At 44.5% G+C, this 119,865-nt stretch overlaps 3 protein-coding genes and 1 pseudogene across 4 annotated transcripts; all 4 read right to left on the reverse strand.

Annotated features, from left to right (window-relative positions):
* Positions 1-3,563: 3,563 nt before the first annotated feature.
* Positions 3,564-27,641, reverse strand: LOC140455327 (butyrophilin subfamily 1 member A1-like). The gene is made up of 11 exons (XM_072550104.1): positions 27,529-27,641; positions 23,740-23,832; positions 21,823-22,197; positions 16,966-17,250; positions 16,087-16,206; positions 15,767-15,784; positions 14,160-14,186; positions 11,365-11,391; positions 11,167-11,193; positions 10,796-10,822; positions 3,564-5,183 (listed from the first exon to the last, which is right to left on the reverse strand). The coding sequence occupies exons 2-11, from the start codon at positions 23,777-23,779 to the stop codon at positions 4,633-4,635; spliced, it is 1,497 nt and encodes a 498-aa protein (XP_072406205.1). The 5' UTR covers positions 23,780-23,832; positions 27,529-27,641; the 3' UTR covers positions 3,564-4,632.
* Positions 27,642-37,664: 10,023 nt separating this feature from the next.
* Positions 37,665-56,548, reverse strand: LOC140455113 (butyrophilin subfamily 1 member A1-like; annotated as a pseudogene).
* A 10,173-nt stretch (positions 56,549-66,721) lies between these two features.
* On the reverse strand, positions 66,722-86,778 carry LOC140455309 (butyrophilin subfamily 3 member A3-like). 2 transcript variants are annotated; one of them, XM_072550081.1, is made up of 12 exons: positions 86,747-86,778; positions 85,415-85,519; positions 82,757-83,110; positions 81,433-81,717; positions 80,066-80,185; positions 79,332-79,358; positions 77,148-77,174; positions 75,449-75,469; positions 74,980-75,000; positions 73,140-73,166; positions 70,318-70,344; positions 66,722-69,361 (listed from the first exon to the last, which is right to left on the reverse strand). In XM_072550081.1, exons 2-12 carry the CDS (start codon positions 85,470-85,472, stop codon positions 68,847-68,849), a joined length of 1,482 nt encoding a protein of 493 aa, XP_072406182.1. In that variant the 5' UTR covers positions 85,473-85,519; positions 86,747-86,778; the 3' UTR covers positions 66,722-68,846. The 2 variants fall into 2 exon arrangements, with proteins under 2 accessions (XP_072406182.1, XP_072406183.1); XM_072550082.1 differs by lacking the exon at positions 86,747-86,778 and adding an exon at positions 86,671-86,734.
* Positions 86,779-96,098: 9,320 nt separating this feature from the next.
* LOC140455307 (butyrophilin subfamily 1 member A1-like) lies at positions 96,099-118,842 on the reverse strand. Its single transcript, XM_072550078.1, has 12 exons — positions 118,701-118,842; positions 115,742-115,831; positions 113,365-113,709; positions 110,651-110,929; positions 108,986-109,105; positions 108,270-108,296; positions 106,374-106,400; positions 105,681-105,701; positions 104,770-104,790; positions 99,965-99,991; positions 99,401-99,427; positions 96,099-96,963 (listed from the first exon to the last, which is right to left on the reverse strand). Exons 2-12 carry the CDS (start codon positions 115,809-115,811, stop codon positions 96,425-96,427), a joined length of 1,503 nt encoding a protein of 500 aa, XP_072406179.1. The 5' UTR covers positions 115,812-115,831; positions 118,701-118,842; the 3' UTR covers positions 96,099-96,424.
* Between the last annotated feature and the right edge of the window lie 1,023 nt (positions 118,843-119,865).

A 119,865-nucleotide genomic window follows, 5' to 3' on the forward strand; every position in this document is an offset into this window, starting at 1 on the left:
ATATCGCCCCTCAGTAAAACCTGTAAACTTTTTAATAACATTCTGATATGTTGAATATTGATTATAGCTCTTTATTCATATTCTTCCAGTGCCCTCTTTGTTGATTCTTGACAGCATTTCTTTGAGTAATGTCATAATAACATTATCATTAATACTTTTATTTCATTTTATAGTGACTTTCTCATTAGATAGACAGCTCTGATTGGATCACCCTCCACCTGATTCTCAGGCAATGGATTCCAGTTCCTGACGTCTCACTGTTTCATTGAAACCTTTTTCCTGTTGTTGCTTTTGATTAATTTGCCAATCACTAGAAGTCCATCAGCACTTGTTAGGGACACTTCTGTCAAAACAAACAGATTCTCATGCTTTCACTATTTTGTCCAGGCACCTGATAATTTTTATCAAATCTTGTAAACCTGCTCAGAATTTTCTCTACCCTCAAGAGAATAACCCACCTCTCAGATCTATTCTGCAAACTGATGTCTTCTTTCCCAAAACTATGGTCAATGTATTCATATCTTTTGCAAAGTGCCATGTCCAGAATTCGATAAAGCTCTCCTGTAGAGCTCAAACAATGTTTTGTAGAATTTCTTCATAATTTTGTTCATTTTGTACAGATATTTGATTCAAAGAGAAGGACCATATAAACAAAAGGGTAAATTCTAAAGCAAGTGGAGGAACAAGCAGGCTTTGATGAATATGTGCACAAATGATTGATGATGTGACACTGTGATCAAGAGCTTAAAATCAATAGGTACCACTTCACATAAATTACAGCTTCAAGATGTCAGTTCATTCCATTGATATGACTCTGTCCTCCAGATGTCTATCACTGATCTATTTGCTGTTTAAATAATGCTGACTTTGATGACATCTATATTAGTCCCAATTCAGTCCACAGGCCCGCACTCAAGTCATTGACATATACCAGAAAATCAGTGCTCCAGGAACTGATAGAGAAGAAACATCACTGTAAAACTCGTCCCATCTGCAAAATAGCCATTCACTGTCACCCAGACGAATTCATCTTCGGAAAATAAAGCACAAACAACTCTTCATGAAACAAACAGAAAATGTTGGAAAAGGCTCAGCAGGTCAGGCAGCATTTACGAGGAGAGTAACTGAGTGAACGTTTTCAGTCCAATGACCCTTCTTCAAAACAATGAAGCATTCATTTTCATAGTGTCAATGTCATTTCATTCAATGGGCTTTAACTTTGAATTATTTTCGAGTCATACAGCATGGAATAGACTTTTCCTTCCAACCAGTCTAGGACAACGATAATCTGAAACTAAACTAGTCCCACTTTCCTTTACTTGGCCCATATCCCTCCAAGCATTTCTTGTGCACATATTTATCTAAATGTCTTTTAAATGTTGCAACTGTATCCACATTCACTACCTTCACATTCTAAGCACTTTCTGTGTAACAGAAAATTGCTTCTTGTAGTTTTTTTCTCTCTTTCTCCTAGGAAAAAGACACCTGTCATTCACACTATTTATATCCCTTATGATTTTATAAATCTCTATAAGGTCACACCTCAACCTCCAAGGCCCCAGTGAAAAATTTACATTTTAAGTGACAATTTCTCAAATACCTTTTCCAGATTTACAAGGATGTTGCCAGGGTTAGAGGATTTGAGCTACAGGGAGAGGCTAAACAGGCTGGGGCTGTTTTCCCTGGAGTGTCGGAGGCTGAGGGGTGACCTTATAGAGGTTTACAAAATTATGAGGGGCATGGATAGGATAAATAGACAAAGTCTTTTCCCTGGGGTCGGGGAGTCCAGAACTAGAGGGCATAGGTTTAGGGTGAGAGAGGGAAAGATATAAAAGAGACCTAAGGGGCAACTTTTTCACGCAGAGGGTGGTACGTGTATGGAATGAGCTGCCAGAGGATGTGGTGGAGGCTGGTACAATTGCAATATTTAAGAGGCATTTGGATGGGTATATGAATAGGAAGGGTTTGGAGGGATATGGACCGGGTGCTGGCATGTGGGACTAGATTGGGTTGGGATATCTGGTCGGCATGGACAGGTTGGACCGAAGGGTCTGTTTCTATGCTGTACATCTCCATGACTCTTTGACTCTTGAGTCCAGAAATACATTCCCATCTCGATCATAACCGTGCCTTCATGAGAAAGCTCAATTAATACAATTAAACATGCCTTGCTTTTAACAAACCCATGTTGGCTTTCCTCAATTAAACTATACTTGTCTAACTGCGTCCAAGATTATTTTTAAAAGTTCCCATCGTGGAAGTTGGTCTCACTGGGCTGTTGCTGCTCATTTTGTGTTTACATTTTAGTTTTGAACAAGTTGAAACAATTACAATTTTACAATATTCAGACACCTAACTTTTAACCTGATTTGAATGAACACTTGAAGAGAATCTTTAAATAAATGCAGGGCTGCTTGGATGCAGACACTGGATGGGGAACAGCTGAACAGTCTTATTGAAGTGTGCCTACAGCCTCAAGAGTTGAAGCAGGTGGACGTTCCCACTGCCCACCTCATGACCATCTTGACATGGCAATGACTGAGGAAACTTTCCAGGCAACAATCACTCCACGGCCTTCACCTGGAGACCCAAAATAATCCAGGTGAGTTGGGAATAGCAGATGCAAAGATACAAATTCTGGGGAAATTTGCAAATAAAACAAACCGCAGGTTTATTTACTGTTTCTTGCATTTATTTATTTTTAAGAAATTTTGTTTGTGCTCCAGTGAAACATAGATTTTTTGATTGAAGAAACTACTTTCAAGTATTGTCCTGAACACCATTGCAAATTTTAATTGTACAGGTACAGATGCAATCTGAACAGGTTATATAAGACCATAAGACATAGGAGTGGAAGTAAGGCCATTCGGCCCATCGAGTCCACTCCGCCATTCAATCATGGCTGATGCGCATTTCAGCTCCACTTACCAGCGTTCTCCCCGTAGCTCTTAATTCCTCTAGACAACAAGAATCTATCAATCTCGGCCTTGAAGACATTTAGCGTCCCGGCTTCCACTGCACTCTGTGGAAATGAATTCCACAGGCCCACCACTCTCTGGCTGAAGAAATGTCTCCGCATTTCTGTTCTGAAATGACTCCCTCTAATTCTAAGGCTGTGTCCACGGGTCCTAGTCTCCTCGTCTAACGGAAACAATTTCCTAGCATCCATCTTTTCCAAGCCATGTATTATTTTGTACGTCTCTATTAAGTCTCCCCTTAATCTTCTAAACTCCAACAAATACAATCCCAGTATCCTCAGCCGTTCCTCATATGCTAGACCTGTCATTCCAGGGATCATCCGTGTGAATCTCCGCTGGACACGTTCCAGTGCCAGTATGTCCTTCCTGTGGTGTGGGGACCAAAACTGGACACAGTACTCCAAATGGGGCCTAACCAGAGCTTTATAAAGTCTTAGTAGTACATCTCTGCTTTTATATTCCAACCCTCTTGAGATAAGAGACAACATTGCATTCGCTTTCTTAATCACGGACTCAACCTGCATGTATATACAGGGAGTATTTGAGTAATGCTTTTATTAAAACAGACATTTACATTATGGTGATTTAAGGATCATTTCACTATGTACAGAACGATGAGAGAGCAAGAAATGAGGGATAAATAATAACGGTGACTCCACCCACATGCGTGTGCACCAACTGAACTGTTTATGAAATGGTTAAATATTACATGATTATGATATCCACAAGCGGCCAGTTCACCCACCATCTAAATGTTTGCAAATCAGTACTTACAGCAATCTCACTCCATGTGGATACACAAATAGTCTCAAGGAAGCTTCCCATTCTAATGTAAAACAAGCTCCTTTAGTCATAGGAGTTTCCTTCCCTCCAATTTTGTTTTTTCCTGGACAATATTTACAGACCTGAGCAAACTTAGTTAATTTTCTCCCTATTATTAAATCATGTATGGGATATGGATTACCGCTACATGGTGAAAGTTTGAATAAAATCTCTGACATTTTTATTATGATTACAAGAAAGAAATCCAATTAACAAAAACAAGATGCAACACTCAGTGGTCAAGGCAACGTAAGAACGAGACGAGCTCCCTGCCTGATCCAAATTGAAGAGTCGATTATCACAGCAGTTCACCCCCCCAGCTCCCCTGCCCTCCTCCCGAAAGTAAATCTCAGCCCTGCACCAGGAAAATGAGAATTCGGGAGATTTGCGGGACTGCTGCTCCTGCAGGAATAACTCTTTCTGCAAATTTATAGTAAACAGGACGATCGTTTCTCCACACGTTATTCTCTCTCCGCCTTGCGATGAAATGATTTGGTCTCCCCCCTGGAAAGACCCCACTGACCCTGCAGTGAAATGATTTGGAATCCCCCTGGAAAGATTCCCCTGAGCCCAGTCTGAGACCCACTGACTGATTCATCTCCAACACCGTCATGTAGCGCCACCTCCCGCCTATGGAGCAACATTACAGGCAGGAAGGTCCCCGGGTTCCTGCAGCTCACAGCTCATTCTACCCAGTCAGTCCCTCTCTACAATTGAGCTTCTATTTGTTTCTTCTCTCCCCCTCCCTCTTTCCCCCAGACTGAGACCGACCCCCATCAGTTTACAGCTGGCAGGAGGCAGGGGGACGGGGTGAAATTATGGGATGGATCTGTCAGTGCCCTTTAATCCCGCAGATTGTCAGCGGGGCGGAGTTTTTCCCGTCGTCATTCCATCCCGGATTGAAGAAGGGAAAGATCCTCTCAGTGAAAGTGTGGGTGAAAGTGTGGAGATGGGACATGGTGTCCGCATTGTAAAATGACACCTGTCCCCCCTCATAGTCCAGGAAAACCCCGATCTTCAGGGGATTCACACTCGGGGAGAGGGGGGTCCGAGAGGGGGAGGTGGTGGCTAAATAACCATCTCCGGGTACCAGCCCCACAATCCAGAATCCAGTCTCCGGGCTCGGGGTGATCCTCACTTTCCTCTTCACAGACTCTCGGGCCACTCCCAGAGCCCACCAGGTCTTGTCCCCCACCTCCACCTCCCAGTAATGTCTCCCTGATGTGAATCCCTCTGATCCCAGGACACAGGCCCAGCGATCAAATCTCTCCGGGGAGTCAGGGAGCGGCTGCTCTGTGTCTCCGAGTCTCACACTGGTCCGGTCCTCAGACAGGATGAGCCGGGGATGGGCTGTGTTCGGATCCAGAGTCAGAGAGGCTGGAGCTGGGGGAGAGATCAAATAACACCGTCAGAGAGAGGGAGGGAGAGAGAGAGAGAGGAGAACGAAAGGAAGCGAGAGGAGGGTGAAGGAGGCGGGGTCACCGAGGAGCAGCGGCCCAATGCAGACAGTGGCGGGAGTGGCCTGGTCTGGGAGCGGGGGCAGCCAATGGTCAGACCATGAGAAGGTTCCCCCTTCCGTGGTCTGCTGCAGGAAAGACTTTGGAGGGGGACTGTGATATTTGTTTCTTGTGTATCGCTGTAATGGAACTTTTCTCTATTCTGTAATTTAGGAATGTACGCGGCAAATTATAAACGTTTCAGTGTCAAAACAGAGATCGCTGGAAAAGCTCAGCAGGTCTGGCAGCTTCTGTGGAGGGAAATCAGCGTTAACATTTCGGGTGGAGAGACCCTTCCTCAGAATTCACTTTATCCGAAATATTACTTCAAACTTTTCGATGTACTCATTTGAGTATACAGTAAAGCTGGTTACTCAATTCAAGGAAAACAGGGAGGGAGAGGAAAGGGACAAGAAGGGGAAGTGAGGTAGGAGATCAGGAAGGAGAGGGAGAGACAAGTGTGGGGAGTATCAGAAAAAGTGGGATGGGGAGGTTGAGTGCTTCAAATAGGAAGGAGGTGCAGGAAAGAGTTTGGTGGAATGCAAGAGGAGGCAGTGTCCGAGTGGTATTCTCACCCATTTATTAATCCACCAACCCAGAATAATGTACTGGGGACCTGGGTTCAAATCCTGCAATGGTAGATGGTGGACTTTGAATTCAATAAAAAAAATCTGGAATTAAGAATTAACTGATGACCATGAAACCATTATCAGTTGTCTGAAAAATGCATCTGGTTCACTGATTTCCCTTTAGGGAAGGAAATCTGCCATCCTTAGCTGGTACGACCTACATATGACTCCAGAACCACAGGACTGTGGTTGCCTCTCAACTGCCCTGTGGAATAGCTTGGCAAGCCACTCAGTTTTATCAATCACTAGAAAGTCACAACAAAGAAATGAAACTGGACAGATCACTTGGCCTCAACTTTGAAACTGGAAAAGACAACAGCAAAAATACAAACAGCCCTGTCGACCATGCAAAGTCCTCCTTATCAATATCTGGGGGCTAATGCTGAAATTTGGAGAACTGTCTCACGGACTAGTGAAACAACAGCATGACATAGTCATTCTTACGGAATCATACCTTACAGATAACACCCCAGACACCACCACTACCATCTGTGGATATGTCCTGTACCACTGGCAGGACAGATCCAGCAGAGGTGGTGGCACAGTGGTATACAGTCCAGAGGGAGTTGCCCTGGGAGTCCTTGACAGCGACTCTGGACCCCATGAAGTCTCATGGCTTCAGGTTAAACATGGGGAAGGAAATTTCTTCCTTGTTACTATGTACCACCCTCCTTTGACTGACGAATCAGTACGCCTCCATGTTGAACAACACTTGGAGAAGCCTGAGGGTTCAAGGGTGCAAAATGTACTCTGTGTGGGGATTTCAATGTCCACTACCAAGAGTGATTTGGCAGCAGTATTACTGATCAAGCTGGTTGGGTCCTAAAGGATATAACTGCAAAACTGGGTCTGTGGCAGATAGTGAAGGAAATATACTTGACCTCATCCTAGGCAAAACTGAAGACTGCAGATGCTGGAGATCAGAGTGGTGCTGGAAAAGCACAGCAGGTCAGGCAACATCCGAGGAGCAGGAAGATCAGTGTTTCCTCAGATGCTACTTGGCCTCATCCTTACTAATCTGCTGGCTGCAGAAACATCAGTCCATTACAGTATAAGTAAAAGTGACCACCACACTGTACTTGTGGAGAAGAAGACCCACCCTTCACATTGAGAATAACCTCCATCATGTTGTGTGGCACTATCACTGTGTTAAATGAGACAGATTTGAACTGATCTAGCAGCACAAGACTGGGCATGCATGAGGCGCTGCGGGCCATCAACAACAGCAGATCTGTACAGCAGAACTGTACTCTAGCACAATCTGCAACCTCATGGCCCAGCATATCCCCCCACTCAACCATTACCATCAAGCCAGGGCATCAACTCTTGTTCAATGGAGTGCACAGGGGGCATGCCAGGAACAGCATCACACATACCTGAAAATGAATGAGGTAAAAACAATAACTGCAGATGCTGAAAACCAATTACTGGATTAGTGGTGCTGGAAGAGAACAGCAGTTCAGGCAGCATCCAACGAGCAGCGAAATCGACATTTCGGGCAAAAGCCCTTCATCAGGAATAAAGGCAGTGAGCCTGAAGCATGGAGAGATAAGCTAGAGGAGGGTGGGGGTGGGGAGAGAGTAGCATAGAGTACAATGGGTGAGTGGGGGAGGAGATGAAGGTGATAGGTCAAGGAGGAGAGGGTGGAGTGGATAGGTCGAAAAGGAGATAGGCAGGTTGGACAAGTCCGGACAAGTCAAGGAGACAGTGTTGAGCTGGAAGTTTGAAACTAGGATGAGGTGGGGGAAGGGGAAATGAGGAAGCTGTTGAAGTCCACATTGATGCCCTGGGGTTGAAGTGTTCTGAGGCGGAAGATGAGGCGTTCTTCCTCCAGGCGTCTGGTGGTGAGGGAGTGGCGGTGAAGGAGGCCCAGGACCTCCATGTCCTCGGCAGAGTGGGAGGGGGAGTTGAAATGTTGGGCCACGGGGCGGTTTGGTTGATTAGTGCGGGTGTCTCGGAGATGTTCCCTAAAGCGCTCTGCTAGGAGGTGCCCAGTCTCCCCAATGTAGAGGAGACCACATCGGGAGCAACGGATACAATAAATGATATTAGTGGATGTGCAGGTAAAACTTCGATGGATTTGGAAGGCTCCTTTAGGGCCTTGGATAGAGGTGAGGGAGGAGGTGTGGGCACAGGTTTTACAGTTCCTGCGGTGGCAGGGGAAAGTGCCAGGATGGGAGGGTGGGTGGTAGGGGGGTGCGGACCTGACCAAGTAGTCACGGAGGGAACAGTCTTTGCGGAAGGCGGAAAGGGGTGGGAGGGAAATATATCCCTGGTGGTGGGGTCTTTTTGGAGGTGGCTGAAATGTCGGCGGATGATTTGGTTTATGCGAAGGTTTGTAGGGTGTAAGGTGAGCACCAGGGGCGTTCTGTCCTTGTTACAGTTGGAGGGGTGGGGTCTGAGGGCGGAGGTGCGGGATGTGGACGAGATGCATTGGAGGGCATCTTTAACCACGTGGGAAGGGAAATTGCGGTCTCTAAAGAAGGAGGCCATCTGGTGTGTTCTATGGTGGAACTGGTCCTCCTGGGAGCAGATATGGCGGAGGCGGAGAAATTGGGAATATGGGATGGCATTTTTGCAAGAGGTAGGGTGGGAAGAGGTGTAATCCAGGTAGCTGTGGGAGTCGGTGGGTTTGTAAAAAATGTCAGTGTCAAGTCGGTCGTCACTAATGGAGATGGAGAGGTCCAGGAAGGGGAGGGAGGTGTCAGAGATGGTCCAGGTAAATTTAAGGTCAGGGTGGAATATGTTGGTGAAGTTGATGAATTGCTCAACCTCCTTGCGGGAGCACGAGGTGGTGCCAATGCAGTCATCAATGTAGCGGAGGAAGAGGTTGGGAGTGGTGCCAGTGTAATTACAGAAGATCAACTGTTCTACATAGCCAAAAAAGAGACAGGCATAGCTGGGGCCCATATGTGTGCCCATGGCTACGCCTTTCCAGACCAAAGTGAATGGTGGTGGACAATGAAAAAACTCACTGGAGGAGGAGGATTCACAAATATCCCCATCCTCAATGACAGAGGAGGCCAGAATATCAGTGCAAATGATAAGGCTGATGCATTCACAAAAATCTTCAGAGGTGCCAAGTGGATGATCCATCTCGGGCTCCTCCAGTGGTCCCCAGCTACCAATCTCCAGGCAATTTGATTCATTCCACATGATATCAAGGAACGGCTGGAGGCACTTGATATTGCATACACATACACTCACACATGTACCCTCTCACAGACTTATACCCCTTTACACTCACACACATGCACACACTCTCTCGCAGACATACATAAACACCGCGCCCCCCCCCCCACCCCCCCAACCGACACACACACACACATACACATATAATTTTGTGGGGTGAATTTGTACTTGGAGAATTACATTTTACTTTACTCAAAAACTGCATGAATCCATGTAAGATTCTGTAAAGGTAATTTTTTAGACTAGAATCAGTCTAACCATTGAGACAGACAGTCACACAGGGGAGCTCACACCTTCAATACATTATCTTGGCTGGTACCAACTGTTAAAGTTCACTTGAGAATGTAACTTTTAAAAAATGTTTAGTGATTTACATATGAAAGAAGTGAAACTAACAGGGTCATTCTAACCGATGAGAGACTGAACAATCAAGGTATTTTTCAATGGATAATTTCAGTTACTTCACACTGTAAATTTCTGCTATAAATTCTGTGTCTCTACAACCACCCAATGAAGGTGCAGCGCTCTGAAAGCTATTGCTTCCAATTAAACTTGTTGAACTACAACATGGAGTTGTGTGATTTTAACTTTGTACATCCCAGTCCAACACCAACATCTCCAAATCGCAACTCACTACCACCTTCTCAAGGACAAATAGGGATGGGCTATCAATTATGGCCATCCAGTGATGCCCAAGTCCCACAAATGAATTATAAAAGAAAGGATGAGGGGGGTAAATATTCCCTGCTGCATTTTCATTGTATTTCCCAGGCCCACCAGGATCTGGACTGAGAATAAAGATTGACAGCTCTTGCTGCATCTCCACATCAAAGATAGCCGAACCAATTAGCAACTTCCTCTCGTGCTTTATAAAATGGGGTCTCTTTTTACCAGTCTGCAGTGATTCATTTTATATTAATTCACAGAATGAGGGTGTCACTGGCCAGTCCAGCAATTATTGTCTGGCCCTCATTGCCCAGAGGGCAGTTAAGAGTCAGCAGCATTGCTGAGAGTATGGAATCACATGTCGGCCACACGCAGGGTAAAGATAACAGTTTCCTTCCTTCAAGGGCATCAGTGAACCAGATGTCTTTTCATGACAATTGACATCAGTTTCATGGTCATCATTAGACTCTTAGTTCCAGACTTTTAATTGAATCCAAATGCAACCATCCGCCATGGTAGGATTTGAACCCTGATCCCTAGATCATTAATTGGTTCTCTAGATTAATTGTCTGGGCATTGCTTCTCCATGTTGCTGAACCCAAAGCCCAGAGAAGGTGAATTCCAATTCCACCAATGCAGTTTGAGAATTGGAGAAATAGTTTGAAAGAAAATTAGTGGAATAAAGATGTGATGTCAGCAAAAGTGACTAGAGACTGTCAAATTGTCTTAAACCCTGTGAAGGTCATGTGGTACAGTGAGTAACCTTACTGCCTCTGGGCCAGAGCTTCAGGTTCAAGTTCCACTTCACAACTTGTACCTGTAGAGCTTCTGTCATAACATGGCCAAACGGATTGATAAGCCATCTTGTAAATCCTTCTGATAAGCCAATGGCAGGCGGAAGGGGTGGGAGAGGTTCTTGGTCAGCCAGAACAGGGTGATGAAGACAGACAGCCTGCCCATGTGCTACTACACAGATACAAACACACAGATTCTGCTGCACCCAGCGTTTTACCTGCAAAGCTCCGTATCCTGTTCCACTCTGCAAAGACAACATAAAAGGAGGAAGAAGATTAATCAACTGCTACACTCTCAAACAGGACAACGGTCAAAGTACATCATCATTTACAGTTAAATAAGGACCTGGAGGGTTTACCACAGTGGAGAGTGACCGGCTATCGCTTGACAATGTGCACACACACACACACACACACACACACACCTCCCCCCACACCCCTTTGGATTGAGTAAAGGTAGAGATTAACATATCATTAATCTTCATATTTTCCTGTTCTATTTGGCCCAGCATTATCATGGACAAACTTCAAAAGTACACCTACTGATCGGTGAAGTTCCTTTCATTATATGTTCACAGACACCACGTACCTGACTGGACCAGAGGCCTCCATTGCTCTAAAAGGAAACAGAGAATTGGAATGGTCTGAATAAATCCCACTCAACAGACTTCACTTCGTTAACAAATTTTACTTTCATACCAAAGTTTTCTAAAATGAAGATACTGGTGCTGACTATGAGGTGAAACTCCAATCCCCAAGTGTGGAAGTTTTGGGAATCATCTCTTACCTAAATTCTGCTCAAGTTTCTCAATTTCTGAAGAGAAAAACAGACAAGGGTGAAATTTGTCATATGTAGAGCAAGGTAATTCAAATCTAACATTAATTATGCCAGAAATATCACTGAAAAACTGAACATTACTTGATTGGAGATTTTTTTTTGAAGGTGAATATACTTTACAAAATAATTTGTTTTTAAAAAAAAATCCATTATGAAGGGAATAGACAAGATAAAAGCAGGGAGGTTGTTTCCACTGGTGGGTGAAACACAAACTAGGAGGCATAATCTCATAATAAAGAGGAGTGGATTTAGGACTGAGTTGAGAATGAACTTCTTTACCCAAAGGGTTGTTAATTTGTGGAATTCCCTCCCCAGTAAAGCAGTTGAGGCTATCTCAGTGAATGTTTTTAAAGCAAAGATAGATAGATTTTGAACAGTAAATGAATTAAAGGTTATGATGAATGGGCGAGTAAGTGGAGCTGAGTCTATGAAAAAGATCAGCCATGGTCTTCTTTTCTCAAGTGGCTAGATGGCCTATCTGCTCCTATTTCCTGCATTGTTATGTCCTTACTAATCTAGTGTGACATTGCTCACCTGTCAGATAATATACTACATCTATATTATACATCAGCAGCTTATTTTTTTGTTTTTCTGTTAAAAATCTCAAAACCATTCATACACATGGTATGATTAAAATATGACAAAGCTATACAGTGAGGTGTTAGGTCAGGTGATCAAAACTTTTTCAGAGGTAGGTTTTTAAGGAATGTCTTTAAGGGAGAAAGTGAGATGGGGGTGGGGGAGTATGGGTTGGAATTGAGTCACCTGACACTGCATCTCCAAATGAAGGAGCAAACATAACTGGGGTGTGCTAGAGGACAGAATTAGAGAGACACAGATATCTTGCAGGGTTGAAGGACTAGAGGAGTTTCAGAGCAGTAAAGGTAAGGACATGAAAGGATTGGAGAACTGGGTGAGAAATTAAGAAATGAGACATTGTTTAACTGGGAGTCAATGTAGATCAGCAAGCAGCAGAGTGGGACTTGGGATGAGTGAAGACACAGGCAGCAGAGGGTCAGGTGGCCTCAAGTTTACAGGTTAGAATGTGGGACCCCAGTCAGAGAGTGTTGAATTAGAGAAAACTGTGCTATAAGGAATGCATTATTCCTCTGCTCCAGTGAAGTTGTAATTCCCCACAACAGAGTGTCAGAGGCTTAGAAATAATCAGAAGATACGGAAATATGGCAGATGTTATATTATTTGACTATTTGTAGAATTGTGAAGAGTATTGACTGTGAAAGCAATTTGTTCACAAACACTTGTCCCAATAAAAAAGTTGTGTGTTTCACTCAGTTACAGAGAGGAGGAGGAGTGTATGTTAATCTGAAGATTATCTAGAGAGAAACTGACTATTTCAATTTACACATTGTATTGACAATCTCCTACTACTTCAGATTCTCAATCCCAACTCACTGGCTGTTTTGAAACCCATCTTTCCCATTCACAACTCTAATGGAGAGAAAGTTCCTCACTCAACAGATTGTAAATCTTCTGCATTCTTCGTGTTATCAATCCAAAATATAGAAAACATATTAGAGCCTTCAGGTGGGATAGTGCAGGGAAGTAAATCCGTCGTGATCAGACTGACAGCTCACGCCAACAATAGAAATGCAAATCTTTCTTATTGTTAACACATGAAAACCTTCAACCTATCCAGTGATATTCTTCTTTAGCAAATAATTATTTAATTTCTTTTCAAAGAACATTTTTGGACCCTTTCGATAGTGGTGTAAAAAAATCCACTAAGAGGAAATCGTTTCTAGCATTGCTCTCAACTCTTTGTGATGCCTTGGAGTATTTACATGAATAGGAAAGGGTTGGAGGGATATGGGCTAAATGCAGGCAAATCGGTCTGATAAGTTTGGGAAAATTGGTCAGCAATAATGAGATGGAACAAAGCATGATTCCATGACAAAGAGACCTTGGAGTGCAGGTTCATTGCTCCTTGAAAGTAGAGTCACAAATAGATAGGATAGTGAAGGCCGTGTTTGGTATGCTTACCTTTATTGGTCAGAGTATTGAGTACAGGAGTTGGGATGTCATGTTGTGGTTGTACAGGACATTGGTTAGGCCACTTTTGGAATATTGCATACAATTCTGCTCTCCTTCCTATCAGAAGGATATTGTGAAACTTAAAGGGCTCAAAAAAAGATTTACAAGGATGCTGCCGGGGTAGAGGATTTGAGCTACAGGGAGAGGTTGAACAGGCTGGGACTGTTTTCCCTGGAGCGTCAAAGGCTGAGGGGTGACATTATAGAGGTTTTAAAAAATCATGAGGGGCATGGATCAGGTAAATAGACAAGGAGTCCAGAACTAGAGGGCACAGCTTTAGGGTGAGAGGGGAAAGATATAAAAGGGACCTGAGGTGCAATGTTTTTGCACAGAGGGTGGTGTGTGTATGGAATGAACTGCCAGAGGAAGCGGTGGAGGCTGGTACAATTACAGCATTTAAAAAACATCTGGATGGGTATATGAATAGGAAGGATTTTGAGGGATATGGGCCATGTGCTAGCAAATGGAATTAGATTAGTTCAGGATATCTAGTCAGCTTGGACCAAAGGGGCTGTTCCTATGCTGTACATCGCTATGGCTCTATGACTGTATGACTCAGACAATCACTTTGTTATCCATTATATCACTAGCCTCGGGATTACAGGTTCACAAACTTTTCTCTGATACATGTCTACCTCATTGAATTTCTCAATCCCATTACATCTGGCTCTTGGTAACTAAGGATTACTCACCATCCAGCAACCTTTGATGTTCTTTAACTGGTCAAAAGAAAACATTAAATTAGCAGCATCTCTTTTCCCCTCACACTGAATGCTGTCCCATCCCCAGAGCAGCATGTGTCACCTGAATCACATCATCCACTCTCCCTGACTCTAAAAGGAATCTGAAAAGGTGAAGGTTTAGAGAGGGGAAGAGGAGGAGGGGCAGGAAGAAAGGAGGAGGAACTGAAGAAGAGTGGGTGTTTGGGGCAGAGGAAAGGTGAAGGTGAGAAGGAAGGAGGAGGGAGAGGAGAAGGAGCGAGAGGATGAGGAAGGAGGAGAGGACCTGTACAATTGAAATTGAAAGAAAGTTGCATGGAGAAGAGGGGGAGAGAGTGAGAGAGGGCATTGTGTGAAGATGAGAGACGTGAAGAGACTTACATGAGAAAAAATAGGGAGAGGAGGTGAAGTGGAAGAGAGATGGGGAAGGGAAAGAGAGATGGATGGGGGAAGAGAGAAGGGGTGAAAAGAGAGAAGGGAAAGAAGAGTGGGGTGAGTTCAGGAATGAGAGGTGAGAGAGAGGGGCTGAGTAGAAGGGAGAGAGCAGGTGAGATATGTGGAGAAAGAATTGGGGGAGAAAGAGCACAGATGGAAGGGAGGGAAGTGGGGGAGAGCACAGGAGAGTGGAAAGAAACAGGGGAGGAAGTTGAGAGAGTTGGTAGAGAATGCTATGGACTATACCGTACTCCTCAACCCCATACAAAGTATTGTAAAGAGACACTAACATTTATAATGATTTTACAGCTAGTGCAAGGCACTGTATTACAGATGTGATTCAATTGGCCCACTACTGGACTTTAATCAAAACACACTTTATTCTTATAACACAGTTAAAATACAACTAAAAAAGAATTGGAGTAACTTTAACTCTATTGAAATACTTAACAAGATAATGCATTATTTAAGCACTAATAAAATGATCCAACATAGACACAAAGCACACTCTTTGACATCAATTCAGCAAAACAGTTTTGATTTTTATGGACAGTCTCTTTCCAGTCCAGACCAAAGAAATAAATTGCCTCTTTTGATGTCTAACAGGAAGACTCATTCTGTAAGACTTGACTCTAGCAGCCAAGAGCTCAATTCTTTAGCTCAGCAACCTGTTGAAAGCATCTCATTAAATGAAATTGCCCTTCTGGCCCTGTGTGAGCCATCTCACCACTCCCTTATGATTCTTCAAAACAAATACCCAGGGAGAAATTAAACAGTTTACCAACTTCCTATCTGAAGGAGGCATTCTGGGACCACTCTGACAAAATGCCTCTGCAACAGGAAACAGGTGCAAAACATCTCTCTCTTAAAGCTACAGCAGGGTCACAACAGGAAACGTCAGAATGGGATAGAGAATCTGGTAGGGAGGGTGTGTGTGAAGGAAAGGGTATACTCACAGAAAAGACCAGGAGGAACAGACCGAGGGACCCTCCAGGTGACTGGTGAGATCAGCAACATACAAGAAGGGGTCTGACCACTCTCAGGACAGAAACAGTGAAGGTCAGGGTGAGAGTGTGAAATTCCTCAACAGCTAGAGTCAGTGTAACATCAGCACAAGTCCCACAGACTGAAGAAACATCACTTACCTTCAGATTTCCTGAGGCCTGGAAAAGAAAATCAAATAAATTAATGAATCTAATGGGCACCATGACCTCGGGAGATACCATCAGAGTCAGACTGTAATGAATAGGCTCCTCATTACACTGTTCATTGCACACCTCACTAAAAATGAAATCTTATTCCCCTGAAATACTCATACTGTTCCCCGTGCCCACCTCTCTCTCCACAGTTTCTGCCTGATTTGTGAAGCATTTCTAGCACTGGTTTACTCTTTTAACAAATTATTAGGTTCAGTTCATGATTAGTTTTTGCAAAAAGTTCTCAGAGTTTGAGCCGGGTTTGTCACCTTGAATCTTATTCTGTAATCTCCGATGGTACCACACTGTGAGAGTGACTGCTGCAACAGTCAGAGCAAACAGGATCCAGAACGCTGTCAGCCATCCGGAAACATAGGGGAAGAAGGAATCTGTATTGAGAGAGAGAGAGGACAGGAGGAAAGGGAGAGAAATGGAAGGAAAGGGAGAAGGTGGTCAGAAAGAGATAAATGAAAGAAGTGGCAAAATTGAAGAGGAAAGGGTGGGGGTAGAGGGGGGAGAAGAGAGAAAAAGTTGGAGAGAGGCGGGGAGAATGGGGATACAAAGGGAGAGAGAGTGAGAAAGCGAACCATTCAGCTGTTTGAATTAATACAAACACATTGTTACACCCTGTACTCAACTTCAATCACCCCTCTTTCTCTATTAGCTTCTTTTCCCCCATTACCCATTTCCTTCTTCCAACCTCTGCTATCTCTGTCTCCTTCCATCACCCACTCTCTGTCCGTTACCTCACTGCTTTTTCGCAAACTCAAAATATACCCACTCACCCCCCCCACCGTTCCATCACACTCACTCCTTCCATCCAATTTGCATCGCATCCTCTTCTTCTCCCTCCATCACACCCTCTCCTTCTCCCTCGATCACTCTCTCCTACTCGCTCCATCACAGCCTCTCACTCTCTCTCAATCGCCATCACTCCTTCATTCCTGGTGAAATGCCTTTTGTTGCCACAAGGGGCAAACTGTAGCCGTGAGATGCTGACCTTTGCCACTTGTCTCTGATCAGGGCCACGAGGAGCCTGTTTCAATCACAGCATTTCCTCAGGATTTTATATTTCTCTATAATCTGATTCAAGTCCTTTCCCCCAGCCCGCTGAGTATCTGGGAAAGTCTTCTCCCACCATGACAGACCTGCGATCTGGATGTGAGCCTCCTGTGTCTCCTTCAGGATCACATTGTTAATGACACAAGTGTACTTGTTGGGGGAGTGCTTGGGAATCTCGATGGAGCTGCTGACCATGAACAGCCCCTGAGGGTCTGGCTGGTATGTGGTTTGCTGCTGGACCGTTACATTCACTCCATCTCCGTCTGCCCACAGGACGGGCGGCTGTGGGTACCACCCTTCGGATCTGCAGCCCAGACTGATGCCATCACCTGTTTGGCCCTCCATCTCGATCCTGGGCTGGCGGCCTGTACCTGCAATCACAGAGACATCAGGAAGGGGAGTAGGCCACAAAGCCTGTCATGGCCTCCCTACACCACTTGGTCAGATTGCAGCTGACCTGTACTTTCAGGATCCCTTCACACAGTGTAACCAGAGTTCGATTAGAATCTGTCAGGGCAAGGTGGTGGGGGAGGGCAGAGGAAACCTCACTTGGAGAGATGAGAGAGAAACAGGCCAGACAGGAAATACTCACAGGTCAAATTAGTCACCAGGTAAGGTTCTACCAACTGGGATTGTTTCTGGGCCTTCAAACTGGTTGCACATAAAAACACTTTCTTTTAAAAAGGGACATTATAAAGTTCATAAGTACTGCAAAAACCTTCAACTAACTGGAAAGTTTTGCTTTCATTTAAAAAAGAGGTCCTGCTGTTAAGGCAGAGATGAACAAACATGTTTTCTCCAACATGACAATTTAGTCTGTGGAATGTATTCCCCAGATTCAAAAAACTACAAGAATATTCTGTGTCCAGTTCTGGAATCCACATTCTAGAATGGATGTGATTTCACTGGAGAGGGCTCAGGAGAGATTTTTTTTTTGCCTGGTCTGGGGAGTTATATTTATGAAGAGAGATTGGATAGACTGTGGACAAGAACAGAAACTGCTGGAACAACTCAGCAGGTCATGGAGTCATAGAGATGTACAGCATGGAAACAGACCCTTCGGTCTGACCCATCCATGCCGACCAGATATCCCAACCCAATCTAGTCCCACATGCCAGCACCTGTCCCATATCCCTCCAAACCCTTCCTATTCATATACCCACCCAAATGCCTCTTAATTGTTGGAATTGTACCAGCCTCCACCACATCCTCTGGCAGCTCATTCCATACACGTACCACCCTCTGTGTGAAAAAGTTGCCCCTTAGGTCTCTTTTATATCTTTCCCCTCTCACCCTAAACCTATGCCCTCTAGTTCTGGACTCCCCAATCCCAGGAAAAAGACTTTGCCTATTTATCCTATCCATGCCCCTCATAATTTTGTAAACCTCTATAAGGTCACCCCTCAGCCTCCGACGCTCCAGGGAAAACAGCCCCAGCCTGGCACCATCTATGGAAGAAAGGAGTATTACCCATTGACGTCCAGTGACTCTTCATCAGAAGTTCAGAAGAAACATTATTTATGCAGAAGACAATGTTTAGTTTGGGGGGAGGAGTGGAAATGGGGAGATTGGAGGGGCACAGACTGCTGGAGATGGAGCCCAGAGACAGAGAGAGAGAGAGAGAGATGAAAGTTGTGGGTAAACAAGGAGATTATGGATGGCAGGCCAGGACAGAATAGAAACTGAATAAGTGATAATAGGGGCAAAGAGTAGGAGAAAGTGTGTGAGCTGTATGATAGCAATCCAAATAGTGTGATAACAGATCTTAGAGTATATGGGAATAGGTGACTGTGCTAAAACCTTCCCCTGTCAGGGCAGGACCCGGTGTGGTGTAGATAAAAACACTGAAAGATGGAATCAGACTCTAAAGTCATTGAACTTGATGTTGAGCCCTAAAGGCCGCAGTGTCCCAAAGCTGAAAATGAGGTACTGTTCTTCAAGCTTGCACTGAGGCTCACTGGAACACTGCAGCAGGCCTGAGGCAGATATATTGGCCAGGCATGTAGAAGTGGCAGGCAACTGAAGCTTAATGTCATTTTTGCAAATACAATATTGATGATTTGCAATGTGGTCACCCACTTTGCATTTTGATTTCCTAATTTAGAAGGGACTGCACTGTGAACAGCAAATACCAAATTGAGTGAAGTGCAAGTAAATCATTGCTTCAGCTGGAAGATATTTCTGGGGCCCCCGGATCTGGAGGAAGGAGGAGGTATATGGGCAGGTTTTACATATTCCTTGGGAAGATGCTGTGGGAGAGTGGGGAGATGTTGGGAGTGAACAAGAAGTGGCCAGAGTCTCCTGGAGGGAAAGGCCTTTCTAGAGCTTTCAATTTCCACCCTACAGTCACTTTCACCTGGTCCATCCCTGCCTCCCCCATTCCTTTCTCGATATCTCTGTTTCCATTTTGGGGAATAGGCTGGCCACGAAGAAACTTACCATCTCCCATAGTGACCATGATTACACATCCTCACACCCTGCCTCTTGTAAAGACTCCATCCCATTGCCCCAGTTTCTCCACCTCCATTACATCTGTTCTGATGATACCACTTTCCGCATGGAGCTGCCTCTGAAATGTCCACCCTTTTCCTCACTTAAGGATTCCCCATCACTGTGGGTTACAGGTCCCTTCACCATGTTTGACCTATCCTCTGTTCTTCACCCCACACCTCTTTTCTCTTCCTTCCTACAACAATGATAGTGTCACTGGACTCCTCACTTACCACTCGACCAGCTTATGCATCCAAACAATCTTTAGTTGCCATTGCCACCACCTCCAGCAGGATTCCACCACAAGACACATATTCCCTTCTCCTACCTTGTCAGTTTTCCAAAGGGACCATTCCCTCCCCAACACACTGGTCTACTCCTCCTTCACTCCCAACACCCTTCCACACCCCAAGACACCTTCCCATGCAGTGGCAGAAACTTTAATATCAGCCTGTTTACCTCCTCCCTCCTCACTATCTGGGGTCCCAGACATACCTTCCAGGTGAAGCAGCAATTTACCTGCACCACTCCGTCTAATCTGCTATATTTTCTGTTCACAATGTGGTCTCCTGTACACTGGGGAGGTGTAAAGCAGACTGGGCAACCACTTTGCAGAACACCTATTGTCTGTCCATTAAAAGTGATCCTAAGCTTTCAGTTGCCTGTCACTTCAACACACCTCCATGTTCCCTGACAACATTTCTGTTTTGGAGGCCCACTGCAGTCTTCCAGAGAGTGGCAGCAAGAACTCAAAGAACAGCATTACATTTTCAATTTGGGAACACGGCAGTCCCTAGGACTCAATATCAAGTTCAATAAATTTGATCATTCCATGCTTTTTACCCACTCACACCAAGTCTGTTCTGATATGTGTTGCTTTTAGCATTATCACCCATGTTTACAGAATTCTAGACCCACAGTCAACATACATGCATTGCATTCACCTATTTCCTCATTCATCGCTCTTATTATCACTCATTCTTTTCTGTCCTGACTTTCTATCCATCCCCACCTATCTACCAACTTCTCCCTGCCTCCTTCTCCAAACTTCAGCTTCAGCATAAATACCATATGTTCCTAACTGTTCTGACCAAGAGTCACTGGACTCGGAAGGGTAACGCTGATTTCTTCCCATAGGTGATGCCAGATCTGCTGAGGTTCTCCAGGAATTTCTGTTTTTGTTTCAGATCACCAGCATCTGCAGTTCTTTGTTTTATTACTGAATAAACTAGGTTTGATTTCTTCAGAGCAGAAGAAACTGAGGAGATGATTGAGATGTCTAAAATTATGAGGGGCATAGGTATGTTACATTCCCTTGCTGGAGGGATCAAACGACCATGGGACCATTTAAAGTAAGGGGCAGGTGGTTTTGAGGGCATGTCAGGAAAAATGTTTTCATTCAGAGAGAGGTGGGGATGTAGAAGTCACTGCCTACACCAGATGAATTGTGGGAAGCAAAGAAGTTAATGCAGAGGGAGGAGCTGGAATGTTCCACTCAATCCCTCAAGCGAGTCCCATTACTCAATACAATCATTGCTGATTATCCACCTTAATTCCACATTACCACTCTATCCGCGTGTTCCTTATGTTCCCTCAGCTTCCTAAGATATATGAATCTCTTTTTTACATATATTCAACGACTGGCCGAACCCAGCTCTCTGGGGAAGCAAATACTTGGTCCAGAGGGAGTGCACAGGAATGGTTCCTGGCTCAAGAAGGTTGATCTGTGGGCATTGAACGGACTGGGCCTGTACTTTCTGGGGGTTAGTAGTGTAAGAGGTGAAAGCATTCTGGAGAGATTTGATAGGAACAGGAGCAGGCCATTCAGCTCCTCAAGCTGTTACAGCATTCAGTGGGATCAGGTCTGATCTTTGACCTAACTCACTGTCTTTTGCCCATATCCCTTCATAAATCTGCTCAGCAAATATTTAATCTATCACTGATTTAAATAGGGAAGACATGGAGAGGTTGTTTCCTCAGGCTGGATGAGCTAAAGCATCGTCTACCGCAGGGCTCTGGGAATACTCAGTCTGTGAATACTCAACTCAGAAATCTTTTTATTTGTGGTATTCAGGGATGTGGGGAGACGGTCTTGAAATTCAATTTCAGCCATAATTGTGAAATAAAATTAATGTGTTGAAGAGAGGAGCAGCCTGGAGGGACCGAATGGCCTTCTCTCACTTCAGTAGAATGAGACAGTGAGGCAAAGGTTCTCAATGCTCTGAGTGAAGAGCTTTCCCCCTGTCTCAGTGCTAGGTGATCGTCCCTCATCCTGAAACTGCGTCCCTGTGTTCTAGATTCCTCCGTCAGCAGAAACAGCCTCTCAGGGTCGATCCTGTTAGGGGTATCAAACAATTTCTGTTCAACCAGACTGTGGGTCAATATTCATCCTTCACCTAAATAAAGTTGTCCCTGAGGAGGTCAAATAGGGTGTTTCCAAAATGGTCACTGACCTGTCACATCCAGCATGAGTACGAACTCATCGAGCTTGATGCCAGAAGCAACAAAGCACTTGTACTGTCCCCTGTCAGAGACTCCGACATCCTTCAGCCTGAGAGAGAGATTCCCCTGTGCCATTTCATCGAGAAACATTTCAGTTCGGCCTCTGTAGGCCAAGGGCTGGAATGCCAAGTCGTCTGCTCCCTCCATGTTCATGTGGACAGGCGAGCTATAGCCATAGGCCATGTTGATCCAGCGGACTTCCATGTTCTCTGGGACTTTGGTCATGACCAACAGACAGTCCAGGACCACACTGGCCCCGACAACCCCCATGACTGGGGCTGATGGTCCTGACACTTTGAAATCTATTGCTGTTTTTGTGATAGCCACTGGAGAGAGAATCAGATCCATTGCACATCATTCAGTTTATTACAGCTGTATATTAACGTTTGCAACAGAGAAAGGGAGAGGCAGAGGAACAAAGACAGAGAGGGAGCGATGGATAAAAAGAGAGAAGAGACAGCGGGCACTAGTAAGGGATGGAGAGACAAGGAGGGATAGAGACAGGGAGGAGCAGGAACAGAGACAAGGAGGGACAGGAACAGAGAAGGGGAGAGAGAGAGAGGTACAGGGATGGACAGAGGCATAGAGATGGATAGAGCAAGAGAAGGAGAGTCAGAGAGTGAAAAGAGAAGGACTAAAAGGTGACAGACAGAGAAACACAGGGAGGGAGAAATATAGAAAAGATAAATTATTTTGCACTCCTATATCACCCATCACATCCTCAGAGTATTCTCAAATGCTTTATAGCCAAATAATAGTTTTAAAATGTAGATATTGTTGGCTAATCAGAAACACAATAGAGAAGTTGTGCACTGCAAGATATCAAAAGGTGTAATGAGATAAAAGACTGGTTACCTTTTCTTAGTTGGTGGGGGAGCAGATGAGACCAATATCTTATGACTCAAATATCTCCAAGTGTTGACAACTCCGACTTTACGTTACAACATCAGTACTTACTTTCGAACAGTGAAGCATCCCTAAGCGCTGACCCTTCAACAGTGCAATATTCCATTGTGCTGACCTTCTGACACTGCAATGCTCCCTCATTACCAGGCCTATCACTTTACATTGCATGTTCAAATCTCTGGTGTGAGCCCTGCCTGGATTAGAGCAGCTCCTTGAACAACTCTCAAGAATCTCAATATGATTCTGGACAAAGATTGGTTAGTACCCCATCCTCAACCATCAATTTTCACTCCTTCCATCATCAACAGTGAAAATGTGTGTATCATCTACATGGTGCACTGCAGCAACTCACTCAGGTTGCAACACACAGCATCATCGATATCTGCAACTTCGGCCACATCTAGAAGAACAGGATAAGCAGAGAGTTGCAAATTCTACTCCATGATTTGGAGATGCCGGTGTTGGACTGGGGTGTACAAAGTTAAAAATCACACAACACCAGGTTATAGTCCAACAGGTTTAATTGGAAGCACACTAGCTTTCAGAGCGACGCTCCTTCATCAGGATGAATGAATTTATGTGTAAATGTGTAAATTATGTGTAAATAAATTGTGATTTTTAAAATTCTACTCCAGGTCACAAACCATCCTGACTTGAAATAATATCACCATTTCTACACTGTTGCTGAATTAAAGTGCAGGAACTCAATTCCTAACAGCACTGGCTGGTCCTACACCCAAGGACTGCAAAGGCTTTGGATGTTTATTCAGTGCACCCTTCTCTGGGCCAATTATGGATGGGCAATAAATTCTGGTTCAACCCAGGACATTTCACATCCCCTTAAAAAATGCTAAAACCCACAAAATCCAAATTCAGAGTCTAAGGAGTGGCCAAATGATTCCATCAACAAAATGTGACTTGGATAACAGGGTTTTCATTATTTTTGAAATTTATTTCCTTACCACAAAAAATCCAAACGTGAATCTGGAGCAAGAGAAACATTCTGAAAATTCAGAAATCCAGCATCAGCAGATCCAGGGAATAATGTGTCGTAGCTGTTTAAAATATTACCAACAAGTTTGCATCAGTAAAAAGATACTCGGGAGAGTCAGCATTGGTACAATCAATTGGTACAATGGGCAGTCACTGAGAACAGCAACATTTGTATGCACATCCACAAGTGCTGACATATACAGCTACATGTACTGACATATACACCCACGTATACCAACAGATACACACAAATATATTGTCATATACACCCACATGTACTGATAAATGCACACACATACTGACTTACACACATACATGTCCTAACATATGAATCCACATATACTGGCATTCACATAAAGACTTCCATTGCATGCCTTCCCAAATTTCATATTAGTCTTCACTCTGTTTCTAGATTTTTCACTAATTTGTGCATTTATGTGATTCTTCCAAAACTGGATAGGTTTCTGATCCTCACAAGATACAAATGAGGTATGAGAGGAAATCTACAAATGAGGAAATCTGCAAGCGTTGTACCATAATTCACAAAAGGTGTGATGGGTATGCCAAACAATTAGGGGCTGGTCAGTCTGACCTTGGTGGTGGGCAAATTACTGGAATCAAAGCCGAGAAAAAGGTTTAGCTATTACTTAGTGAGGCATGGTTAATCAGTATGGTTTTGCTCAGGTAAGATCACGCGGCACAAATCAAATTTAAATTTTTCAAGAAGTGGCGAGGAAGCTGAGCAGGACGTTGCAGTGGATGTTAATTATATGCATTTTAGTAAAGCATTTGAGAAGGTCCCACATGTAAATCTGGTCATTAAAGTTTAAGACTGGGGATAGAGTAGGATTTGGTGAGGTGGATCTAAAATTGGTTCATCAACAGATCATTAAGTCTAAAGTTCAATGAATATTTTTGCGAATGGGAAGCATTTTCCAATGGTGTTCCACGGGGCTCAGTCTTGGATCCCTCATTGATGGTGATTCATATTAGGAATTTAGACTTAAGTATCAGTCACATGATTGGGAAAATAAAAATTGGCCACGCTAGGGAAGCGAATGGCTGTTAGCCACAAAATGATGTCAATGGCTTGGTTGTGTGACTGGAAAAGTGGCAAATGCAATTCCATCCAGAGAAGTGTGAACTTATGTATTTGGGAAGGGCAACCAAAGCAGAGGGACATACCATTAACAGGAAAGAACTGAGGTTACAATAAGGATCTCAAAGTACATACCCACAGTCAGCAGAGGTAGTGGGACAACTAGATAAGGAGGTAGAGAAACCATTTGGAATGTGTTTTTTCAGTGAGTGAGGCAATGAATTACAAAACAAAGGATGTAATTGGTAAGGCTGTATAAGACCCATAGTGAGAGGTGAGTGTGGTGCAGAGTTCTGTTAAGGTCCCTGCAGGAAGGACACAACTGTTCTGGACAGAGTTCAAAAGCTTTAGAAGAATGTTTCCAAGGCTTGGAATTGCAGTAATGAGGAAAGATTGAGTAGGCTTGACTTATTTTCCTGACAACAGAAGAGGCTGAGGAATGGCTGAATCAACATGTACAAAATAATGAGGGTTTTAGGGACAATACACAGTGTTGGCAGTGCAATCAATTACCAGGGGACATAGATTCATGGTGATTGACAGGCAGATGACACCAAAATTGAAGGTGTAGTGGACAGCGAAGAAGGTTACCTCAGATTACAGTGGGATCTTGATCAGATGGGCTGAGGAGTGGCAGATGGAGTTTAAATTTAGATAAATGCAAGCTGCTGCATTTTGGGAAATCAAATCATAGCAGGACTTATACACTTAATGGTAAGGTCCTGGGGAGTGTTGCTGAACAAAGAGACACTGGAGTGCAGGTTCATAGCTCCTTGAAATTAGTGTCGCAGGTAGATAGGATAGTGAAGAAGGCATTTGTTTATTGGTCAGAGTATTGAATATAGATTTTCAGAGGTCATGTTGCGGCTGTACAGGACGTTAGTTAGGCCACGTTTGGAATACTGCGTGCAATTCTGGTCTCCTTCTTATCAGAAGGATGTTGTGAAACTTGAAAGGGTTCAGAAAGGATTTACAAGGATGTTGCCAAGGTTGGAGGATTTGAGCTTTCAGGAGAGGTTGAATAGGCTGGGGCTGCTTTCCCTGGAGAGTCAGAGTCCAGAACTAGAGGCCATAGGTTTAGGTTGAAAGGGGAAAAATATAAAAGAGACCTAAGGGGCAACCTTTTCATGCAGAGAGTGGTGTGTGTATGGAATGAGCTGCCAGTGGAAGTGGTTGAGGCTGATACAATTGCAACATTTAAAAGACTTCTGGATGGGTATATGAATAAGAAGGGTTTGGAGGGATATGGGCTGGGTGCTGACAAGTGGGACTAGATTAGGTTGGGATATTTGGTTCGGCATGAATGAGATGCAAGTCCGAAGATGTACAGGTTAGGTGAATTGGCCATGCTAAATTGCTCATAGTGTTAGGTGCATTAGTCAGAGGGAAATGGGTCTGGGTGGGTTACTCTTCGGAGGGTCAGTGTGGACTGGTTGGGCCGAAGGGCCTGTTTTCACACAGTAGGGAATCTAATCATCTAGCAACGACTGTCTTATATGTAAAACCTCTCGTCACCCACACAAACGATATCATCCGACCCAAAACAAAACCTTGATTGTTGGAAATCAAAAACAGAAACTGCTGGAAAAAGGACTGAGCCGGTCTGGCAGCATGTGTAGAGAGAAATCAGAGTTAATGTTTCGGATCAAGTGACCTTTCTTCAGTTCAGAACCTGCTGAGTTTTTACAGCAATTTCTGTTTTTGTCAGCAACTCTATCAAGCTCCTGAATAAAATTGACAGCCTCTCGTAGAATTTACATAGCAGTTTTCATCGCATCCTAAAGCACACGAAGTACATCTGAAGTGTAGTCCATGATGGAATGTGGGAAACAAGGCAGGCGATCTGTGCACGGCAAGATCCCATGAACACTTCTTCGGAGAGTCCGCGTACACGTGTTGGGCCGAATGGCCTGTTTCCACACTGTAGGGATTCTATTCTACTCCATAATTGTTATTCTGTTGATTGACTGATAAATATATTGATCAGGTCATCCCTGCTCCTCTTCGAAACAGCGGCCACAGGATCTTTTGGGTCGATCACATCACCAAAAGATCAAATGGGATTTTGAATAAAGTCTTATTGATCACATCCTCAGTCTGTGTTTTTAAGGTCATGGCCTGGAGTGTGGACTTGAACCCACAACCTCCTGATGCAAAGGAGGGAGTAACAATGCTCGATTCACTGGGCCAGCTACCGCCCTTCCCGAACCTGTGCAGTAGTCCCCAGAACCTGCTCCTTTTCCAACCTGGAGGGAGGGGCAGGGGGTTTCATGTATTAATTTGACTTCCTTTTCGTTAAGATGTGGTTTCTATTGTAAAGCGGGGAGTCCTTATCAACCTGGGACTATTACAGCCATGGAACGGGAATCCATTTGGAGCTGGGAACACCCGTACTCCCCTTTCCCACACCGGACCAGACGGGTTAATATTTACCTTCCCTGTCCGCGGGAACCCGCTCTCCCATTCACCCAGGCTCTGTGAACTTTATCCTCCCACAGCCAGGCCCTTCCAGTCTCTTGGCCGGGCCTCTGTTCGGTTCCGGGACTGAGCCACCACTACCCCAGGGACTGAGTTAAAGATCCAGGAGCTCCCCACCGACAGGGACATGGGAGTCAATTACACTGAAACTGAGAGGAGCTGAAATTATCCCCAAACTCACCCAGAAAGGAAAATCCAAAATTCGGGAAGAGTAATACAGAGCAGCAGCGATCAGAGCCCTTCAGTCTTCGGCACTCCTCATCTCCACAAATGAACAAGCGGAACATTTTCGGGCGTCAACCTCATAAACTGTGGGAGGACAAAGTTCAGAGTTTGATCCAGAGAACTTTGAGCTCAGCCTTCATTAGTTTTTTTTTTCTTCTGCAATGCTCTTGCACCCTCTGTAACACTGCAATATTGAAACGTTTGTTCAAATCTCTGCAGCAACACCATCCTATCCCATTGCTAAAAGTCCCCAATCCTACAACGCTGTCTTAAATCTGCACCCTCACCCTCCCCCGCACCCTCCTTTGTACCCTCCCTGGTGTGATCAGACCCTTTCTGGAAGGAGTCCAAAAGTTATGCACAAAGTCCTCTGCAACCTCACGAAAGGTTGATACAGTGATAATTTCCCTGTTTTTACACGCTGGGATATGGCAAATGAAGTGTCCCTTCCTTAGACATACTGAATGAACTGGTAGGGAATAGAGGGATGCATAACATGTGGAGGCAAAAAGAGATTTTTGTTTGGAAAGGCATCATGTCTTGGTATGCCGAAGGGCCTGTTATTGAGTTATAATGTCCTTTGTGCTTTGTTCGTTACCTTATAACTACTTTAACTACCAGTCCTGCCACCTGCAAGGATTTGTGAATATGCAAACAAAGCGTCCTCTGCTCTGATCCGAAGAAACGTCACTGGACCCGAAACATTGACTCTGCTTTCTCTGTGCTGATGCTGCCAAGTGCAGATCCCGGACGTCTCCGAATGGAACCTATTTGCCGCTGTTCGTTTCCCGGCTCTCCAACTTCACAGAGGCAATTTACCCTGAACTGCCTTTCAAGAGACTTAAGGGGCTGGAGGCAAGGCGATTTCACACTCTGTCCGTGTTTCCCTCTCATTGAATTCTCGAAACCAGCGTTCCTCTGGTATTCCTGGACAGAATCAACTCGCGAACCAATCTGCACCACTTTTCTCTGAATGTTGTGTTGGTTTGAAATTTAGCATTCTTGCATTTGTCCTGAAGGAGTCGCAGATGAAAATATTCAGAGACAGGTCTCTCTTTTCAGGATAACCGTGCAGTGTTAAATACAGCTGGTTGCTGTTTATGGTCCAGTGATATTGGTAGAAGCACAGATTGTTTTGAGCAAACAGGTTCATACTCTTAAAAGAATCTCAACACTGGTCAATGGAAATTGGTTCTTTCCATGATTCAGGCTTGCCTCTGTTAAATAAAATGTGAATAAAGCAGCAGAAGTAATTTAAAGGAATCCAATAATATCTGAGCATGCACAACTCAGTGATATTACATGGTCACTTGTGATAGGAACTGTAATGTTGTGCTGGTGAGCTATAAGCTTAAGAATCAAAATTCAGAAGAGTAACATTCAATCCCTAATGGACATGAGAGAACAAGTTGGCATTTACAACAAGTATCGTCACTATAAATGATTCCAAATATTTACAGCTAAACTAAGCTTCTCAAATTCTCATGTGTTATTTAAGTTCACATACTCTTGCAATATTAGATCAGGCCTTTGAATTAATAAAATAACACCATGTTAAAGTGAAGGGGTAAATATAGGAACAAAGGAACTGGGGTAGGCCATTCAGCCTCTTGATTTGTTCTAACAATCAATGAAATCATGGCTGATTTATGGCCTAACTCCATATAGCTGTCTTTCACCGATACCCCTTAATATCCTTGTTTAACAAAACTGTAGCTATCTCAGAGTTAAATTTAACAACGATCCTGCATTTGCTGGTATTTGTGAAAGAGAGTTCTAAATATCTACCACCCTTTGTGTGTAGACATGTGGTGACATGGTGGCTCAGTTGTTAGCATTGCTATCTCACAGCATGAGGGAGCTCAGGTTGATTCCAAACTTAGTCAACTATCTGTGTGGTGTTTGCACGTTCTCCTTGGGTTTGCATGGGTTTCCTCCAGGTGCTCCAGTATCCTCCCACAGGTTTGGTGGATTGGCCAAGCTAAATTTCCCATAGTGTCCAGGGATGTACAGGTTGATGCTTTAGTCATAGGAAATGCAAGGAAATGGGGGTGGGTCTTGATAGGATGCTCCTTGGACAGTCATTGCAGGCTCGATTTGCAGAAGGCCTGCTTTCACACTTTTGGGATTCTATGATTGTGTAGTACTGCCGAACATTTCTCTTGGACTGTCCTGTCCTAAGTCTCAGGATCTGCCCATTACTACAAGAATTCCAAAATAGTTTCTCCGTACCTACCCTTTCTTTTCCCATTAATATTGTTTGAGGGAAATGTTTGAATTGGGAGATTGGAGATAGACAAGTACATGGGAGCAGTATGCTCATTCAGTATCTTTATCTGTCCATCTCTCTTTGTCTCTCCCTCACAACTCAGGAACAATCCAGGCCTGGAGAGATTAATTATATTTTATGAACCTTCCCTTTAAAACCGGGCTTCTGTTTTTGTTTTTCACTTGTTTGTGTATGATGTACAGAACATACATAAGAACAAAGGAACACTCAAGACCTTGGTCTCCAAAGCCTTCTATGGTAATGAGTTCCACAGACTGAGCAACCTCTGGTTCAAGAAACACCTTCTCATCTCAGTTTAAGGTTTGTTCCTTCCCCGAGGATGTGCCCTGGGGTCCACATGTCTCCCAAAAGTGAAAACATTTTCTCCACCTCCACTCTATCCAGGCCTCTCAGTATTTTCTAAATTTCAAACAGACACCACTTCATTCTTCAAAACTCCATCACATACAGACCAAGTGTCCTCAACTGCTTCTCATATGACAAACGCTTCAACCCCAGGATCATTTATGTAATCCTCTGTGGACACCCTCCAAGACCAACACATCCTTCTTTAAAGATGAGGTCCAAAACTGCTCACAATATCACTGAAATGTTGAATGATCAATTGAAATGTTGAATGATCAATAGGAAAAGAGGCCAGTTGGCCCATAGAGTTTGTGTTGACCCATTACTAGAGTAATTCACCCACACACATTGCAATGACTTATGCTGGTCAGATCATGTTGATTTTTACCATCCTAGTCATATCCATTTTATATCTTCATGGATCTGTCCAACATAGACTCTGGGCACTGAGTGTTTGCACTGCATTTTAAAGGCTGCTCTACTGAGCTTGACTGTTCCTGTTCTGAGTCTGCTACATTTCCGTCTCTAAGATTACCTATTGTCTGCCTCTCAGTAAATGCTGTAAACTCTTTATTTTAAGCATTCTGATATGCAGAATTTTGGTTATAGCTCTCTGGCAATGTTCTTCCAGTCCCCTTTATGCCAATTCTCAATAGCATGTCTGTCTAATATCACACTAAATTACCATTAACATTTTCAATCCCATATAACTGAGATTTCCCTCCAACAGAATTTCAAGGAATGAATTCCAAATCCCAATGTCTTACTATTCATGAAAGGCTTATGCTGCTGTTGCTTTTGATTAATTTGATGATCACTTTAAGTTATAGAGTCATAGAGATGTACAGCACGGAAATAGACCCTTCATTCCAACCCATCCATGCCTACCAGATATCCTAAACTAATTTAGTCCCATTTGCCACCACTTGGCCCATGTCTCTATAATCTAATCTAATCTCATTTATAGTAATACCACCCCATTTAAAGAGCCCCAAGAGAGCTTCCTATTCAAATGTAACATAGACTCCCAATTACATTGGAGTTCCTTCACTCCAATTTTATTTCACTTAACTGAACAATATTTACAGACCTGAGCAAAATAAGTCATTTCTCATTGTTGTTTAACCATTTGCAGGATTGACATTACTGCAGCATGGTAAGAGTTTGAATAAAATTTCTTTGACATTTTTAGTACGATGACAAGAAACAACCCTAATTAACAAAAACAAAAGATGAAACACTCAGTGGTCCCGACAGTATGAGAATGACACGAGCTCCCTGCCAGAGTGCACATTGAAGGAAGCCGGGCATCACAGCAGCTGCTGGTCCCTCAGCTCCTGTCTCCTCATCCCAAAAGGAAATCTGAGACTCCCTTCTGAAAACAGCAGAATTACCCAATACCGTGAAGATAAGATTTTGGGAGGTTTGTGAGTGGAAATCTTTATAGCTGCTCCTGCAGGAATAACATTCACTCCAGGACATTAGTAGAAAATGGGACGATTGTTTCTCCACTCAACTCTTCAAACTATCTTCACCACTTCTCTGTCTCTGTCTTGCTGGGAAGTGATTTGATGTCCCAATGGAAAGACTGCACTGTCTCTGCAGTGAAATGATTTGGTGTTCCCCAGGAAAGACTCCACTGAACCCAGTCTGAGAACCAGTGACTGAAACATCTCCAGTGTATTGTTCAACCGGTTTATTTGGAAGCAGTAGCTTTCCAGCCGATGCTCCTTCATCAGGTGGTTATGGAACTGGACCATAAGACACGGAATCTAATGCAAAAGATGACAGTGTCATGCAATGGAAATAATATTTTGAACAAACTAGATTGTTGTTAAGTCTTCCATCTTTTAGACTGAGTTGTAGGTTTCGGTTCATTAACATGTAAATCCCAGAACTTTTTTTCAATCACATTCTCGAGATAACTCAAGGTATATTTAAAAAGAAAGATGACATCTGAGCTCGGACAATGCATTAAAGGTGTGAGATTAGAGTCAGTCTGTATCCAATCTTGAGTCAGACTGGTTCTATTTCCAAAGTGGAATTTACAAAATACTACATGGTTTGACTGCCTGCATTGACTGCCAGGAGATTATGCATTTTCTGAGCAAACTAGAATCTATCTCCAAATATAATTCTATGCATAGAAATTCACCCCACAGACATGTATGTCTGTGCGCACGCAGGAGAGAGAGAGAGAGAGAGAGAGAGAGAGAGCATGTGTGTTTGCATGTGTGCAAGCTTGGTAAAGTGAGTGTGTGAGTGTGACGGGGTATAAGCCTGCAACAGGGAACCTGCGTGGGTGTGTATAGTAGGTGTGTGAATGAGAGAGTTTGTGTGTATGAGAGTGCCTGTGAGAGTGTGTGAGTATGTAACAGTGTGTGTGTATTTGTGCTTGTGTGTGCGAGAGAGTGTATCGTGTGGTGGGATCACCTGTAGTGTGACATGAACCCTGGGTCCCAGTTGAGGCCATCCTCATGGGTACCAAACTTAGCTATCAGCCTCTGTTCAGCCACTTTTGCTGTGGCCTGTCTGAGGTCTCCCTTGGAGGATGGTCACCTGACAATCCGAAGCCAAACATCCCTGACTGTTGAAGTGTTGCCGGACTGGGAGGGTACACCCCTGTCTGGAAATTGTTGGGCGGTGTCCATTCATCCATTATTGTAGTGTCTGCATGATCTCGTCAATGTACCATGTCTCGGGGCATCTTTGCATGCAGCGTGTGAGATAGAGAACATTGGCCAAAGGCAAGGATGCCTTGAGGCATGGGACATTGGCAAGACCATGCAGACACTACAATAACGGATGAATGGACACCGCACAATAATCAGCAGCATGGGTGTTCCCTCCCAATCAGGGAATACTTCAGCGGTCAGGAACATTTGGCCTCGGATCTTTGGGTGACCATCCTCCAAGGCTGACATTGGGACAGCAACAGGGCAAAGTGGCCAAAAAGAGGCTGATAGCCAAATTCGGTACCCATGAGGATGGCCTCACCCTGGACCTTGTTTTTTGGATCATTGGAATCTCTTTTGGGGTAGAAGTGACCTGTACAAGAAGGACGAATTGCACCTAAATTGGAAGGGGACTAATATAGTGGCAGTGAAGTTTGCAAGAGCTGCTCGGAAGGATTTAAACTAATAAGTTGGGGGGGGGGGGGTGGCAGTGAGGACAGAGATCAATCTGAGACTGGTACAATTGAGAACAGAAGAGATTCAAACAGTTAGGGCTGGCAGGAACAAAGCAGGACTATTAAATTAAAGTGCATTTATTTCAATGCAAGGGGCCTAACAGGGAAGGCAGATGGACTCACAGCATGGTTAGGAACATGGAACTGGGATATCATAGCAGTTACAGAAACATGGCTCAGGGATGGGCAGACTGGCAGTTTAATGCTCCAGGATACAAATGCTACAGGAAGGATAGAAAAGGAGGCAAGAGAGGAGGAGGTGTGGTGTTTTTGACAAGGGATCGCATTGCAGCTGTACTGAGGGAGGATATTCCTGGAAATACATCCAGGGAAATTATTTGGGTTGAACGGAGAAATAAGAAAGGGATGATCACCTTATTGGGATTGTATTATAGACTCCCCAATAGTCAGAGTGAAATTGAGAAACAAACTTGTAAGGAGATCTCAGCTATCTGTAAGAATAATAGGGTGGTTATGGTAGGGGATTTTAACTTTCCAAATATCAACTGGGATTGCCATAGTGTTAAAGGTTTAGATGGAAGGGAGTTTCTTAAGTGTGTACAATATAATTTTCTGATTCAGTGTGTGGATGTACCTACTAGAAAAGGTGCAAGACTTGACTTACTCTTTGGGAAATAAGGCAGGGCAGGTGACTGAGGTGTCAGTGGGGGAGCACTTTGGGGCCAGCGACCATAATTCTATTAGATTTAAAATAGTGATGGAAAAGGATAGACGAGATCTAAAAGTTTAAGTTCTTCAGGAATGAGATAATGAGAATCCAGAGAAAGTATGTTCCTGTTAGGGTGAAAGGAAAGGCTGGTAGGTATAGGGAATGCTGGATGACTAAATAAATTGAGGGTTTGGTTAAGAAAATGAAGGAAGCATATGTAAGGTATAGACAGGATAGATTGAGTGAATACTTAGAAGAGTATAAAGGCAGTAGGCGTATACTTAAGAGGGAAATCAGAAGGCCAAAAAGGGGACATAAGATAGCTTTGGAAAATAGAATTAAGGAGAAGCCAAAGCATTTTTACAAATACATTAAAGACAAAAGGTTAACTAGGGAGAGAATAGGGCCCCTCAAAGATCAGCAAGGTGGCCTTTGTATGGAGCTGCAGAAAATGGGGGAGACATTAACCGAGTATTTTGCATCAGTATTTACTGTGGAAAAGGATATAGAAGCTATAGACTGTAGGGAAATAGATGGTGACACCTTGCAAAATGTCCATATTACAGAGAACGAAGTGCTGGATGTCTTGAAATGCATAAAGGAGGATAAATCTCCAGGACCTGATCAGGTGTACCCTAAAATTTTGTGGGAAGCTAGAGGAGTGATTGCTGGCCCTCTTGCTGAGATATTTGTATCATTGATAGTCACAGGTGAGGTGCCGAAAGACTGGAGGTTGGCAAACATGGTGCCACTGTTCAAGAAAGGTGGTAAGGACAAGCCAGGGAACTATAGACCAGTGAGCCTGACGTTGGTGGTGGGCAAGTTGTTGGAGGGAATCCTAAGGGACTGGAAGTTTATATATTTGGAAAGGCAAGGACTGATTAGGGATTGTCAACATGGCTTTGTGCGTGGGTAATCATGTCTCACAAATGGATTTAATTTTTTGAAGAACTAACAAAGAGGATTGATGTGATCTATATGGACTTCAGTAAGGTGTTCCACAAGGTTATCCATGGGAAACTAATTAGCAAGGGTAGATCTCACAGAATACAGGGAGAACTAGCCATTTGGATACAGAACTGTCTCAAATTTAGAAGACAGAGAGTTGTTTTTCAGACTGGAGGCCTGTGACCAGTGGAGTGCCACAAGGATCGGTGTTGGGTCCTGTACGTTTTGACATTTACATAAATGATTTGGATGTGAGCATAAGAGGTACAGTTAGTAAGTTTGTAGATGACACCAAAATTGGAGGTGTAGTGGGCAGTGAAGAAGGTTACCTCAGATTACAACAGCATCTTGACCAGATGGGCAAATGGGCTGAGAAGTGACAGATGGAGTTTAATTCAGATAAATGTGAGGTGCTGCATTTTGGGAAAGCCAATCTTAGCAGGACTTATACACTTAATGGTAATATCTTTGGGAGTGTTGTTGAACAAAGAGACCTTGGAGTGCAGGTTCATAAATCCTTGAAAGTGGAGTTGGAGGTAGATAGGATAGTGAAGAAGGCATTTGGTAGGCTTTCCTTTATTGGTCAGAATATTGAGTACAGGAGTTGGGAGGTCATGTTGCAGCTGTACAGGACATTAGTTAGGCCACTATTGGAATATTGTGTGAAATTCTGGTTTTCTTCCTGTCGGAAAGATGTCATGAAACTTGAAAGGGTTCAGAAAGGATTTACAAGGATGTTGCCAGGGTTGGAGGATTTGAGCTATAGGGAGAGGCTGAACAGGCTAGGGCTGTTTTCCCTGGAACATCGGAGGTTGAGGGATGACTGTATAGAGGTTTATGAAATCATGAGGGGCATGGATAGAGTAAATAGACAAAGTTTTTTCCCTGGGGTGGGGGAGTCCAGAACTAGAGGGCATAGGTTTAGGGTGAGAGGGGAAAGATATAAAAGAAACCTAAGGGTCAACTTTTTCACACAGAGGATGGTACGTATATGAAATGAGCTGCCAGAGGAAGTGGTGGAGGCTGGTACAATTGCAACATTTAAGAGGCATTTGGATGGGTATATGAATAGGAAGGGTTTGGAGGGATGTGGGCCAGGTGCTGGCAGGTGGGACTAGATTGGATTGGGATATCTGGTCAGCATGGACGGGTTGGACCGCAGGGTCTGTTTCCATGCTGTTCCTCTCTATTTCACACTACAGGTGACTCCACTGCAATATACACATGCTCTCTCTCTCTCTCTCACACACACACACACAATTTCATGCTCACACACTCACATAGATATTCTCTCATTCATACACACACCCTCTCACAGGCCTTCACCCCATCATGCTCACACACACACACACTTTATCAAGCTTGCATACATGCAAACACACTCTTTCACGTGCACCCACACTCAATCGCTCTCTCCTGCACACACACAAATCTATAGGGTGAATTTGTCTGTGCAGAATCATATTTACAGGTACTTGTTCAAAAAATGCACAGTCTGCTGGCAGTCAATCCATGTAATACTTAGTAAATTCCACATTGGAAATAGAACCCCCCAGTCTGATTCAAGATTGGGATATCAACAGACTCTGACCTCACATCTTTGCTGTATTGTCTGAGCTGAGATTTTTAAATTTATTTGTAGGGAACTTGGGTGTCGCTGGCTGGCCAGCATTGATAGCCCATCCCTATTTAAAGAAGAAAGAACAAAGAAAATTTACAGCCCAAGACAGGCCCTGTGGCCCTATTTGCCTTTGAGAAGGTGCTGGTGAGCTGCCTTCTTGAATCACTGTAGTCCGCTTTCTGTGGGTTGACCCACAATGCCAATAGGGAGGGAATTCCAGGATTTTGACCCAATGACTGTGATGGAATGGCAGTATATTTTCAAGTCAGGGTGGTGTGTGGCTTGGAGGGGAACCTGCAGGTGGTGTTCCTAAGTACTTGCTGCCCTTGTCCTTCTAGATGGAAGTAGTCATAGGTTTGGAAGGTGTTGTCTCAAGATCTTTGGTGAATTTCTGCAGTGCATCTTGTAGATAGTACACACTGTTGCTACTGAGCACCAGTAGTGGAAGAATTGAATGTTTATAGATGTGGTGCCAATCGAGCGGATTGCTTTGTCCTAGATGGTGTCAATCTCTTTTGAGTGTTGGAACTGTTCCCATCCAGACAAGTGGGGAGCATTCCATCACACTCCTGATTTGTACCTTGTAGATGGTGGATAGAATTTGGGGGTCAGGAGGTGAGTTACTTGCCATAGTATCGCTAGTCTCTGACCTTCTCGTGTAGCCACTGCATTTATGTAGTGAGTCCAGTTGAGTCCAGTCTGGTCACATTTTTTAAATAAAACTTAAGTTATCTTGAGAATGTCACTTAAAAGAAATTCTGGGATTTACATAGTAACAAAACCTGCAACCCATTCTAAAAGATGATTCAATAATTTATTTTGTTGCATGATCCTGTAATCTGCAATAAATTCAGTGTTTTATGGTCCAGTTCCACAACCACCTGATGAAGGAGCGGCGCTCTGAAAGCTAGTGCTTCCAAATAAACCTGTTGGACTAAAACCTAGTGTTGTGTGATTTTTAACTTTGTCCATCCCAGTCCAACACAAGCACATTCTCATTAACATTCATCTCCAACACCGTCATGTAGTACCACCTCCCGCCTGTGGAGCAACATTACAGGCAGGAAGGTCCCCGGGTTCCTGCAGCTCACAGCTCATTCTACCCAGTCAGTCCCTCTCTACAATTGAGCTTCTATTTGTTTCTTCTCTCCCCCTCCCTCTTTCCCCCAGACTGAGACCGACCCCCATCAGTTTAGAGCTGGCAGGAGGCAGGGGGACGGGGTGAAATTATGGGATGGATCTGTCAGTGCCCTTTAATCCCGCAGATTGTCAGCGGGGCGGAGTTTTTCCCGTCGTCATTCCCTCCCGGATTGAAGATGGGAAAGATCCTCTCAGTGAAAGTGTGGAGATGGGACATGGTGTCCGCATTGTAAAATGACACCTGTCCACCCTCATAGTCCAGGAAAACCCCGATCTTCCGGGGATTCACACTCGGGGAGAGGGGGGTTGGTGAGGGGGAGGTGGCGGCTAAATAACCACATCTGGGTACCAGCCCCACAATCCAGAATCCAGTCTCCGGGCTCGGGGTGATCCCCCCTTTCCTCATCACAGACTCTCGGGCCACTCCCAGAATCCACCAGGTCTTCTCCCCGACCCCCACCTCCCAGTAATGTCTCCCTGATGTGAATCCCTCTGATCCCAGGACACAGGCCCAGGAATCAAATCTCTCCGGGGAGTCAGGGAGCGGCTGCTCTGTGTCTCCGAGTCTCACACTGGTCCGGTCCTCAGACAGGATGAGCAGGGGATGGGCTGTGTTCGGATCCAGAGTCAGAGAGGCTGGAGCTGGGGGAGAGATCAAATAACACTGTCAGAGAGGTGGCGAGTGGGAGGGTGAAGGGGGGAGGGTTAAGGATCATGGTCTCCGGGGAGCAGCGGCCCAGCTCAGAGCGTAGCGGGAGTAGCCCAGCGGTCAGAACACGTGAAGTTCCGCCCTCCGCTGGTCTGCTGTCGGAGAGACTGTGCTGTTTGTCTTTTTTAAAACTTTGCTTCTTGTATTTCTCTGTCATGGAACATTTCTCTATTCTGTTCTTTAAGATTGTACCCAAGATGGTGCTGTAAGTGGCAAATTATAAACTTTCAACAACAGAGATTCTTAGAAAAGCTCAGCGGGTCTGGCAGCATATGTGGACATAAATCAGAATTAATGTTTTGGGTGGAGTGACCCTTCCTCAGAATTCACTCTACCTGAAATGTTATCTCAGACATTTCATTGTACTCATTTGAGCACCCAATATAAAGCTAATTCAATTCAAAGAAAACAGGAAGGAAGGGAAAGGAGAGGGACAAGAACAGGAGTTGGGATAGGAGGTCAGGAAGGGAAGGAAGAAGAAATGGGTGGGGGTGGGGTCGAAAGAGTGGGGTGTTATATAAGAAACGGTGGGTAGGGGACAGGGAATTTAAGTGCTTTAATGAGAGAAGTAAGTGCTGGAAGGGGCTCGGTGAAATGCAGGATGAGAGGGGTACATATTCTCTGCGGGGTAAAAACAATGACTGCAGATGCTGAAAATCAAATACTGGATTAGTGGTGCTGGAAGAGCACAGCAGTTCAGGCAGTATCCAACGAGCTGGAAGTTTGAAACTAGGATGAGGTGGGGGAAGGGGAAATGAGGAAGCTGTTGAAGTCCACATTGATGCCCTGGGGTTGAAGTGTTCCGAGGCGGAAGATGAGGCGTTCTTCCTCCAGGCGTCTGGTGGTGAGGGAGCGGCTCCCGCGAGGAGGTTGAGCAATTCATCAACTTCACCAACACATTCCACCCTGACCTTAAATTTACCTGGACTATCTCTGACACCTCGCTCCCCTTCCTGGACCTCTCCATCTCCATTAGTGACGACCGACTTGACACTGACATTTTTTACAAACCCACTGACTCCCACAGCTACCTGGATTACACCTCTTCCCACCCTATCTCTTGCAAAAATGCCCTCCCGTATTCCCAATTTCTCCGCCTCCGCCGTATCTGCTCCCAGGAGGACCAGTTCCACCATAGGACACACCAGATGGCCTCCTTCTTTAGAGACCGCAATTTCCCTTCCCATGTGGTTAAAGATGCCCTCCAATGCATCTCGTCCACATCCCGCACCTCCGCCCTCAGACCCCACCCCTCCAACCGTAACAAGGACAGAACGCCCCTGGTGCTCACCTTCCACCCTACAAACCTTCGCATCAACCAAATCATCCACCGACATTTCCACCACCTCCAAAAAGACCCCACCACCAGGGATATATTTCCCTCCCCACCCCTTTCCACCTTCCGCAAAGACCGTTCCCTCCGTGACTACCTGGTCAGGTCCACACCCCCCTACGACACACCCTCCCATTCTGGCACTTTCCCCTGCCACCGCAGGAACTGTAAAACCTGTGCCCACACCTCCTCCCTCACCTCTATCCAAGGCCCTAAAGGAGCCTTCCACATCCATCAAAGTTTCACCTGCATATCCACCAATATCATTTATTGTATCCGTTGCTCCCGATGTGGTCTCCTCTCCATTGGGGAGACTGGGCGCCTCCTAGCAGAGCGCTTTAGGGAACATCTCCGAGACACCCGCACCAATCAACCAAACCGCCCCGTGGCCCAACATTTCAACTCCCCCTCCCACTCTGCCGAGGACATGGAGGTCCTGGGCCTCCTTCACCGCCGCTCCCTCACCACCAGACGCCTGGAGGAAGAACGCCTCATCTTCCGCCTCGGAACACTTCAACCCCAGGGCATCAATGTGGACTTCAACAGCTTCCTCATTTCCCCTTCCCCCACCTCATCCTAGTTTCAAACTTCCAGCTCACTTACTGTCTCCTTGACTTGTCCGACCTGCCTATCTTCTTTTCCACCTATCCACTCCACCCTCTCCTCCTTGACCTATCACCTTCATCTCCTCCCCCACTCACCCATTGTACTCTATGCTACTCTCTCCCCACCCCCACCCTCCTCTAGCTTATCTTTATTCCTGATGAAGGGCTTTTGCCCGAAACGTTGATTTCGCTGCTCGTTGGATGCTGCCTGAACTGCTGTGCTCTTCCAGCACCACTAATCCAGTACATATTCTCTGCTGCATTTTCATGGCATCTCCCCGACCAATCAGGATCTGCTCTGAGAATAAAAATTGACAGTTCTTGCTGCATCTCCACATCAAAGATGGCTGAACGAATTAGCACTTTCCTCTCGTGCTTTATAAAATAGGGGGTGGGGGTCTTTTCCCCAGTATGTAGTGCTTCATTTCATATTAATTCACAGGATGAGGGTGTCACTGGCCAGTCCACCATTAATTGCCTGTCCCTCATTGTCCAGAGGGCAGTTAGGAGTCAGTAACATTGCTGAGAGTCTGGAGTCACATGTAGGCCACACACAGGGTAAAGATAAGTTTCCTTCCTTGAAGGGCATAAGTGAACCAGATGGTATTTTCCTGACAATCAGCGTTCCGGGCTTTTAATTGTATCCAAATGCATCCATCTGCTATGGTGGGATTTGAACCCTGGTCCCCAGACCATTACTTGGTTTTCGTGCTTAATTGTCTGGGCATTGCCTTCCCACGTTGCTGAACCCAAAGCCCAGAGAGGGTGAATTCCAATTCCACCAGTGCAGTTTGAGAATTTGAGAAATAGTTTAAAAGAAAATTACCGGAATAAAGATTGATGTCAGCAAAAGTGACTGTAGACTGTTGAGTTAACCCCTGAGGAGGTCATGTGGTACAGTGAATAAACTTCACTGCCTCTGGGCCAGAAACGTCAGGGTAAAGTTCCACTTCACAACTTGCATCCCATGGAGTTTCTGTCATAACATGGCCAGATTAATAAGCAATCTTGTAAATCCTTCTGATAAGCCAATTGCAGGTGACAGGGGTGGGAGAGGTTCTTGGTCAGCCAGAACAGGGTGACGAAGACAGACAGCCTGCCCATGCGCTACTGCACAGATACAAACACACAGATTCTGCTGCACTCAGCGTTTTACCTGCATAGCTCCGTATCCTGTTCCACTTTGCAAAGATAACAGAAAAGGAGGAAGAAGATTAATCATCCACAATACTCTCAAACAGGACAACAGTTGAAGTAAATCACGATTCATAGTGAGGTAAGGATTGGAGAGCGAGCCACAGTGGGGAGTGATTGGCTTTACCTTAATAATGTGCATAGACACACACACACCCCTTTGGATTGAGTAAAGGTAAACAATCACATATTGTTGATCTTCATATCTTTCTGTTCTATTTGGCTCTACATTACCATAGGCAAACATAAAAAAATCACAAATACTGATCAGTGAGGTTCCTTTCATTATGTGTTCATGCACAGAACATGCCTGAACATTGTTCTAAAAGGAAACAGAGAATTGGAATGGTCTGAATAAATCGCACTCAACAGACTTCACTTCATTAACAAATTTTATTTTCATGCCAGTGTTTTCTAAAATGAAGGAACCAGTGCGGAACAGGAGGTGAAACTCTAATCCCAGAGTGAGGAAGTTTTGGGAATCATCTCTTGCCTAACTTCTGCTGAGATTTCTTAGATTCTAAAGAGAAAAACAGAAAGGAGCAAAATTTATCATATGGGGAGCAAGGTAATTTAAATCTCACATCAATTGGACCAGAAATGTCACTGAAAAAACCAAACATTAATTCACTTGGGACTTTTTTGGAAGGGGAATATAGTTTAGAAATTTTGTTTTGAATACAAACTTGGTGATACAAGTCTTCCATTATGAGGGCAATAGATAAGATAGAAGCAGGGAGATAGAAGCACCACTGGTGGGTGAAACTCAAACCAGGAGGCATAATCTCATAATAAGGGGGAGCAGATTTAAAACTGAATTGAGAAGGAACTTCTTTACCCAAAGGGTTATGATGCCTGAAATTCTGTGCCCAGTAAAGCAGTTGAGACTATTTCACTGAATGTTTTTAAAGCAAAGATAGATAGATTGTTGAACAGGAAAGGAATTGTGGGTTATGATAAGTGGGTGAGTAAGCGGAGCTGAGTCCTTGAAAAGATCAAAATTAAAAATCACACAACACCAGGTGATAGTATAACAGATTTATTTGGAACACTAGCTTTCAGAGCGCTGCACTGAAATCTCCAAATCATGAAAAGATCAGCCATGACCTTATTATCTTGAGTGAGGAGATGGCCTACTCCTATTTCCTACATTGTTACGTCCTTATGTATCCAGTCTAGTATTGCTCACCTGTCAGAAAATACACTACATCTATATTACACAACTACAATTTATATCATAGAATGCCTGTTTTTCTGTTAAAAATCTTAAAATCCTTCATACATGTATCCTGAATAAAAATAAGACAGTGACACAGCGAGATGTTACGTAAGGTGATCAAAGCTTTTTCAAAGTTCTTTAGGAGGAAATTGAGATGGTGGTGGGGGATTAGGGTTTGGGACTGAGGCAGCTGACACTGTATCTCCAAATGAAGGAACAAATATAATTGTGGTGTGCTAGAGGACAGAATTTGAGGAGCACAGATATCTTGCAGGATTGAAGGGCTGGAGGAGTTACAGAGTAGTGTCATGATATGGGTTAAACTCTCCTGCTTAATTTAAAACCAGCAACATAAAAAAGATTTATCCATGCAGTAATTCGAAAAAATTCAAGTGGCCAAGAACTATGTAAAGTAAAAATTAACAACTTTATTTCTTAAAGTATGACAAAGAATAATTAACTAACCACTGTTTACAATTTCTTTCTCTCAACTTCGCTTCTATAATACTAGTCCAATGAAACTCACAATTAAGTTTTACAAAACACTTCTTATCTCAAAATCAGGCAGCTTTAGGTTCTTATCTTCTGATCTTTCTGTGTCTTCTTTTCTCCTTGTTAGGAATTTCTGCATTACAGGTTACTGATCGAAAAGGTACTTTTAAGAGAGAATTGTTTTCAAGCAATCTGTTACATGTTAGGACTTCGCAGTCCTCCTCTTAACTGTTCAATTTCCCCCCAGTCTTATACCCCAGAGATTCGGTTTGTGTCATTGGTGTTTAAGATTGTCAATATACTCAATTCAAACTTGATTGGAAATTGTTTTTTTTGGGGGTATAATTTAAATTGATTTGCCCAATTCAAATTTGTTTTTGTCTCCAGGCAACAAACTAATCGAGTTGTTCACCCCAGTGTTACATACATTGTTGCCTTAATGAGAACACTTGGTGCTGTGTCTAGTAGTTCTGCTGCATTTAACTCTCTCAAAGATACACCTACATCTTCATAGCGTAGTGACAGTAAGGATTTGATGGGATTGGAGAATTGCGTGAGAAATTAAGAATTAACTGGGAGTCAATGTAGGTCAGCAAGCAGGAGAGTGGGACTTGGGATAAGTGAAAACACAGGCAGCAGAGGGTCAGGTGACCTCAAGTTTACATGTTAGAATGTGGGAGCTAGTCACAGAGTGTTGAATTAGAGAAAACTGTGCTGTAAGGAATGCATTGTTCCTCTGCTCCAGTTTGAGAGGATACTAACGTATAGCAGCCAATTCTTTATTTGGCTATTTATAGAATTGTGAAGAGGATTAATTGTGAAAACTATTGGTTCACAGACACTTATCCTGATTTTAAAAAAAAGGTGTGTGATTCACACAATTACAGGGGGGAGGAGGAGGAGCGTGTGTTAATCTGAAGATTATCTGGAGAGAAACTGTCTATTACAATTTACACACTGTAATTGACAGTCTCCTACTACTTCAGATTCTCAATCCTAATTCACTTCCCATTCTGAAACCAATCTTTCCCATTCAGGTCTGTGATAAGGAGAAACTCCCTCACTCAAAAGGTTGTGAGTATTCTGAATTCTTTACCGCCATCAATCCAAAATACAAAAAAATTAAAATGTAGAGTCTTTACATGGAATAGTCATGGAAAGTAAATCCGTCATGATCAGCCTGAATAATGGTGCGGCCCAAGCCAAGTAGCCCACTCTTGCTCCTGATTCTTATTTTGTTCTGTTTTCTCATTTTTTGATAAAGTGCATTGGGACATCCTCAGAATGTAAATAGTGTTACAGAAATGCAAATCAATCCTATTATTTACCCACTTATAGTTTGCTTATTCACCCAACCTATCCAGATCATGCTGAAGGGTCTCGGCATCCTCATCACACTCACCCAAGCTGGGCGAGAGTGTGAACAGTGACAAGGATGCAGAGATCCTTCAGCATGATCTGGACAGGCTGGGCGAGTGGGCCAACCATCGGCAGCTGCAGTGTAATTTGGATAAATGTGAGATTATTCACTTTGCAAGCAAAACCAAGAAGGCAGATGACTACCTGAATGGCTGTAAATTGGGAGGGGAGTGTACAGCGGGACCTGGGTGTCCTTGTGGTCCAGTCACTGAAGGGAAGCATGCAGGTGAGGCAGGTGATAAAGGAGGCAAATGATATGTTAGCCTTCATTGTGAGAAGTTTCAATACAGTAGCAGGGATGTGTGGTTGCAGTTATGGTGAGGCCACACCTCAAACCTTGTGTGCAGTTCTGGTCTCCTTTTTCTGAGGAAGGATACTCTTACTGTCAAGGGAGTACAGTGAAGGTTTATCAGGCTGATTCCGGGGATGGTGAGACTGATATATGAGGAGAGATTGACTAGGTTAGGATTGTTTTTGCTCAATTTCAGATGAAGGAGGAGGGACCTCTTAGACACTTATAAAATACTAATAAGTCGAGACAGGGTAGATACAGGGAGGATTTTCCTGAAGGTGGGTGAGTCGAGGACCAGGGGAGGATTCAGGATTGACCATTTACGATGGAGGTAAGGAGAAATTTCTTCACCAAAGAGTGGTGAGCCTTTGAAATTCATTACCATAGGAAGTAGTTGATTGCAACACATTGAACGTATTCAAAAGGCAGCTTGTTATAGCAGTTGGGTGCATGGGATCAAAGGTTATTGGCAGAACGCAAGATTCGTCTATTGAGTTGGATGATCAGCCATGGTGGTGATGAATGGCAGAGTAGGCTAGAAGGGCCAAATGGCCTCCTCCTGCTCCTATTGTCTATGTTTCTGCATGAAAACCTGCAACCTATCCATCAATTTTCTTCTGTTCCAAATAATTATTTAATTTCATTTCAAAGTATAATTTTGGACTCTTTCAACAAGTTTGTAAAAAACATGCACTAAGGGGAAATAATTTCTAGCTTTGCTTTTAATTCTCTGTGAACTAATTACATGGATAGGGAAAAGGTTAGAGTGATATGGGCCAAATACAGGCAAATAGGAGTAGGTTAGTTTGGGAAACTTGATTGGCGTGGATGAGTTGGACCGAAGGATCTATCTCCATGCTGTATGACTCAGACAATCTATTTTTTGTCTGTTTTATCACAAGACTCGGGATTGCAGTTTCACAAATAGTCCACTCTCTGATACACTTCCACATCACTGGATTGCTGATTTCCTTCATATCTAGGTCTCAGTTACTAAGGGTTACTCACCATTAACTTCCAGCAGTCTTTGACATTCTGTAACGGGTCAAAAGAAAACATTAAATCAGCAGTGGCCCTTTACCCCATGCACTGAACCCTGTCCCATCCCCAGAGCAGTGTGTGTCACCCAGATCATATCGCCCACTCTCTCTGACTCTAAAAGGAGTCTTAAAAGGAAAATATTCAGAGAGGGGAGAGGAGAAGGAGCAAAGGAGGAGGAAGAGAGGAAGAAGAACAGAAGGGGAGTTGGTGACTGGGAGGGGGAAAGAAAATGAGGAGAATGGGAGAGGAGTGGGGAAACAATAGGCTGGAAAACAAGGGAAGGAAGGAATAAAGGAGAGGGAGAGAAGGAGTAATTGATTAGGTGAGAGAGCAGGAGTGAGTGAAGGGAGGGGAAAGGGAAAAGAGGAGGGAAGAGTGAGAAACAGAGTGGAGAAGTGGCAGAGGAAGGAGGGAAGGAAAAGAAGGATTTGAGGAGGATGAGAGGATGAAAGGAGAGAGGCCCAATCCCTGCTAAATTGAGAAAATGCAGAGAAACTGGGGAGAAGGTTACTGACAGAGGATATGGATTCCAAACAATGGAAACAGAAATAAGAGAGAGCTACCAGAAGATTTTTTTTAAAACATGCTGTGTTACTGTGATCTCCAACTACTGTCTGTAAGGGCAGGGGATAGGGATTCAACAGAAACTTTCTGCAGGAATACACACATAAACTTAAAAAGGACAAAATGTAGTTGCAGAACTATGGGGAAAGAGAATGGGGAATGATACTAGCAAAGGAAAGAGAGGGAGGCAGAGGTGGAGAGAAGGAGAGGGTAGAACGGAGAAGGACTGAGAGAGAAAGGGAGGGAGAGGGGGAGAGAGGTAGGTATAGAAAGGGGAGAAAGGAGAGTGGGTAGAGGAAGAGAGCGGTAGGGAGAGAGAGGGTAGAGAGAGAAAGACAGGTAGCGACTGAGGAGGGGAGGACAGAGAGTGTGGTGGCAGAGAGAGAGGAGGGCAGAGACAGAGGAGGATGGGGGGTAGAGAGGGAGGGGAAGAGAGAGGGGTAAGGGAGTTGATGTGTGTGAGAGAGAGAAGGAGAGAGAGGGACAGAGAGAGAAGGTAGAAACAGATGCGGACAGAGGATGAGAAGGATGGGGATAGAGAGCTGGCAGGGGCCATATTCACAGAATAACAGAAACACAGAAATTAGGAAGTGAAGGCCATTCATTATAACCAAGGTTAATCATCCTACTCACTCTCTTATTCCCACTTTTACCCTCATTTCCTTTGGTTCTTTTAACTCCAAGTGCTATATCCAACTCCTTCCTGAAATGGTACAATGCTTTGGCCTTGACTGCTTTCTACCTCAGGCTCAACTACCTCTGGGAGGAAGAAAATTATCCTCATCTTAGTCCGAAATGGCTTACCCTATGTCCCTTCACTGGTTCTGACTGTCCCATCCTTCCTGCATTTACCTTGTTAGTCCTATTAGAATGTTATAGGTTTCTAAAGGATCAACCTTATTCTTCTAAACTCCAAATGAATATATCCTCCAACAATCTAAAGTCTCTTCATCTGCCAGCCCTGCTTCCTCAGGAATCAGAGTCAAAAAGTGTGGTGCTAGAAAAGCACAGCATCCAAGCAGCAGGGGAGTCAAAGTTTCAAGCATTTCCGATGAAGGAATTATGCCTGAAATATCAACTCTTCTGCTCCTTGGATGTTGCCTGACCTGCTGTGCTTTCCCAACACCACACTTTTCAAATCATCTCTCCAGCAACTGCAGTCCTCACTTTCTCCTGAAGAATCAGTTTGATAAACTTTTGCTATATTTCCTCCATAATCAGAACATTCTTCCTCAAGTAAGGAGAGAAATTGCACCCAGTACTTCAGGTGTGGTTACACCATGGTCCTGTACAATTGGAATTGGAAGAGAGGTATGTGTAGGACAGAGGGCAGAGTGTGCAGTGTGTGAGGATGAGAGAGATGAGTGAGAGAAGGGCTGAGGGTGGAAGGAGGAGAGAAATGGTGCGGAAAAGAAAGAGGGAGGGGAAGTGAGAGAGAAGAAGGTGAGAGAGTGGGGGGGGGAGAGAGAGGAGGAGGGAGAGAAGAAGAGAGAGGTTGAGAAAAAGGTTTAGAAGGGGGGAGTAAAAGAGGGAGAAAGAGCGGGGAGACCACAGGAATGAGAGGTGGAGAGACAGGTGAGACACAGAGAGAGAGAGAGGAAGAGAGAGAGAGCGCGATGCAGAGCAAAAAGTGGGGAGAGAAGGTGGAGGTGGAAGGGGAGAAAAAGGGTAAGAGGGAGTGGGAAGAGAAAAGGGTTGGAGTGGAAAGTGACAGGGGAGAGAGTTGAGAGAGAGACCAGAAAAGACACTGCCCCCCCCCACCCCCACCCAATTGGAAGGAGATAGCCTCAACTCTAAATTTATATTTATTTTATAGCAAGCATAAGGTGCTGTTTTTTGATTGGTCTGCTACTAGGCTTTAATCAAAACACACTTTATTCTTATAACACAGTTAAAGAAGAATTGTCATAAGTATTTCAATCGAAATAAGGTTAACAAAATGGTGTATTATTTAAACACTAATCATCATAGGAGTTCCAACATAGACAGCATCCAACAAACATAACCTTTGGAAAAATTCAATTCAGTGAAATCGTTTTGATTCCCATGTGCAGTCCCTCTCCAGTCCAGAAGAAATAAATAATCTGCCTCTTTTGATTTCTAAGAGGAAGCCTAACTGTGTAAGACTTTACTCTAGCAGCAGAGAACTCAAGCCTTTAGCTCAGCAACTTGCCAAAACCATCTCATTAAATGAAAGCAAAACGAAGAGCCTTCATGGCTCTGTGTGAGCCCTGACCCCACTCACTCATGATTGTTCAAAACAAACACCCAGGGAGAAATTAAACACAGTTTAACAACTTCCTGCCTGAAGGAGGCATTATGGGACCACTGTGACAACATACCTCTGCAAACAGGAAACAGAGACAGAACATCACTCTCTGAGAGGTACTGTACTGGCGGAAGAGGATAATTTGGAATGAGATAGAGAATCTGGTGGGGAAGGGGTGTGTGAAGAAAAGGATATACTCACAGAAAGGATCAGCAGAAACAGACCGAGGGACCCTCCTGGTTACTGGTGAGATCAGCAACATACAGAAAGGGGTCTGAGCCCTCTCAGGACAGAAACAGTGAAAGTGAGAGAGTGAAATTCCTCAACAGCTAGAGTCAGAGTAACATGTCCCACAGACTGAAGAAACATCACTTACTGAGATTATCTTCAGATTTCCTGAGGCCTGGAAAAGAAAATCAAATAAATTAATGAATCCAATGGGCACCATGACCTCAGGAAATACCGTCAAAGTCAGACTGTAATGAAAAGGTTCTTCACTAAAAATAAACTCTACTCCCCCTGAAACACTAACTCTATTCTCCCACACCCCACCTCTCTCTCCACAGCTTCTGCTTGATCTGTGGAGTATTTCCAGCACTGTTTTAGTTTCTTTTAATAAATTATTAGGTTTGGTTTATGATTACTTCTTCAAAGAAGTTCTGTATGTTTGAGCAGAGTTTGTCACCTTGAATTTTATTCAGTAATTTCTGATGGTTCCACACTGTGAGAGTGACTGCTGCAACAGTCAGAGCAAACAGAATCCAGAACGCTGTTGCCCATCGGGAAACAAAGGGGAAGAAGGAATCTGTATTGAGATAAACAGAAGAAGGGAATAAAGGGAGAGGAATGGAAGAAAAGTGAGAGGGGGTGGGATAGACAGAGAGAGGAGAGAGAAAAATGAGATAAATAGCTGGAGGAGGAAATGGTGGGGGTAAGGTGGGGGGAAGAGGGAAGGGGGAGGAGGGAGAAAGAGTCAGTGAGAGAATGGGAAAGGGGGGGAGAATGGGGATACAAAGGGAGAGAGAGGAGATGGAGAACAGGGAAAGGGGAAAGAGAGAAGAGAGTGAGAAAATGAACCATTCAGCTGTTGGAATGAACAGAAACCTATTGTCACACCCTGTACCCAGCTTCAATCACCCCTCTCCCTCCATCAGCCTCTCTCCCTCCATTATTCTTCTCCCTCTCCAAAACCTCCATTCTATTATCTTCCCCCCTCTTGGTCTCTCCCCACCTCCCTCTTGCAACCTCTGTTATACTATCTCTCTCTCTCTCTTTCCATTACCCAATCTCTGTCAATCACCTCCCTTCCTTTTCGCAAACTCAAAGTCTGCCCACTTGAAAGGCTGTTCCTTTTCTCAGGGATACTGTGTCCTTGGGTTTTTTCAGAGGGATCATAAACCAATTAGGCTCCGAATCGAATATGTTTGGTACAGATATGTTTATCCATAAACAGATGAGACTTTAGGCCAGAGCATTTATGTTTTGGGAAGTAACTTGCACAAGTCAAGGGGATGTGGCCAGCTCTCTAGCAGAGCAATTCAGTTCAGAACTTTAGTTAGGAGTTCAGCAGTGGGCTTTGTGGAAACAGGCTGCTTGACTCTCTCTGCTTCGGCCCTTCTAACTTCACCCTATAAATCTTTGTTTCATTTTTACTGTGTTTAAGGGGTTTGTTTATTGGGACTGTTGTGCATATTTGGAACAGCACAATTAAGAGAAAGTGAGGACTGCAGATGCTGGAGACCAGAGTTGAAAAGTATGGTGCTGGAAAAACACAGCAGGCCAGGCAGCATCCGAGGAACAGGAGAATCAACATTTCGGGCATAAGCCCTTCTTCATTCCTGAAGGAGGGCTTATGCCCGAAACATCGATTCTCCTGCTCCTCAGATGCTGCCTAGCCTGCTGTGTTTTTCCAGCACCACACGTTTCAACAGCACAATTAAGTATAGTTTAGATAGACTGAGTTCTTTATTCTGTTCTTTGTGTGTCATTCCGTAATTTTGTGAATAAGTTGTTGTCTGTTTTAAAACTTGGTATTCAACTTTGCTAACTTAATCCAGATAATTTTCACTGTACACTTATTGAAACAAATTGCAAAGTTATGGTCTGGGCTGCCTGCTTAAGAATGTTTTGAGTGGTCTGACCCAGTCTATAATACTCTCCTCTTCCATTACACTCACTCACTCACTCCCTCCCCAAACCTGCATCACCTGCTCTCCTTCTACCTCCATCACACCCTCTTCTTCTCTTTCTGTCGCAGCCTCTCACTCTCCCTCAATCTCCATCATTCCCTCCATCCCGTTGAAATGCCTTTTGTTGCCATAAGAGGCAAGCTGTATCCATGAGAGGCTTATTTTTTTGCCAATTGTCTCTACCCAGGGCCACAAGGAGCCTGTTTCAATCACAGCATTTCCTTGGGATATTACATTTGTCCACAATCTGATTCAAGTCTTTTCCCCCAGCACGCTGAATGTCTGGGAAGGTCTCTTCTCACCGTGACAGACCTGCGATCTGGATGTGAGCCTCCTGTGTCTCCTTCAGGATCACATTGTTAATGACACAAGTGTACTTGTTGGGGGACTGCTTGGGGATCTCAATGGAGCTGCTGACCGTGAACAGCCCCTGAGGGTCTGGCTGGTACGTGGTTTGCTGCTGGGCTGTCATGTTCACACCCTTCGGATCTGCAGCCCAGTCTGATGTCGTCGCCTGTTTGGCCCTCCACCTCGATCCTGGGCTGGCGGCCTGTACCTGCAATCACAGAGACATCAGGAAGGGGAGTAGGCCGCAAAGCCTGTCATGACCTCCCTACACCACTCGGTCAGATTGCAGCTGACCTGTGCTTTCATAGTCCCCTCACATAGGGTAACCAGGGTTTGATCAGTCAGGGCACAGAAGTGGAGGAGGGAGGAAGAAACCCCATTCAGACAGATGAGAGAAGGGCAATCCAGACAGAAATTACTCACTTGTCAAATTAGTCACCAGGCAGGTTTCCACCAACAGGAACTGTTTCCAGGCCTTCAAAGTGGCTTCATATTTTTTTTAAAAAAAGGGACATTTTAAAGTTCATAAGCTCTGCAAAAACATTTAACTGACTACAAAGTTTTGCATTCATTTAAGAAAATGGGGTCCTGCTGTTAGTGTAGAGATGAACAAACATGTTTTCTCCAAGAGGATCATTTAGTCTGTGGATCTGTATTCCCCAGATTCAAAAAACTGCAAGAACATTAAGAGTTCAGCGGTGGAATTCACATTCGAACATGGAAGTAATTAGACTGGAGAGGGTGCAGTGGAGTTTTTTTTTTGGAGAGGTATATTTGTGAAGGGAGATTGGATAGATTGGGGAAAAGAACAAAAATTGTTGGAACAACTCAGCAGGTCTGGCACCATCTGTGGGAAGAAAAAAGTGTTACCTGTTCATGTGTGGTGACACTTCATCAGAAGTTCAGAAACACTAGTACTTATGATGAAGAGAAAGTTTAGTTTGGGGGACAGGAGCGGAGTTGGGGAGATAGGAAGTGCACAGATTGGTGGAGATGAAGCCAGAGATAGAGAGTGAGAGAGATATGAAAGAGTTGGGTAAATAAGGAGATTATGGATAGCAGGCTGGGACAGCAGAAAAGCTGAATAAGAGATCATAGGAGCAAAGAGTAGGAGAAAATGGGTGAGTTGTATGATAGCAATTCAAATAATATGATAACAGATCTTGAAATATATGGGAATATGTCAACTGAGGTAAAATTTGTCAGGACAAGACTTGGGTGTTCTGCAAAGTGGTCATCCAGTCTGCGATTTTATTCCCCAAATTAGAAGAGACTGCACTATGAACAGTAAATACAGCGGTAAAGTGCAGTTAATCACTACTTCAGCTGGAAGGTAGGTTTGGAGCCCTGGATCCAGAGGATGGAGGAGGTATTCAGGCTGATGTTTCACCTTCAGCAATTACAAGGGAAGGTGATGTGGGGGTGTGGGGAGATGTTGGGAATGGAGAGGAAGTGGATCAGAGTCTCCTAGAAGGAATGGCCCTTGCAAAGTTTTCAATTTCCACATGACTGCCACCTTCACCTGGTCCTTCCCTGACTCAGCCATTCCCTTCTTGATACTCTGTTTTTTGGGGAATAGGCTGGCCACGAACAAGCTCACCGTCTCCCACAGTTACTATGACTGTACATCCTCACCCTGCCTCTTGTAAGGACTCCATCCCATTGCTCCAGTTTCTCCACTTCCATCACATCTGTTCTGATGATATCGCCTTCCACAGGGGGCTGCCTCTGAAATGTCCACCCTTTTCCTCAATCAAAGATTCCCTGTAACTGTGGGTTACAGGGCCTAAACCATGTTTGACCTGTCTCCTGCTCTTCACCTCACACCTCTTTTCTCTTCCCTCCCACAACAATGGTACTCCTCAGTTACCACTCCACCAGCTTATGCATCCAAAGATTAGCTGCCATTTCCATCACCTCCAGTCAGATTCCACCACCAGATACATATTCCCTTCTTCTACCTTGTCAGTTTTCCACAGGGACCATTCCCTCCGCAACACACTGGTCCATTCCTCCTTCACTCCCAACACCCTCCCACACCCAAGGCACCTTCCCATGCAATTGCAGAAGATTTAACACCAGCCTGTTCACCTCCCCCCTCCTCACTATCCAGGGTGCCAGGCATACCTTCCAGGTGAAGCAGCAATTTACCTGTATCACTCTGTCTAATCTACTGTATTTGCTGTTCACAATGTGGTCTCCTGTACACTGTGGAGGCGTAAAGCAGACTGGGCAACCGCTTTGCAGAACATCTATTTTCTGTCCATAAAAATGACACTAAGCTTCCAGATGCCTGCCCCTTCACCACACCATCCTGGAACATTTCTGTTTTGCTTGTCCACTGCAGTCTTCCAGAGAGCCTCAGCACAAGCTGAAAGAACAGTGTCTCAATTACCATTTGAGAACACTGCAGCCTCTAAGACTTAATATCAAATTTAATAATTTTGATCATTCCATGTTTTTTATCCACCCACACCAGGTCTGTTCTGACATGTGTTGCTTTTAGCACAGACACCCATGCTCACAGAATTCTAGACCCACTGTCAACATACATGCATTGCATTCAGTACAGCTCACCTATTTCCTCACTCATCACTCTTACTATCACTTCTTGTCTGTCCTGACTTCTATCCATAACCTCCTTATTTACAGACACCTTGCGTCTCTCTCTCTCTCTCACTCACATGGACTCCATCTCCACTTATCCACTCACTTCACCCAACCCCTTCTCCAAATTTGGGCTTCAGCATAACTGGGAGAAAAATGCAGATGCTGGAGATGAGAGTCAAGAGTGTGGTGCTGGAAAAGTACAGCAGGTCAGGCAGCATCTGAGGAGCAGGAGAATCGACATTTCAGTCATAAGTCCTTCATCAGGAAGCACTTTTTCCAAAGTGCTAACTGTTCTGATCGAGAGTCACTGGACTCAAAAGAATAACACTGCTTTCTTTGCATGGGTGATCCCAGACCTGCTGAGGTTCTCCTGGATTTTCTCTTTTTGTCTCAGATCACCAGCATCTGCAGTTTTCTTGTTTTATTATTGGATAGACTAGGGTTGGTTTCTTCGGAGCAGAGGAGAGTGGGGAGATGATTGAGATGTCTATAATTCTGAGGTGCCTAGGTAGGTTACATTCCCTTGCTGGAGGGAATAGTGACCAGGAGACCTGGATTTAAGGCAAGGAGCAGGAGGTTTCGGGGGCTTGTCAGGAAAAATGTTTTCATTCAGAGGGAGGTGGGAATCTGGAACTCACTGCCTACAGGGGTAGTAGAGGCAGAAACCCCCATAGCGTGTGGAAGTATTTTGATGTATATTTGTGATAACAAAGCAAAGGAGGACTTGGGCCAATGGTGCAGAAGGGCCGAAGATCTGTTATCTACTGCCAGCCTTGATGACTCTATTCCACCAGATGAATTGTGGGAAGCAAAGAAGCTAATACAGAGAGGAGCTGGAGTGGTCTATTCAATCCCTCATGCTATCCCATTGCTTAATATGATCATTGCTGTTTCTCCATCTCAACACCACATTCCCACTCCATCCGCATGTTCTTTTCATTCTCTCAGCTTCCAAAGATATATTAACCTTTTTCTTAGATGTATTCAGTGACTGATCATCCCCAGCTCTCTGGGGATAGAAATACTTGCACCAGATGGAGTGCATGGGTTGATTCATCAGTCAAGAGGATTGCTCTGTGAGCATTGAATGGACTGGGCCTGTATTTTCTGGAGGTTGGAAGTGTGAGAGGTGAACTCATCTGAACAGAAAGCATTCTGGAGGAATTTCATATGAACAGGAGCAGGCCATTCAGTCCCTTGAGACTGTTACATGGCTAACCTGTGGCCTCACCCACTGCCTTTGGCTCATATCCCTTAATACCTCTGCTCAACAAATATTTAATCTATCACAGGTTGCTTCCTCAGGCTAGATGAGCTAAAACACCTTCTACCTCAAGGATTTGGAGATACTCAGTCTGTGAACACTGAACTCAGAAATATTTTTATTCATGATACTCAGGAGTCTGGGGAGAAAATCTTATATGTGGAAATGGAGTTCAAGATCAGCCATAATTGTGATATAAAATGAATGTATTGAAGAGTGGAGCAGCCTGGAGGGACCGAATGGTCTCCTCTCACTTCAGTGGAATGAGACAGTGAGGCAAAGATTAGATTAGATTACTTACAGTGTAGAAACAGGCCTTTTGGCCCAACAAGTCCACACGGACCCGCCAAAGCGCAACCCACCCAGACCCATTCCCCTATATTTACCCCTTCAGCTAACACTACGGGCAATTTAGCATGGCCAATTCACCTAACCTGCACATTTTTGGATTGTGGGAGGAAACCGGAGCACCCGAAGGAAACCCACGCAGACACGGGGAGAATGTGCAAACTCCACACAGAGTCGCCTGAGGTGGGAATTGTACCCTGGTCTCTAGCGCAGTGAGGCAGCAGTGCTAACCACTGTGCCACCGTGCTGCCAAAGGTTCCCAATATTCTGAGTGAAGAGCTTTCCCCCTGACTGAGTGCAAAGTTACCATCCCCTTATCCTAAAACCGTGTCCCTGTGTTCTAGATTTTTCCATCAGCAGAAACAGCCTCTCAGGGTCAACCCTGATGGGGCCTCAATCTATTTGTGTTCTGCCAGGGACTGGGTCAACATTTATCCTTCACCTCAATAAACCTGCCCCTGAGAAGGTCAAAAATAGTGTTTCAAAAATGGTCACTGACCTGTCACATCCAGCATGAGTTTGAACTCATTGTGTTTGATGCCAGAAGCAACAAAGCACTTGTACTGTCCCCTGTCAGAGACTCGGACAGCCTTCAGCCTGAGAGAGAGATTCCCCTGTGCCACTTCATTGAGAAACAGTTCTGTCCGGTCTCTGTAGGCCGAGGGGTTGGAAAATCAAATCGTCTGCTCCCTCCTTATACGTATGGATAGGTGAGCTATAGCCATAGGCCATGCTGATCCAGCGGATTTCCATATTCTCTGGGGATTTGGTCATGACCAACTCACAGTCCAGGACCACACTGCCCCCGACAACCCCCATGACAGGGGCTGATGGTCCCGTCACCTCTGAATCCACCGCTGTTTCTGTAGTACCCATTGGAGAGAGAGAGAGAGAATCAGACCAATTGGTCATCACTCAGGCTATCATAGCTGTATCTTACCATTGTAACAGAGAAAGAGGGAAATAGAGAGAGAGAAAGAGAGAGAGAGAGAGAGAGAGGATCAGAGAATGATAGAGGGAGAGACAGGGGCAGAAAGTGATGAAGACACAGAGGGAGGGATAGAGAGAGATAAAGCCAGACATGAAGAGATAGTGAGGCAGGGAGGGATAGAAACAGACATAGGGAACAGAGGGACAGATGAAGAGTCATAGAGATGTACAACATAGAAACAGACCCTTCAGTCAAACTCATCCATGCCAACCAGAAATCCTAAGTTAATCTAGTCCCATTTGCCAGCAATTGGCGCATATCCCTCTCAACCTTTCCTGTTCACATACCCATCCAGATGCCTTGTAATTGTTGTAATTGTACCAACCTCCACCACTTCCTCTGGCAGTTCATTCCATTCACGCACCACCCTCTGGGTGCCCCTTAGGTCCCTTTTAAATCTTTCCCCTCTCATGCTAAACCTATGCCCTCTAGTTCTGGACTCCCGTAACCCAGTCAAAAGACCTTGTCTAATTACCCTATCCATGCTCCTCATGATTTTATAAATCTCTATAAGGTCACCCCTCAGGCTCTGATGCTCCAGGGAAAACAGCACTAGCCTATTCAGCCTCTCCTTATAGCTCAAACACTCCAACCCTTGCAACATCCTTGTAAATTTTTTCGAAAGTCTTTCAATTTTCACAACATCCTTCCGATAGGAATGAGACCAGAATTACACACAATATTCCAAAAGTGGCCTACAGCTGCAACATGACTTCCCAACCCTGTACTCAATGCTGTGACCATTAAGAGAGGCAGAGACTGAGGGGGTGGGGGGTGCAGAAAAAAAAGGAAGGATAGAGAAACACAGGGAAGAAAAACAGAGTAAAGCTAAATTATTTTGCAATCTTATATCAGCTGTCACCTTATCAGAATATTTTAGGATACTTCTCAGTAATAAAAACCTATGAAATGCAGATGTCATTAACTATTTGGAACACAACAGACAATTTATGCATTGCAAGATACCAAATAGCACAATGCGATAAATGGCTGGATTACCTTTTTTAATGTCTTCATTTTAGGACAGATGAAGCCAGTGTCTGATGGCTCAAATGTCTCCAAGTATTGGCAATTCCAACTTTGCTGCACCTTCTCAGTACTGACCCCAAAACGGTGAAATATTCCCTCAGTACTGACCCAAAGATGGTGAAATATTCCCTCAGTACCAACCCTATGACAGTACAGCATTCCTCAACACTGACCTTCTGATCGTCTAATATATGCTCAAACTGACCTTCTGACATTGCAACGCTCCCTCAGTCCCTTCAGAATCACCCTAGATTACATATTCAAATCTCTGACGCGAGTCCTGATTTTTATAATTCTTGAAATTCACTTACCTACCATGCAAGAACCAAATGAGAATCTGGAGCAGAAGGAACATTCTGAAAATTCAGAATATTACCAGAGAGTTTACATCAATAATAATGTTAGGAGAGTTAGTATCAGTGCAATCAATTGGCATACTGGACAGTCACTGAGAGCAGCCACATTTGACTATATATCTACATGTGCTGACATATACACTACAAATGTTGACGCACACATGTACATTTACTGAAATACACATACATGTGTGAACATAAGCACTAACGTACTGAAATACATATCCACATATGCTGAAATGTACGCACACATGTATGAAGATATACACTGATATACTGAAATATACACTCATACGTGCTGACATATACACCATGTACTGTAACATATACACATTACACACCCGCATATACTGACATACACATGTGGACTCCCATGCCGTCCCAATTTTCATATGACTCTCCTCTTAGTTTATGCTAATATGTTTCTCTTCCAGCGCTGGCAAATAATAGATTGGATAGACTGAGCTAGTGATCCATGGAGCAGAGGAGAGAGAAGGGAGACGTAATTCAGATGTGTAAAATTAGGAGGGATATCGACAGGGTGAACAGGAAAAAACGTTTTCCCCTTGGTGGAATGGTCAATGATTTACGGTAAAGGGGAGGAGGTCTGGATGGATTATGAGGAAAATCTTTTTCACTTGGAGGATAGTGAGAATCTGGAACTCACTGCCTAGGAAGGGTGATGGAGGCGGAACGAGCCAGACCTTGGTCGGTTCCGGGTCTGAGTCCCCTACCTCTCCCGGACTGAGTGTGTCATCCAGGAGCTCCCCACCAAGAGGGAGATCGGAGTCAATCACACAGAAATTGACAGGAGCTGAAATTACCCCTAAACTCCAAAAGGTTCAGAAAGGATGACAAAATGGAGCAGCGACCAGAGTCTTTCAGTATATATTTGATAACCCTCCGTTTCCCATTTGCAAGATTTTGAGCGGAAATTTTGAGGGGGTTAACTTCAAAAGTTCCGAGAAACTTGACCTGAGCTTTCACCAGTTTAATTTCAACATTGAAATGTTTGCTCAGCTTCCTGCCCCTTCCGGAATCCCGCTCGGGTTAATTTTCATCGTTCGCTGTTTCAAGGAGAGGAAGGTCACTCCCTCACGCCCCACACGCGCTCTCTTCCCCATTTCCCCCCAACGTTAGTTTGTTTATAAATACATTGTCTGTATGTCTTGCACACTCGTGTACCCTCACAGGAAGTTCAGGACACCGAGAGAGATCGATTGGCCCCTCAAGTTGGTGAACACCCACCCAGTCTGAACCCACCTTCCACAACTTTATCTGCAGCCTCAGGTACATCGATTAAAAAATTCGTTATGAGGAGGGTTTCTGCCTCTATTCCCCTTTCAGAGAGTGAGGTCCTGATCCGGTCGCGGCCTCTGGGTCTAAACACTTCGCTACAATCCTTCCACTAATTTATACTCCTGGCCCTTGGTTATTACTCTGTCTGTTACAGAATCTGTATAAAATGTTTACCAAGGCCACTTCCGTTATTAATATATCTCACTTAAACATCTCCTTACCTCATGCCTTTCAATCAAAAAAGCCCACCCCATTGCTAAATGCCTTCAGTCCGACAATTCTATTTTAAATCTCTTCTATGCACTGACTGGTGTGACCCCATCCTTCCTGTAACGAGTTCAGAAGTTGTGCACAGTATCCTCTGCAGTCTTAGGAGAGGTTTGTACTTTAATAATTTCCCAGCTTTTACACTCTGGGCTATGGCAAATAAAGTGTCACTTTACTGAGAGAAACAGACAGGCAAGAAGGAAGAGGGATACCGACCACACAGAGATATTTGCGTTTTAACTTGGAAAAGCATCATGTGTCAGTGCATTCTTGGTGGGCTGAAGGTCCTGTTCTCATGCTTTCATGTCCTTTTTTCTTTACTTATTATCTTGTATCTAATTTTTGGACCAGCCCTGCTACCAAGTAGAGGTATGTGGACATGCAAGTCAAGCTTCCTTCGTTCAGAAGAAAGATCTGAAACACTAACTCTGCTTTCTCTCTGCGGATGCTACTAGGTCTGCTGTGTTCTCCAGCGATTTTTATTTCTGTTCTTCTGCACTTCTTTAGTTTGCAGCGTCCTACTCTTTGTGATGTGTTCCCCTGCCTTTCTCGCCCTCCCTAAACACCTCACACCTCTCTGAATTGAACCCCCCATTTGCTATTGTTTGTCCCTTTCTATTGGAGTTCAGAGGCGCAATTTAAATGTGAGCTGATTTTTAAAGGCATGTAAGGATCTGGGTGCAACGTTAATTTTAGCTCTGTCTGATTTTCATCCTGATGAATTCCTTGCTGGAAAAACCTGAGTTCCATTTCCTAACCAATCAGCACCCTTTTCTCCGGACAAAAGTGAGGTGATGTAATTTTGGAAGTCAATTGCAGGAAGAAAATATGCAGTGAATGGCCAGAAACTGAGAGGCATTGAAAGACAGGATCTCAGAGCATATGTTCACAGCTCCCTGATAGTGACAACACAAGTGGATAAGGTGCTAAAGAAGGATACAGATTGCTTGCCTTCATCAGTTTCGACATTCAGTATAAAAGTTGGCAATCACGTCGCAACAGTTAAAACTTTAGACTTAAAGTAGGATACAGTTCTAGTCATACACCCTAAGAACAACTTGGAGGATTGGAGAGGGTGCAGAAGAGCTTTATCGTGATTTTACCTGAATTAGAGTCTAGTAGCTTGAAGGAGAGCTTGGACAAACTTACATTGTTTCCACAAGAACATAAGAGGTCAAGTGGCACCTTGAGAGAAGTGTCAAAAATGTTGTTAGGTATGGATACAATGCATAGACTGATAGAGTCATAGAGATGTACAGCATGGAAACAGACCCTTCGGTCCAACCCGTCCATGCCGACCAGATATCCCAACCCAATCTAGTCCCACCGGCCAGCACCCGGCCCATATCCCTCCAAACCCTTCCTGTTCATATACCCATCCAAATGCCTCTTAAATGTTGCAATTGTACCAGCCTCCACCACATCCTTTAGCAGCTCATTCCATACCTGTACCACCCACTGCGTGAAAACATTGCCCCTTAGGTCTCTTTTATATCTTTCCTCTCTCACCCTAAACCTATGCTCTCTAGTTCTGGACTCCCTGACCCCAGGGAAAAGACTTTGTCTATTTATCCTATCTATGCCCCTCTATAAGGTCACCCCTCAGTCTCCAACGCTCCAGGGAAAACAGCCCAGGCCTGTTCAGCCTCTCCCTGTAGCTCAGATCCTCCAACCCTGGCAATATCCTTGTAAATCTTTTCTGAACCTTTTCAAGTTTCACAACATCTTTCTGATAGGAAGGAGACCAGAATTACACGCAATATTCCTACAGTGGCCTAACCAATGTCCTGTACAGCTGCAAAATGACCTCCCAACTCCTGTACTCAATACTCTGACCAATAAAGGAAAACATACCAAACGCCTTCTTCACTATCCTATCTACATCCAACTCCACTTTCAAGCAGCTATGAACCTGCACTCCAAGGTCTCTTTGTTCAGCAACACTCCCTAGGACCTTACCATTAAATGTATAAATCCTGCTGAGATTTGCTTTCCCAAAATACAGCACCTCACATTTATCTGAATTAAACTCCACCTGCCACTTCTCAAGCCATTGGGCCATCTGGTCCAAATCCTGTTGCAACCTGAAGTAACCCTCTTCACTGTCCACTACACCTCCAATTTTGGTGTCATCTGTAAACTTACTAACTGTACCTCTTTGCTCACATCCAAATCATTTATGTAAATGACAAAAAGTAGAGGGCCCAGCACTGATCCTAGTGGCATTCCACTGGTCACAGACCTCCAATCTGAAAAGCAACCCTCCACCACCACCCTCTATATTCTACCTTTGAGCCAGTTCTGTATCCAAATGGCTAACTTTCCCTGTATTCCATGAGATCTAACCTTGCTAATCAGTCTCCCATGGGGAACCTTTTCGAACGCCTTACTGAAGTCCATATAGACCACATCTACTGCTCTGCCCTCATCAATCTTCTTTGTTGCTTCTTCAAAAAACTCAATCAAGTTTGTGAGACATGATTTTCCACGCACAAAGCCATGTTTTCTATCCCGAATCAGTCCTTGCCTTTCCAAATACATGTACATCCAGTCCCTCAGGATTCCCTCCAACAACTTGCCCACCACCGAGATCAGGCTCACCAATCTACAGTTCCCTGGCTTGTCTTTACCGCCCTTCTTAAACAGCGCCACCACCTTAGCCAGCCTCCAGTCTTCCAGCACCTGACCTGTAACTATCGATGAAACAAATATCTCAGCAAGAGGCCCAGCAATCACTTCTCCAGCTTCCCACAAAGGTCTCGGGTACACCTTATCAGGTCCTGGGGTTTTATCCACTTTTAATCGTTTCAAGACATCCAACACTTCCTCCTCTGTAATCTGGACATTTTGCAAGGTGTCACCATCTATTTCCCTACAGTCTATATCTTCCATATCCTTTTCCATGGTAAATTCTGATGCAAAATATTTACTTAGTTTTTCCCCCATTTTCTGTGGCTCCACACAAAGGCCGCCTTGCTGATCTTTGAGGGGCCCTATTCTCTCCCTAGTTACTCTTTTGTCCTTAATATGTTTGTAAAAACCCTTTGGATTCTCTTTAATTCTATTTGCCAAAGCTATCTTATGTCTCCGTTTTGCCCTCCTGATTTCCCTTTTAAGTATACTCCTACTTCCTTTATACTCTTCTAAGGATTCACTCGATTTTTCCTGTCTATACCTGACATATGCTTCCTTCTTTTTCTTAACCAAACCCTCACTTTCTTTAGTCATCCAGCATTTCCTATACCTACCAGCCTTCCCTTTCACCCTTACAGGAATGTACTTTCTCTGGATTCTCATTATCTCATTTCTGATGGCTTACCATTTTCCAGCCGTCCCATTACCTGTGAACATCTGTCTCCAATCAGCTTTTGAAAGTTCTTGCCTAATACCATCAAAATTGGCCTTTGTCCAATTTAGAACTTCAACTTTTAGATCTGGTCTATCCTTTTCCATCACTATTTTAAAACGAATAGAATTATGGTCGCTGGCCCCAAAGTGCTCCCCAACTGACACCTCAGTCACCTGCCTTGCCTTATTTCCCAAGAGTAGGTCAAGTTTTGTACCTTCTCTGGTAGGTGCATCCACATACTGAATCAGAAAATTGTCTTGTACACACTTAAGAAATTCCTCTCCATCTAAACTTTTAACACTATGGCAGTCCCAATCATTGTTTGGAAAGTTAAAATCCCTTACCATAACTACCCTATTATTCTTACAGAGAGCTGAGATCTCCTTACAAGTTTGTTTCTCAATTTCCCTCTGACTATTGGGGGGGGGGGTCTATAATACAATTCCAATAAGGTGATTATCCTTTCTTATTTCTCAGTTCCACCCAAATAACTTCCCTGGATGTATTTCCGGGAATATCCTCCCTCAGCACAGCTGTAATGCCACTCTCCATCAAAAATGCCACTCCCCATCCTCTCTTCCCTCCCTTTCTTTCCTTTCTGTAGCATTTGTATCCTGGAACATTAAGCTACCAGTCCCGCCCATCCCTGAGTCATGTTTCCGTAATTGCTGTAATATCCCAGTCCCATGTTCCTAACCATGCCCTGAGTTCATCTGTCTTCCCTGTTAGGCCCCTTGCATTGATATAAATGCAGTTTAATTTATTAGTTCTACCTTGTCCCTGCCTGCCCTGAATGTTTGACTCACTTCTGTTCTCAGCTGTACCCATCTCAGATCGAGCTCTTTCCTCACTATCTCCCTGGGTCCCACCCCTACCCCCCCCCCCCCCTCCCCCCCCCCCCCCCCCCACCTTACTAGTTTAAATCCTCCCAAGCAGTTTTAGCAAATTTCCCTGCCAGTATGTTACTCCCCTTCCAATTTAGGTGCAATCCGTCCTTCTTGTACAGGTCACTTCTACCACAAAAGAGATTCCAATGATCCAAAAATGTGATTCCTTTTATCATGCACATAGAAGCTCCTCAGCCATGCATTCATCTGCTCTATCCTCCTATTCCTGCCCTCACTGGCTCGTAGCACTGGGAGTAATCCAGATATTACTACCCTTGAGGACCTCCTTTTTAAATTTCTGCCAACTCTCTGCAATCACCCTTCAGACTCTCAACCTTTTGTCAGAGTCTTTTTCTGTGATGGAAATGTCAGATACCAGGGGGTGCAGATTTAACATGGGAGGGGACAAGATGTGAGGAAAGGTTTTTCCACAGGCAGTGGTAGATGTAGGGAACACGCTGCCAGGGGAGGTGGTAGAAGCAGATACAGTGGCAACACTTAAGAGGCATTCAGACAGACACATGAACAGGCAGAGAATAGTGGGATATGGACCTTGACCAGGTAGATGGGCTTAGTTTAGAACAGCATTACAGCCAGCACAGTCACTGTATGGCCAAAGAGCCTGTTCCTGTGCTGGACTGTCGTATGTTCACTGGATGTTGTGATGATCTCAAATTTAGCATTCTTGCATTTGTCCTGAACGAATGTAAATTGAAGAGCTTCAGAAACACATTTCTCTTTTCAGGGTAATCCTGCAGTGTTGAATACAGCTGGTTGTTCTCCATGGTCCATTGATATTGGCAGAAGCACAGATTGTTCTGAACAAACAGGTTCATGCTTGAGCTGTTGCACAATCATTTAAAAGAACATCAACACTGGTCAATGAAAATTAACTCTTTCCATGATTCAGGTTTGTCTCTGTTAAATAAAATGTGGATATTAAAGCAAATGTAATTTAAGGCAATCCAGTCCAATCTGAGCATGCACAAGTCAGTGAAATTGCTTGCATGATCACTTGTGGTTCCTGTCAATGTATGAAAAATATTGTTTGTTCAAGTGAGATATGAGCCTGAGGATCAAAATTCAGGACAGCAGCATTCAATTCTTGATGGACAGGTTTGGATTTTACAACCACTTTAAATAACCGCGTATCTTGACAATGAAACTGAGATTCTCAAAATGCGATCATTAGTTAAGCTCACATGCTCTGCATTATTAGATCAGGATTACCGAAATAACACTATATTAAAGTGAAGAGAACATAGGAACATAGGAACCAGGGTAGGCCATTCAACCCCTTAAGCCTGTTTCACTATTCATTGAGATCTGTGGCTTCACTCCATATACCTAGAAAATACCTACCTCAGATTTAAAATTAACAACTTATCTGGCATCCACTGATACTTGTGAAGAGAGTTCCAAACCTCTGTGTGTAGACCTTTATGCGTAGAAGTGCTTCCTAATATCTCTTCTGAATGATCCAGCCCTAATTCTCACACTATGCCCATTAGATTTAGAATCCCCAACCAATGCAAATAGTCGATCTATACCCACCCTGTCATTTCCTATTCATATCCCGAGAGGAAACGGTCTGAATTGGGTGCGGGTGGAGATGGAAGATTAAGACTGTGCATTATGCTCATTCTGTATCTGCAACTGTCCATCTCTCTTTGTTTCTCCTTCTCAGTTTGGGAACAATCCGAGCCTGGAGAGATTAAATTCCCTCTAAAAATGGGGCTTCCGTTGTTTTCCACTTCTTTGTGAACAATGAGACAGAAGGTTCAAAGGACTTACCAGCAGGAGTAGGTCACTTGGTCTATCAAGCTGTCTGAAATTCACTGAGATCTCACCTCCACTTTCCTGGCTGTATGCCTTAACCTTCCACTCCCTTGCCTAAGAAAAATATATCAAACTCAACTCTGGATAATTTTAAGACCCTGTTCTTTCTTGGGAAGACAATTCCTCACTTCGGTGATAAAAAAAAAACAATTCTCCTCTATCTTTAAGAATGAGAAATTTCTCTTTAAAGTATGTCGTATAGTTTTAGACTACCTCCCACAACCTGCAAGAGGAATCAACCTTTAGATTCCTACCTCATCCAGTCCCTCAAGGTCCTATAGCATCCCTCCTTTCTCACCAAGACAGTCCTGCCCTACCATTCAAATCTCTTCATTCTCTCATTTTGCTTCCAAGATCCCGGTGTTTCCCATTTCTCAACTACTCTGCCATTTTATCATTGTCTGTAGGAAATGGAATACCACCAACTGCACATACCCATCCAAACCACTCACCATTCTGATATGGTACTAGATCACTGTTCCTTCCTTGTTATTGTGGGCGATATAGTGGAATTGCCTCCCTAATAGTATTGAGTGCACCACAAAAAAGGATTTCAGCATCACACCACATCTCAATCCAGCCAACTCAGCTAACCAAATTTCTGATCAGGCATGGCATTGATTGGAAGTATTCCTGAGGGTTTTACCACTTAATCTCGGACCCCTAACTGCCCCTGCTCTCTCTCAGCCTCTCTCAACATTGGTTACCCTCAACAACCATTGTCACGGTAAGCACCAGTCCTCAGCCAACCAGAAATTGAACAGAATCTTCCATTCCTGATTGGATGTTCCAATTGCTTATGGAAATTGGCAAAAATGGCAGGGTAGTTGAGAAATGAGATCTTGGAATCAGGGAATGAAAGTATTGATAGAAAAGTCTTTACATGCCCCCAATGGTTTCTTTCTTATTGTGTTTAGCAGTCTGTACAATCCCAATTCCAGGAGAGTCTGGATCAATCCTGGAGGATCAGTGTCCTGGCTTTTCCCCCTGTGTTTCAGTGTGGATGCAGTAGAATAGAGAAGACTTCCCAACTCCGAAAATTCATTTCTGTTTTATTAAAAATATGGAACTTAGTCCTTCAAAGATTAGAATAAGCAAATAACATCTTTTATGTAGTAAAACATTGAAGGCACTTCACAGGATTGGAATTGTACAAAACACAGCATCAAGCACAACAGATCTATGATATCAGATGGTCATTAGCTCAGTCAATGGGACTTTAAGAGGTGTCTTGAGTTTTGAAAACTTGGCAGAGGGTTAGAGGTGGTTGAGAGATGATCCCCAATGATGAAGTGATTAAGAGCAATGTCACCTCTCCAGAGGCCAGAATAAGAGATACAAAGACTTTTTTTTGGGGGGGGGGGTGGAGGTGTCAGAATTCTGTGACTGGGGCAGAATATACTGATGGGAAGGATTGGTGACACATAGATAGATTTAAAAACAATAATGAGAATTTTAAAACCTGGGAGTCAGTGCAAGTCAGCGAGCACTGGGGCCAGAGGAGAACGGGATTTGCTGCAAATAGAGGACCCTCTGCAGTTTTGTGGACAACCTCAGGTTTATGGAGAATAGAACGTGGGGGAACCTGCCAGGAACACACTGGAATAGTCAAGCCCAGAGGTGACCAGGGGGAGGATGAAGGTTTCAACAGTGGATGAGCTGAGATGGATATGGAATCTGGGGCTGTCATGCCAGTGACTGACTACTGTATATCCATATCCATGGCAATACTCTGAGAGGAAGCCAACATTATGTCATATTTGACTTCAAGATTCCTGGCTCTTTAGTGAAAAGGGAGTGATGTGGAAGTAGGCAGTCTTTTTGAGGGTGCTTGGAAGCTCATCTTTACATCAAATCACGAGCAGACTGGAATTATTTGAGACTGTCGTCATTAAGGTGACACATGGATCTTATAACTCAGGAACTACATTTGGAATGGAAGTGAAAACAATGGGTTCACTCATCCTAAAATTTAATTGGAGAAATGTTCTTGCTCACTCAGGACTGGCAATCCTACTAACTGCCTGATCATTTAGCATCAGAACAGGGGTCGAGAGAGCTGGGCAGTGAGGGAGAGCAGGGGATTGACAATGTTCAGGGGAGAGTTTGTTGGATAAGGACACTAAGGGCTAGTCGCTGGCCAAGAAGGAATGGCGAGCAGTCTTAGCAGACAAGAGCAGGGACCCAATATTGTTACACTTTATGTGGTTCAGCCAGATCAGATGGCAAATGGTTAAACCACTTGTCTAACTCATCTGAATGCTCGAGGATAATAGGGCAGGGATGAGGAGCAGATTGGGCTAACAGCCATGGTGACAGAGAGAGAACAGTGTGTTTATTAGAGACTGGGGCATTGAAAGCTGACGTGAATTGAATGAATGGTCTCATATGTTCAGAACCATGGATCTTTGGAACAGGTAGAAATTGTCTTTTGGATTGAAATCGCCAGAGGAGCCGAAATTCAACACAATGTGCAAGATGGCCTCTTATTGTGCTTAAAATAATTCATCTTTCTAAGTTTAGTCATAGCTCACTATGAGCTTTAAACATTTAGTTCAACATTCAACAATAACTGCAATGACAACTAAATTTGCTTTACAGAATGAGCAGATGTATTAGTATTAGATAAAGGAGCATTTATTGCTCAAGCAGAGACAGGGATATAAACCTGTGCCCCAAGAGCATTAATCTGGTTACTAGTCACTACCAATAAATCATCATATCTGTACCATCTCAGCAATTCTCGTGTTTCTCCAGCTTCCCCTTAAGCAGGTTACTATTCATTTCAACTGCTCCATTTGGAATTATTAGGAACTACTTTTGATTCATGGTACTGATTTTTGGTCTAGTCATCACCTTTCAAGTTAATACCTTCAAGATGGGAATGGGCCTGAGTGGGGTGAGTGTGACCCATTCTCACGTGGGGGAAGGGCTCAGCGTGTACAAACATCTTGTGTCAGCCACACAGGTGCCAGTGTGGATTCACTTTGCTGAGCATGACAAATCTTGTAAACCATTTAAAAATAAAAATGGCAATGTCCATGTCACTTATTGTCATCTTGACCCCTTTGCAACAGTAAATTAGTTTCACTCCTTCTCGATCTTTATTGTCCAAGGCCCCTTGCATAAGGCCTGCTTGACACTAGACAATGAGGAATTATGGGGGGCAGATTGTCATCTCCTCCCGGGATCCCCAGGGGCTGAAGAATGGGTAGATCTTCTCTGTGAATTGCGCCGTGAAGCTATAGATTAGCACCATGCGGTCGGCATCATAGAAATGAACCGTCCCCTCTTCATGGTTCAGGTAGATGCCGATTTTCTGAGCCATAGTCTTGTACTTGAGGGTTTCAGGGCTTGTTGTATTGGCCTCGTAGGTATCACCCCGCTTCCCGATGGACCAGTACCCGTTCTCCGGGCTCAGCGTGATCCACTCTTCCCTGGAGATGGACCCTTTGGCTACTCCCAGATCCCAGTCCGGCTTGTTGCCCACCAGCACCTCCCAATATTGGCTCCCGCTCTCGTACCCTTCTTCCGCGATCACAAAGAGCCGGGAGATGAACCTCTTTGAGCTTTCTGGAAGTTCCTGCCAACTATCACTGAACGTCACAGTCAGCCGATTCTCAGAGATCATCAGGTAGGGGTTAGCGGTCTCTGGGTCGTAGGTCACAGGTACTGCCAACACAAAAGGAGGTCACAGGTCAGGAGGTTTTTGATGGCAACTTGTCCAGAAATCACTGATGCGAGTGGGAAACTGGGAAGGGGTTTAAAGAACCACAGCACAGGAGAAGGCCATCCAGCTCATTGTGAGTGTGACAGCTTTTTTATAAAGTTACCTGATCAGTCCTCTGCCTTTTCCCTATGGTCTCAAGGGAGGTTGGAATGGATTGAGCTTCGTTCAAGTCCTGTATGCTGCACTGTTCTGGGCGCTAATACACAAGGAGGACATGGTAACCTTGGAGCAGATGCATTACAGCTCCACCAGCATAAAACCGAGGCGCGCAGGATTAAATCGATTGGGTTTTATGTACCTTAGACGTAGAAAATGAAGGACTGTTCCAACTGACACGTTTAATATCATTATAGGTTTCGATTGGAGGGAAAGAAAGTGAAACACTTCCCTCTCATTGTGTGTAGGGGTGGGATATACAGAGAGACGGAATCTCAAACTCCAAACAAGGCTGCTCAGGTGTCTATCAGGAAGCAATTTCTCTCATAAAGGGGAGTGGAGATCTGGAAGTCTCCCACAGAACGTCATTGAGGGAGCCACAATTGAAGCAACATTTTTTAAAAATATCAAGAATGGCCTTCTTCAGTTCATGTGCGGAGATTGAGGCGATAGGGACAAATGGTATAGAAACTGGATCAGTACCTGAGCAGACTGTGCCAGGTTTTAGTGGGTCAAGGAATGAATGATTGACTGGGGAATGCTCCTGTTGTTTACATGACACTGTGCGATCTTAAACACCCAACTGCAGCACCTCTCAAAAGGATGGCCTTCGCAGCTAAACACCCCAGCACAGGCAGAGTTCTGTTTATCTTATACCTGAAGGGAGGGGATCAGAACTCCCAACAAGATTCCCAAAAAATGAGGGAGGAATGCGACAAAGTGACCGGAAAACCTTCCTCACCTGCAGCAGCGATGACCCTCTCGGCAGCTGAAAACACAGAGAATCAATGTCAAAGGGTCATCAGGCAATTTCAACAACCCCCACCAATTCAGCTCAACTTGTATCGCAGCAAACAACCACTAACACCCGCCACACAGTTTAATGTGTTCAACAAACATCAGGATCTCTTGAGGTCCACAAGGTGTATAAAGGAAGCGGAAAAGAATTTAAACAAAAAGTTAAGGGGGCTAGAAGGGGCCATGATGTATGTTTGGCAAGTACGAACCAGGAGAATGCCAAGGCATTTTATAGGAGCAAGAGGTTAGCTTGGGAAAGGGTAGGTCCGCACAAGGACAAAGGAGGGAGTTTGTATGGAGCCAGAGGAAATGGGTGATGTCCTTAATGTGTACTTTCCATTGATATTCACCAAGGAGAGGGACATCGACCATGGTAAGATGAGAGTGGGGGAGTGTGTTGCTATTCTGGGGTTTGACAAGGGGCGGGGAGGTGGGGGGGGGATAGCGGGGAGGCAAGTGAGGAGATTGCTGGGGCCTTGACAGAAATCATTGTATCCTCTTTAACCACAGGTAAGGCCCCCAAAAAACTGGCCAATAGCTACAATTGTTCCTTTTTTTAAGAAGGGCAACAGCATTCTTCCAGGAAATGATAGGCTGGTGAGTCTTACAACAGTGGCAGGGAAATTATTGGAGAAAATGCTTAGGAACAGGATTTGGTAAAGAATGGACTTGTTAGGGCTAGTCACCACAGCTTAGTTCGAGGGAGGTCTTGTCACACAAATTTGAATCTTTTGAGGAAGTGACAAATGTAATTGATGTGGGAGGGCAGTGGATGTTCTCTACATTCATTTTACTAAAACATTTGACAACATCCTTCATGGTTAGCTGGACCAGAAGTTTAAGCCACATGGGATCTGTGATGAGTTGGTAAGTTGGATTCAATATTTGCTTTGGTCTTAGAGGGTAGTCGGCGAGGGATATTTTACTGACCGAAGGACTGGAATCAGTGATGTTTCCCAAGAATCAGTGCTGGGACCTCAATTTTTGCAGGATGTATAAATTATTTGAATGAAAGTGTAAGAGGTCTGGTTAGTATCTTTACAGATGACATGAAAATTAGTAGAATTCTGGAGAAAATTATCAATGGATACAGTTACCAGTTGAAAGGTTGAGAGAAATGGCAGATGGATTTTAATTTGGACAAGTGTGAGGTGTTGCCATGTGGGAGGTATACAGTAAATAGCTATGTAAATGGCAGGACCCAGAGCAGCATTGATATTAAGAGAGATCTTGGTGTGCAAATCCATACCTCTATAAAAGTAGCAATACAAACCACTAACACAGTAAAGGTTGTGTACAGCATGCTTGCCTTCATCAGTTGGGTAAAAAGGAGAAAGTGAGGACTGCAGATGCTGGAGTACTAGAGTTGAAAAATGTGGTGCTGGAAAAACACAGCAGGCCAGGCAGCATCCGAGGAGCAGGAGAAACAACATTTCGGGCAGAAGCCCTTCTTCAGGAATGAGGCTGGTATGCAAGCGGACTGAGATAAAGAGTGGGGGGGGGGGGGGGGGGGCGGGGGGGGGGGGGAGGATTTGGGGGGAGGGGTGCTGGGAATACAATAGGTGCAAGGAGGTGAGGGTAAGGGTGACAGGCCAGAGAGGGGGTGGGTGCAGAGAGGTCGGGAAGAAGATTGCAGGTCAAGAGGGCAGTGCTGAATCCGGGGGTTGGGACTGAGATAAGGTGGGGGAGGGGAAATGAGGAAGCTGGACTCGCAAGACTTTAGGTAGGCCACATTTGCAGTATTGTGTACATTCTGGTCACTACACTATAGGGAGGATATGGAGGCTTTGGAGAGAATGCAAATGCAGTTTATCAGGATGTTGCCTGGATTGGAATGCATTAACTATATGGAGATGTTGGGCAAACTTGGATAGTTTTCGAGAGAACTTCAGAGGATGATGGGTAACCTAATAAATGTATATAAAATTATGATGAATATGGATAGTCCCAGGGTGGAAATGTCAAATACTAGGAGGCATAGATTTAAGGTGAGAGGGGAAATGTTTAAAGGATATTTGTAAGGTAATTTTTTTTAACATGGTAGGTGGTTTGTACCTGGATTGCCCTGTCAGAGGATGTGCTAAAGGCAGAGATGATGGCAAAGTTTGAGAGGCATTTAGACAGATATATACACACACACACAGGCAGGAAGTAGAGGGATACGGACCACATGGAGGCATGTGGGATGAGTTTAGAATGCCATCATGGTCTGCAAGGACATGGTGGGCTGAAGGGCCTGTTCCTGTGCTGTACCATTCTATGTTCCATCATGCAGGGCGCGATGTTCTGGAAACATTGAAACAGTTATTACCTTTCTGCTAAAATGGAGGAAGGATTTTAGTGTTCCCACAGCAGAGATGTTGCTGACTGGAAACAGTTGAGTGCTTCTCAAGGGGTGGGCTTTGTTGGGTCAATGGGTTTTTCTGATTGGTAACTTTGGCTGTCAGAGTGAGGACTGAGGAGTCCTCTTCCTGGTGCAGGTTTGAGGCTGAGTAACACACCAAAGGCACACAGCCAGACTGATAACTCCCAGCTCTATCCTACACCTTCAACCAACACCATCACCAACTGTTACACTGTAAAAGGATGCCATTCAGTCCACTGACACTAGCATCTATCATATGTTCAATGATATGGGATAACACTCTACATAGCCCCTCTGTGAAAGTGGACGGATTTGGTTCAGGATGGAGCACACTGTGGGGGTCAGAGATAGAGAAACACTGAGGATTTAATCAGTGCTACACCAGCTCAGTTAGACCTTACCTGTTTGACACAGATTCTTCTCTTGATCTGTAATGAAGCAAAGATATTTTTATCAATAAAACATTAGCTCAACCTTATATCCAATCACAATAAGACCATCAGTCAGCAAAGCCAATTACACCTATTCCCATCTCCAAACACTGTCTGACCACACCCAGCCTCAGCCCATCCATTGCTGAAACTCTCATCCATTCCTATGTTACCTCAAGATCAGGTGATCCTGATAACACTCCACAACAATCTCTCCGTAAACAGAAGGAGACAGAGAGCAACAGAGAAAGAGTGACAGAAAGAGAGCAAGTGTATGAGGAAACAGACACTGAGGGAGAGAGGCAGACAGAGGGAGGAAGGGTGAGAGGGAGAGGGAGAATGAGAGAGAAAGCGAGGGAAAAGAGAGTGTGTGACACTCAGTGGCGGAGAGAGGGAGGCAGTGGAAGAGAGGCATACAGAGGGAGGCAGTGGGAGAGAAGCAGAATGATGGCTATACACATCAGGTTATACAAATATACGCCTCAGGAGAAGAAACAGGGTACTCAGCCCCTGGGGTCTGTTCTGTGCATTCAATGGTTGCATGGATTCATCCACATTTCCTCTGACCCTTTCTGATCACCTTTTACCCCCTTCTCAGCAAGTATCCAGCAACCTCTGCCTTCATGGGATTCAAAGTCTGAAGTCACATGTCAGCAAGTTATAGTGTGCCACATTTATTTGGAATGCTGCTCCTTCATCAGGTGAAGTCCTGGTGAAGGAGCAGCGTTCTGAAAGCTTCGGATTTCAAATAAACCCATTGGACTATAACCCTGGTGTCATGTGACTGTGGATTTTGTCCACCTCAGTCCATCACCGGCACCTCCACATCATGTCAATCATCATATTCAATTACTATTCCACCACTGTCTGAGGAAGAGATCATGATCCTTAGTGAGACTGACACATGAAGAGAGGCTGAATTAGTTAGGATTATATTCACTGGAGTTCAGAACAGGACTAGACCACATTAATGCTGGAAGGATGTTACTGATGGAGATCGAAAGATATGGGCCAAACTATTTAAAATTGAGAGGAGGAGAAATTTCTTCACCCAGAGAGTGATGAGCCAGTGGAATTTGCAAACACAGACAGCACAACTGCCAGAACTTTGCATGATTTCAAGAAGAAGTTGAAGATAGCACTTGGGGCTAAGGGGATATCGGGAAAAAGTGGGAACAGGCTACTGAGCTGGATGTTCAACCATTTTTGACATAAAGAATGTTTAAAATCACACGACAACAGGTATACTTGGAAGCACGAGTTTTCAGAGTGTTCCTTCTTCATCAGGACAACCACCTGATGAAGGAGGAACACTCTGAAAGCTAGTGCCTCCAAATAAACCTGTTAGACTATAATCTGGTGTTGCATGATTTTTAACTATGTCGACCCCACCTACTCCTCCAAATCATAACAAAGATTGGCAGAACAGGCTCGAAGGGCCAATTGGCCTACTCCTACTTCGTTTGTTTGTAAATAAATGCTGCAGGTCCACTGGACAGATACAGGCCATTCAACCTGTCAGGTCTATCTCAATGATTTCCTCCAACATTGGGAACATCTTTTCCATGTATACTGTATTGAACCTCCTTTCCAAATCTTAACAACTATGATTTAGAAGGTTCCTTGGTTAATGACTTTATTCTCTCAGGTCTCATTTTCCAATTCCAAGAAAGACAGAGAGAGAGAGAGGGAACACCAACATGTATTTAACTTGCAGCTTAAGTTGGAGAAATGTACCCGGGTTCAGCCACAGAGACAGTGAGAATGAAACAGAGAAACATCTCTTCACATTAGACTGAGAGTACCTTACCTAAATTAACACGGGCATTGTCTGTGAGAAAACATAAAAAAGCAACTTAATTAGTGGTGGTAGAGAAATAATCTTTATGCTTGAGTTTACAAATTGACAGAAAACTGGATCAAGAGAGGTTCTCATTGTCCAGGGAGAGACAGAGAGATCTTTCATTGAGGCTGACTTTGGATCTAGATCAGATCTTGGCCTAGATCTGACCTTGAATTGCCATCAGATCTCTGTCTAGACTTGGCCTGGGGCTTGACTGGGACTAACACAGTATCTGGCTCAGAGATGTGCCAGTACTAATGCAGCATTCTGTGGCCTACACATTTACCGTCCACTAAAAGACAGGTCATTCCCGGGTTTGGGATCAGAATGTAGTAATCCCAATTAAAAAGACAGAAACCAACAGAAAATATCCACTTCGTGAGGTGGATACAAGTCACCTTAGTGGTCAAGAAAAATCCTGAATTAGAAAACTCACCAACATCATTCTGAAGTTGCTCTGAAAAAGAAAAAAGACATGTCAAGGATGTGCAGTTACCATCAGTTCAGAGGGTTTTTGCAGTGCATTTTACAGAACACACTGTTGCTACTGAGCACCAGGGGTGGAGGGAGTTAAGGATGTGATGCCAGTCAAATGGGCTGCTGTTTCCTGGAGGGTGTCAAGCTTCTTGTCGGAGCTGCATTCATCCAGGCAAGTGGGGAGTATGCTACCAACCTGACTTGTACCTTGTTAGTGGAATAAAATTAAAACTTGTAACAGTTCTCTTACACTTATAAATGGCAGAGATCATTATCTCTTTGATTTGAACCCGAGAAAGATGGTACCTGTCACTCAACTACAGACCTGGATCAGCGTCCCACTTATCCGAGACACCTCTGTAGGGGTACCTCAGGATGGTGTCCTAGGCCCGACCATCTTTACCTGCTTCATCAATAACCTTCTTTCCATCTGAAGATCAGAAGTGGGGATGGTGGCCAGTGATTGAATGAAGTTCAGCACCATTCACGACTCCTCAGATACTGAGCACAGACCATGTTCAAATTCAATGGGATCTGGACAATATCCAGGATTGGGATGAACAAGTTGGAAGTAACAGTCACACCAAGCATATACCAGACAAAGACCATCACCAATAAGAGATAATGCAACCAATGCCTCTTGAAAATTCAATGGTTTGCCATCTTGAATCTCCCACTATCAACGTCCTTGGGATACCATTGACTAGAAACTCAACTGGATTCACCAAATAAACCCAGTGGGTACATCAGAAGGTTCACAGCTAGGAGTTCCACAGTGAGATACTCATCTCCTGACTCCACAAAGCCTGCCCACCATCTAGGAGAAACAAGTCAGGGGTGTAATGGGATCTTCCCCACCTGCCTAAATGAGTGCAGCCCCAACAATACTCAAGAAGCTCAACACCATTTAGGACAAAGCAGCCCATTTGATCAACGCTATATCGACAAGCACCCAGTCCCTCTACTACTGACACTCAGTAACAGCCCTGCGTATAATCCACAATATGCACTGCAGAAATTCACCAAAGATCCTCAGATAGCACCTTCCAAACCCACGACCATTTCCATCTAGAAGGACAAGGGCAGCAGATACGTGACAGCATCTTCAAGCACCCATCCAAATTACTCACTATCCTGACTTGGAAATATATCATTGTTCCTTCAATGTCGCTGGGACAGAATTCTGGAATTCCCTCCCCAAGGGCATTGTGGGTCTACTTGCAGCACATGAGCTGCAGCAGTTCAAGAAGTCAGCTCACCACCACCTTCTCAAGGGCAACTAGGAATGGGGGCAATAAACATGCAGGCACAGCAGCAATTCCCGTATCCCATGAGTGCATCAAACAAAACTGGCTACAGCGAATGCTCTGGGACACAGTGTCCCACTGGCTGCAGGGGCCTCCCTGGGACACACTGTCCCACTGGCTGCAGGGGCCTCCCTGGGACACACTGTCCCACTGGCTGCAGAGGCAAAGAGCTTTTCAACAGTAAGCTTCATTCAATTTCAAGCATAATACTGTGGGACCCTCTGTATGAAACACATCTTGGGCTGAGTGCTCTGTGACCCTCTGGACTCACCAATTGTCAAAGTATAAATATTTGTGAGATCGAGGGAACACTTTCAACAGAAGATGGGAAATGGCTGAACTGATTCTTACCTGTTCGTTTTGATAAATCTTTGAAGTCTGCAATGAAAAGATTAAAAATGAATGGGCAACTGTGCTCAACAATAACAAAAACTCTGAGAGTGTCTTTAATGTAGCAACACATCCCGAAATGCTTCACAAGAGTGTGTTATTGAACAAAATTAGACAGTGAGCCAAATAAGGAAATACTAGGGCAGCTTTTCAAAAGCATGTACGGAGTGGTAGGACTTTGGTCGTCTTTTCAGAATGCTGGAGTGTCAGAGTGGGTCTTTCAAAGCTTAAGGCCCAGGCCTCACTGATGGAGTGATTAAAATCCAGATTCCAAGGTTGTGTGAGACTGGGATCCAATGGTTGTCGGCGAGCACAGAAGCTGAACATGAGTTAACTATTGGCAATTGACCATTAACCATCACTGAGGTTTGGCAGTCCAGCTCAGGAACAAGGATGGTGAATTAGAATACAAAGGTTTTAGATGTTCAGTGAGATTAGGATCTCTCATGCTCCTACCTCTGATTCAGAAGCCTTGCGTTCGAGTCCCAACTGCACCAGAGATGTGCCACAACACATCGGGACAGGTTGATGAATAGTATCTGGAAACTCAGAGTACGATCCTGGCCTCAGAGTCAGAAACCAGAGATCAAGTCCTACTCCAGGACTGATGGTCACAGAAGGGACATTCATAAGATGAGTGACTATTAACCTGTAAATCCTTCTAACATCCTTACGACAGATGCTGAGACTGGCAGAGTCTCTTGGTTGGTCACATTCCATGCAGAGAGATCCCCTTCAATCTACAGCCTCTTACAACCTGTTCCCAGGAAAAACTGAGTTCTAGGAATAGACTTGGGCAGCCTCGCACACTGAGGAGCATTCTAGGGGGATAGAAATCATAGCTCAGCTACACAAAGTCCTGGTCAGACCTCCGTAGAACACTGTGTTTAATTCTGGGCACTACACCTTAGAAACATGTGTTGGTCCTGGAGGCAATGCAGAGTTGATTTACCAGAATGATACCAGGAATCCAAGTGTCAAACTGCGAGGAGAGATGACACAAGCGAGGGTTGTTACTCCCTGGAAATAAGGTGGGTAATGGGTGTTTGATCAAAGTTTTCAAGATATTAACGGGAACAGTGAGTAGCCAGTTCTATTGGTTAGAGAGACTCGGGCTAGGGAAAAAGAGGGTAGAAATTAGGACCTGATTTCTCTGGAGTAAAATTTAGAAATGCATCTAAGCACAAAGCTGGAGGGAGCTTGGAATTCTCTTCCACAACCAGCAATCAGTACTGAGTCATTTGTTCATTTTGATTGATAGATTTTTGCTGTCCAAAGAGACACGGATCAAAGGTAAATGAAGGTAGGGCACAGATCAGCTACTGACTGGTGGGACAAGGCCTTCTGTTGCTAACTTTCTAAATCATTTTGAAGATATGGACCCCCCTTATTTCTCTCTCAGTGAATTGTTGTGGAGATTGTGATGAAATGTCTTCATCAATGACTTCCAGGCTCCATCACAGAGCTTCACGAGTGGCACATGTCACAGGTGGGCCCAGATTTAAGAGAGACCAGACTCCAGGCTGGTATAGTTTCCCTTTCACTGAACATTTGAACAAGGAGCAAATTCAGCCCTTCAAGAATGTCCCACCATTCAGTCAGTAGCTGTATTCACTGAGCTGTCTACATTTTTTTTCACAAAAAACCTCATCAATATTTCTCTATAATGAATTCTTTTCCCTGTCACTGACGTAATATGATCAGATTTCACGGAATCCACTTTCCCAACATGCCCCTGCGTGGGACTAAACTCAATCTCCTTGATTGTCAAACCCAGAAGCTCGTCCCTGTAGCAATTCCAATTTTCACAAATTATAACCAAGGGCACCAAATTAGCAACAGGAGAAGTCCTCAAGGAAAAGACAAAACAAAAGATCTTGCTGAAGATATCAGCATCCACCCAAAGACAGGCCCTCAGTTTAAGGTCCTATTGGGAAGATGGCATCGAGGACACTGCAGTATTCCCTCAGGATGACCTAGGAGTGAGAATCTTGCCTCTATGCCAGAGTCTCTATACAGTGGGTTTTTAGCCCCTGAGCTGCTGAGTTACAGATGTGAGATTTAATAATTGGACAAATGTCATACAAGTGACACAGGACAGCTAAAGGGGGAAAGAGGCAAATACTTAAATGAAACTTGACATACCTTTGATAGTTGGACGTTTGTGCAGCTCTGAAAGAGAACAGAGAGGTTTGTGAATATGATGCACTGTTACATTTTACACACTGACGCATATACTATCAGATGCATTCCTGTAATGGTACACAGTCATGTGATCAACACGATACTTCTTGCATTGTGAGTCAAATTCCACCCTCCCCCCACTTAATCAGAGCCTATAGTAAAATACTGAGTGGCAAATTTTCCTTCACTATCTGGATACACACAATTCCACCAGCTGGAATACATTTTTCCCGACTGCAAACCCTCCCCCAACGCCACCACATCAGAATCCAAAGCCCCAAAGACCCCTTTATGGATGTCTGTTCACAATTGCTATAATGTGACTTTAATTCAAGTACAACATATTTTTCTTCCCCCACTTCAACTTTGAAAGTGGCCAGATATTGTCTCCTAATGGCGCCGAGTAACAAAATGGTTCAGTTGCCTCTGAATTTTCTCAAAATGTGTGTGATTCAACATAATGCTGTAAATATGAATGGTGCACTGACACAAAGATGGCGTTCTGTCTCACTATGGCAACCAGTGCCTAAAATGCCTCACTTCCAAAAAAAAAGCTGCCATCTCACAATTACCACATTTCCTTTAAATGGCGCCATGTGTCAAATTGTCACTCTATTTTAAAGCGGGGCCTCTTCTTGTAATGACAACCCCTCTCAAAATGGGGCCCTTTTTTGTTCGTGACTAGTACATCATACCTTTTATCTGTTTCTGCTGTTTGTACTGATAGTAACCGGCAGCTACCAGCAACCCAAGGAGCAAGATGAGAAACAGGATGAAGGCAATGAAGAAACGTGACATTCTGGGGAAAAATTCATCTGGAAGAGGAATCAAAAGAAAGCTCCATTAAATGCAAAGTTATCAATTGGATTGCAGCTTCAATCCTCAGTCACCCCCAAGGAGGCTCCTTGTGTCACCAACAAAGTCTTCCCATCACCAAATCTAACCCACCCGCAAGTGGGGAACTGATTAAGAGCACACAACTGTGGACATCTTGAACTCTGGCTGTTTAGAAGTCTACATCATCAGGGAACTCTCTGACTATAAGTTAAGCATGTTCCCAAGAGGTGAGTGGGTCAGTCAGGATTGAGAGTCATAGATCAGCTCCCCCTCTTCCTAGCCCTGGAATCATTGAAGGCAAGTGTGAAAAGGAACTCTGCCCTGATGGAGACCAAGCCTGATTCCGTTTTGTATTTACACCACAGTAGGAGTCAATTCAACCTGTCCAGTTTGCACTAGCCTAATCATCCTCCTAACCTTGAATAGAAGCAAAATACTGCAGAATTATGAAAACTGAAACAGACACAGAGAGAATGCTGGAGAAACTCAGCAGGTTTGGCAGCATCAGTAGAAGAGAAACAGTTGACATTTTGAGTCCGCCATGACTCTCCTTCAGAAAAGCAGATGACAAAGTCAGTACAGAAGGTGTGAAGAAATTTGGAAAGGTGGGACCCGAATGGTGACCTCAGAGGGAATAGAACACTCGCCATTAGCATCATGCTACGTCACAAACAAGGCATCTGGTCAACTGAGAGCTAACCACAGGATGTTCCCATGTATCTGCTGCCCTTGTCCTTCTCGATGGTAGTGGTCAAGGATTTGGAAGGTGATATCTAAGGAGCCTTGGTGATTTACTACATGCATCTTGTAGACAGTACACACTGCTGCTCCTGCATGTTGATGGTGAAGGGGAGTGGATGTTTTTGGATGTGGTGCTAATCAAGTGGCCACCTCATTCTGGATGGTGTCAAACTGCTTGAGTGTTGTTGGGGCTGCACCCATCCAGGCAAGTGGTGAGTATTCCATCACACTCCTGACTTGTGCCTTGTAAATGGTGGACAGGCTTTGGGGAGACAGAGGTGAGTTACTCATTGCAAGATTCCTAGGCTCTGACTTTGGGATGTAATGCTTCCTTGGGACTCGACTGAAATTCCCTCTGGAGAGCAACCACTGACATCACCATAGAATTTAAATCGGCTGTGAAAATTTTCAGGAGTTTCACAGTCGCACTAGAAAACGTGCGATCTCCCCTTTCTGTGGCCAAGTGCACAGGCACCTCACTGACCTGGGATGATGAGGCTGCTCTGCCGTGAGCTCTTCAAGATGGCACTCCTCACTAAACACCTGAAGGTGTTGCTCGAACCAGCTGTCACCTCAATGCTGCTTGAGACTTTGTACAGGCCATCCACTGTCTTTGTCGATGTCATCCTCGACCTCTCCGTCATGTTCTTGCCCTTGCCATCTTCCCAGTGCACCATGGGAACTGGGTACCAGCTGGATGAATTACATTGCAGCCCAATTTCATTGTGCTGGTATCCTTCCAATTGTATCACAGGACGCTGGCCGAAACCTACAACAAGAAGAATCATTGGTCACGAGAAAGGAAAGACTGGGGCAGACTGAGGCCATGAATTTTATTGGACGCTAACTCTCTCCATGACAACAGACCAAGAAGGTTAAGCCAGTCTCTTCGCGAACTTAGTGTCACACTTGATGGAGAGCTGAGTTTGCGCCTTTAGTTTGCAACGCTCACTAAAAACAACCATTTCCATCTCCACAGCCTCACCCCATTTCACCTGTTCCAACTCATCCTCACTGAAACCTTCTTCCTGATTCCCTTAGCCCTGCCTTTGGTATGTCCTTCCCACATTCCACCAAGTGAACTTGAGGTCATCCAAAATTCAGCTGCCGTGTCTTCGATCAAAAAACTAAAGTAGATGTAACATAGGTTTGGCACTCCCTCTGAGGCCACAGTATCCTCCCTTAGGTCAGGAGACCACAACTATACACGATACTCCAGATGTAGTCTCACCAAGGGTCTTACAGCTGGCGTAAGACATCCCTGCTCCTGATCTCATACCCCCTCACTGTGAAAACGAACTTACTATTTACCAAGAGAAACCAAGTCACTTTGCACATCAACAACTCACAATCCAACACCATTGATATCATACTTGGCCAACGTGTTTTTCCCATCATGTACAATGTCACAGTTATCCACCTTATCCTGCAGTGGCCACACATTTGCCCATTAACTCAACTTCTTTAAATCTCCCTGAAGGCTCTTTGCTTTCATCCCTCATCATTCATCAGCTCACCGGGCTGTTCCAGCTCAGGCAGCAGGGTAGGGTAAGTGAGGGAGGGGGAAGAGAGGGGGAAGGGGCTGTGGAGGGAGGTGTAAGAGGGGCTGAGGGATTGGGAATGGTGGAGGGAGGTATAAGGGGAAGGCAGGTTTGAAAGGGGTGGAGGTGGTGTGGAGGGGTTGGAGGAGGTATGGAGGCGTGGAGGAGGAGTGGGAGGAGGAAGGTCAGAAGGACATAGAGAGTGAGGAAGTGGGTGACAGAGCGAATGGGTTGATCCCACGGGCAGCCGGTCCCACGGGGACTTACTAGTGGCCTTCAGCTTCATGGGTGCCTGCTCAATGAATCCCCTGGACTCAACCATGCAAAGGTAATCTCCTTCATCCTGTAGCTGGACATCTCGCAGTCTGAGAGAGACATTCCCCTGGTTAAACTCCTGCTTAAAGAACTCTGTCCTGTTCCTGTACGCCGGAGCAGGCTGTTCCTCCACATTCAGCCCAAAGGTGTAGCTGTGGATGGGCATGTGCTGCGCAGAGTCACTACGAGCCCATTCTATCTTCATGCCCGGTAGGGGTTTCTCTGGGATCAGCTGGCATTCCAACACTGCCACCCCACCTACCGAGGCGATGATTGGTGTTTCCGGGCCAGTGACTCGGAACACATCTGTAAAGAGGCGGGAGAAGGAACAAATGGTCAAACCACTCATTAATAAAAAAGCAAAAACAATATAACTATTGTGTCTTGTTATGGGCCAGACCAGACTGCCTCAAAATATGTTAAGAAGGTAGGCTAGACAGCAAAGTGCCATGTTCCAGATGCAATATGATTGGTCAAACCATGCAACATTAAGCCAAACAAAGTTTATTCAAACACTACAGTTAAAGTGCAATCAAAGAAAAGAGGACTTGGAATAACTTAAATCTATTGGAAAATATATCAGAACAATAGATACAGTAATTATTACTAATGAACTGCTCCAATATAATAGCATCCCTTTAACCCACCCCTTGGCAAAGGACAAATTCAGAAAACAGATTTTGTCCCACATGCAATCCAATAGCCCAGGAAGAGAACCCCAGCTCCTGGCTGTATTGAGGGAGGGAAAAAAATTGCTTCCACTTCTTCAAGACCCAACAGCAACTGCTGCTGAAAATGAAAAAAACTGAAAGTTCTGTGGGTGAGCGCTTGACCACACCCATTCACATTGTTTCTATTAAACTAACTTTTAAGAAATTTCCAAGGCTTCACAAACTCTTAGAAACCATTCCTCTCCTGTTCTCCCACTTCTCTTTGTAGAAGAAACCAGGACAAAACACATCTCTTAAAGCTACAGCATTGTCATAGTTCACATAAAATGAAATGCACTGACATCGAACCTCTTTTGACCTCTGCATGTCCCAAAACAGTTTTACTGCTGACAATGTTGTAATGTAGGAAACACAGTAGCGGTCAGTTTGCAATGCATCCGAACCACTGCACTGCAGCCTCTTCCCATTCCCATATCCTTCCATCGTTGGGAGTTGTACCTTCAGCTACTGAGGCCCAAAACTTGGAAATGCCCTCCCTGCCCTGTAGGGATTCTATGATTGATTGATTTATTGTTGTCACATATACCGAGATACAGTGAAAACTATTGTTTTCCGTGCTGTACAGACAGATCATACCATTCAAAGTGCATCTGCACAGCAGAACGGAGTGCAGAATACAGTGTTACAGCTGCAGTGAAGGTGCAGAAAGAGAGAGGTCAGAATTAACATTTGAGAGGTCCGCTCAGAAATGTGAAAATCACTCTCCCAACCCCATCTCTCTTCCTTATTTAAGATGATCTATAAATTTCCTATCTCTTTGACCAGATTTTAGATTACCATTTTTGATGGCACACGGTTTCACATTCTGATTGGTAGCGCTCGTTGGACAAGGACAAACAAGAAGTTTCATCAATATTCAAGACTAACCTCCTACACTCTTCAGACAATCTCCTGGCTGTTCCACAGGCTTTGCTAGGATTAGGAATGCAGTGTGGGAGAGACAGCACTGCAGGGCAAGATGTAGATCCCTGTAAATACAGATAGACTCCCAGGGGACACCCTGTAAATACAGACACAGGCCCCGTGGGCACCCTATGTAAGTACTGTCATGCTCTTTGGGAGATCTCTGTCAATACTGACACAGTCCCAGAGACTATTGTAAAAACTGACACCAATCCCAGGGACATCCTGTAAACACTGAAACCCTTCCCAGGGACACCCTGTAAACACTGAAACCCTTCCCAGGGACACCCTGTAAACACTAACACCCTTCCCAGGGACACCCTGTAAACACTAACACCCTTCCCGGGCACACCCTGTAAACACTAACACCCTTCCCGGGCACACCCTGTAAATATTGACACACCCCGAGCCCACCCTGCATCCGGGGATGCACAGAAGAGAGCCTGTTAAAGCCAGGAGAGCTTAAGGGCGTTAAAAATTAGATGGCTTTCACATGGCAAGGACTGTACAAAGGCGAAACATGTTTGACAAAGTTAACAGGGAATACATTGTGTAGTTTAGCATATTAGTTAGAAGCTAAGTAAAAGGTAAAATTGCCATAGTCCCAGGGGACCACAAAGCCACACTCTCATTGGAATTTAACCAGAGTTGAGATAAACCTGAGCGTCACCACACCTTAGGTAAGGGGCGAGAATGAGAATGCAGGACCTTGATGGTGACCTCAGTCCATGCTGATTGAACCTGTACTGTTGGCATTACTGCACCAAAATGTTTAGTTGATGCTGATTTTGGTTTGTTTCGAACCTCCTCAAAATGTGAAAGCGTGTGCTGCGACCCCTCATAACGCTGGCTGAGAAATCGTCATCTCTTTTTAAAAGTTTTTGTTGTTCTCTCTGGGATCCTAACTGAAAGCAATCGGCCTGTCTGAAGATGAGCTCAGGGGTCGGTATGGAGTGAGGCACCGAGGGAGTCTCACCTGCCAGTGCAGAATGGATGCTGAGGAGGAGAATCAGACACAACGCCCCATGCTCCATGCTCCCAAACACCTTCAGCAAAGCTCAGAAGCCTGTCCGTGCCAGCCCTGAAAGACAAGAGATTTTTATCAAGATTCAACACTAATCTCCTTCACGGATTCACATCAGCTAGCCTTGCTAACCAGAGTATCACGCAGAACGCCTTCGTAAACTCTGTACAGACAACGTCCACCGCACTACCTTCATCAAAGAGTTAAAAATCACACACCAAGGCACAGTGGCTCATTGGGATGGTATGATGGCTCAGTGGTTCGCATTGCTACCTCACAGCACCAGGTTATAGTCCAATAGGTTTATTTGAAACTACAAGCTTTCAGAGAGCTGTTCCTTTTGTCAGGTGGGGCAGGATCACATTAGTTATAGTAAAATATCAAAGTGTCATACAACTGATGCAATGTACTGAACAAACCTGGATTATTGTTAAGTCTTTGAGAGGTTAGTGGCCACAAGAGAAAATGACTTAGTGGGAAAACAAGAAGGGCCTGAGAGAATTCCACAGGCCTGGGTCCAGATGCCCTGACTGCTGGTTTGAAGTCCCTCCCTCACCGCTCTCTGTCTATCACTGGACACTCACACCCAACAGTGTGACCGAACTTTTTGCCGGGGCCCTGGGGTGACATTCATCGCCAAGGTCTAGCAGCATTGAAGACTTGTGATCTGGTCATACTTATTGGGAGGTTTGCCTGCTGTTTTACTTTATAACGAGCTACACAGCAACACTGCATCGATTGTAAAGCGCGTCAAGAAATCGATGGGCGCTATAGAAATGCAAGTCCTTTCTGTGTTCCCCTTGGGATTAGCACGGTGGGGTGGGGTGGGGTGGGGGAAAGAGGACTCCGAGAATTTATTAAACTTCGATGCACAAACTAGTCCGAAAGCTTATTTGGGGTAGGGAGACAGGGTTAGGTTAAGTACAGACGGAGTGACGTGACCCGATCGTTTCTGGGCTGGGCCCGGTGGGGACTATAAGGGGTCTGTATCACAGATGATCCTGAGTCCCCAGGAACCCTGACCTGCCCTCAGAGTCTCTCCGGCAAATACCCCTTTACAGTGCACGACGCAGCCGCTGACCTGAACCCTGCCCTTTGTAACTGAACAGAGAAGATGGGATCTGTTTCTGTTCTGTCAACCCGAAAAAGGGAGAGAATTCGATATCGTAACCCCTTGGTAATGATACAATCGGCCAGTCAACACCCACCCGCTGCTTCATCAACTGCGTTTCTTTCTCTCTTTCTCTCTCCCTCCCTCTCTTTCAACACGGTACTTTTTCTTACTTTTCAGCGGAGAATCGACGGGCCCAGCGTAAGGCCAGCGAAATCTTCAACAGTTTCACTTTTAAACATCCGTTGGAAGGCGGAAAACGCACTGATGGACTTTATCACAGAAGTGAGCGAATCCGAGGACAGCCAGTGGTTCAAATCCCTCAGCTTGCAACCTGTCTGAATTTGTGTCCTCCCTCCCACATTCACTGAGCAAGATAAAGTGAAGCAGTTGGATTCTTTTCTGTCCTTCATGAAGCGCTTTCTCAGCCCACCTGTTTGATAAAGGGTTTTACTTCAGTGTAAAGTCGCCATATTACTGCGAGACGACAAGGGCTTGTTTGTTATTAGAGAAAGAGACGACTACTGTGGCCTTTACCTGAGGGTCGGTGTCCCTACTAACCTCAGCGGGTGTGGGGATTGAACCCACGGTCTAAGTATCACGCAGTCTAGCGAGCCAGCCACTGACCTAATCCACTTCCCACACTCCATTATAACCTTACGACCATTATAACCTAACGGACGAGGTCGTTCAGCTCATTGCGTGGGTTATTATTTCAAATATATACTTTATTCATAAAAGTGTATCTGTATTAGACACACAGCCACACACAAAGTTCGATTTTGTACAGTAGCATATCAAGGAAACAAACAAACATTGGAATTTGACTCCAATCTAACAAATTGTTACTTGAACCAGACTATATTTATGTGCATTTGAGACACTGAGAGGATTCCACAACTGAACACACCCCCAATAACCTTCAGCAGGAAGACCTCAGACAGTGGTCTTTCCCCACTGGGCCTTGGTGGCAGCTGACCAAGCTTTTGTGCACCGCACAGGACATAGTCCTGGACCTAGGAATGTGCCAGTCTGCAACACTCAGTCCAGATTAGAGTGGTACTGGAAGAGGTCAGCTCCTTGTTCTGGAAGGCCAACATGTTTCAGGGAGCGTGTCTTTCACTGAGTCCCTTTGCAAGTGGGATCTTTATAATAGCATAGGAGGATCTCACATGGAGTTGAACTTCCAATACCATGTAACTGTGACAGACATTTCCTCCCCCCACCCAGACTCAAGCTAACTGCAGCCTTCCAGATAGTTGTCCTTAGTGTCTTCCTCTGTCCTATGTCCACATAGGACTAACCACAGGCTTCTTCCGGTCTCATCTACCCTAGTCATAGCCAGAATACGACTTTGAGTGGTAGCGCTTTCCGCTCCCTGAGATGAGCTCTGCAGTCCCTGATGGATTGGGTCTTGTGTCCTCAGGTTTCTCATCCCTCTAGTGCCAACTCAGTTCCCTCATCTGACACATTCTTCAACAAGGCCCAGAGCAGAGTGGGGACAGAGGCCAGTGGGCCCAGAGCAGAGTGGGGACAGAGCCAGGGGCCCAGAGCAGAGTGGGGACAGAGCCGGGGGCCCAGAGCAGAGTGGGGACAGAGGCCAGTGGGCCCAGAGCAGAGTGGGGACGGAGGCCAGTGGGTCCAGAATGGAGTGGGGACAGAGGCCAGTGGGCCCAGAGCAGAGTGGGGATGGAGGCCAGTGGGCCCAGAATGGAGTGGGGACAGAGACCAGTAGACCCAGAGCGGAATAAATAAAGAGGCCAGTGGGCCCAGAGCGGAGTATATATACTAGGCCAGTGGGCCCAGAGCAGAGTGGGGACAGAGGCCGGGGGCTCAGAGCAGAGCTGGGACAGAGGCCAGTGGGCCCAGAGCAGAGTGGGGGCAGAGGCCAGTGGGCCCAGAATGGAGTAGGGACAGAGACCAGTGGGCCCAGAGTGGAGTAAATAAAGAGGCCAGTGGGCCCACAGCAGAGTACATATACCAGGCCAGTGGGGGCAGAGGCCAGTGGGCCCAGAATGGAGTGGGGACAGAGACCAGTGGGCCCAGAGCGGAGTAAATAAAGAGGCCAGTGGGCCCAGAGCAGAGTACATATACCAGGCCAGTGGGCTCAGAGCAGAGCTGGGACAGAGGCCAGTGGGGATGGCCAGTGGCTCAGAGTGGAGTGCAGATGGCCAGTAACCTGGAGCAGAGTGGGGACAGAGCCCAGTGAACCAGTCAGATCACTTGGAAGCTCTTTGAAAAGACTGTAATATCTATTGTTTTAACTTTATTTCTTATTTTGCTAACTTATACTATATATATCTGCAATGAAGTGTAACCTTGTTCTTTATTTTATCTATTTTTGTATCTAAGATTTTTATGTAGGTACCTTGTACCTCAGGTGACACCATATGTTAGTGATATTGTACTCTTTTCACTCCTTTCCTTTGGTAATTTGAGTATACATGACAATAAACCTAATTCTAATTCTAACATTGTTGGTTTTTACATGTATGGCCAATCTCACCAACTCCTCTCTCAACTACGCCACTGCTGCAACCACTTGTCAGACTTCCAGTACTGGATGAGCAGACATTTTCTTCCCTTTTAATTTTGGCAAAACTAAAACCATTATTTTCAGTAATTCTTACAGAGTGTTCCCTATTCCATCTCACTGTCGCATTTTCCCCCCTGAGTTTCTGACCACATGTTTGAGCCATCAATTTCCACCTCTGTAACAATGCCCAGACTCAAGACTCGATCTTGCTTATCGATTGTTGATCTATCCCAGGAAAAAAAATGACATTAGTAAATAAATGACAGAGGATCTGAGATCAAAGTTCAAGATGCAGAAACTGTTTGGCTGGAGCTAAGAAGCAGCCAGACGAAGGAAACATTGGTGGGAGTTGTTTATAGAACATCAAATTGTACTAATTTTGAGAACGTTAGAGAAATTAGAGACATAAGTGATCTCGATATCAATGGGTGACCTCATTTTGAAAACTTTGTTGTTTGTACAAGGTGGGTTTCTGAAAGAGTATGTTGAGGAACTAACTAGGGATTGGCTTATTTTGGATTTACTGTTATATAATGAGAAAGGGTTCATTGATAACCTTGCTTTAAATGAAGGATAAAAGGGTGTGTAACCATAAAATATTATATGAAGGGTAAAAGGGTGTGTCAACCATAAAATATTATGTGAGCTTTGAATGTAAGTCAGCTCAAACTGAAAATTGAATGATATGACAACATGAAGTTGGCTGTGGCTGATTGAGAAAAGACACAAAGATTTGTTTGAAACCAGCAATGCTTGTAATTTAAAAAAAACTACTTCAAGACTTACCACAGATGGACATTCTTCTAAGGCACAAATGCCCAAAGGGAAAGTTGAATCAATCCCAAGAGACAACCAATGGCTTGTAGACATTTTCCAAATTAACCTGTTCAGAGATGTTATAACTCACCTGCCGAGTAATGCAGGTTTGAAACCCAAACTCTTGGGTCAGAGACCGGGAGGCTGCAACACAAGAGCCCTTACAGAAGTAGCTTACAAGAATGCCAGAAAGACTGATAGCCAGAGATTTGGAAAAGGGTTTGGACCCAGCAAAGGAGGACCACTAAACTAATAATTAAACTGAAAAGATAATATGAAGGCAACCCAATGTAAAACCAAAGCTTGGAAAATATCTTTCAAAGTGACAGGTGGAAAGTTTAAGGGGGATACATGCGCAAGTACTTCACACAGAAGGTGATGGGTGTTTGGAACGTGTTGCCAGCAGAGTTAGTGGAGGTAGGCATGGTAGATTCTTTTAAGGTGCGTCTGGGTAAATGCATGAGTAGGTGGGGAGCAGGGGGATACAGATGCTTAGGAATTGACTGACAGATTCATTTGGATCAGCTCAGGCTTGGAGGGCCGAAAGGCCTGTTCCTGGGCTGTACATTTTCTTTTTTCTTAGTTCTAATACATCAAAAGGAAAAGAGGAACAAGGACTAATGGAGACACATAAGAGTTGGGGACAGGAGACTGTGCAATGGAGAGTAAAAAAAGGCAGAGAAACCAAACAAGTTAAAGCAAATTAGAAATCTGAAACAAAAATAGAAAAGGCTGAAGAAACTGAATAATTTTGGAACATCTGTGGAAAGAAAGCAAAACAGATTTCACATTGAGCATAATATAACTCTTATTCCAAGAATAATTAGTTATTTTGCATCTTTCTTCACTTAAAAAAATACAGAAAGTTTGCCAGAAATATGAAGTGACCAAGAATGCATGGAACTGAGGAGCAAAAATAAATTAATATTAAAGAGGTTTGGTCTTGGGCACCATGGTGGCTGAATGGTTAGTCCTGCTGCCTCTCACAGGGAACTGGTTTCGATTCCAGCCTTGGGTGACTGTTTGTATGGAGTATGCACTCTATCTGCAAGGTTTCTGCCGTATGCTCTAGTTTCCTCTCATGCTCCAGAGATATACAGGTTTGGTAGACTGGCCACAGTAAATGTAGTGTTATGTGGATAGAGTATTGGGTGGGGTTGTCTGGGATGCCCTTTGGAGGATTGATGCAGACTCAACGTCCAAATGCCCTCTTTCCACATCGTAGATTTCAAAAGTTAGCTGGATTGAGGGCTGATAAATCTTCTGGACAATGTGATATTTTTCTTCAATAGAAAGATAATGGGTGCATTAGTGGTTAGCTTTCCAAATGCTGTAGTTTCTGGAAAGGTTCCTGCTAACTGGAAGGAAGCAAATGTAATTGCACTATTTAAGAAGGAAAGAATAGAGTGAATGAAGAACCACAAACCCATTAGTTTGACATTAGTAGGGAAAATGTTGGAAACTAATTATAAGAAATGTGTTAACTAAACATTTAGAAATGAATGTCAAAATTGTGCAGTCAATGTGGATTTATGGAAAGAAAACCATATTTGACAAACTTGTTGACATTTGTTGAGGATGTCTCAGATGTAATTTTTGCCTTCAGTGGAGTATTTTACCTGATGTTGGTTATCCCATAGGAAACTAGACACAGAATGTGCAGAGGTATTAACCAATGTGGGCAGCATGGTATCTCAGTGGTTAGCACTGTTGCCTCACAGCACCATGGACCTGGGTTTGATCCTTGCCTTAGGCAACTTTTTTTGTGTAGACTTTGCAGATTCTCCCCATGTCTACGTGGGTTTCCTCCCACAATCCAAAGATGTGCAGGTCAGGTGAATTGGCTATGCTAAATTCCCATAGTGTTAGGTGTATTAGTTGTGTTAAATGTCACAAAATGAGTTTGGGCGGATCCTCTTCAGACGGTCATTGTGGACTTGTTGGGGCGAAGGGCCTGTTTCCACACTGTGGGTAATCTAGTCTTAAAAAAAAGAGCAGCATGAAGCAATGTGGGCGGCACAGTGGCTCAGTGGTTAGCACTGCTGCCTCACAGCGCCAGGGTCCCAAGTTTGATCCCAGTCTCAAGCAACTGCCTGTGTGAAGTTTGCACATTATCCCCACGTCTGCATGGATTTTCTGTGGCTGCTCCGGTTTCCTCCAACAGTCTGAAGATGTGTAAGTTAAGTGGATTGGCCATGGGAAATGTAGGGGGTGGGTCTAGATGGGATGCTGTTTGGAGGGTTGGCGAGGACTTGTTGGGCTAAATAGCCCGTTTTCACACTGTTGGGATTCTATGATAAGCTTGAAATCATCTATACAATGTTACTAGTTATTCCAGGGAAAGCTAGAATATGAGAAGCTTGTACCCTCATGCTGACTCTTGCTCATTGAATGGTGTCTGACCTGCTGTGCTTTTTGAGCGCCACTTTGATTCTGATCTCCAGCATCTGCAGTCCTGTCTTTCTACAGGCCTCTCTATAGTCAGTGTGTCGGTGAGGCGATGGGACTGAGTAGTATTTTGAGGTTCTGCTTCATTTAAAGTCCTGTAACCCTGCCTGACCTCAAACATTTCCATGCCGGTGCTAAACAGGAAAAAAAATTCCGATCTGTTCCCCTTTCCTCTTACAGAACATCCTACAACCTTTCAGGGATATTGTTTACCCTGGATCGGAGAGACAAGATAACATGTGGGACTATTAACCTGAGAATGCCCTGTGTTCTATTGCCACTTTGCTGAGTTTCATGGTGCGGAAACTTAACCCTGTGTATTGTTGATGCACTTTGGATTGCTCTCCCCAAAATGTTGCAACTCTACCTGGTACTTAGCTGGTTCGAAAGAACCACACTCTTTCCCTATGACTGCCCTGCCTCTTCCTCCCTGCTGGTAGCCACTCAGTTCCTGTCCCCAAATCCTCTGGAGCTGCAGGATCATCAGATTCTGGAAGATGCGATCCTTGGATATTTCAACTGCAGTCACTGCACTTACTCAAGAATCCCTGTACTGGAGAAGCCAAGACAGCAGTGTATACCATTGACCACTGCAGTCACTTGCAAAGTCTCCTTCAACAGCAACCACCAAACTCAAGACCTCTACCACCTAGAAGGGCGAGGGCAACAGATACATGGAAACACCAGCACCTGCAAGTTCCCCTTCAAGTCACCCACCATCCTGACATGGAAGTATATCACCGCTCCTTCACTGTCGCTGGTCAAAATCGTGGAACTCACTGCTCAACAGCACAATGGGTGCCCCAACCCCCAAGGAGCACAGTGACTTAACGCAGCAGCTCATCACCACTTTCTCATGAGCAGCAAATTCTGGCATTGCTCATGACATCTGCATCCCAAGCACAAATTAAGAAGCCAGACTTTACATGTAATTATTGGATCTTTAATAATTAATGCATTTAATTTGTATAAGCATTCAGCTGTGGATACCACACAGCAATAAATCTCAATTAGTCCTTTTTAATGTAAACAAGCATTATTATTTCACAATTTATACTGTTAGAAAATTTAAAAAAAAGAGTCATTGGCTGAATTCAAAGGGGACTCTAGGAACACAGTGAGAGGAATCTGGTAAGCCAACCTGAGTCAGCATGTAACCTCCAATAAATACTATGTCTGATCCACATTGATCATGTATTGAATTGTTTGAATGACTGGTCAGGATGAGCTGAGTGGTGACACTTCCACAAATAAGTAGAAGATCAACCCCAACATGGGCGGCAGGATGGCACAGTCGTTAGCACTGCTGTCTCACAGTGCCAGGGACCTGGGTTCAATTCCCACCTTGGGCAACTATCTGCGGAGTTTTCACAATCTTCCAGTGTCTGTGTGGGTTCCCTCCAGGTGCTCTGGTTTCCTCCCATAGTCACAAAGATATGCAGGTTAGGTGAATTGGCCATGCTAAATTGCCTGTAGTGTTAGGTGTATTCGTCAGGGGTAAATGTAGGGGAATGGGTCTGGATGCGTTGCTCTTCGGAGGGTTGGTGTGGACTTGTGGAAACAGGCCTTTCAGCTCAACAAGTCCAATTTGAAACAGGACACTACCAAAAAGATACTGGCCTGCGTTTGGCAGTCAGCAGTGACCAAAATAATTTTCAAGAAGTCATACCTTGCCACATTAAAATAAATAAACTTGCTTTCATCAGGTAGGATTCCTTGTCCTGTACAAGATTAAGACCAAGTTAACAGCTTAGAAAAATGTGAGTGATTTTTAAAAAACAGTCAACAGTTGAAACAGGTACAATGTCCTCATTACGAGTTGCTTATGTTACTGTTTTGACACTTTCCTTCCTAGAAACACCAATATTGAAATTTTCTGACAAAATACTTTATTTCTCACTGATCAGAATAATGCTTTCAATCAGAGGCAGAGGAAATGCTGCAGTGAAGCTTTCAGAGCAGGGAGAGGCTTACTTGATGCATTTTCTGTCATCAGCCACTCTGGATTATTGGTGGGCTCCTAGATGATAGCACTCACTGACAGTGAGCAGAAGAGACACCAATGAAGGAACAGAGTTTAAGAGGTGTCCCTTTCCAAGGCAGAGATAAGGCAATTATTTTTGTCTGAGTCCCATTAGAGTATGGAATTCCCAGAGGTAGCTTGAGCTGGGTATTTTACTTCAATCAGTGACCAAGGTGGACAGGTTTTGATAGACAAAGGAGTGAAAGGTTATGGGATAGACAGAAGAAGTGGGGCTCAGAGGGTAACCAGATCACTGATGGTCCCATCAAACATCAGAACAGGTTTGAAGTCTCAACCTGTTCCAAAGAATCATATTCCGAGAACAGAGGGAGTATGTGCGAGTTAGAATATATTGATTAGAGGCTAAATATTTACCAAGTCTGGACTACGCTAAAGCCATGAGAAAAATGTATTAAAAAAAACAAATTGTAGTGGTGTGATTGTCAAATTTCATAATATTGGGAGCTAATTAAATGTTTGTGTAGGTAAGCAGAGTTGTAAAGGTATCAGAGCATAGATATTGAAAAAAATATATTTGGTAAACATTGGCAAAAATGGAGATGTTCAGAATTTCTCCAAATTTGTGGCCAATTCAAGGAGTAAATAAGGGAGAGACAGGAGATGTACATTCCTGTACTAGAGTGAACAATCTAATTCTGCTTCTATTGTTGTGGTTCTGTTCGCCGAGCTGGGAATTTGTCTTGCAAACATTTCGTCCCCTGTCTAGGTGACATCCTCAGTGCTTGGAAGCCTCCTGTGAAGCGCTTCTGTGTTGTTTCCTCCGGCATTTATGATGGCCTGTCTCTGCCGCTTCCGGTTGTCAGTTCGAGCTGTCCGCTGTAGTGGCCAGTATATTGGGTCCAGGTCGATGTGTTTGTTGATAGAGTCTGTGGATGAGTGACATGCCTCTAGGAATTCCCTGGCTGTTTTCTGTTTGGCTTGCCCTATAATGGTAGTGTTGTCCCAGTCGAATTCATGTTGCTTGTCGTCTGTGTGTGTGGCTACTAAGGATAGCTGGTCGTGTCGTTTCGTGGCTAGTTGGTGTTTGTGTATACGGATCATTAACTGTCTTCCTGTTTGTCTGATGTAGTGTTTTGTGCAATCCTTGCATGGGATTTTGTACACTACATTAGTTTTGCTCATGTTGGGTATCGGGTCCTTCGTTCTGGTGAGTTGTTGTCTGAGCGTGGCTCTTGGTTTGTGTGCTGTTATGAGTCCTAGTGGTCGCAGTAGTCTGGCTGTCAGTTCAGAAATGCTCCTGATGTATGGTAGGATGCCCAACATGTGCAAAACTAATGTAGTATACAAAATTCCATGCAAGGACTGCATAAAACACTACATCGGACAAACAGGAAGACAATTAACGATCCGTATCCATGAACACCAACTAGCCACGAAACGACACGACCAGCTATCCTTAGTAGCCACACACACAGACAACAAGCAACATGAATTCGACTGGGACAACACTACCATTATAGGGCAAGCCAAACAGAAAACAGCCAGGGAATTCCTAGAGGCATGGCACTCATCCACAGACTCTACCAACAAACACATCGACCTGGACCCAATATACCGACCACTACAGCGGACAGCTCAAACTGACAACCAGAAGCGGCAGAGACAGGCCACTATAAATGCCGGAGGAAACAGCACAGAAGCGCTTCACAGGAGGCTCCCAAGCACTGAGGATGTCACCTAGACAGGGGACGAAACGTTTGCAAGACAAATTCCCAGCTCGGCGAACAGAACCACAACAACGAGCACCCGAGCTACAAACCTTCTCCCAAACTCTGCTTCTATTCTCCTAATACAGTCTGCCCATTTCTCCCCATTTCCTCCAGCCCAAAGTGATTAATAATGGCAAATCCGAGAGGACCATTGATTCCCAATTCTATGGGAAAATCACCAGGAGTAAGATAGCATCCATATGGGTCATGTGACTTTATGGGGGTGGCATTGCCACTCCACAACACATTAGCCAATGACATCACAACCAATGGTCCAATTGGGAGAAACTTGATCCACTCAGTGATTTGAATTGGGCAATAGGGGGGTTGATTGTAAAATGGAACATTTCCCAGACTCTGAGAGATTGAGGAAGGGGAAAATAAGCCCCTCGAAGCTGCAGGTGAAACTATAGAGGTGTGAGTTGGTAGCGCCATCATAGAACAGAACCTGTCCAGCATCATAGTTGACGTATATTCCAATTCTCTGGAGTTTCTCTCTGCACATGATTTCCAAAGGGTTGGTGAAGTTGGCCCAGTATCTCTCCCCATCGTGCCCAATCGTCCAGTATCCATTTTCAGGGCTCAAAGGTAGCTTTCCCTCCCTGGTTACCGACTCCCTGGCTACTCCCAGGTCCCAGGCAGAATGACTCTCCACTTTCACCAGCCAGTAGTGCCTGCCGCTGGCGAATCCGGTCTTTCCCAGCACGGCTAACCTGGACTGGAACCTCCTACTGCTGTCAGCGGGAATCTTGTCTCCTGCAGTGCAGCTCACAGTGGTCAGGTCAGAGGATATCAGGAGTCTTGAATTTGCAGTGTCACTGTCCAGGACGATGCAATCTACCACAAACATATGGAAGGGAAAGCGACAGGTTCAGAGCAAGCTCAAAAAAATCTTTGCATTTTCCACTTGGGGTCCATACAGCCTCAATGTTCATTTTCAGCTTGATTCCATCCTCCATGTTTTTCACTGACCCCACACCAGGTATTGTTAATGATATGAGTTGCTTTTAGCACAATCACTCATTCTCTCCCACTCTTTGCTCTTATTCACATTTATTCAGTTTTTCTTTTGTCCTGAACTGCTATCCTTAATCTCCTTGTTAGCCCACTCCTTTCATGTTTCTCTCACTCTTCTTGGCTCCATCTTCAACTCACCTCTCCCCTCACCGACCCACACTCCTCCCAGTTTCAATATTAATACCACATTCTCCTCACTGCTAATGGTTCTGATGAAGAGTCACCAGGCTTTTTTAAAAAATTTGTTCACAGGATGTGGGTATCACTGGCTAGGGCCAGCATTCATTGCCCACCCCTAATTGCCCAGAGGGCAGTTAACAGTCAACCACATTGATATAGGCCAGACCAGGTGAGATTTCTATTCTTGAAGAACATTACTGAACCCGATGACAACTGACAATAGTTTCATGGTTATCAGTAGGTTCTTTATTCCAGGAGAAAGTGAGGACTGCAGATGCTGGAGATCAGAGTTGAGAGAGTGTGGTACTGGAAAAGCACAGCAGGTCAGGAAGCATCCGAGGAGCCGGAGAATTGACGTTTTGGGCATAAGCCCTTCATCTGGAAACTTTATTCCAGACATTTTAAAAAAAATTGAATTCAAATCCCATACCTGCTGTGGGAGGACTTGAACCCAGGTCTCTAGAACATGAGCTGAATTTCTAGATTAATAGTCTAGTAATAATACCACTAGGCTGTTGAATCCCCATTAACTCAACATGTTAATTCTGCTCTGTTCCCACAAATGCTGCCAAATCTACTGAGTTACACCAGAAATGTCTATTTACGTTGAGGTTTCAAAAGCTGAGCCTCACAACACAAATCAGGGCATCAGAGAAGACGTTCCGGTCAAACATTACACACACAGGACACAGCAGATCCTAACCATCAGGAAAGGCTGAGGCTTTTAATTCTTTTTAATTTCAATCGCAGGACGTTAGTATTACTGGCGAGGCCATCCCTCATTTGCCTAGCGGGTCATCCACAGCAGAGAGTCTGGAGTCGGATGCCGGCCAGACTGGATAAGGGCAGCATTTACCTTCCCTGAAAGGGCATGAGTGATCCAAATGGGGGAGAAGAAGCAGGGTCTCTAAATATAAGACAGTTTAAATGGGGAATTCAGGAGAAACTTCTCTCCTTAGCATGTTCCCCATCCTATCAGAAGGAGTGGTGGAGGTGAATAGCGTAGAACGGTACGGTGGCTCAGTGGTTAGCACTGCTACCTTACAGCGCCAGGGACCTGGGTTTGATTCCAGTCTCAGACGACTGTCTGTGTGGAGTTTGCACATTCTGCCCGCATCTGTGTGAGTTTCCTCCCACAATCCAATGACGTGCAGGTTAGGTGAATCGGCCATGCTAAAATTCCTCATAGAGTTCAGGGATTTGTCGGTTTGGGGTAAGTGTAGAGTAGTAGGGGAATGGGTCTGGGTGGCTTACTCTTTGGAGGGTTAGTATGAACTTGTAGGGCTGAATGGCCTGTTTCCACACTATAGGGGTTCTATTAATCCATGGATTCTATGATTTAAGGAGAAGGGAGAAAGGATTAGAAGCAAAACTGATAGAGTGAGGTGAGGAGGAGCCAAAGGACCCCACGTTGGGCTGAGTGGCCTCTTTCTGTGCCAACAAATTCTCTGTGAATAAATAAACTTTTACAATGGGGACTAATGGATAATTAATGCAATATGCCCCTAATAAGAGTAACAACAGCTAAGTAACAAATTAAAAGAGAGGGCAACTCCAGTGTTATATAATCCCCTAACTAATTCTGTGAAGAGGTGATTTGATGGATCCATTCAGGAGTTTGAAGAGATCCTCTTCATTTTCTCAGTTGTCAGTGGCAGGAGGGTCAGTAATTCGAGGGCACAGATCGCTGATAATTAGTTAAAAGGGGGATATGAGTATGATTCTTAAACAACAAGCAATGGAACTGGATAAATACTTGAAAGGAAAAGTTGTTGCTTTGCTACTTCCCCAAAAGCTGAGGAACAGCTGAATAGCTCTTTCAAAAGGCAAGCACAAATGCAATGAGCCAAAAGGCCTCTTCCTGCGATCAGTGATTCTAAAAATGAAGAAACAAATTACACACAATCGCACAATTCACTCCCATTGACACCTTCACCTCCACGCTCACACATAAATGAAATAACCTCCTCCCCACCACATGAACAATTCGCTCCTGCCCACCCCACTCCCTCATTGAAGTCCCCACTCCCACACCTCCCCAAACACCACGGAGTTGCTAAAGAGCCACAATTCTTACCTGCAGCATTAGTCATTCTCTGAACAGCTGAAATGGACAAGCAGATTGAGATGAAATCACTTTCAAATAATTCACTGTACGTTCATTCAGTTTTCAGAAAGCTGTCTAAAAGATAGCCTGCTTACAAGTCTTGGAGAGCTGACTAAATACCTAAAAGGCTGAAGCAAGGAATCAGACAGTTTAGTTGTGGCATCAGGGAGCGCTACATTTAGCCACAGTGAACACAGAGGTAAGAATCCAACCCCACCAACATGATCTTTTTCTAAACCAGAGACCACTTCCATCCAAAAGGACAAGGGCAACAGGTACATGGGAATACCAGCTCCTGTAAATTCCCCTCCAACTCACATACCATCCTGACTTGGAAATGTAATCACCATCGTTTGTGTCACGGGCTAAATCCTAAAAGTCCCTCCCTATCAGCTCTCTAGGATGTCTTGAAATCCTAAAGGACTACAGCTCTCTATTATCTTCTCAAGGGCAATCAGTGATGGGCAATAAATTCTGTACCAACCACCAACACCCACATCCTAAATGATGACGAAAAGTCACTCCATGTCTTACCTAGTTCAGGGAGAGAGCGAATTTTACCTGAAAAGGAAAAGGACATTAGTCAGTGAAAAGCTTTATACTGTTAGTAATCATGCAGATTTATGTTAAATATGTTTTTACCAATGAGCACAAATCTGAGAAAACCTTGATTGTACAATCAGGGATCCACAGGACAATTGACTTTAACCAGTCATAGAAACATGGCAGGAAATCCCCACTGCCCAGTTACATTCCTTAATCATTGATCCTGGTCCTTTCACCTCTGAGCAGAACAGATCGAAAAGAATAGGAACTCTGAAAACACATGACTTGATGGAGGAATTTAAAATTATGTTTGGCATTTGAGAGGACATGAAAACCTCCATGATTGATAGAATGAGCTGGAAGGCCAGAACCCAGGCAGGGAAGGGGAGGCGACAAAGGAACAGTCACAAATTATTCAAGTGAAGAATTGTGGAGAAATTCCTTTGCCCAGACAGCAGTCACATGTTCAGAATTGCTGTCACATGGCAAGGTTGAGACAGGAATTTGTAATCCATCGATACGGAGGCTTGATGTCCACATGAGGGACAGGGAAACAGGGGGACAGACTGCAACGTGAGCAGTTTGTGTGGTGCATTAAGACCAGCAGGAACCAGGAAAACTGAGTGGTCTGTATTGGTCATTTACATCAATTTTCAATTTGCTTTTCTCCGGAACAGTTTCCCTTTACTCCTGATCTGCTTAAACTCCCTAACTCCCCATCTGCTTCAGTTTCTGTTCATTACAATGAAAAGGCAGGTTTGTTTTTGTGGGTTTGGTGTCCATTGAGAGAGAGTCAGGAATCATTCCAAATTGGACAGAATGTGTGCAGCTCAGAAATGAGCCATCAATCCTGATACACAGTGCTCCACATAAGTCACCTCCCAACCTATTTCATCAAACTGTCTTTTCCCTTCTGCTTTTAAGTTTATTTGGCTTCCCCTCAAATGCAGTGATGCTAGTGAGTTCACCATTTTCTGGGTGAAGACATTCTCTTGAGTTCCTGAGTGGATTTATTAGCGACTTTCTCACACTTATGGACCTTGGTTCTGGTCTCAGCCACAAGTGGAAATACAGTCTCCACTTCTACCCAATTGAGCTTTTGCATAGAGAACCTCGATCCAGTCACCCCCCTCAGTCTTCCCGAAACTACAGTGAAACAGTTCGCTCTGTACGCACACTAAATTAGGAAGATTTTCTCCTTTGACCTGCTCTGCTGCCGAATAAACTCATGGCTGACTTGATCACTCCACCCAGGTAAAAACAATGACTGCAGATGCTGGAAACCAGATTCTGGATTAGTGGTGCTAGAAGAGCACAGCAGGTCAGGCAGCATCCGAGGAGCAGTAAAATCGACGTTTCGGGCAAAAGCCCTTCATTAGGAATAAAGGCAGAGAGCCTGAAGCATGGAGAGATAAGCTAGAGGAGGGTGGGTGTGGGGAGAAAGTAGCATAGAGTACAATAGGTGAGTGGGGGAGGGGATGAAGGCGATAGGTCGAGGGCGGGAGGAGGGTGGAGTGGATAGGTGGAAAAGAAGATAGGCAGGTAAGACAAGTCAGGACAAGTCATGGGGACGGTGCTGAGCTGGAAGTTTGGAACTGGGGTGAGGTGGGGGAAGGGGAAATGAGGAAACTGTTGAAGTCCACATTGATACCCTGGGGTTGAAGTGTTCCGAGGTGGAAGATGAGGCGTTCTTCCTCCTGGCGTCTGGTGGTGAGGGAGCGGCGGTGAAGGAGGCGCAGGACCTCCATGTCCTCAGCAGAGCGGGAGGGAGAGTTGAAATATTGGGCCACAGGGCGGTGGGGTTGATTGGTGCAGGTGTCCCGGAGATGTTCCCTAAAGCGCTCTGCTAGGAGGCGTCCAGTCTCCCCAAAGTAGAGGAGACCACATCGGGAGCAACGGATACAATAAATGATATGAGTGGATGTGCAAGTAAAACTTTGATGGATGTGGAAGGCTCCTTTAGGGCCTTGGATGGAGGTGAGGGAGGAGGTGTGGGTGCACATTTTGCAGTTCCTGCGGTGGCAGGGGAAGGTGCCAGGATGGGAGGGTGGGTTGTCGAGGGGCGTGGACCTGACCAGGTAGTCACGGAGGGAACAGTCTTTGTGGAAGGCGGAAAGGGGTGGGGAGGGAAATATATCCCTGGTGGTGGGGTCTTTTTGGAGGTGGCGGAAATGTCGGCAGATGATTTGGTTTATGCGAAGGTTGGTGGGGTGCAAGGTGAGCACCAGAGGCATTCTGTCCTTGTTACGGTTGGAGGGGTGGGGTGTGAGGGCGGAGGTACGGGATGTGGACGAGATGCATTGGAGGGCATCTTTAACCACATGGGAAGGGAAATTGCGGTCACTAAAGAAGGAGGCCATCCGGTGTGTTCTGTGGTGGAACTGGTCCTCCTGGGAGCAGATACGGCGGAGGCAGAGGAATTGGGAATACGAGATGGCATTTTTGCAAGAGGTAGGGTGGGAAGAGGTGTAACCCAGGTAGCTGTGGGAGTCGGTGGGTTTGTAAAAAATGTCAGTGTCAAGTCAGTCATCATTAATGGAGATGGAGAGGTCCAGGAAGGGGAGGGAGGTGTCAGAGATGGTCCAGGTAAATTTAAGGTCAGGGTGGAATGTTTTGGTGAAGTTGATGAATTGCTAAACCTCCTCGCGGGAGCATGAGGTGGCGCCAATGCAGTCATCAATGTAGATTAGATTACTTACAGTGTGGAAACAGGCCCTTCGGCCCAACAAGTCCACACCAACCCGCCGAAGCATAACCCACACATTCCCGTACACTTACCCCTTTTACCTAACACTCTGGGCAATTTAGCATGGCCAATTCACCTGACCTGCACATCTTTGGACTGTGGGAGGAAACCGGAGCACCCGGAGGAAACCCACACAGACACAGGGAGAATGTGCAAACTCCACACAGTCAGTCGCCTGAGTCGCGAATTAAACCCAGGTCTCTGGCGCTGTGAGGCAGCAGTGCTAACCATTGTGCCACCGTGCCGCCCACTAATGTAGCGGAGGAAGAGGTGGGGAGTGGTGCCAGTGTAATTATGGAAGATCGACTGTTCTACGTAGCCAACAAAGAGACAGGCATAGCTGGGGCCCATACATGTGCCCATGGCTACCCCTTTGGTCTGGAGGAAGTGGGAGGATTCGAAGGAGAAACTCCACCCTCTCATCCAAACTGATAACACTTCCTCTCCTTGCTCTCACTAATCTACATACCTTTGTCTTGAAACGAAAATTCAAGAACTCCACCAGAAGAGGAAACATCCTTTCCAAATTCACCCTGTCAGGACCCTTCCAGATTTTGCATGTTTCAGTCAAGTCATCTCCAAAACTCCAGCAGATACAAGCCTAGATTGTACAACTATCCTTGAACGATAACCCTTTCCTTCTTAAAATTCCAGTTATTTGTCTAGTGAACCTTTTCTGAACTATCCCCAATGCACTTACGCCATCGCTTTAATAAAAAAGAGACTGATACTTACAAAGTAGTTCAAACATGATCTCACCAATGACTTGTACAACTGAAGCATAATTAAAATCTCTGCTTTTAACACTGTACCTTACTGACAAACTCTCAGTTTTTTTGTCCATTGCACTCCACCCTGCGATGTGATTAGTGTTAAGGAGCCTGTGCACCATGTTGGAGCAGCAAGAATTGAATGCAGCCAGTTTATTTGTTCCAACAGTGTAAAGTGAAAAAGGTTTTTCTAAGGCAGAGGAAGCGATTAATTCTTTTCATGGAAGCTGGGCGTCATCATAACTGCCCAGAGTCAATCACTTAACTGTGCTGAGACACGTGTAGACTAGATCAGCTAAGGATGGTTGATTTCCTTCCCTAAAGGACATTTGTGAAGCAGATGGGTTTTTACAAGAATTATCAGGCATTGTTAGGCTAGATTTTTAAATTTGAATTCAAAATTTGACTATATACAATGGTGGGATTTGAACCCTCAGTCCTCAGTTTTAGATTGAGGCTCTGGCTTAAAGTGACATTACCATTAGCAACTGCCACATTGTTTCCCTTTCTGTACTTTTGCTGTGGTGTGCATACCATCTCTCGATGGAGAGGCATGTACATGCAACCAAGCGCACCCCCGCACCCCCCCAAAAGTTACAGAATCAGTTGACCAACGAGATCACAAATAAAACAGGGGAGACCTTGATATCAAGGGATCACAGCTCTCTGCAGTCATTAAAGAATTGTTTTATCAATGAGTTAGTCAATCTCCTCTAGCAGGCTGATGAGAGAATTTGAAGTGGGCAGGAAAGTGGAAATGAAGCCGAGGAACAGCCCTGATTGTACTGAATGACAGAACCAATTTGAGTGCCGAAGGGTCTAATCCTGCTCTTGTATCTTGTATTATTGTACGTTCAGATGATGTGGGGTTAGAGAACAGGGACAATGGGATCAAGGTGCAGAGACAGAATGTAATCTTCTCCTTTTGAAGTTATAACAGAAGGCTCTTATTAATCCAGTCACATTGTAACCACACCCTCCAGCCAATAACATCCCTGCTGCCATGACAGGATTTGAACTTGGGTTCCCAGAGGATTACCTGGGTCTCTGGATAACCAAACAGTCAGTAATAAGACTCCTAGGCCTCTGCCTGCCAACTGGTAACAAATCAGTTTTAAAATCAATGGTGGTTGAGAAATAAACATTGGCCAGGATCGAACCACCTTGTTCTTCTTTGGCATAATGGCCATGGAATATCATACATCCCTGAGGGGGGGGAGACAGGGTCTTGGTTCAAATTCTCGCCTGAAATGCACTACCTTGTGGTAGCCTCTTACCTAGCTCGTTCCAGTGAGTATCTGGACAGAAAGGAAAAGCAACAAAATTACTCATAGTGTCAGGGTCACAGATATCCCTTCCACACCTCCCTTTACCCAACGCACTAACTGAACACACTCAAACGAACAACCACAGGGCAAACACATTTTTTCCTGTAATGTCAGAATGGTGCCGCTTTATTGTGGTTTCACCACCTACTGGTGCAGTAGGACACAGCACACAAAGATCACATGGTGATCATTCAGGGCCAGTCAGCTGACATTGTCGACAAGGTGCAGAGGAAGAGCAGGCATGTGGAAACTCAACAACATTGATATCCAGACTTTTCACAGCTAATGGCGTACTTTTTGAGGTGCAGACATTGCTGAAGGAAACATGTTTCAGTCGCAGTTTCAATCAACATTTAGCAGGACACAGGGAGAACTCTCCAGCTGTTCTCCCAAATAGCAAGATCCTTGGGATCTTTTACATCCACCGACAGACCTCAATTTAACATCTCAAGGTAAAGGTGACAGTGACAGTGTAGCACTGCCTCAGTACTGCATTTTGAGAGTCAGTCTTGATTTTCTCCCCATGTAGTAGGGTTGGACTAGAACTTTTTGGACTCAGAATGCCACACTTGAGTCACAGCTAACACCTCGGTGCTGCTGTGATCCCAGGAATAGGAATATGGTTGCTTGCCAAAGTCAGAATCACAGAGACCACAGGGATATGGAGTTAAGGGAGTGAATATTGCCGATACCAGTGTTCTCTGCTGGAACAAGCTTGACCGTTATGTTCAGAACAAATTCCAAACTGCCCACTATTGAGGGGGATTGGGTGAATTATCCATCCACCATATCAAGCACAATAAATAATGACAAACCCTCTCTTCCACGCTTATTTACAATCCTTTTGCCGGAGGTCTTACCCATTTGGTTTGTGAGTTTCTCTGCAAAAAAAAGGACATAACATTTTTTTTAAAAAGCAGAAACGACCTCTCTGATTTGAATCATGCATTTTTAAACGTGTTTCAGGAACTTCCTGAGGATTTAAACCAAGGGATCCCAGGAGAAGGATCCGACAAAAGAGGAGACAGCCATTCCCATCCACACGCTCACTCCCACTGCACATCGCTCCTTTGATCAGCACTTGATTGGCTATGTTTCACATCACTCAGACCCCAGATGGCCTAACCCGAAAATATAGTAGAGCACCGCGGATGCCTATATATAAACAGGAATTGCTGGAGAAAGCAGGTCTGGCAGCACTTTTGGAGAGAAAGCAGAATTAACCTTTCAGGTCCAGTGACCCTCCTTCAGACCTGTCACCCTCCTTCTGTGCATTTCCAACCATTTTCAACAGAAAAAGACAGCAGCAGGAGTTTTAATTGCGTAAGTGTGCGGTGTGGCGAAGATGGTTTAAAAATAATACTTTAAAAAGTACAACACTGCCCTGATTCTAGCACAATTAGATTTCTCCTGGGAGAGTTACATTAAAATTGACCAACTCCCCTCTGTCCAGTGCCCCTAGGACTGTTCTGTTCTCTATCATCTGTCTCACTTATTACAAGGCCAGGAAATTGACAGCAATGCTTTCAGAACATTCAGGAATGTTTGCTTACCATTTTCGGATTTCTTCGTATTATACTCTAAAATACAAAAACAGCACAAGTCACTAAAAGAAACAGATTCGATAAAAGCAAAGCCCACTGATCCTCATTCAGGTGCCTCTGATTTCGACAATGCAACATTTTCCGGACTGGCTCCTGTTGAACATCCTTCCCAGGCCTAACATTTGTTAGTCCCACTGACGAGGTCCATCTAGCTCTGTCCCAACATCAAGACATAACTCCAGGTTGAAACCCCAGCGTCTGATTGAGACAGGGCACAATAGCAAGGAGGTGGTGTTGAACTTACCACAGAAACAAGGCCAATTTCAGCTGCAGTCTAGGACCTAGTTCTGAGCGCCACACTTTAGGAAGGACATGAAGGCATTGCAAAAAACTGCAGAACAGGTTTAGAAGAGTGATCCCAAGTGTTCTTCGAGTCATCGAGATGTACAGCATGAAAACAGACCATTTGGTCCAACTCGTCAATGCCGGCCAGATATCCTAAATTAATCTAGTCCCATTTGCCAGCACTTGGCCCATATCCTTCTCGACCCTTCCTGTTCATATACTCATCCAGATGCCTTTTAAATGTTGTAATTATACCAACCTCCACCACTTCCTCTGGAAGCTCATTCCATACATGCACCATCCTCTGCATGAAAAAGTTGCTCCTTAGATCCCTGTTAAAGTTTTCCCCTCTTACCCTAAACCTATGCCCTATGCCCTCTAGTTCTGGACTCCCCCACCCCAGGGAAAAGACCTTGTTTATTTACCTTATACATGCTCCTCCTGATTTTATAAACCTCTGCAACATCACCCCTCAGCCTCCGAAGTTGCAGGGAAATCAGCCCCAGCTTAATTCAGTCTCTCCATGTTGCTCAAATCCTCCGACCCTGGCAGCATCGTTGTAAATCATTTCTGAGCCCTTTCAAGTTTCACAACATCCTTCCAATAGAAGGGAGACCAGAATTGCATGTGATATTCCAAAAGTGGCCTAAGCAATGTCCTGTACTGCTGTAACATGACCTCCCAACTCCTCTACTCAATAGGCTGACCAATAAAAGTAAGCATACCAAACACCTTCACTATCCTCTCGACCTGTGACTCTACTTTCAAGGGGCAAGATTAAGAGGGAGCAAAGTTAAAATAATTTGTCAAAGCTGCAGAAGTGACATGAAGGAACACCATTTTTATCCAGTGAGTGGTTAAGGTTTGAAATGCACTGAGATAACCGAGAAGGCAGGTTTAATTGAGGCTTAGAGGGGAAATCAGACACTACTCTGAAAAGAGATAATGTGCAGGGTTACAGGGAGAAGGTAGGAGAATGGCAATAAGACACCTGCTCCTTTGGACAGCCAAATGGCCCCTCCTGCACTGTTACAAGGTCTGTGATTCTATGTCCCACTGTCCCAGCCAGGTAGTGGCACATGTGCGCATGCGTGTGTGCATCAGCATCTGATCCACTGTCATCCAGCCCCTAAGGCAAGGGAGAGGAAAGGACAGTCTGTGACCCATTGTACCATCCAGTCTCAGAGGCCGGGGCGAAAGGACAGTATGTGACCCACTGTCCCATCTAGTCCCAGAGGCCAGGGGGAAAGGACAGTGTGTGACCCACTGTCCCATCTAGTCCCAGAGGCCAGGGGGAAAGGACAGTATCTGACCCACTGTTCAACGCAAGGTGGGGAAAAAGGACAGTTTCTGACCCACTGTCCCACCCAGTCCTGCGAGGGTGTGGGTCAAAAGAGAGATTGACAGTGTCTGACCCACTGTCCCATACAAATCCCAATGGGCGGGTCGGTTTGGGGGTTGGTGGTGAGTATGAGGGGTGGGAGCTAAGAGAGTGACATAGCCTGGCTCCCCAAGATTGTTAACAGCAATATAAAGTGTAAGTTTCTGTTTTCTTCTCACCATTTACTGATGGCCGCATGGTTAGTTCTGGAAAAGAGGAGAGAGAGAGAGAGAGTCATCAATATTGGTGAGTGTGGATTATCAATCAGGTGACAGATATTCAACATCAACATATCGTTGACACCTTGTCCCAGTCTCCCCTTCAAACACCTCAGGCTGTACAAAGAGGTGGGGGCTGATTTGTAGGTGGGGGAAATAACAGGGAGACAGAGTTGGTTATCTGGGGGTAAGGAGGTTTGGGAAAAGTGTATGTATGGGTTAAAAGGCATTGCCTACAGAAGATCACAAAGCAGTAAACAGAAGGAGATTATTAAAGCTCTCTCTGTCTTCGAACTTAACCGGACCTTCCCATTCATTTTCTTTCACAAGCGATAGGCCTTGCTGCAGCATTACAGCCCACAATGAGGTTGTGTCGTGTTATCCTGTTGAGCCACTGCAGTCCTTGGGATCTGGGGACTCCCACAGTGCTGTTCAAGATGGAGGTCCCAGATTTTGACCCAGTGACAACGAAGGAATGGCGAATCTTTCTGAGTCAGGGTGGTAAGCAGCTTGGAGGGGGACGTGCAAGTGGTGGTGTTCCTAAGCATCCGCTGTCCTCACCATTCACAATGGGGTTTGGGTTGGGCGGAGAAGGTACATAACAACAACATAACCCCATTCAAAATCAAAAATAATTGCCAATTAGGTACCCATGGTCACAATGTATAATTTCCTACCTCGGATGTAGTTCCGTTGTTTCCTGAAGAAAATAAAGAGGCCAGCGATGACCGCAAGGATGCCAAAGAAAATCAAGAGAAACATGTAAAGCCAAATAGATGTCACGGGATAAAATTCATCTGGAGAAAGAAAGTGGAATGAAATGATTGCAAATACATTAAACCGACAATAAGTCAGATGCTCTAATCCTGCCCTCATCTTTTATCCTCACCGCCGACCCCATCACCATTGAGTAAAGGGGTTTGCTGGAACAACTAATAGCCCTGAGTGTCTGTTCCTGACCCACAGTTGGGGTTCCTGCGTTTACAAAGCACCTGTTTTGAAGTAAATGTTTCCGAGCAGAGAGGATCAACCACCAAGTAATGTAAAGAGATTATAGGTCTGATGACCAAAAGCTTGTTCTGACAAAAAGGTATTGAGAAACAGCTTAAATTTAAAATAAAGGAATGTGAGGCAGAGGGCTAGTGATATTTAGAGAGGGAATTTCGGGGGCTGGGGCACAAGCAGATGAAGGCACTTTCACAGGAGGGAGCAGGATGAAAATCGGGGGATGCACAACAGGCTAGAATCAGAGGAGAGCTGAGGGTAAGAGAAGGTGGAAAGGTTTACAGCACACAGTCATTGAGACTGGAGGAAGGTCAGAGTGGGTCAAGGGACAGTCAATGGCGATGAGTCACTGGAGAAGAATATTGTTAGGAAGGATTGCGGAGGTGCAGAATAGGACATGGAGGGAATGAAGAAGTTATACGCAGTTGAAAATGCAGTGCTTCCCATCATGAAAACCAATCTTCCTTCCAATTAATTATGGATGGTACAGTGGCTCAGTGGTTAGCCTCACAGTGCCATGGCCTCACATTGGATTTCAGCTTCAGGCAACTGTCTGTGTGGCATTTGCACATTCTCCCAGTGTCTGTGTAGGCTTCCTCTGGATGCTCCAGTTTTCTCCCACAGTCTAAAGATGTGCAGGTTAGGTGAATTGCCCATGTTAAATTGCTCATAAAGTTGAGGGATGTGGAGGTTAGATGCATTAATCATGGGAAATGTAGTGTGATAGAGAAGGGAATTGGGTTTGGTTGGGATACTCTTCGGAGGGTCCACGTGGACTTGTTGGGTCAATTGGCCTGTTTCCGCACTGTAGAGATTCTATGGTGACTCCAACTATACTTCCTGCTGTCTCGGCAAAGCAGCCAACACCTAAGACCAATTCCTGCCCTGTTACAGTGAGTTCCATCAGGCAGAAGACCCAGAATTTTGAAAACATGCACCAACAGATCCAAGAACACCTTCTTCCCTGCTGTTATCAGACTTATGAACAAATCTCTCACATTAGAGTTGATCTTTCTATGCACCTTCTCTATTGCTGGAATACAATATTCCATATTCTGTTTTATTACCCTTATGTACTTATGTAAGGTAGGATTTGCCTGGTTAGTTTGTAAAACAATAACTTTCACTGTATTTTGGTATGTGTAACAATAATAAATAAAATCGAATTTCACAGTAATTAGAAAAAAACAAAAGTTTTGTTATCCCACTTGTTTGTTTTAAGGACAGCAAATGTTTTAAAGATTAGCACATCACAATGGGATGTTGGCTGGAGGTGATGCCAATTATAGTGTACATGGTCATACAAGCAGGCACACAGAGAGACAAAGCTCACTTACCTGGGACATAGAACATTACACTGACTGTCTTGTTCAGTATGTCGCTTTGTAGTAGACAGCTAAAGGTGTTCCCAGAATCACTGGTCACATCAATGTTGTTCTTCACGGTGACTAAGCCGTTCTCCTCTGTTCCTGGCTGTTCCTGCTGTGTCAGGATATCACCTTTCTCATTGCTCCACTGCACTATGGGTGAGGGAAACCAGTTCGCGGACTTGCACTGCAGCTGGATTCCGCTTCCCGTGTATTTGTTCAAATTGATTGTAGGCCATTCTCCAAAACCTGCCAAAGCAATTAGACTCAGTTCTTTTCAAACAAAAAAAATGAGGCTACAGGATAGAGGATCTCAGAAAGAGTCAGCCCCACCTTAGTGGTGGTACCCTCCCTCTTTGAGTCAGAACTTCATGGGTTCAGATCCCATCCGGTGATTTGTCACAATGGTGCAGGGTATTAGTGAGACCAGCGTATGGTGTTCAGTTTTGGTTCCATGCATGAAAGTGGATATACTTGCATAGGTCAGGGAAAGGTGCACTGAGTTGATTCCCAAAATGAGATGCTAGTTTGCAAGGAGAGGTTGAGTTGGCTGGGTCTGTTATTCCTTGCAATTGAGAAAAAAAATGAGCGGCGACCTCAACTTTTAAATGCAAAAGAACATCCCCTCAACACCGTCTCTATCAAATACTCCCAGGACAGGGACAGCATGGGTGAATACAGTGAGGTTTGGGGTGGGGGGGAGATGTAACAACCTCCCTACTTTTCAAACCTCAAAGTTCTCCCGATACTGCGCCCATCAAACACTTCCGGGACAGGGACAAGAAGGGGTTAAAATGCAGAATAAAACCTCCCTGTATTCCTTCAGAGGGTCCAAATATGAATAACAGTGAAGCAGTGATATCGAAACAGTGGATTTGAGGTGGCTTGACATGAACAGATGCTGAATGGGTATCCCCAGCCCCAGCCCATCCCGTTAATAGGGGAATCCAGAACCTGGGCACAGTTTACAACAAAGCAGCCTCCTATTTACAGCAGAGAAGAGTAATTTGTTCTCTCAGAAGCTCATTATCCTTTCAAATTTGCCTCTCCAGCAATCAGTGCAGGCTGGTACGTTGAACTTTCATATCCGAAACAGAAACAGATTAATACTGGAAAGACTCAGTAGCAATCGTGGGGTGTGAAACCAAGTTAATATTTTGAGTTCAATGATTGTTCGGTGACTTCAGCTTCCAGTTGGAAGCAGGTGGGGCATGCAGCCTCAACTTCAGATACAAGCCTTATGTTCACGTTTCCAAAGACACTAGGGTGGGGGAGGGGGGTTGGAAGCATCCAAGCCAAAGCAGCCCAATTACTTGTCACCCCATCCAGCCTCTTCAAGAAGCACTTCCTCCCTCACTGATGCACAGTAGCAGCAGTACATATCATCTCCAAGAACGCACTGTAGTAATTCAAGGCTCTTCCAACAGCACCGTCCAAACCCCTGGCCTCTAAATCCTGGAAGGACAGGGGCAGCAGATGAATGGGAACAACACTATCTGCAAGCACCCCTCCAAGATATACCATCCTGACTTGGAAATATATCACCACATCTTGACTGTCACTGGGTCAAATTTCTGAAGCTTCCGAGCCCACCCTCTCCTCCCCCTCCCCCTACTCCCCTCCCCCAACCCCAACTTTAATGCGGGTTTCCCTACATCCGAAGGTCCAGAGTGGTTCAGGAAGGCAACTCGCCAACCACCTTATTCTGGGGATGGCTTGCCCAACCAGTGATGCCCACTCCCCGTAAAACATTCAAAACTCTGAAAATAGGGGCAGGAGTATACCATGTGACCCTTTGAGCCTATTCAATGATTTTATATGATCATGGCTAATTATCCATCTCAGTTCCCTGTTCCTGCTTTTCTCTCCATATCCTTAGGTCCCTGTAGCCTGAAGAACAAGATCTAACTCCTGCTTGAAAACGCACAAGGTTTTGGCCTCAACCGTTTTTCGTGGTAGAGCATTCCACAGGCTCACCACTCTTAGGGTGAAGAAATTTATCTCGATCTCAATCCTAAAAAGCTTACCTCATGCCTTTAGGCTGTGACCGCTGGTTCTGGACTCCCTGGTTATCAGGAATATCCTTCCTGTGTCGGCCCTGGCCTGTCCTGTTAAAATTCCACAGCCCAACCAACCCACTCTGCCCAATCCCAGCATTTCACATGGCTAATCCATCTAGCCTGCACATTCCTGGACACTACAGGCAGTTTAGTATGGCCAATCCATCTAAGCTGCACATGTTCCGACAGTAGGATAAACTGGAGCACCCACAGGAAACCCATGCAAATGAAGGGAGAATGTGCATTTTCCATACAGGCAGTTGCCCGAGGCTGAGATCGAACTCAGGTCTCTTGTGCTGTGAGGTAGCAGTGCTAACCACTGAGCCACTCTCCCCTGTCAGATTGGCTCAGTTGGCCAAACACTGGGAGATTTTTCAGCTTCCACCCCAGTCTCTTTGGGCATATGGACATAAGGCTTGTACCTTGAGTTGAGGCTGCTTGCTCCGACTGGAGGCTGGAGTTTCTGAAGAGTCATTGAACTCAAAACATTAATTCAGTTTCCCACTCGGCTATTGCTAGTGAGACTTTCCAGTAAAATTTCCTTCTTTGTTTCGGATTTGAAAATTCAACGTGCCAGCCTGCATTGATCACTGGATTAGAAACAAATGCCAGGAAAGTACTTACTCGCCACATTCAGGATGATATTTGCATCTTTGAATCCATGGGCTTCCGATTCCACAAAACACTTGTATATCCCACTGTCCGGCAACACGACTTGCTTGAGTTTCAGGGAAACATTGCCTCTCTGGAATTCGCTGGCAAACAGTTGGGTCCTGTCCTTGTAGTCAGCAGACTGCTCAGTGTTCTCATCCTGCTCGAATCTGTAGAGATGCACCAGCTCTTTGCCTTTGGTCCAGCGGATTTCCAAACCCTTGAGGGGCAGCGAAGGGGCCAGCTGGCATTCCAACACAACTGTGTCACCAACCTCAGCCACAACTGGGCGCTGGGAGCAGGAGAGTTGGAAGTCGTCTGGGAAAGGAAGGATGTTTCAGTGAATGCTGAGAGAAGAGATGGAGGAGTTAGGAGGAACAGCAATCAGTGGACGGAATAAAGCAGCTTCTTCAGGAGTCAAGGGATTTTCAAGAAATAAAGTACACGATATTGATTTACAAATGTGACATTCAAGAGAGATTTGCCACATTAGTAAGGGATGATGGTCTTCATTTCAGCAGAGAGACTGGAGTGGCTGGGATCTAGCTCTGTACAGTAGAGAAGGCAAAGGGGAGATACGATGGAAACAAGTGTTTTGAGAAAGTCAATAAGGAAAAACTGTATGCACTAGCAGAGCGAGGCTTGAACTCACAACTGCCCCAGGTTGAAGAGAATTGACAAGTCAGTCAGAGAGCAGTTGGCAATAGAAGAATAGGATTAAACCATTCAGCCTATCGAGTCTGCTCTACCATTTAATACAATGGCTGATTGAATTACCATCCCACCCTTTACACCATTAGTAATCAGCAATTTATCAATCTCAACCTTAAAGGTATCCAAAGACTGAGCTCCCACAGCTTTCCATGGTAGAGAACTCCAGAGATTCACCACCAAGTTAAAACAAAATTCTCATTTCAGTCCCAAAATGCATTTAAAAACAAAACAGTGCCACATGGTTCTCAACTCCTCCACTTGGGTAAACATCTTACCGACATCTTGGCTGTCCATCACTAATTATAAGTTTCAACCTCTCATTCTTGGAACATGAAAAGAATTTTCTTTAAATACAAGGACAATGGGTTGTTGATACCTGTAATGCACTATTACCAGCTCCAGCTCTCTCCTTAGTGACACTCAGTGATTAAGCTGGCCTACTTCTAACCTGTGTATAAAGTTGAACCCAGGAGTTGAGCTTCTGGCAGCACATTAATATCTTTGCTAGGTTCAGCAATTCTTACCTTTGTAACACTGTTCAATTTCACCCTCAAATCAGCCTGTCCACTGCTGAAACCTTCTTCCATTAGCTTTTCAACTCAATTACGTTGACACATTTGGCCGGTCTCTTCTGTAAAGTGGTGGCTATCTGAAGCTCTGGTGCCTGCATCGGAACCTCACCCTGCCTGCGTCTGACCCTCACGCACTTTCTGCTCTTCTGTCACCCCATAGTGTTCAATGACCCACAGTGAGTGACTCCTGTTTCAGTGACACATCAATCTCAAAACTCCCATTTGTGTGTTCAAATTCCACCACATCTTTCAGTTCCTACAATCCTCCAAAGATCTCTGCATTCATCTGACTTCCTGTGAATTCCCAATTAGAATCGTTCCACCATCAGTGCCCATTACCTCAGTCCCCAAGCTGTGGAATTCTTTAAAAAAATCTTTGCTTGGGCTACCTCACTTTCCTCTGTTAAGACACACCTTTGTATTTACCTCTGTAATCAAGCTTTTGGTTATCTGATTTAATCTCCCTACAGAGCCTGGTGACATTCTGCAATTTATAATACCCCAAAGCACTATGGATTCTTTAATATGTTAAAGGTACAATCAGTGCAGGCCTAGCCAGCAATATCAATAATTTATCATAAGACTGAAAGACCTCTCGTTGTGGAAGTAGATTCACTACAAGAGTCAAGAGGATTAGGATAAAGAGATGATTGCACAAATTACAAAAATGCAAAGCAATGTATTTGCAGGGCTCTTGAGAAAGAGGTGGGGTGAGGGTGAGTTTGGGATGAACATTATCACCAAAGGAACAGATGGAAGAGAAAAAGATGGCTTTAACTTTCAACAACGCACATTGACGTAAGCTGCAAGACCTCGACAAGTTGATCACGGGAACAAACATTGGTTAGAAAGTTACACAGATCCCTAATGGCACAAAAAGTTGGTTGTTCAGCCCACTGACTCAGTGCTGGCTCTCTGCCGGGCAGCTGCTGTCAGGTCATGTGGCTGTGCTTCCATAATTGACATAGACCTACTCAATTTAACTCAATTCCCCCATCACAATCCTCCAGCACCTATCATCAGGAAGTGAGTTGTTGAGGTAGTTGAGCCATGAGGTCTCTCACCTGCCAGCGTTGAGGAAATCCAGAGGAGGAAAAACCGGAGCAGGGCCTGGGGCCCTATCCATCCGAACATTCTCAGCAAATCTCTGAACCCTGAAATACAACCAACTTTGTTAGGGGCTAAAATGACATTCCCATTTCTCCAATTCAGAGACTTATTAAAAAACTATACAGCACAGAAACATGCCATTCAGCCCACTAAGTCTGTGCTACACAAAAACCTCCTCCTATTCTGTTTTTTTCTCTTATTCATTTCTCCCTCATGCATTTAACCGCATTCATTTTAAATGTATATTATTCACATTAACTACAAGCTGAGGGAGCAAGTTCCACATTCTCAATGGATAAAAGAGGTTCCTCATGAAATCCAGATCATAAATCTGAGGAAGAGTCACTTGACCTGAAACACTAACTGATTTCTCTCCAAAGATACTGCCAGACTCGCTGAGTTTATCCAGCAATTTCTGGTCATGTTTCAGATTGATTAGTGACTGTGTACACACTCTTAGAATGCAAGCATTTTTAAACACTTGATATATTACCATCACTGGCTAGGTTTATTGACCATCCCCTCTTGCTCTTGAGATGGTGGACTTGAGCTGCAACCTTGAAGCACTGTAGTCCTTGCAGTATGTGCACAGTGCTGTGAGGAAGGAAGAAAGAAGTAGGATTTTGACTCAGTGACACTATCAGGAATGACAAATCAGGATGTTGAATGGTTTTGATGGGAACTTGCAGATGGAGGAGTTCCATCTGCTGGTTTTGACATTCTAGATGGGAGAATTCACACATTGGAAGGCGCTGTCAAAGAAATGCTGGAGAGCATCTTGTTTCTGTGACAATTGGAAATCAGACACTCTATTCACTCCTTTTTGTAAGGGGACTTCATGCTTACACCATCCAGTCCTCAGATTTTAGTTGTTGCTTTCAGCAATTCTCAGGGACAGAATCAGATTACACTTAGAGGGAGCTAGATTCATCGATAACAGGAAACATCCTCTCACATTTACCCTGTCCAACAGCCCTCAAATTTTTTTTAAAGTTTCAACTCTTTATTTAAACTCCAATGGAGACAAGTTTGTGTCCAACCTTTCCTCATTAGATTACATACCATTCCAGGTATAAGTCCAGCAAACCTCCTCTGAATTGCCTCCAATGCACTTGCATCCTTCCTGAACAAATATTGTGCAGAGTACTCCATTGCAGCCTCATCAGGATCTTGTATAACTGAAGTATAATCTCCCAAACTTGGTATTCAGTTCCCCTCACAATAACATGATAACATTCTATTAGCTTTCCTAATTACTTGTAGCTGCTTAGTGAATGTTAGTGATTTGTCCATGAAGATTGACAGATCCCTCTACATCTCACAGCTCTGCACTGTCTCACCATTTAAATAGAGCATTTTTAAAAAAAAAACTCTTTCAGCAAAAATTGACAATTTCATATTCTCCTACATTCTACACCATTTAACACGTTTGCATACTCAACTTTTTTTTTGTAACCTGTGTCCTCTACACAGCTTACATTCTGACTTATTCTCATGTTGACAGCAAATTTGGCACTATATACTCCATCCTTCATTTACGTCATTTATTTTAGTTGAAAAAAGTTTCAGTTCCAGCACTCATCCCTGTGGGACACCACTTGGTACATTTAACCAAAAAAAAACCCATTCATACCTATTTCCTGCTTTCTGTTAGCTAGCTAATTTTTTTTAATCATTGCCAATATTCATGTGCTTTTACTTTCCACAATAACATTTGATGTGGCATCGCATTAAATTATTTCTGGATATCGAAACACAGTCCCTTCATCCACCAGTTGTCTTTATCCACAGCACATATAGCCTCCTCAAAAAGAACTTGCTATTAATCTTTTGAGTCTTTTTGTATACTCTGACCAAACCTGCCTTTGCACGGCTATATATTTTTTTAAAAAGTAAGTTTTATATTATCTTTAGCATTTTTAGTTAACCTCCAATTATAGATGGGACAGAAAAACAACGATCCTATAAACGGATGCAAAAAAAAAGAAACCACCTCTCTCTTCAAACATTGAGCCACTGGACACTGTGGTTCAGTAATTAGCACTACTGCCTCACAGCATCAGGAACCCGGGTTCAATCACTACCTCGGGCAACTTGATTCCTCCCACGATCCAAAGATGTGTAAGTTAGGTGAACTGGCCATGTTAAATTGCACACTGTTAGGTGCGTTAATCAGGTGTAAATGTTGGGGAATGGGTCTTGGTGGGTTACTCTTCGGAGAGTCAGTGTGGACCTGTTGGGCCCACAGCCTGTCTTCATACTGTCTGGAATCGAATCAATAAGTTAAGTTTTAGGGAACATCTGAGACCATAAGACATTGGAGCAGAAATAGACCATTCGGCCTATCGAGTGTACTCCGCAGAGTTGAGAGTTTGGGGATGGCAAGTTAGGAATTTCTGGGTTCTGGGTACAAGAGAGCAGGATTGGAGAGGCACAGAAGCGTTAGGAGACTGGCAGAGATGTCAGTCGGGACAGAGGTGGAAAAGTTTTAGCCGAGTACAGGTTTGAGGGTGGAATGGGAAGATGAGCGAGGAGTAGAACTCACCAGGGTGCAATTGTTCTCACCAGTCGACGATATATGATCAGCAAAGAGTGGGAAATGACATTGCTGGCTGTAACCTTGGGTGCGAAACAGGGAACTGGTAACTCCGAGGTTAGAATATGTCCACTTGGAAAACTGGCACATTTCCGTCCAGTTTCACCAAGAACAAGGTTCGCAATACCACCCTGAACCAGACATGAGCCACCCAAGGACCACACCAGCCCTTAACTTTGTGGGAACGTAGAATTAAAAAAAACCCTGAATTAAAGACACCGAATGGTACACAAACCCGACACTGCCATGTGAACCCACTGATCGTTTTTACAAAATCTCTAGCATTTAACATCTTCAAAAAACTGTTTCAAACTTACCCCGATTGCTTTTCTGACTAAAACATCTTTACTCCTTTTTAAATTAAAAATCGTGGTCCGCCGATTGTAGGCCTTTGGGTAAAGTTCATAACAACGCCCAAATTGAATGCAAGTTTCACTTTCATCTTCTGCATCGGCCAACTCTCACTGCTGTTCTCTCCACCCAACAGCAGATGGCACTTTAGAGGGAATGTTTCGGGAGTAGACCTGATGTGGGAGTGGATCCAGAGTGAAAGAGGAAGGTGTGATAGTAAAATTCTTGAGTTTTGAACGTCAGATTTGAGCTTATGCGGAGAGAATGATCCTTTCCTCTGCAATCCAATAAGAATTAGCGCGGTTTCTTTATGGAGTTACGTTATTAGATAGGGCTCATTGGAATGGTCAAGTATAGGAAAGTCATTTGAGAGTCACCGTGAAGCATGATGTTACAGTGACATGATAGCAGTGGCTATACAAGAGTGGTCTTGTAGGAGTCAGTCACCTTATAGATGTTGGAGAGGCGGTGTTAGACTGGGGTGTACAAAGTTAAAAATCACACAACACCAGGTTATTGTCCAACAGGTTTATTTGGAAGCTCTAGCTTTTGGAGCATCGCTTCATCAAGTGGTTATGGAGTGTCATTGTATACTATAATATGAGCTGTAATCTAGTGTTGTGTGATTTTTAACGTTGTACCTTAGAACTGTGCCTGTATCTTCAGAATGACCTTAAAGCAATGTGTGTAATAAAGGGTGACCTTATAGGATGGTATTGTAGGTCATCTTCTAGGAATGAGCTTATAGAAGTGGCTTTAAGTGAGTGACATTATAGAAGTAATGATGAAGTCACCACAGTCCTACTGTCTCATTAGAGAGACAGAGAGAGATACAACTGCTGGTGGTTTAACCTGAGGATCACCATGCCTGACGACAGAGCAGCAATCTTAAAGTTAGTGCTTTTAAATAAAGCTAGCATTGTGTGATTTTTAACAAGGTTAAGAAAGAAAGTCATAGAGACGTACACCATGGAAACAGACCCTTGGTCCAACACATCCATGCCGACCAGATATTCTAAACTAATCTAGTCCAATTTGCCAGCACTTGGCCCATATCCCTCTAAACTCTTCCTGCTTATATACTCATCCAGGTGACTTTTAAATGTACTTTGTGGTGACTTTAGCTCATGC

Source organism: Chiloscyllium punctatum, chromosome 30 (genome assembly GCF_047496795.1).
Source record: "Chiloscyllium punctatum isolate Juve2018m chromosome 30, sChiPun1.3, whole genome shotgun sequence".
NCBI lineage: Eukaryota > Metazoa > Chordata > Chondrichthyes > Orectolobiformes > Hemiscylliidae > Chiloscyllium > Chiloscyllium punctatum.

Bases quoted from the DNA above. Each gene is read 5' to 3' on its own strand.
- LOC140455309 (XM_072550081.1), bottom strand. From the start codon at position 85,472: ATGGAGCATGGGGCGTTGTGTCTGATTCTCCTCCTCAGCATCCATTCT. The intron at 77,175-79,331 runs GTATGTCAAGTT...TTTTCATTGCAG, and splicing joins CAAACGTCCAACTATCAAAG to ACTTCAAAGATTTATCAAAA. The intron at 75,001-75,448 runs GTGAGTTTTCTA...GTTTTCTCACAG, and splicing joins GCAACTTCAGAATGATGTTG to ACAATGCCCGTGTTAATTTA.
- LOC140455327 (XM_072550104.1), bottom strand. From the start codon at position 23,779: ATGTTTCTCTTGCTCCAGATTCACGTTTGGATTTTTTGTG. The intron at 16,207-16,965 runs GTCTGTCATGGT...CTCTCAATACAG, and splicing joins GGCTCACATCCAGATCGCAG to ATTCCTTCTTCCCCTATGTT. The intron at 10,823-11,166 runs GTACGTGGTGTC...TTGTCTTTGCAG, and splicing joins GAGGCCTCTGGTCCAGTCAG to AGTGGAACAGGATACGGAGC.
- LOC140455307 (XM_072550078.1), bottom strand. From the start codon at position 115,811: ATGTTCGGATGGATAGGGCCCCAGGCCCTGCTCCGGTTTTTCCTCCTC. The intron at 110,930-113,364 runs GTAAGTACTTTC...TTGCTTTGGCAG, and splicing joins TATCATCCTGAATGTGGCGA to GTTTTGGAGAATGGCCTACA. The intron at 104,791-105,680 runs GTAAGACCTCCG...CTTTCTGTCCAG, and splicing joins GAAACTCACAAACCAAATGG to ATACTCACTGGAACGAGCTA.